At 44.2% G+C, this 144179-nt stretch overlaps 1 protein-coding gene across 1 annotated transcript; it reads right to left on the bottom strand.

The window, feature by feature from the left end:
- Nucleotides 1-82975: 82975 nt before the first annotated feature.
- On the bottom strand, nt 82976-137216 carry LOC141117454 (uncharacterized). Its single transcript, XM_073610325.1, has 5 exons — nt 137158-137216; nt 120787-121119; nt 92422-92730; nt 87733-87821; nt 82976-83832 (listed from the first exon to the last, which is right to left on the bottom strand). Exons 1-4 carry the CDS (start codon nt 137189-137191, stop codon nt 87733-87735), a joined length of 765 nt encoding a protein of 254 aa, XP_073466426.1. The 5' UTR covers nt 137192-137216; the 3' UTR covers nt 82976-83832.
- Between the last annotated feature and the right edge of the window lie 6963 nt (nt 137217-144179).

Raw genomic sequence — 144179 nt, 5'->3', positions numbered from 1 at the left:
ACCAGCGGAGGGTCTAACAATGGGTCCAAGAATTACTATTTAATATATTTGTATTGAAAAGAAAGTAATGGCCCGGAGCAGAAAGTGCAACTGGGGGGAGGGCCAGCATGACTGGGGTGGGCAGTGAGGCGGAGTAAGAGTTGGGGGTAGGGGGAAGTATCATGCACTTACCAGGATTGGTGGGTCCCGAGGTGGGAGGCGTTCTTAAGGAAGTAGAGGGGCGTTCCTCTGGTCAGTGGCCAGTCGGAGCTTGGTGGCCACAGAAGAAGCAGGGTTTTTTTTTTTCCTTTCCCGACATCTGAAAGACATTTGGGCTGAGTTTAACATGGGGGATCTTGAGGCATTGCTGTCCCAGCTCTGAGAGAAGGTGGTGGCCAGATGCGCTGGTTGGCTACAGGCCACAATTTCTGGTTTGAGCCAGGGGCCCAGCCAGGCCTCCTCCGTTGCACCTGCGGGCCCCCCTCCTCATGGTCGCCCACGTGCTAGGGGGTCCAGGCCTCCTGAGCGTTTCAGCCCGGAGGTGACAGATGGTGTCCGAGACCGTTTCGGGAGCCCTGCCCAGGACCCTTCAACGCCACTGGCCAAGCGGAAGCCTGCCCGCACTTCCACTGCTCAGGGCATAACTCAATAAATGCCTGACCAGGTCCCACCTGCTGGGGTTTCGGGGCCGTGGGTGGCCCGAGCACCAGTGGGTCAGGGGTGAGCCATTACCTTGTTCCACTTATGACAGCGGCAGTGGTGGCCAGCACAGCGGTGGCTGTATTGAATACCGCTGCGGCTGGAAAAAAGCACGGTTGGGACAGATAGGGTGCGTTTGGCGGATGACACAAAATACAAAGTCTATGTCTGTTTTGAGGGTCCTTTGGGCGCTCTTTTAAGTCGAAGTGAAGGAACACATCTGGAAGGGGGAATACGTTGAAATTTTCTCTTTGTTGCACTTGGAGAAGTTTAACTTGGACAAAGTTAAGCCAGACGAGAGCAAGAAAGAATTGGAAGAGAAGCGTCACTACCAGCTGATTCCCTGCACGTTTGCAAACTGGTTGCAGGCGTTTGCGATTTTGGTGAGCGTTACTGGGGAAAAGGCCCCAGAAAATTGCTCGCCTATGTACTGGGGGATTGCTTGGCTGCACTATGATGAGCAATTCCGCCAACTGAAGGCGGTCCGCCCTTCTTTGCGGTGGGACCATAAGGACATCAGCCTCTGGATGAAGCTGATGTCCTCCCCAAGAAGTACGTTGGCTCCCTTTCAGGGTGGGGCCGGGGGTGCAGCTTCCGCTGCGCAACCGGCCGGTAGTCGCATTGGTTTCTGCTGGCAATTTAATGCCAGTACTTGCAAATTCGGGGCCAAGTATCGTTTCCTGCTGTGGGGATCACTGTTTCACAAACAGTCTCTGTGTTTTAAACAGGGACGCAGAAAAGGGGGTGATTCTGGAAAAAGGGAAGACGCCAGTGAGGGTAAGAAGGATGGCTCCCTTTCTAAGGAAAAATTGTTTAAGGAAATTTCGTTGGGTCGCATAGCTGGCCCCTTTGAGTCGCCGCCGGTGCCCAATCTGGTTGTCTCCCTGTTAGGTGTTGTCCCCAAAAAATGAGTGAACAAGTTTTGGCTCATTCATCATTTATCCCATCCACGTGGGGGGTTCGTCAACGATTCCATTGACCCAGGCCTTTGTACGGTGTCATACAAATCGGCGGTGGCTTGGGTGCAGCGGTATGGTCGGGGAGCGCTGTTGGCTAAGACTGACATCGAGGCTGCCTTTTTGTCTTTTGCCGGTGCATCCAGGTTGCTGCCATCTGTTGGGCTGTCAATGGCGGGGTCAGTTTTTTGTTGAAAGATGTTTACCCATGGGGTGCGCTATTTCCTGTTCAAGCAGTTTAGTTCCTTTGTGGAATGGGTGGTGCGGGATGTGTCGAGCCTGTCCTCCGTCATTTATTACCTGGATGACTTCTTGTGTATAGGGCCGGCGGAGAGTCCGGTCTGTGCCTCCCCGTTGGCTACAGTTCAACAAGTTTTTGAATCCTTTGGGGTTCCTTTGGCCACCGACAAGACCGAGGGTCCGGCCACAGAATTACATTTTTTGGGTATCATCATAGATACCTTGGCTATGGAGTGCCGTTTATCTTTGGACAAACTTGAGAATCTGAAGAGGGAGGTTTCTGGGGCCTTGCAGGGCAAGAAAATTCAGCTTCGGGCTCTACAATCTCTTTTGGGCAAGTTGAATTTTGCCTGCTGCATTATGCCTATGGGGCGCGTCTTCTGCGGGCGACTGGGGCGGCCACGGTCGGCGCCAGGACACCATATCATTACATCAGATTGGTGCAGGATCATAGGGAGGATTTGAAGGTGTGGGATTCCTTTTTGGCTTCCTATAATGGCCGATCTCTTTGGTTGGGACAGGTGGTTTTGAATTGTGACATGGAACTTTTCACCGACGCGGCAGGTTCAGGTGGGTTTGGGGCTTTTTGCCAGGGTCGATGGAGTGCCATGGAGGGAGGTTGGTTTGGTACGCAACTTGGCAGCTTTGGAATTGTTTCCCATTGTGCTGGCTGTTGAGCTACAGTACCTGCCCGCGAGATTGTGTTTCCAGCGCGATCCCATTGCGCAGGTTTTTGGCAAAAGGGGACATCTTGTGCTGGCTGCAATAGGAAAAACACATTTTCCTATTGCAGCGAGCACGAGAAAGAATTCCCCTGCAGGGGCATACCAGGCCCTTAGGTCTGGTATGGATTTTAGGGGGAACCCCCTATGCCAAAAAAACGGCGTGGGGGTTCCCCCTAAAATCCATACCAGACCCTTATCCGAGCACGCAGCCCGGCCGGTCAGGAAAGGGGGTGGGGACGAGCGAGTCCCCCCCCCTCCTGAACCGTACCAGGCCGCATGCCCTTAACATGGGGGGGTGGGTGCTTTGGGGAAGGGGGGCGCCCTGCGGCCCCCCACCCCAAAGCACCTTGTCCCCATGTTGATGAGGACAAGGGCCTCTTCCCAACAACCCTGGCTGTTGGTTGTCGGGGTCTGCAGGCGGAGGGCTTATCGGAATCCGGGAGCCCCCTTTAATAAGCACATCGTACCCCTACCCATTCACCTGGGGAAAAAGTGTCAATAAATAAACACACTAGCCAGGTGTTTAAAGTAATTTATTATTCAGCTTCGGGAGTCTTCTTCCGACTTCGGGGGTCTCTTCCAACTTCCAACTGTCTAGTGTGTTTTTTTTATTGACACTTTTTTCCCCCAAGTGAATGGGTAGGGGTACGATATACCCCATACTCATTCACATAGGGTGGGGGGCCGGGATCTGGGGCCCCTCTTTCCCAAAGCACCTACCCCCCCATATTGAGGGCATGCGGCCTGGTAGGGTTCAGGAGGGGGGGCACTCGCTCGTCCCCACCCCCTTTCCTGACTGCCCGGGCTGTGTGCTCGGATAAGGGTCTGGTATGGATTTTGGGGGGCACCACACCGTTTTTTTTGGAGTAGGGGGTTCCCCTTACAATCCATACCAGACCTAAGGGCCTGGTATGCCCCTGGAGGGGAGCACATGCCGTTTTTTTATTTAAAATTTGGCGGGAGTTCCTTCTCATGATTCATACCAAACACCTGTCAGTATTGCTTGTCGCTCATCGGGAAAAGAAAAAACACATTTTTCCTTTCCCGATGCCCCTGGAGGGGAGCACATGCCGTTTTTTTATTTAAAATTTGGCGGGAGTTCCTTCTCATGATTCATACCAAACACCTGTCAGTATTGCTTGTCGCTCATCGGGAAAAGAAAAAACACATTTTTCCTTTCCCGATGAGTGAGCCAGCTCGGCACTGGCTCCCGCAATGGGGCTTGCAGGTGTCAAATCTCACTGATAACAGCAGCGAGATTGACACAATATTGCGGTCACCTACTGTATGGGGGGAGGATTTCAGTAATCGCCGTGTACGTTTTCACTGTGATAACATGAGGGTGGTGTAGACTATTAACAAGAACAGTTATCTTCTTACTGACAGGCAGGCTTGTCTTGTTACAGTATATACAGCTACCTGAAGAAAATTACTGGTGTTCTTTTGATCCTATTAGTACCACAGTCAGGCAGTTAGACTATTTACAGTTAGTGCAGTGCGTCCTGCTCACAGTGTTCTGCTAAACCTACAAGTTAGTGGGGTGCGTCCTGCTCACAGTGTTCAGCTAAACCTACAAGTTAGTGGGGTGCGTCCTGCTCACAGTGTTCAGCTAAACCTACAAGTTAGTGGGGTGCATCCTGCTCACAGTGTTCAGCTAAACCTACAAGTTAGTGGGGTGCGTCCACCTCACAGTGTTCAGCTAAACCTACAAGCTAGTGGGGTGCGTCCTGCTCACAGTGTTCAGCTAGATCCGTTCCTGTTATCTTCTTACTGACAGGCAGGCTTGTCTTGTTACAGTATATACAGCTACCTGAAGAAAATTACTGGTGTTCTTTTGATCCTATTAGTACCACAGTCAGGCAGCTAGACTATTTACAGTTAGTGCAGTGCGTCCTGCCCACAGTGTTCTGCTAAACCTACAAGTTAGTGGGGTGCATCCTGCTCACAGTGTTGAGCTAAAGCTACCTGTAGAAGGTTGGTGGTGTTCTCATACTACAGGCAGGTTTTGCTAGCTGCAGTATCAGTGCATATATATATATATATATATATATATATATATATCCCAGCTTAGTGCAGCTACAGGCCATTAGTATGTCTGGAAGGCCAAGAAGGAGAGGCAGACAGTCACAAGCCAATAAGAGAGGGCAAGCAGGCTCTGTGTCTAGTGCTGGTCGTGGAGACGGTGCATCCTCATCAGCACGTGGCCGTGGGACACACTTGGCCTTTTTTTCGGCAGCTGGCCGTGTTGAGCCGCAACATGCGGAAGACTTGATCGAGTGGATGACCAAGCTGTCCTCATCCTCCTCATCCTCTCTCACCCATGCCCAGGGTACTTTGTCTGGCAAAAGCAGCGGCCTCTTCCCTCGGCTCAATGTCATCAGTGACCCCTTCCCTAGCCCCACCAAGTCCTCCTCAGGATGCCCAGCGTTTGGAAGGCCCTGATGATGATACTGAGCTCAATGAAGGCAGTAACATGAGCACGGACAGAGGGGGTGCCCAAGAAGGACAGCAATCTGGCAGTCATGCTCCCCCTGCTGCAGCATACTGCCAGGTTTGCTCCAGTGATGAAGAGGGAGGGGATGATGAGGTCACTGACTCAACGTGGGTGCCTGATAGGAGAGAGGAGGAGGAGGAGGAGGAGGCGGCACATCACCAACGAGGCAGGATGCCCTCCAGGGGCCAGCCTAAGGGCAGCACATTGACTGCATCACACCCCAAAGCTCCACATGTGCAGGGCACTGCAGTCTCTGCACGTTATTCAAAAAGTTCTTTGGTGTGGGCCTTTTTTGAGACGAGTGCATCAGATCGCACCACTGCTATTTGCAACATATGTCTCAAGCGTATCTCGCGTGGCCAAAACATCTCCCGCTTGGGTACCACATGCTTGACCAGACATATGTTGACCTGCCATGCAGTTTGTTGGCAAGCGTATCTAAAAGACCCACACCAAAGAACAAAGAGGACCCCTCCTTGCTCCTCATCAGCTGAGATTTCCAACCCCACTAGACCTTCAGTCCTCTCTGAGACTTGCACTAAGAGGAATGAAGGTGTAGAATTAGGTGTGTCACAGCCAAGTACTTGTGGGCAATCTGCTTTGGTCCAGCAGGCATGGACAGGGACGTTACCTAAGTTTCACGGCACATTGGGTGACTCTGCCGGCAGCTGGGAAGGATGCAAGACAAGGTGCAGTAGTGTTGGAGGTTGTTCCGCCACCATGCCTCCAAAATGCTAATGATTGTGACACACCTCTCTCCTCCACCCCCTCCTCTTCTTCTTCCTCCATGGCCTCTTCCTGTGCTTTGTCCTCGGAACCAGCGGTGCTCCGTAGCCGTTCAAGAGGCTACGCAAGTACGCAGGCCAAAAGATGCCATGCGGTGCTTGAGCTGGTGTGCTTGGGGGATAGGAGCCACACTGGGGCAGAGGTTCTGTCAGCTCTGCAGGGGCAGGTTCAGAGGTGGTTGACGCCACGCCAACTTAAGGCAGGAATGGTGGTTTGCGACAATGGCACCGACCTCCTCTCTGCCCTCCGACAGGGACAAATGACCCATGTGCCCTGTTTGGCTCACGTCCTTAACTTGGTGGTGCAGCGGTTCTTGGGCAGGTACCCGGGCTTACAGGATGTCCTGAGGCAGGCCAGGAAAGTCTGTGTGCATTTCCGCTGGTCATATAATGCCAGTGCTCGGCTGACGGACCTCCAAAAGGAGTTTAACCTGCCCAAGAACCGCCTAATCTGTGTGCAGCGGCTGCACACGCAGCAGAGGGCCATCAATGAGTACCTGTACAACTATGGCACCAGGACAGGGTCAGGGGAGCTTGTTTTTTTTTCCCCACGCCAGTGGGCCATGATCAGGGATGCATGCACTGTCCTGTCACAATTTGAGGAGGCCATGAGGATGGTGAGCAGTGACAGTGCATGCATCAGTGACACTGTCCCCCTTGTCCACCTGTTGGAGCACACGCTGCGTGGAATAATGGACAGGGCACTTGAGGCAGAACAGAGGCAGGAAGAGGAGGACTTCCTTAGCTCTCAAGGCCCCCTTTATCCAGACAGTGTTCCTGCGTGCCTGCCGATCACACAGGAAGAGGACGAGGAGGAGGAGGAGGAGGGGGAAGATTGTGTCAGTATGGAGGTGGAGCCTGGCACTCAGCATCAGCAGCAGTCTTTAAGGGATCAGTCCCAAGAAACACATGGACTTGTACGTGGCTGGGAGGAGGTGGCTGCGGACCATGTCGTCCTTAGTGACCCAGAGGACTCCGGACCGAATGCCTCAGCAAACCTACGCTGCATGGCCTCCCTGATCCTGCAAAGCCTGCGTAAGGATCCTCGTATTTGTGATATCAAGGAGAAGGACCAATACTGGCTGGCAACTCTCCTTGATCCACGTTACAAGGGTAAGGTTGCGGACCTTATCTTGCCATCGCAGAGGGAGCAGAGGATGAAACATCTTCGGGAGGCCTTGCAGAAAGGTCTGTGCAACGCGTTCCCAGAGACTGGGAGGTTACAAACTCCTGTTTCTGGACAACGTGTTGCTGAGGCTTCGGTCAGTCAAAGATTTCTGCCCTGCGCCAAGTACCCATCCAAACGCAGCAGCCTTCTTAAGGCTAGTTGGCAAAGAATTAGATAAAATAAGAATCCACAACAAATTTCCTGAAAACCTCACTAAAAATGAGAAGGCAGCGCTCAAATCATTGTCAAAAAATGACAATATCACGATTAAAAATGCAGATAAGGGTGGGAACATTGTAGTATTTGACAATAAGGATTACATCAAGATGTGCAATAGAATACTGGACAACCGAGAGTGGTATCGTCCTATACCGGCGAGTCTGGTCAAAAAATATAACAAGGACTTCTACATACTGATAGATACGGCATACTCCAACTCTACTATCACCAAATCCCTATGGCAGTTTATCAGAAATGACTTCCCACGTACACCAGTATTCTATGCATTGCCCAAAGTCCATAAAGACATCAAAAATCCCCCCGGCAGACCGATCATCTCCGGTATAGGGGCTATCAGTGAAAATGCGAGCAGGCTGATAGATGAAGTACTCAAACCATTTGTTCATGCCCTCCCCTCTTTTGTAAAGGATACAGTACACTTTCTACAAATCATTGACCAGCAAAAAATCCCTGAACATGCCATGTTTGTCACAATTGACGTTGAATCCCTTTACAGCTCTATCCCCCATGAGAAGGGCGTAGCAGCCATAAAACACGTTTTACGCACAGCACAAGACCTGGACCCTACATATAGTGAATTCATTACTTCACTTTTGGAACATATTCTCAGCCATAATGTTTTCACCTTCAATGGCTCCCACTACCTCCAGGTGCAGGGGGTTGCGATGGGGACATGTTGTGCCCCATCGTATGCCAACCTGTACCTGGGGGAGTGGGAGGCCATGTTCCTAAGCGATGAGAGCTTGTCGATGTACACGGACCACATACTGTGTTGGTACCGGTACATCGACGACCTCTTCATCGTTTGGGACGGACCAATTGACCTCCTTAGGGAGTGTCTATTGAGGATGAACCGTAACGACTTCAACCTCAATTTTACCATGTCATTTGACAAACAATGCATCACGTTCCTTGATGTAGAGGTCTGCAGAGGTGAGGAAGGCAGTGTTACTAGCAAACTGTACAGGAAATCAACCGCAAGCAATGCCATATTGCATGCAAGCAGTTTCCACCCCAAACCCCTCCTTAATTCTATCCCATATAGCCAGTACTTGAGAGCAAAACGAAACTGCTCAGACAGTAACACCTTCAAATTAGAGGCGAATAAGCTACGTGATAGGCTATTACTAAGGGGGTACTCCCATGCATCTTTGAAACGCTCTTTTAAAAAAGCCCTCTTGCAGCCTAGAGAGGAATTGCTATACTCTCAAAAAACCAACAAATCTGACAAGAATGATATTGGTACTCTTAGAATCATTACCAGATTTAACAACCAACACAGACAGGTGAGGAACATTGTGACAAAGTATTGGCACATGTTACAATGCGATCCAACTCTAGGACCCTTGGTCCCACAGAGACCCCTCTTTACATTCAAAAGAACTACTTCCTTGGGAGATAAAATCACAGCTAGTGAATTTAAGGCAGGGAATAACAAGACACACTGCAAACACAAGGGGACATTCATGTGTGGCAAATGTAGATACTGTAAATATATGCTCACAACCAGAAACCCGACCCTTCCAAATGGACAGCTATTCCGCCCCAAACATTTTGCCAATTGCAGGACTTTTGGGGTGATCTACCTACTCCTTTGTGAATGTACTTGCTTCTATGTAGGAAAAACTAAGACTGAATTTTGGAAGAGGGCATACAGACATTTAGCAAGCATGGAAACTGGTGACCCGGACCTCCCATTGGGGAGACACACCTTAATAGTACATAATGGCATATGCCCAAAAATCAAATTTCTTATCTTGGATCGGGTACATCCAGAGTCAAGGGGAGGGGACTGGAACAAGACATTGCTGCAACTAGAGTCTCGGTGGATATATAACCTAAGAGCCACCGAACCCCCAGGCTTAAACGAAACCATTTGGTTTAAACCCTTCCTCGAAGGCTTTTCATCTGGTGGTAGAGAGCAATAGGGAGGACCACCCCATAGATAACTACATGCTTGGGGTGGCACTATGGACCAGTTAACTACTCTTACTCCATCTATTAGTACCACCAAACATAGGGGACCCTACTATTGGCCATATGGCCCCATATATGTTTGGTGTACCCCCCATATATCTGCTATCCACACCCACTAATAGGAAAGGAAAGACTCCATATCCAATATTCAATGCAGCAGCCGAGCCTGACCACTGCATACTGGGCCCCCCCCCCCTCCCCTTTGGCCCGCATAAAAGGGCAACCCTGATTATATTATGGGACATACAGTCCCTATACTATATATTATGCCACTCTAGGTCATGTATTGAAATGTTGCTTTCTATTCTGTATACTGTATGATACTTGAGGTTATTGATGTCTAAACGATATGCATATATATTTGATGTCACTTTATTTGTATAACATGCCCCCGAACTATACTCTCAATATCTGTATGTGATTATTGTTTTGTTATGTTTTCCTCCATCAGATTGCCCTCCTAACCTGTATTGCACTGTCCATCGGCCCTGTTTCCCTGCTATAGCAACAAGATTCGGTACTATATTCTCTATTTAGCTGCATATAACATATGCTTTTCTCTTATTGATCCTATACCACGATCTGTGATCCGCCCGGCACGAAAAGAGCCGCCTGAGCGAAATTTGGACTCATGGTGGCGCTGTGTGAGGTACAGAATTATCTGTCCTCCATCTTGCGACCCCAACGGACATGCGCAGTCCGCCGGGGAAGCTAGACGTGCCGGCGGGTGCAGTAGGCGTGGCCACGCCTCACGACGTATGCGTCCGCATGCGCTGTGGGTGCCTGGCGGCGCGCGCTCCACCCGGGGGGCCAGTCATAGTGGTTCCGCCCCTCCCTCACCATAATCAGCTGTTGTAGCTTTTCCATCAACAGCTGATAGGTGGGGAGGGCTTTATATATCCGGCTCTAGCCCACACCAGGCGTCATCTGCTGCTGACAGGACGCTTTCGGTGTGAGGTGCTGTAACACTTGGTTAGTAACCTACCACATATTTATTGACATGGATTTTTATGTTGGAACTATTGGCTGTAAATCCTGCTTGTTGTCCGTCATGCTTCACTTGCTTCATCCGCTATCTGCTATGTTCTGGGGTTTACCCTTTTCTCTTATAATACATCCAATGATCTAGTCTCTTTCATTGAAACTATTAGCCATTCATGCTACTTGGATGCCCTACATTTTTTCTTTTTTCTGTCTTTTTACTTACCATCCTTTTCTTTCTGTTTTTTTTTTTTTTTTTCCCCCCTTTCTTATTCCCCTTCTTTTTTCTTTCCCTTCCTCCCTTTCTATCTCCCCCCCTCCTCTTTCCCCCCCCCCTTTCCCCCCTTTCCCCCCCCCCTCATTTCTTCCCCCCCCCCCTCCCCCTCTCCCCTTCTCTTTTCTTTTCCCCCCCTGTTTTTCACAAATCAGGGCTCTAATTTACCTTTCATTTCCATGTTGACTTTCCAGCTACTTGGACCACACTTGATCCATACTCACCATCAGTTACTGTTCTTTATAATTTTAGGCGGACCAGGTAGGACACATTTTTTGGATTTTCCATGTATTACTTTGGCTATCCTTATGTACGCACATCCTTACATATATATATATATCTTCATGATTTACAGGATACACATTTGGCCCCAGTGTGATCTCAGATCTAAACTACCATACGCCCGTTAACAATGGGCCCTCCTTCCCATTGGAAGGAAGAATAAAACCATCTTACATATCCATACCTTCTTATCTCCACCTCGACAGTGGCTTTGTGAATACTGCTGTTATACTTTACTAAAGCTCCACACATTACGACCAGGGAACGCGTCCGATGGGCAGTACGTCAATACTTCTATGTTTCTTTTAAACTCGTCTTGGAATGCATAATCTATATCCATAGATACCAATGTAAGTGTAAACAGAAAAATGTATGTGTATATATACAGATTCATATAACTATAGATTTTGTCCTTATGATCTTTTCACTGTGCACTTACCATGTTTATGTTATACATACTATTTCCCATATAGAAAATTCTTGTTGCAAACCCTACAATCACCCCTGAAGAAGGAGGCATAAGTAACTCCGAAACGCGTCGGGTGCAAATGTATTGGTATCATTAATCTTTGTATTTATGGAACTGCATTCCTTGTTTTTAACTATGTGATTATGTGACTTACTTGATTATTTTTTGCAATTAATAAACTGTTACCTACTTTACATACCTTTCTAAATATTTTCTCAAATGTGCCTTTAAAGTCCGCTAGGGGAATTTCTCTTGCTTTAAATTCGAAATTTAGGATGTGGCACAACCAGTAGATAATTGATCGATCAAATTTCTTTGTCAGTCAAAGAAGGAGCGGTGGAGAAGGCGGCCGTCTGACCGATGCGTTCAGACAATTTTTTGGTCTGCAGCCCCAAGGTATGATCGGTTCCAGCAACCATTGCCAGCGTCTGTTTTACATGGTGCAGGAATACCTAGGGGCAAGATCAGATTTGGACACCTTTCCCACTGAAAATCCTCCGGGTTACTGGGTCTTGAGGATGGATCACTGGCCAGAGCTTGCACAGTATGCAATTGAGCTACTGGCCTGTCCTGCATCCAGCGTTCTTTCGGAACGCACATTCAGTGCTGCTGGAGGTGTGGTAACCGATCACAGGGTGCGTCTGTCCACCCACTCGGTCGATCGACTGACCTTCATAAAAATGAATCAGTCTTGGATCACCACCAGCTACCAAGCACCTGATGCTGATGTAACCGAATAATTTTTTTTGAAATCTCAGATCCCTTCAAAGACTGCCTATGCTGATGCTGAGTGACTATCCCTGAGTAATTATCCTCTTCCTCCTCAATGATCACGCTGATAGCTTGTAAGAACATATTTGGTTCTGGGCGCCACCACCAGTGCCTAAGGCACAATTTTTCAGCCCCTGTTTAACAGGGGCGTGTAATTACAATTTTTGATGCAATACTTTGCAGCAGGGCTCGTTCCTGCATTCCAACTAGAGTGTCTGTGAGGGGTTGCAGTGTTGTGGCACCAGCACCAGTGCCTAAGGCCCAATTTTTCTGCCCCTGTTTAACAGGGGCGTGTAATTACAATTTTTGATGCAATACTTTGCAGCAGGGCTCGTTCCTGCGTTCCAACTAGAGTGTCTGTAAGGGGTTGCAGTGTTGTGGCACCAGCACCAGTGCCTAAGGCCTAATTTTTCAGCTCCTGTTCAACAGGGGCATGTAATTACAAATCTTGATCTAATATTTCACAGCAGGGCCCATTTCTGCACCCACCAAGAGCGAGTGAGGACTTATAGGGCGTACACACGGTCAGACTTTGTTCGGACATTCCGACAACAAAATCCTAGGATTTTTTCCGACGGATGTTGGCTCAAACTTTTTTTGCCTACACACGGTCGCACAAAGTTGTCGGAATTTCCGATCGGCAACCACGCGGTCACGTACACCACGTACGACGAGACTAGAAAAGGCCGGTTCAGAACCAAGCGCGGCACCCTTTGGGCTCCTTTTGCTAATCTCGTGTTAGTAAAAGTTTGGTGAGAGACGATTTGCACTTTTTCAGACTCGTGGCTTTCAGATCGTTTTCTGCCGTTCAGTTTGTGCTTGTGGGTTTGTATCTGCTCTTCAGTGCGTGCAGCAAGTTCCGCGTGACTTTAGGTAGTCATTGTATTCTTGTTCGTTCATTACTGGTTTTCAGGTCGCTCTTCACAGGCCTTGCTGTTCTTCAGTGCGTTCTGTTACATTGTTCTGAGCAGCCGACCGTTTTCTAGCCATGTTTTGTATGCGTACTCCTCGGTAGAGTTCGTGCTGTGCGGGGGCTTGGTGTTGGGGTCCTGACCTTGACACAAGTCCAGTCCATGAACAGGGTGGGGAGGAGTTCATGGACCAAGAATTGGTTGCTTCAGCGTGACCAGTTCTCTCATATGCCTTTGCTCCATGAGATCCGTGAGAATAATCCTGATGATTTCAGGAACTTTCTCAGGATGATGGACCCCGTGTTTCGCTGACCCCCTATATTAGCAGGCAGGATACCTGCATGAGGCAAGCCATCACTCCGGAGCAGAGGCTCGTCGCTACCCTGCGGTATTTGGCCACAGGGAGAAGCCTGCAGGACCTCAAGTTCTCGACAGGTATCTCCCCCCAGGCTCTTCTTTGTGGACATTTACTGCTTGTGTTTGTTTGAGCTGACCCTGACAGAAATGTGTGGAGTCCAGAAAATGTCGTGATTGTGTAACCTTACAAAGCACTGTTGGCTGTTATTTACTAAATGCAAAGACACTTTTCACTACAAGTGCACTTGCAACTGCACTGAAACAGCACTTGTAGTGCAAAGTGGATTTGCCCTTAGGAAATTACCCCCATTTTCTCATAAAACAACAATTACATCACCCCAAAAGTGTTGTAGCGTTGAGACAATAATCCACACATTCTTGATGAACAATCGTTTTAATACCTGCACAATCACATGTGCATTTACCAAAGGTTTTTCTGACAAACCAACATGTTTGTTGTATAACAATTTTTGTGGTGTCATTATCCAAAATCAAAATGTGCATTTTATAGAAAACAGGCCTGTGTAAAACCAACAAGAAAGACACAAATCTTGATCTTACAAAGTTCACATTTGGTAGAACTGGAAGGCAATATCAGACATGAGTATTTAGGAACTGTGTTTGATATTGCGTTCAGATGGGGTGAAATCACCTCTGGAAAAGCCAATTTCGGAAGATGCACACAAATTTCACAATGTCAACATGTGCTAGCTGCCATCACGGGGGATCAAGGGATGTGTTTTGGGGGAGAAAGCCCTTCCTCACAGCTACTTTATTATTGAGGAAGGGGTTGCACCCCCAAAAACGCGTCCATTGATCTCCCGTGATGGCAGATAGCACATGTTGACACACTGTGTGCATCCTCCAAATTTGGCTTTGGGAAAAATCACAAAAACATTTCGCACATTGTAGCACACAAAAGAAGAAAGTGATTTGGAGGGGTTTTAAACTCGCCCCAAAACATCAATGATGTTTTTATATTTTGGAATAACATCATTGATGTTTTGCTTGATGATTTCCAATTGTAAATTACACCCCATGATCTCCCCGATCAGGATCTGGGCACTTTTGGATGTGAAAAGATCTGGATCCACAACCTCACGATCACCTAAAAAGAGAGGAAACCCAAAATAAATTAGGTTTCAAAAAAATGCCGCCATCCATCTCTTATCTGAGCCTGTGGTCGCAGACACTCACCTGTTGTGGTGACTAGTTCCACCACGTCTTCTTCCTCCTGCTCATCTTGTGTTGGGGGGATTTCCCCTTCTTCCAGAGGGGGGGGGGGGCTCTGGTCTCCTTGGATGAGGGTTGTCCTCCGAGTCTTTTCTCCCCTATGTAAAACAAAAATGGTATAATTAGCACACAGATATTTAATGTCAGAACTATAAAGATGAAACATTGCTTGGAAGTGGGGTACAATGATCTATTTTAGCAGAGTTCCAAGATGTAGCTTTTTTAGTGTCCTTTGTCAAGCTTCAATACTTTACCTGTTTAGTACAAGCTTCACAGATGTAGCTCCCCCCTATAGTATACACTGGAGCACCTGTGTGCCCCCCCCCAATAAAAATGGTGTTCTTTTGTCCCACACTAGTGCTCCAGTGTCCAGATGTGAAAACTGCTGCTGAGTGTCCTCTCCTTACACAGAATCTAGTTTGCATTTCATTCTAGTAACAAACCCATCTACACAACCCAATTCTTTGAAGCCAAGTATAGGGCGTCTAAATGGTGGCCAAATGCATATGGCCTAAACAATGGTATTTTATAGTCCGAATAAAAATGTGTGATCCGAACGAATAATGTGCCCATGAACATGAAAGTTGCCATTTTAAACTGTACAACAGTTCCTAAAAGAACATGGAGCAGCACGAATGTAATAAACACAAAAAGAATAGGAACACAGCACAAATACTTACTTTTTTGCAGCACTCTCCGGATCTTTCTGTACTGCTCGTGTTCTCGTAATTTCAGGTCCGACCACCGCTTCCTGAGCTGATCTTTCGATCGTCGTACCCCGAAATTCCGGTGCAGACTCCTGACCACTTTCGCCATGATCTTGACCTTTCGGACATTGGGATTGGGGTAAGGCCCATACTTTCCATCATAGTCGGCCTTCTTCAGGATGTCCACCATCTCCAACATCTCCCCAAAGGACATATTTGAGTCCTTTAATCTCCTTCTGGATCGGGACGTTTCAGGCTCCGGCCTTTCCTCCTCCTCCTCCTCCTCGTTGCTACAATTAGCACGATCCTGCTGTCTATCCGCCATGTGCTCTTCCCCCACTGCGCCGAACGAAAAGGGGCGGGGAATAGACTAGAAAGAACGTCAGGGGCGGGCGGAGTTATACGCATGCGCAGTGTGTATAAATCGTAACGCGCGCGTGTCTTACGTACGATCTGTGAGCGGAGGAAGGAGCATCGGAGACGCCGATCGTGCTAACGAAGGTAGGATCTAAACTTGGGCCTATACTGCTTCGAAATGGAAGCCTATATTGTAACAAGATTAGGGGAGTTTGGCCTGACATTAGGGTTTGTCTTGTGTTGTGTCTTGCAGAGAAAATGGATGGGTTCAATGACCACAATTTCCTGCCCCTGTTTATTGACAAATACAGGGAGCTGCCCTGTCTGTGGCAGGTCAGACACCCCCACTATAATCACAAACAGAAGAGGCAGGCAGCGCTGGAGAAACTGCTGGAGTTGGTGAAGCCGGTGGTCCCCACAGCAACCATCACCTATTTAAAAGCTAAAATTGGTGGCCCGAGGAGCACGTATCTTAGGGAGCGCAAGAAGGTCACAGATTCCCAGAGGTCCGGAGCTGCAGCAGATGACGTTTATGTCCCCAGGCTGTGGTACTACGAGAGACTGCGATTTCTGTCAGACCACACTGAAGTCAGGGAATCCCTCTCTACTCTTCCTTCCACGCTTCCTTCCATACCAGCTGAGGCTTCCGATGTCCAACCTGGGCCTTCCAGCCAGGAAGAAGTGGAGGAGCCCAGCTGGAGTCAGGTATAGCATTCTTCTACAGATTTCTGGGCAATAAATAAATTATGTTTACTAGATGTTATTATTGATCATTAATTGCTGAATAAAAAAAGTGTTTTACATATCAATAGACAGTAGTGGGCACCCAAAATTGGGACAAGAATGCAAAATGCTGAGCTCAGAAGGATAGTCTGTTATATTTGTTAACATTCAATTTGCAGCAGTCAGGAGGTGAAAATTGTGTGTGATTGATGTAAAAAATACTAAAACTATGTCCCTTTTTCATACACAGGAAGACCTCAGCCAGGAGGAGGCTGTGGAATGTGGCAGTCAGGAGGAGGCGGGGATTAGTGGCAGCCAGGAGGAGACGGGGCTAAGTGTCAGCCAAGAGAAGCCTGGGACAAGTCGCAGCCTGACTGAGTCTCAGGTTCCTCTCCCCCGCTGCCATACAAAAGGGCCAGGAAGGCCACTCCGAGTCCCGTGCAGGATTCAGCGTACAGGCTGATCCAGGAGGCTTCTGCGTCCCTCAGAGTCTTCCCCAGTCCTGCAGAGGCCTTTGCCTGCATGGCTGCCACAAAATTGCAGGGCATGCAGGAGGGCCAACGCAGGCTCTCTGAGGACCTGATTTATAAAGTCCTACGTAAGGGGGAGAGTGGGGAACTAACACCCAAGACGGATGTCATTGAGATGGACGATCCTCCTCCTCCTCCTCCTGCTGCCACAACTCCACCACCACAGCCAAAGCCTGTAAGGAAGCGTGGAAGGAAGACCAAAGAGTGATTGCCCTGGGTTCAGTCTGGTCTGACAGAAGATGCAGTCTCTCGTATGACCACAGCCTGGGGACATAGATGTCATCTGCTGCTTTCCGGATCTCTGGGACTTCTGGACCACACTGCACTCCCTTAGATATGGACTCCTCAGGCCACCAATTTTGCTTTTAAATAATTGATGTCTGCCCTGGGGGTCCAAGGCTTCGCCAATTTTTGCAGTTTCTCCAGCGTTGCCTCCCTCTTTGTTTTTTTATAGTTGTGACCCCTTTATAAAATTTTTTAGGTAAATTATACTCTCCTGTGTGTGTTTTCATCCAAAAAGGACAGTTTGTTGGTGAGTATTCAGGTACATTTCTAAAGTACAATGTGAAATTAACAAGGGACAACAACACCAAACAATCTCCTACAGATTAAATAGAACAACATATTAGTGGTGTTGTGGGAACTTGTCACCAAAAACACACAAACATTTTCGGGAGTACAAATCAAAATCACCAAAAAAAAAAAATATAAAAAAGAGAAACACAAAAAAAGATTCTACATTAAAGCCAAAAAAAAAAATAAAATATACAAAAATATGTTGTCAGATGTGAGAAAACAAAATATATTGAGGGAATCCCGATAAATAGTAACGAAATAAGTTTGTGAGAAGTCTGTGTGAATATGAGCAGCAAAACTACTTAATTCTTGTCACATTATAAAGAAGAAGAGAGTGCGCTGTATTAAACCATTTTTAACATTGCAGCGTGACGAAAGTGCTGTATCCATTGCGAACGCTAAGTTTACCAGAACGAGCTGTCCCGTATCGGAATTTCTTCTGAGCATGCGTGGCACTTTGTGCGTCGGAACAGGCCACACACGATCGGAATTGACGCGATCGGATTTTGTTGTCGGAAAATTTTATCTCCTGCTGTCCAACTTTGTGTGTCGGAAAATCCGATGGAAAATGTCCGATGGCGCCCACACACGGTCGGAATTTCCGACAACACGCTCCGATCGGACATTGTCCATCGGAAAATCCGACCGTGTGTACGGGGCATTACAGTGTTGTGGCACCAGCACCACCACCACCACCACCACCAAAGGCCCAATTTTTCTGCCTTTGTTCAACAGGGGCATGTAATTACAATTCTTGATCTAATATTTCACAGCAGGGCCCATTTCTGCACCCACCAAGAGCGAGTGAGGACTTACAGTGTTGTGGCACCAGCACCACCACCACCACCACCAAAGGCCCAGTTTTTCTGCCCCTGTTCAACAGGGGCATGTAATTACAATTCTTGATCTAATATTTCACAGCAGGGCCCTGTGAGGGCTTACAGTGTTGTGGCCACAACAACACCTAAGGCCCAAATTTCTGCTGAGTATATACGGCAGGCCCCTACTTTCAAACATCTAACTTACAAACGACTCCTACTTGCAAACGGAAGAAGACAACAGGAAGTGAGATGAAATCTACCCCTAGGAAGGGAAATTCTCTCCTGTAAGAGTTAATATGGGAAAAACATTTCTCCTTTCCATTGATGCTTTCCAATCCTTGTTCCACAAAAAAACCCAAATTTTCAAAAAACATTTGTCATTGGGACAAAAGTGAGGTGAAATCTTCTGAAGAGGAGGAAAGACAGCAAAACAAATGTCACAGGGGTGATAATCCTTCCCTATGTTTTCCAAAAAGCTTAAAAAAGATTTTTTGGCTGGAGCTAAACACGTTAAAAATGTACCCGTTCAAAATTACAAACAGATTCTACTTAACAACAAACCTACAGTCCCTGTCTTGTTTGCACCGCCTGTATACCGCTGTTCAGAGTATATAGGGCCTGGTGGCCCCACACCTTTCTTTATTTTAATTTGGGTGCGGGGTTCCCCTTAATATCCATACAAGACCCAAAGGGCCTGGTAATGGACTGGGGGGTACCCATACCGTTTGTCTCACTGATTTTCATCCATATTGCCAGTACCCGACATTGCATTAAACCCGCAAGCAGTTTTAAATGAGATTTTTTCCTTTAAAAATGACATTTGGTGCAGGGACTGTTCTAAACACGGGAGACACGCGCCACTTTACAGGTATACTATAGATACCCCCCAGGTACGATATTTAAAGGAATATTTCACTTTTTTTTTTACTTTAATCATCATTAAAACCACTGCTCCCGAAAAAACAGCCGTTTTTAAAAGTTTTTTTTGCATTGATACATGTCCCCTGGGGTAGGACCCAGGTCCCCAAACCCTTTTTAGGACAATACCATGCAAATTAGCCTTTAAAATGAGCACTTTTGATTTCGAACGTTTGAGTCCCATAGACGTCAATGGGGTTCTAACGTTCGTGCAAATTTTCGGTCCGTTCGCAGGTTCTGGTGCGAACCGAACCGGGGGGTGTTCTGCTCATCCCTACCGGGCAGGTTTAAACTGATTTGTATTTGGTTTAATGGTTATGTAAAAATGTATTATATGCATTAAGTTGTATATTTGTGAGTTTTTGTATTTTATTTTGTTGTAATAAAGAGGCTGCTATGGCCATTCGACTCCAAAAAGGAATGTGTCATCTGGTCAATCATTTGGTTAAGGAATATAGAGGGGTTGATAGCTTTGTAGGAAACGGTAGCCTCAGTAATCTGCACATCCCTTAGTCAAGTAATGGCCCGGAGCAGAAAGTGCAACTGGGGGAGGGCCAGCATGACTGGGGTGGGCAGTGAGGCGGGATAAGATTTGGGGGTATGGGGAAGTATCATGCACTTACCAGAATTGGTGGGTCCCGAGGTGGGGGGCGTTGTTAAGGAAGTAGAGGGACGTTCCTCTGGTCAGTGGTCAGTCGGAGCTTGGTGGCCACAGAAGAAGCAGGTTTTTCCCACCCACCCTCCCAATTTTTGGTTAATTTCGTTTGGGGGTCACCTTTGTACTTTCCTAGGTCCGCTTGATGAATGAGGGTTTACACCTGGTGGGGGCAGGAATTACGGGGGGGATAGATTTCCCTTGCTTACCGGAGTTAGAGATTTTTTTTTTTTTTTTTTGCTAGATAGTCGTAGCAGCGGGAGGTCTATGGGGTCTTTGAAGGTGGTGCTGAAAAAATAATGAAGGTTTAGGGGGGTTGGGCCCATCTGGAGGTATGGGTGTCCCTTCCCTTACTAACAATACAATGGTAACAATGGTGTGTAGTTGGTTGTATCTGGAAGGAATTAACTGGTTGTCCCTGAGCTTACATAATACATGTCGTGGGGCCTTTATGGTGTGTACCGAACTACTGATACAACTAATTGGTCGAAAAATAATTGCCCTTCAAAGACCTCTAGACCGGGCAGGTTTAAACTGATTTTTATTTGGTTTAATGGTTTTGTGAAAATGTATTACATGCATTATGTTGTATGTCTGTTATTTTTTGTATTTTATTTTGTTGTAATAAGGAGGCTGCTATGACCATTCGACTCCAAAAAGGAATGTGTTGTCTGGTCAATCATTTGGTTAAGGAATATAAAGGGGTTGATAGTTTTGTAGTAATCTGCACATCCCTTAATCATGGAATTGTACAACAACAATACAAAAGGAAAAAAAAAAAGGAAAGAAAAGAAAAGGGAATAATTATGCTTAATGACCATGGCCTAGGTATTCTTAAGTTAACCAGATTTTATATTTCCTATTCCCACTTGTATTTTCACAAAATAGAAAACTGAAAATTGCCTAAATATAACATGACGACATGTTCGCTATCAATGCCAATTTTTATATACATATATGCACACATAAAAAAAAAAAAAAGACATGAACAAACAACAACCCCAAACAAAAACAAACAACAACAACAACAAAAAAGGGGGAATAGAAAAAAAATTAATAAATATAGCATCGAACAGACAGGATCCCAACAGTTACAAAAAAGATAACATCTGAGGAGACTCCAGCAACTCCACCCATGGGGCCCAGACTTCCCAGAAGTTACATACCAACTCTTCCATCATTATATGGTTCATGCCTACTACCCGATCCCCTATTGTTGGTGTTATTTGGGATTTCCAATGTCTTGGAATTAAGGCTCTTCCTGCTATAAAAAAATCGAAATATTCCCTTTTTAATTGATTTAATTGACCCAGGAATTAAACAGAGAAACGCTACCTCAGGAGTCTCCTGCCAATTTTTACCAGTGACCACATGACTGAGTTTAAATATAGCCGACCAAAATGGTTTTATTTTCGAGCAAGACCACCATAGATTCATTTTATTCAGTAAGACTGGACAGCGATGCTATCTCGTCATAATCTTTGAGTTATGTTCCTGTGAATAAAATAACAAAGTTATTTTAAAGGTGAGGTAGAACACCTTGTCCCAATCTTCAAGGGATAGATTTTTACCTAATTCACTGCTCCCAGTCTCGGACATAGAAAGGGCGATCTGGAAATGCGTGCGATAATAGAATACCATACATTTTAGATAATGCATGAGGACATTTTGAGTCAGAAAGGCACATCTTCTCAAACTACAGATATTTAAACTATTCAACCCTTTATAGAAATGATGTAGCTGAAAGTATTGAAGCCATTCACCACCCTTTGGGCGAGAGTGGGAACTAAGCTCACCCATGGTTTTCAAGCCTCTATCCGTACATGAATGACAAATAGGCGAAAGATGTAGTGGTTGCCAGCAAAGAAAACTTTTTTCTGGCATTCCCGGTGGAAACCCTGGGTTACCCAATATTGGAGTCAATGGCTCTGGGCGTGAAGATACATTGTATGTTGTGATAAATTTGTCCTATATATATAATAGAGATTAAATCAAAGGCGTTACTTGTGTTGAATGTGGCCGATCAATAGGAAGAAGCCATGGGAGAGAAGTCAGTGGTATAGGCACTAAATCTGACTCAAGTGTAACCCACTGCTTGAGAGATCCATGGTAAAACCAATCTAGCACCCTACTAAGTAAAGCCGCCACATGGTGCAGGCCTGTGCCGCCAGCATCTCTTCTCACTAAGATTTCCTATCTGAGTCTAGTTACATAGTTACATAGTTACATAGTAGGTGAGGTTGAAAAAAGACACAAGTCCATCAAGTCCAACCTATGTGTGTGATTATGTGTCAGTATTACATTACATATCCCTGTATATTGCGGTCATTCAGGTGATTATCTAATAGTTTCTTGAAGCTATCAATGCTCCCCGCTGAGACCACCGCCTGTGGAAGGGAATTCCACATCCTTGCCGCTCTTACAGTAAAGAACCCTCTACGTAGTTTAAGGTTAAACCTCTTTTCTTCTAATTGTAATGAGTGGCCACGAGTCTTATTAAACTCTCTTCTGCGAAAAAGTTTTATCCCTATTGTGGGGTCACCAGTACAGTATTTGTAAATTGAAATCATATCCCCTCTCAAGCGTCTCTTCTCCAGAGAGAATAAGTTCAGTGCTCGCAACCTTTCCTCATAACTAAGATCCTCCAGACCCTTTATTAGCTTTGTTGCCCTTCTTTGTACTCGCTCCATTTCCAGTACGTCCCTCCTGAGGACTGGTGCCCAGAACTGGACAGCATACTCCAGGTGCGGGCGGACCAGAGTCTTGTAGAGCGGGAGAATTATCGTTTTATCTCTGCAGTTGATCCCCCTTTTAATGCATGCCAATATTCTGTTTGCTTTATTAGCAGCAGCTTGGCATTGCATGCCATTGCTGAGCCTATCATCCACTAGGACCCCCAGGTCCTTTTCCATCCTGGATTCCCCCAGAGGTTCTCCCCCCAGTGTATAGATTGCCTTCATATTTTTGCCACCCAAATGCATTATTTTACATTTTTCTACATTGAACCTCATTTGCCATGTAGTCGCCCACCCCATTAATTTGTTCAGGTCTTTTTGCAAGATTTCCACATCCTGCGGAGAAGTTATTGCCCTGCTTAGCTTAGTATCGTCTGCAAATACAGAGATTGAACTGTTTATCCCATCCTCCAGGTCGTTTATGAACAAATTAAATAGGATTGGTCCCAGCACAGAACCCTGGGGAACCCCACTACCCACCCCTGACCATTCTGAGTACTCCCCATTTATCACCACCCTCTGAACACGCCCTTGTAGCCAGTTTTCAATCCATGTACTCACCCTATGGTCCATGCCAACGCACCTTATTTTGTACAGTAAACGTTTATGGGGAACTGTGTCAAATGCTTTTGCAAAATCCAGATACACCACGTCTACGGGCCTTCCTTTATCTAGATGGCAACTCACCTCCTCATAGAAGGTTAATAGATTGGTTTGGCAAGAACGATTCTTCATGAATCCATGCTGATTACTGCTAATGATATCATTCTTATTACTAAAATCTTGTATATAGTCCCTTATCATCCCCTCCAAGAGTTTACATACTATTGATGTTAGGCTAACTGGTCTGTAATTCCCAGGGATGTTTTTTGGGCCCTTTTTAAATATTGGTGCTACATTGGCTTTTCTCCAATCAGCTGGTACCATTCCAGTCAATAGACTGTAAAAATTAGGAACAACGGTTTGGCAATCACCTGACTGAGTTCCCTAAGTACCCTCGGATGCAAGCCATCTGGTCCCGGTGATTTATTAATGTTAAGTTTCTCAAGTCTAATTTTAATTCCGTCCTCTGTTAACCATGTAGGTGCTTCCTGTGTTGTGTCAGAAGGATAAACACTGCAGTTTTGGTTACTGAAGACCCCCGATTCACTCGTGAAGACTGAGGAGAAGAATAAATTCAATACCTTTGCCATCTCCCCATCCTTTGTAACCAGATGTCCTTCCTCATTCTTTATGGGGCCAATATGGTCTGTCCTCCCTTTTTTACTGTTTACATACTTAAAGAATTTCTTGGGATTTTTTTTGCTCTCCTCCGCTATGTGTCTTTCATGTTCTATCTTAGCCATCCTAATTGCACCCTTACATTTCTTATTGCATTCTTTATAAATTCTGAATGCTGTGGATGATCCCTCAACCTTGTATTTTTTGAAGGCCTTCTCCTTTGCTTTTATATGCATTTTTACATTGGAGTTAAGCCATCCAGGATGTTTGTTCGCTCTTTTAAATTTATTACCCAATGGGATACATTGGCTAATGCCCTTATTTAATATGTTCTTAAAGCAAACCCATCTCTCCTCCGTATTCTTTGTTCCTAATATTTTATCCCAATTTATGCCTTTTAGCAAGGTTTGTAGTTTAGGGAAGTTGGCTCTTTTGAAATTCAGTGTCTTTGTGTTCCCTTCATGTCTCCTATTTGTGTGATTTATACTGAAACTAATTGACCTGTGATCGCTGTTACCTAAATTGCCCCTTATTTCCACCACAGTTGGGAATCTAGGCCAAATATAAGTGTCGCATTGGTGACCATTTCTTAAGTCGAAATTGCATAACGTTCACAAGTGGCAGGTAATTGTCAGACTTCCACTTACCAGACCGGTGAGTCCGCGTGGTCAGAGGGTGGTCTCCCTTACGTGTCCGACTCGCGACCCCTGATAGAATAGATAGGAGGCACAGGAGTACAGAATGGTATGAGAGCCTGGGGATGATGATCCAGGTGCTGGAAGGAAGATGATCTTCAAGCAGCAGGTAATTAGGCTGGAACACAGGCAAACAGATGCTGAGCAGGAGCAGAGCAGGTAGGTCAGGGTACAGGCAGTGTTCGGCAACAGGCGGGCAACAAAGGTACAACAGGAGCAGGCAGAAGCAGAGTCAAACAGGCCGAGGTCAGGTGCAGGCAGAAGTCAGGAATATCCGAGAGGCAAGCCGGGTTGTCAGGAGATCAGGAACACAGGAACACAGGTATAGGCAACAGGAACAAGGGCACAAGGAGCTGATGATCAGGCAGCACCGAGCAGAGTGCACAGCAGACCTAAATAGGCCGGTTGGCACCAAACGCCGTGCACGTGTGCACACCGACGCGCACTGGCGCGCACACAAGCGCACACGCGCCGAACGCCAGTGTGCACACCAGCGCCCACAGGATCATGTACACCAGTGCTCACAGGGGCACGCACAGCAGTGCGCACAGGAATGTGCGCGCCAACGCACACCAGCACACACCAGGGCGCACCAGAGCGGCCAGTACCACGACCAACAAGGTAACCTCTCTGACAGTAATTGAGCTCATACAATTTATAGAGTAGTCTAGGTATCTAAATCCCCAAATAATTGAATACTGGCCACATTGGAATGAAAAATTATCAGCAAGAGAAACTTGAATGTCCTCTGCAAGAGTAATATTTAGAAAATGTGATTTTTCTGCATTTATTTTAAAATTTCTTAGAGTGCCGAAAAGTTCCAATTTCTTTAAAAGCACTGGAAATGCAATTATTGGATAAGTTATGTGGAGCAAGAGATTGTCTGCAAACAAAGAATCTTGTATTGCTTACCAACAATTTCAACACTCTGTATTAAGTTGTAAGCATGCAAGGTCATCGCCAAATGCTCCATTGCTAGTATATACAGGAGTAGCGAGAGGGGGCACCCCTGGCGGGTTCCATTTGATAAATGAACCAGATCTGAAAGTACAAGGCCATGATTTTTTTAATTAAGCCTGAAGATAAAACTAGTTGTTCTAATGTTGCTTTCAAAAACTCCCAATCAAATGCCTTTTTTGCATCTAGCGAAAGAAGACACAATGGGACTTTTTGTAGCTGGCAGTGTGAGATAAAAGATAATATTTTAATAGTGTTATCCCTTGCTTCCCAAGTTAGGATAAAACCCACCTGATCTAAACCAATAAAAGAAGGAATAACTGCTTGTAAACGATCTGCTATTATTTTAGCATATATTTTAAGATCAACATTTATTAAAGACGATAACTTGAACATTCCGCAGAATCTTTCTGGTCTTTATGAATGAGAGTAATATGAGCTTCCTGCGCTTGATGAGAGAAAGTACATGAATCTGAAATTGAGTTGAATGTAGCATCCAAAATTGGTGATAAAACGTCCTGAAATTGTTTATAAAACACAGTTGATAAAACCTCAGGACCTGGACTCTTACCCTATGGAAGTGCCTTAATTTTTTGTTGAATTTCCAGTGTAGTGAAAGGCATATTCAATAATAATAGAAAAAGGAGGTTCTCCTAAGTGGATTTTCCCGGCACTTGCACATAAATTGAATATGTAGAAAAGTACAAACTAATATAAAGAATAAAAGAATATTTTTTATTTAATAAAGAATTGCTTTTTCTAAAAACATTGTGGATATCCAAAGTAGCAAAAACATATTACATGGTTGACATAGTTTACATCAAACAGTAGACAATGATATTGTGTACAGAGAAACTCTTTTCAAGCCCGACGCGTTTCGGGGTACTTAATATTTCAGTCCTTCTTCAGGGAATAATTGAAAAGAGGGATTCATCTGAAAATGTTTCATTGGTTACTCTGAGGAAAGCTTTAAAAACCACATGAAAAAGCAAGATGTGCTGGGAGGGGTGGTGAGCAGGTGTATTTTTGTGGGTACAGATGCTGTTCCTAGATGATTATAGTTTTAGATAGATATTGATAGACAACATGTCTCCACAAGGAGGTATGTAGTTTCACCTACCCCGCCCAACCCGGATGCGTACAGGCCAGAGTGATATACTGGGGCCGAGAGAGGCAACCCTTGATTTGTTTGTTTACAGATTTGACTGACCACGCATCCCAGCATCCGGCAGGTAGAGCACTCTACCTGCCGGATGCTGGGATGCGTGGTCAGCCGAATCTGTAAACAAACAAATCAAGGGTTGCCTCTCTCGGCCCCAGTATCTCGCTCTGGCCTGTACGCGTCCGGGTTGGGCGGGGTAGGTGAAACTATGTACCTCCTTGTGGAGACGTGTTGTCTATCAATATCTGGCTAAAACTATAATCATCTAAGAACAGCATCTGTACCCACAAAAATACACCTGCTCACCACCCCTCCCAGCACATCTTGCTTTTTCATGTGGTTTTTAAAGCTTTCCTCAGAGTAACCAATGAAACATTTTCAGATGAATCCCTCTTTTCAATTATGCCCCTGAAGAAGGACTGAAATATTAAGTACCCCGAAACGCGTTGGGCTTGAAAAGAGTTTCTCTGTACACAATATCATTGTCTACTGTTTGATGTAAACTATGTCAACCATGTAATATGTTTTTGCTACTTTGAATATCCACAATGTTTTTAGAAAATGCAATTCTTTATTAAATAAAAAATATTCTTTTATTCTTTATATTAGTTTGTACTTTTCTACATATTCAATTTATGTGCAAGTGCCGGGAAAATCCACTTAGGGGAACCTCCTTTTTCTATTATTGATGATTCATTGGATGTGGCATGGCTTTCCCCTCTTTCCTAGGAGAGTTGGTCGCTCTCCTGTTATGGCATATTCAATAAGTTAGCAGTATCCTACATCTAATCTTGGAAGGGCCGTATTCAAAATGTATTGGGCCATTATTTTGCGTCCCTTTGTGTTGGTAGGTACCGTGAGGGGATTAGTAGTAGTTGAAAGGTCAGAGCAATGTCTTCAGAAGTATGTACCAAGCCCTTTTTAGGGCTTCATCAAAGTTTGGGAATATAAGTACAATTTGGTTTAGTGTGAATTGACCTGGCCAGTGGTCTACCCGCCTTATTACCAAATTCATACATAGTTCTATGCATTCGGTCTTTATGTTTAAAATATGCCATGTCAAGTATATGTAAAAGATCTTTACATTTTTTTTCTAATAGCTGAAATACATGAGTCTCAAGTGAACGTTTATGGGCAAGCTCAAGCTTATGAATTTCCTATAGGAGCTGTATAATCTCTGCAGAATGTGCTTTTTTTAAAATATGCACCTTAAGAAATGAGGATCCCCTTATGATACACTTCAAAGCCTCCCATTTAGGTGGTTGCGCTGTCACTGGGTTGCGCTGGGTCCAAGGATTTCAGCCTCGATAACTAATGGTAGTCAGGGTGCCATTGTCTAGCCTATAGAGGTCTGTGCGTCCCTCCATGGATTTGCCTCCCCAGACCATCACTGACCCACCACCAAACTGGTCAAGCTGAATGATGTTACAGGCAGCACCATGGCTTCTCCAGACCCTTTTTACATATGTCATGTGCTCAGGGTGAACGTGCTCTCATCTGTGAAAAACACAGAGTGCCAGTGGCGGACCTGCCAATTCTGGTGTTCAATGGCAAATACCAATCAAGCTGCACGGTGCCGGACAGTAAGCATAGGGCCCGCTAGAGGACGTCTGGCCCTCAGGCCACCCTCATGAAATCTGTTTCTGATTGTTTGGTCAGAGACATTCACACCAGTGGCTTGCTGAAGGTCGTTTTGTAGGGCTATGGCAGTGCTCATCCTGTTTCTCCTTGCACTAAGGAGCAGATACCGGTCTTGCTGATGGGTTAAGGACCTTCTACTGCCCTGTCCAGCTCTCCTAGAGTAACTGCCTGTCTCCTGGAATATCCTCTATGCTCTCGAGAGACACAGCAAACCTTCTGGCAATGGCACAAATTGATGTGCCATCCTGGAGGAGTTGGACTACCTGTGCAACCTCTATAGGGTCCAGGTATCACCTCATGCTACCAGTAGTGACGCTGACCCTAGCCAAATGCAAAACTAGTGGAAAACAGTCAGAAAAGATGAGTAGGGAAAAAAAATGTCAGTGGCCTCCACCTGTAAGACCATTACTGTTTTGGAGGTTGTGTCATTGCTGCCCATCTAGTGCACCTCTTGTTAATTTCATTAACATCAAAGCAGCTGAAACTGAAAACAATCCCCTCTGCTACTTAACTACCAGCTCAATATCCCAGGAGTTTAATGGACTTGATGCTTTACTCTGATTAAAAAGTGTTCCTTTAATTTTTTATGCGCAGTATATACTTCCTATATATATATATATATATATATATATATATATATATATATTTTTTTTTTTTTTTTTTTTTTTTTTTGTGCCCTTTGTTAATTTCTATGATTACATCTCTTTCCGAAAATGCTAGCAATGTAGCTGGCCTTGGCTTGAATATTTCCTAAATTACTGACTTAAGTCTAGCATTAGGATTAAAACGTTATACTGAACTCCAAACTCTGATAATACATTTTCCAGGTCAATGACTCCATAATTGCTGAAGCCATTGGATCAGCTGGACTTTTTGAAAAAGGTCAGCTTACATTTATACTATAGGCATATTTTATCCTAATTGAAATTAAAAACAAATTAATCCAAGAAAAAAAGCTTTCATAACTGCAATTTACCTGTATATCAATTCGCACAATTTTATTTAAAATACAAAATAGATATATATATCTATACAGTATATATATCTATATATAGATATATATAGATATAGATCTCTCTCTCTCTCTCTCTCTATATATATATATATATATATATATATATATATATATATATATATATATATATATATACATCTATTTATATATATCTATATAGTTCCAAAGTAAAAATACAAATTATATGTAATCAGATTGCACATAATATTTAACTATGATTTGTAGTTTTAAATAATATTAGTACCATTTTTATTTTCTAGTACTCCTTAACTACATGTACAGTAGATGTCTTACAAAGCAATTGTTTATAAATCATCATCAATATCATCAATCATAATTATCAAAATCATCATCATCATTCATCAATATCATCATCATCATTCATCAATCATCATCATCATTCATCAATCATCATCATCAATATCATAATCTTTTAGGATGTTTTCTCCTGTGAGGGTTGTGGGGCTGGCTGTGATAATGCAGTGTCATGTTATGAATACATCAATAATTTCTGCTTCAAAATAATAATATAATATTTTTAATTAATTTTAAATACATTTTTAATTTAAAAAACTCCAGCTATAGTTTTGTTTTATTTATTACAGGTACTTATATAGGAATAAATAAATGATTTCATAAAAAACAAATGGTATTATTATTATTCAGTAAGTGTTACAAATAAGGAAACTTTGTTCCAAGTGTCACTTGCCTGTACAGGAGAAAATTCAGGAGAGGGAATAAGCTATAAACTTATTTGAGACAACCTATTTCTGAAGAATCCAAACAAAGACCAGTACAGTAGTACAGTGCATCTTTTTACTCTAAACATTTTAAAAAACATTTCAAAATCATCAGTTGTCTACTGCTACTTGGTACTAACCCCCAAATTTAAAAATAAAAAAAACATTTTCCTTAATGCTTTATCTACTCTGTACTGAGAGACACGTTGATCTTCATAATTGTTTCAGGTTGGAGGCTTGGAATATATTTGATAAGTATAATATGGAAAAAAAAGTGAATACTGGGCTTCAATCTGGTTGGTCAAATTCCTTAACACAAGTTACAATCTAATTGTACAATCTCCTTTGGATCTACAAACTTTGTATAACCTGCCTGACTAGATACACATTGTTTGGATAATTTAGGTAGGTCCTCAAATTGAAATGTTTTGGTAGATCTAAAACTGATTGTACAGAATTCCTAGGGTTGGATTGTGATATGAGTGGTAAGCCTTACACTTGTTAAGGATAGATAATAGATTTATATTCAAAGATGCTTTCTTTGATTATTCTAGTTATAGTCAATGCATTTAGGGATTTTTAACAAAAAATATATAACCTTGAAACTAATTATGTATTGGATACCAATGACTGTAAGGTGGATGGCATTGCCAGAAGCAGGAGTCAGCAATAGGAACCCAAATATTTCATTTATACTCATATATTGAGTTCATCTGCAAAATATATTTTAAAAATTTGTTTAGAGTGCTCAACTAAACCACGTGACCACAGAACATTGCTGGGTGTACATTAAAAGTTAGTATGTTTGACAGCCTTGTAGCTCTTACCTTCGATAACGAGGAACAAGTAAAAGAGATGCATGTCTCATCAGCAGGGAAGGTGTTATAAACATTCACAGTAAATTCTAATCACTACTTTTTCCACCCCGGAAATGTAACCTTCACTAGACATACTCTCTAGAAAAACTCCTCCTGTTTAAAAAAGAAAAGAAAAAGAGAAGCAGAACGCAAACTGGTTCATGCTACAGAAATTAAATGTATACATACATTTGTACTATTATAATATAACTATAATACGAAGTGATAATAAGGTGGACTTATACTATACTATACTTCTTCGCACATAATAGAGAATGGTGGGAAGGGGTATTAATGTACTGATAATCTTATGCAGATACAATAATATTCGTGCTCCCTCTATGAAAGAAAAAAAATGCCATTCATAAAAGAATGTAAAAACATATTGTACATACAGAAGGTAATGAAAAGGGCTCTCACTATAGGGGCCACAACCGAAAGCATTGACTGTAGAAAATATTATTTTTGAAAGGCAGGACTTTTTAGGCACCACAATAAACACATTATATTAAAAAAAAACAAGATACCTTTATTCATACAAAATTTTGAATATTTGGAAAAAAAGCCTCTAGAAAACAGGACAGATTTGTGCAATGAAGACCTCCAAAATTGCATACAGTATATTCAAATCACCAACTTAATTGAAGTACATTAAAACATCAGGGGACAAAGCCTCTTTACAACAAACTATTACACTCCCATGGTGGTTGTGATGGATGGAGATAACTCAAAGCGTTTCTTGAAACCACCAGTCTGCTTCATCATGAGCCAGGAAGTCAAAATATTGTACAGTAGCAAAAAAAAACATTAACACTAGAACACTAGGGATGGGCCAAACGACCACCTGTTTGTTTCGCACCAGAACTTTAGAACATTGCAAAAGTTCAAAACCAAATAATGAACCCCATTGAAGTCTGTGGGACCCGAACTGTAAAAATCAAAAGTGTCCATTTTGAAGGCTTATATGCAAGTAATTGGGTATACAATGTGTAGCGGGCACCTACTTTCATGTAGGTGACCTTTTTCTGTGTTTTAAATTACAAAGTACAGTTTCAGGTAAAATTTAGGGAAAGGCTTGTACGATTATGACAGGCCTGGTTGTTTATTTTGGGAACTGGGATTGTCAGTGTAGTGCAGGGTGTGGCCACCTGTGCTTGGACCCAGAGATGCCTCCTCTTGCTTTCAGTGACATGGTTCTGGAAGAGAGGTTGGACTTGGGATCTGAGTGACAGGCAGCTTGTGTGTGAATTCTGGCCAATCATTAAATTGTTTGGCAGGAGGCGGGACTCTCATAAAAGCTGGGGTCACATGGTCAGTCAGGAGTCGTTCGTGGTCCAGTCTGGTGCCCAGAGAGGGGAGAGGTTCCCCTGTGGGGAGCCAAATGGAGCCCCCCCCCATGGGGAGGGAGGGGGGCTGGGACCTGCAGAAAAGTTGGTGATACCGGGCAGCGTGTGGTCGCTGGTGTCGCTGGGCGCCCCTGTGGGGAGGTGAGCATGCCAGACCGGAGAGAAGCAATGGAGAAGCCATTTCGGAAGAAGTAGCAACTAGGCGGAAGATAACTGGGCGATCGATCGTTTATGAGTGGCACATGGACTGTTGATCAAGTGAGTGAAAGCCCAGGGGAAGGGTACTACCAGAGGCTGAGGGATGTTGGTACGCAAGTCAGTGAGACAGGTGGAGATGGCCTGTGACTTTGGGTTCAACAATACCCCGGGAAATCCAATCAGTCAGGCGAGAGGAATTATTCAGAGTAATCTCTTCCTTAGCTCAACTTGTAAGTACCATACAGATGGGAAGTAGTGGTAAAAGGCAGCAGTAAAGCTCCCAGCACAAGTAGAGATACAGACTGTTCTTAAAAAGTTCTGCAGGTGAAGAAGTTATTCAGAGTGACTCTTTACCATATATTCTCTAGTAAATCTACTTCCGTCTTTCCCACTGAAGAAATCATTCAAAGTGATTTCTTACGGTCCGCATTGTTCTAAGTCTTTGCATAAGAAGGCAAAGAAAAGATTATGAAGCAGCAAAAGAGCATCTCAGAAAACCCTTCTCCTATCCCAGTTATGTTACATTAATAAAGCAAGAGAAAAGTACAAAATGGACTGTTTCTATTTCTATGGGCTGTGATGGGCTAGGTGGAAAACGTGATTTACGGATATAATATCTAATCAGCAGCTCCTTCGAGGGTAAGTGCTTCAAATGGTTATGGGGTCTACGTACTCACCTGGGGGACATGTATCAAGGGGGAAAAAATTGTAAAAAAAAACGTAATTTTTTAAATCAGCAGTGATTTATTGATGTTTAAAGTGAAAGCAAAAAAATGAGAAATAACAATAAAAATAAAAAATATATTTCAACATAGTGCCCTTGGGGGTCCCTTAAGTCTACCTGTAAAGTGGCACATCTGTACTGTGTATAGAAGCTGCTGCAGCAATAATTGCATTTATAAAGCCAAAAAAATGATATTTTCCCTGCAAGATTTCTTTATTCTATAAACAATGGCTTAGGGAGCCAGTCTGGATGATGAGGCCACAATGTAATGCACTGGGAAGAAGATTACAGATTTTTTGGATACATTCTGGTGTCTCTTCCGCAGACTGGATAGAAGTAACAGGTGTGAAAAAAATTGGTCTTTGGGTGTTGGAGGTGCCTTCACACCGTAACCCTATAGAGGTACTCTTGACGAAAACAAGAATTGGCCTTGCTGTCAAAAATTGAAATGATATGCACCTGTCAAACAGGTGTGGAAAAATTGGTCTTTGGGTGTTGTGGTGCCTTTACAATGCAACCCTATAGAGGTTGTCAGGGCACCAAAGGCAGAAGAAGGGCACTAGGACCCAGCATCTCTACCAGCACTTTTTAGGACACCAACCGCAGGTGAAGGACTCTAGGACCCAGCATCTCTACCAGCACTCCACATGGGCCTTTATAAAGAAGCTTGTCAGTGGCTGCAGTTGCTGGTTGATCTTCAGCCCCTCCAGTGTTTTATCTCTGTGATATTCCTGTTCCTGTGACTCCTGTTACTGACCCGGCTTGTTCTTGACCTGTCTCCTGCTTGCTTCCTGTGTTCACCCGCAGCTAATCACCTGACCATGTCCACTATGATACCCACCTGGCTCCTGACCTAGTGAAGGTAAAGAGGCCAGTAGAAGGAGCTGTGAGCTCCGAGCGCATAGCCTTTCATTCCATAGAGACAGTCCTGACCCCTTCCTCACGCCTCTGCTGGTGACATCATTTCCTCTTCCAGTTGAAGCTGGACAGCATGGTGCTGACTACTTCCTGGTTTTCCTGAATGTACAGCTATTCAGCACAACATCACACCAGAATCTTTCCCAGCTACCCGGATCATGCGAGGAGCCTGTGGGACGCAGTAGAACTGCCAGGACTACATACTTATGACGAGCATGACTCCCACTTATATCTTGTAAGTGTTTTTAATCTTGTGCAATAAATTATACTGTTTCAAGACTACATTTAGAAAGGCCCCCCTTGTTTCTTTTATATGGCTCCTGACCTAGGCTTCCTTCTGACCACGCTCCAGTCTCAGAATTATCTGAGTCCTGCAACACCTCATGGGCACCACCTGTCTGCTGATTCTACGCTAGCACATCACCTGTACTCTGGAACCTCCTGCACACAGTCCAGCAAGCGACCCGTGCTACTTTGGGCCTGACCTCCCCTGTTTTCACCCTCAGGGGGTCTTAAACTTAGTCAGGGAAGCCCTCTCTCTCCATTTACCTCCAGCACCAGGTACGTGATAGAGGTATTCTTGATGAAAGCAAGATTTTGCCTTGCTGTCAAAAATTTAAACTTTATGCACCTGTCAAACAGGTGCGGAAAAATTGGTCTTTGGGTGTTAATTGTGTCCATGAAACCTACACCAAAAAAACTCTTCCAGATGAAATCAACACCCACAATGCTAGGCAGCCTAGAAGTCTTGCAGAGATTCCACATCCCAAAAACACTTAAAGCCAAAAGTGGACCTGCCGCTTATTTGTTTCCTCCCCCCTCGGGTGCCACAATTGGAACCAGAGGGGGGGGACAGGATACCTGTTTTTGACAGGTATCCTTTTGCCACTTCCAGGAGCCACAGCCACGGATATTGATGTCACAGCTCGGCTCCCTCCTCTTCCCCCTGTCGCTGGGCCAGTAGGAGAGAGGAGTGGAGCCTCGCGCAAGCACAGTAAGGTTCCCGGAGTGAAGCCGTAATGGCAGCAGCAGCACCCGACAGCTGATGGAAACATTAGCTGTGGTGCCGACATCGCTGGACTCTAGGACAGGTAAGTGTCTTATTATTAAGAGCCAGCAGCTGCAGTATGAGTAGCTGCTGGTTTTTAATTTTTGCAGTGGTGGGCAGACCTCCGCTTTAATCAGCGAAATCAACATCAGGGGCCTCATAGCTGCTGGTAATCCAAGACTGATTCATTTTGATAAATGTCAGATGGTCCACTTAGTCTGTGGACAGACACGCTCTATTATCAGTAACAAAACCTCCAGCAGCGCTGAATGCCCATTCAGAAATTACGCTGGATGCATGGCAGCCTAGCTGCTCAATTGCATACTGGGCAAGTTCTGACCAGTGGTCTATTGTCATGACCCAGTAACCCAGTGGATCGTCAACTGGAAAGCTCTCCATCTCTTTTTTTGCCCCTAGATAATCATCCACAATGTGATGGAAATGCTGAGATGGGATGTGGAAGCTGACAGCCCTGGGCACCGAGGACTAAAAAAATTGTAAAATGCATTACTTAGGCGGCGCCCTTCTCCACTGCTCCTCTCTTAACCAAAAGAAGCCTCAAAACTGTTTTCCATGACAGTCTAACCTACCAGAGTTGGGAAAAGCATTAGATAAACTCCTCTTTAAGGTGTCCTGAAGATATTTCATCTTCTGCACTCTGTGGGGACGGGATGAGTTCTGAAACTTTCCCCTTGTAATGTGGTCAAGGAGGGTTGCTGTGAGAGACTTAGCCAGGACAGGGGCTTTTGGAGGGGACTGAACGCAAGCCTCTTGCCCACCGACTATGGGCCCTGGCATTTGGGGGAATGGTGCTCTCTGTGAGCTGTATGCCTGGGGACCCTGGGGTTGGTGTTACTTTGGATTCAGGTCCATGTCCCCCCAAGACACACAAACTCTGGGAACCCTTTATATGCCATATTAGAATAGTGACTGATTCATACCGTTGGGACTCCTACTGTTAGATGCTAATGTCATCAATTCCAGCTACCTGTCTGTTGTCTGCTATAATGTGTTTATTGTAAATAAGTCTAGTGTGGCTCTAAGAGTCTTTTCACCCATTGCTGTTTGTGTTAATTAACTCTGTTACTGTGTGAAGCTCGGTGACCACAAGTCTGGCCAAAAGGTCATATCTCTTAGTCACCTAGGCTATATAAAGGATTAGATAATTAGCTCATGTTAATTAGGTTAGGTTTTAGTCATCCTGCTCAGGGCCGTCCTTAATTTTGATTGGGCCCATGGCAAACATTTTCTTGGGGCCCCCCCTCCATTCTGAGACATACAAAAAATAGCAGGTAGACTCAAAATCAGTTTACTGCAGCAGATCCCACAGCGATTGCAATTGTTTGCCAGCCTATCCTTACTGCTCACTGGCTGGTTTCTAGAGGTTATAACACATAATTTCTGCTTGCCTATTGGTTGCTAGAGGTTAATGTATATTATTAGCGCTCACTAATTGGTTGCTAGGGGTTACAGCACATCATTACCACTTACTGATTGGTTGCTAGAGATTAAAGCAGATCACTACTGTTCTCTGATTGGTTGCTAGAGGTTAATGCACATCATTACCTCTCATTGAGCAGTGGAGCAATCCAAAATAATTGAGCAAGTAAAGGGGCACATTAATACACATACTACAGAAGAGTGTCAGAGAGTGCAGACATACTACAGGAGAGGTTCAGAGACTGCGGACATACTGCAGGAGACAATCAGAGACTATAGACATACTGCAGGAGATTACCAGAGACTGAGGACATACTGCAGGAGACAATCAGAGACTGCAGACATACTGCAGAAGACAATCAGAGACTGCGGACATACTGCAGGAGACAATCAGAGACTGCGAACATACTGCAGGAGACAATCAGAGACTGTGGACATACTGCAGGAGACAATCAGAGACTGCGGACATACTGCAGGAGACAATCAGAGACTGTGGACATACTGCAGGAGACAATCAGAGACTGTGGACATACCGCAGGAGATTACCAGAGACTGCGGACATACTGCAGGAGATTACCAGAGACTGCGGACATACTGCAAGAGATAATCAGAGACTGCGGACATACTGCAGGAGACAATCAGAAACTGCGGACACACTGCATGAGACAATTAGAGGCTGCGGACATACTGCAGGAGATTACTAGAGACTATGGACATACTGCAGGAGACAATCAGAGACTGCGGACATACTGCAGGAGACAATCAGAGACTGCGGACATACTGCAGGAGACAATCAGAGACTGTGGACATACTGCAGGAGATTACCAGAGACTGCGGACATACTGCAGGAGACAATTAAAGACTACGGACATACTGCAGGAGACAATCAGAGGCTGTGGACATACTGCAGGAGACAATCAGAGACTGCGGACGTACTGCAGGAGATTACCAGAGACTGTGGACATACTGCAGGAGATTACAGAGCCTGCGGACATACTGCAGGAGATTACCAGAGACTGCAGACATACTGCAGGAGTCAATTAAAGACTACGGACATGCTGCTGGAGATTACCAGAGACTGCGGACATACTGCAGGAGACAATTAAAGACTGCGGACATACTGCAGGAAATTACTAGAGACTACGGACATACTGCAGGAGATTACCAGAGACTGCGGACATACTGCAGGAGACAATTAAAGACTACAGACATACTGCAGGAGATTACCAGAGACTGCGGACATACTGCAGGAGACAATCAGTGACAACGGACATACTGCAGGAGAAAATCAGAGACTTCGGACATACTGCAGGAGATTACTAGAGACTGCGGACATACTGCAGGAGACAATCAGAGACTGCGGACATACTGCAGGAGATTGCCAGAGACTGCGGACATATTGCAGGAGATTGCCAGAGACTGCGGACATACTGCAGGAGATTACCAGAGGCTGCGGACATACTGCAGGAGACAATCAGAGACTGCAGACATACTGCAGGAGATTACCAGAGACTGCGGACATACTGCAGGAGATTACCAGAGACTGCGGGCATACTGCAGGAGATTACTAGAGACTGCGGACATACTACAGGAGATTACCAGAGACTGCGGACATACTGCAGGAGATTACTAGAGACTGCGGACATATTGCAGGAGATTACCAGAGACTGCGGACATACTGCAGGAGACAATCAGAGACTGCGGACATACTTCAGGAGGCAATCAGAGAATGCGGACATACTGCAGGAAATTACTAGAGACTACGGACATACTGCAGGAGATTACCAGAGACTGCGGACATACTGCAGGAGATTACCGGAGACTGCGGGCATACTGCAGGAGATTACTAGAGACTGCGGACATACTACAGGAGATTACCAGAGACTGCGGACATACTACAGGAGATTACCAGAGACTGCGGACATACTGCAGGAGATTACTAGAGACTGCGGACATACTGCAGGAGATTACCAGAGACTGCGGACATACTGCAGGAGACAATCAGAGACTGCGGACATACTGCAGGAGATTACCAGAGACTGCGGACATACTGCAGGAGATTACCAGAGACTGCGGACATACTGCAGGAGATTACTAGAGACTGCGGACATACTACAGGAGACAATCAGAGACAGCGAACATACTGCAGGAGACAATCAGAGACTGCGGACATACTGCAGGAGAATACCAGAGACTGCGGACATTATACAGGAGATGGTCAGAGAACTTTCAGCAACGCACAGCTTTGCAGTTGAATAACACAGCTCAGAGTTTAAACAGGCATTTTATGAGCGTAAGGACATACCTGGCCATCCAAACTCACTACATACATTCAGAGGTCAGTGGGAGGGGCTTCCACTCTCTGCTCTTACTACAACAGCCGGGAGTTCCACTGATGCTTTGTTAGGGGCCGCGCTATACGTGAATTATACGGGAGGCTGTATTCCCGCGCTAGCCAGCTGAAAGGGGCGGGGCCGAAAGCTCCACTGACGCTCTGACCCCGCCCACGTGCACCCTGTGTACTCAGAATCGAACGTCTGTAGTGAGAGCCAGTGATCGGAGTGGGAGTGTCATTGGAGCTCCCGGCCCTGCCCCCGGACCTCTGTATTCACCAGCCAGTATAGAGGGGGCGGGGCCGGGAGCTCCACTGATGCTCCCACTCCAATCACTGGCTCTCACTACAGACGCTCCTTTGCGAGTATACAGGCTGCACGTGGGTGGGGTCAGAGCATCAGTGGAGCTCCCGGCCCCGCCCCCTCTCAGCTGGCTAGCGCGAAATACATCCTCCCGTGTCCTCTGTGCGCTCTGCAAAGCTGTCATCGGGGCCCCAATTCACGGATAGCGCGGGCCCCTCAACAAAGATTGGGCCCAGGGCAAGTGCCCCGTTTGCCCTGCGCTAAAGACGGCCCTGATCCTGCTGTATATATTTGTGTGAGATCTCAAATAAAAGATTATTCCTGATGTACTCCAAGACTGGTGTTGTCTAGTTCTTGGGGGTTCCTATAGCCAGATCCATTGGACTCGTGTTCCAGGACTTAGGAAGCGATATACTGACGGAAGCACTCAGGCGGAGTGTGGGACGTTTCGTCTCATTGGTGGCAAGCAGTGGAATGCTTCCTGCAGTCTGGGACATCCAAACGTCCACCTGGATCCAAGATCAGGATAGCAGACTTCGGTCACCCCAGCGGAGATATGGACCTGGCATCAGAGTTCCCGGGGTTGCTGCGGATTGTCCTTTCATCACACTCCAGGACTGTGTCTGAGGATGAATGCCTGGAGCTTAGGCAGCAAATTCGGGTGGAGCTCTGGACTGGAGCCCTCCAGCTCTCTGGTATAAAACAGGTGCTTTCCAACCCAAGAGAAACGGGCCAGTGATCAACGGGCATTGCGGATGACATTCCTGGGAGAGCGGCCCCAGGAACAATGGGTGACTGAGTTGGACAGGCTGGTCCAGCAGGAGATAGAGCTGGACAATCATTTTCGGGCTCCGCAATGGCACGCAAAGCATGTATATTTAGGGGAGACAATAGAATTCTCTCTGGAGGGATATGACTTTGGAGGCCCTGGATTGCTGTGGGAGAGCCTTACAGATCGTTTTGTGTTTGGCGATGAAGGGGAACCTACCCTTGAGGACCTGCGAGAATATAGAGAGGCTATGCTCGGTCTTGCAGGGGTCTCAGAGCTTAAACCTGATCTGGACCATTTGCTAAGGAAGGAACAGCATCTGGAAAGGGCATACAGGAAACTGCTAGAACACATTCAGCAGCATGTCAGAGAATCGGCAGTGGAAACTCCGGAGATTGCTGTCCCCAAACCTGAAGTGCTGACAACAGGGCAGAGCTCTGCTAACCTCTGCACAGCACCAATAGTGGCTTCGGCCTTCTTGAGAGAAAAGGTAGTCGGCCTTTCTTCCACAACACTGACAGGGACATGTGATTTTCTGCCAGCAGCATCTATGGAGTTACAACAAACTTCTTCAGCTGAAGATCTGGTAACTGAACAGAGGGTCCAAGACCTCTGTCCCACACTTTTTAGCAATTCCAGAGACTGGGGATTTAATAGACGTTTCTGTAGAGGAGGAATCACCTAGCAAACCCCCAGCAGAAGTGCTGACAACTGAACAGAGGGTCCAAGACCTCTGCCCCACACCAGCAGCAATTCTGGGGGACCAGGGTGAGGAGGTGGCAGTCTATTGCGAGCTGGAGATCAGGATCCAAGTAGGGAATGCAGTCCTCACCTCACAACTGCAGCTTGATCTGGTGTCGGTGGATGGGCCTGTGCTCTCCACTAACAGAAAACCAGCAGAAGTGCTGGCAAACGGGCATAGTGCTACCAACCTCTGCCCAGCACTGGCAACAACTGCAGAGTTCCAGGGAGCTGGGGCAGTCGGCCTCTCTCCCCAACAATTAGCTGGAGCAGATTATGTAGGGAAGCTCCTACGCCCAGCTGAACTGCTGGCAACGGAACAGAGAACTGCTGGCCCCTGCCCTCCACTAGGGATGAGCCGAACACCCCCCTGTTCGGTTTGCACCAGAACATGCGAACAGGCAAAAAATTTGTTCGAACAAGCGAACACCGTTAAAGTCTATGGGACACGAACATGAATAATCAAAAGTGCTAATTTTAAAGGCTTATATGCAAGTTATTCTCATAAAAAGTGTTTGGGGACCTGGGTCCTGCCCCAGGGGACATGGATCAATGCAAAAAAAAGTTTTAAAAATGTCAGTTTTTTCTGGAGCAGTGATTTTAACAATGTTTAAAGTGAAACAATAAAATTGTAATATTCCTTTAAATTTCGTACCAGGGGGGTGTCTATAGTATGCCTGTAAAGGGGCGCATTTTTCCCGTGTTTAGAACAGTCTGACAGCAAAATGACATTTCAAAGGAAAAAAAGTCATTTAAAACTACTCACGGCTATTAATGAATTGCCGGTCTGACAATTCACATAAAAGTTCATTGATAAAAACGGCATGGGAATTCCCCACAGGGGAACCCCCGAACCGAAATTAAAAAAAAAAATGACGTGGGGGGTCCCCCTAAATTCCTTACCCCTTCAGGTCTGGTATGGATATTAAGGGGAACCCCGGCCAAAATTTAAAAAAAAATGGCGTGGGGTCCCCAAAGCACCCTCCCAATGTTGAGGGCATGTGGCCTGGTACGGTTCAGGGGGGGGCGCTCTCTCGTCCCCCCCTCTTTTCCTGCGGCCTGCCAGGTTGCGTGCTCGGATAAGGGTCTGGTATGGATTTTTGGGGGAACCCATTCCATTTTATTTTTTAAATTTTGGCACGGGGTCTGTGTTAGTCTTCTGCCGAAAGGGGAGAAATGTGACAGACCTAGGCAGGACAGAGGCTTTTGGAGGGGACTGAACGCTTGCCCACCGATTATGGGCCCTGGCATTTGGGGGAATGGTGCTCTCTGTGAGCTGTATGCCTGGGGACCCTGGGGTTGGTGTTACTTTGGATTCAGGTCCATGTCCTCCCAAAACACACAGACTCTGGGAATCCTTTATATGCCATATTAGAATAGTGACTGATTCATACCGTTGGGACTCCTACTGTTAGATGCTAATGTCATCAATTCCAGCTACCTGTCTGTTGTCTGCTATAATGTGTTTATTGTAAATAAGTCTAGTGTAGCTCTAAGAGTCTTTTCACCCATTGCTGTTTGTGTTAATTAACTCTGTTACTGTGTGAAGCTCGGTGACCACAAGTCTGGCCAAAAGGTCATATCTCTTAGTCACCTAGGCTGTATAAAGGATTAGATAATTAGCTCATGTTAATTAGGTTAGGTTTTAGTCATCCTGCTGTATATATTTGTGTGAGATCTCAAATAAAAGATTATTCCTAATGTACTCCAAGACTGGTGTTGTCTAGTTCTTGGGGGTTCCTATAGCCAGATGCATTGGACTCGTGTTCCAGGACTTAGGAAGCGATATACTGACAGAAGCACTCAAGCGGAGTGTGGGACGTTCCGTGTCAGTTGCCAACCAATAGTGATCCTTTTCCTGGATGCCACGTATTCTTGGGTCCTTTCACACAGCTTTGAAGCATGAGGGAGCCCATTAACTTTCCCTGCCTAAAGGCGGACAGGAGGTTTGTGCCATTATCGCACACCACCATTCCTGGCTCCAGCTGGTGTGGTGTGAACCACCTCTGGGCCTGCCCTGGCAGATCTGCAAGAAGCTGTGCTCCGGTATGGTTCCTGTCCCCTAGACACACCAGCTGAAGCACTGCATGGCACTTTTAGCCTGACTCATTGTATAGCCCCTTGAACGTTTAAGGGGTACTTTTGGTTCATAGGACGATTCAGCAGAGGAGGGCATGGAGGAGGAGGAGAAGGGGTAGAGCTGACAAATCTCGCATTATCACCACTATCTGTATGGAGATGTGGTGGCACAACAAGCTGCAGCACTGAGCCCTGTCCTGCATCCTTCCAAGTTTCAAGCAGAGTTACCCAGTGTCCTGTGACTTAAATATCATGCCTAACCATGCTTGCTGGGCCACGTGTCAGCAGTAACTTGGACTTTGCCGCTGACTTCCTTGCCCAAAGATGCCACAACATTGCCTTCCACGTGATGGTACAGAGCTGGAATGACCTTATTTGAAAAGAAAAAGTGACTGGGAACCCGCCATTGTGGTAGAGTACACTCTGCAAATTCACAGAAGGGGTAGACTGAAAGTCAAAAGTTGTAAAGCCAGCAGCTTTGACAAGCTTGCATTTAGATGCTGGGTATGTGGGTGGCAGTGACTGTATTTTTTTTCCGCTGCAGCAGATGGGGCAGAAAAATTTGCCGGCTATAGTCTGCAGCTGGTGGTGTGCTACTGGCAGATGTGCTGCAAGGTCCTGGGACACCCTGCGCTATACCATCATCCCTGTCAGTGGAGGCTGCTGAGAGGTCATGAGGCATAGTGGGGTTAGAATGATCTGAGTAAGGAGGAGGAACAGAATTGAGTCTCTTTTGTGTGGTTTTCAGGTGCTCTTGCCAATGGGCTAAGTGGTGGGAGGTTAAATGCCTTGTCGAGCATGTGGTACCCAAATGGCTGGTGTGTTTGCCATGCTTGATGTGCTTGAGACAAAGTTTACAAATTGCAACAGTGTGATCAGCTGCACATGTTCTAAAAATGGCCCACTTCCCCAGCTGAGTTGTGGGAAGTGGGCCGGGAGATAACAGCTTCACAAGGTGATGGTATAGGGTGGCTGCTCTCTACTCTTCCATGATGCCTGCCTCATTAGTGTTGTGCCTTACCCTCACTGATGCTGGGGCTATGACAGGAATAGCTGTGGACAAGGAGGCAGGTTTAGCCACTCTGGCAGTGGCATTGGACTGCGCACTAGTCTCTGCTTGGGTGATGGAGGATGAGGAGGATAAGGATGGTTTAGTAAGCCAGTCCACCACCTCCTCTGCATGCTATGGCTGGATAGCATGGACAACACTAAACAAAGGAAATCATGCCCTGCCTGAGGACAGGACCACGTCCTCCTTTGCCTGTGGACACATATGCTGCTGGCCCCTAGAGTGCCATGGTAATGTCTGTCTCTCCTTGTTGGCCTCCCAGACATGATGGGGGTGGGGTGGTGCTTATCAACAAAATGTAATAAAGATGTGGAAATGTGCATGTGGTATTCACTATACCAACATACTCCACGGATACACTATAATATACTGCGTCAAACGTGCAGTAACAGAATGTTATGGAATTATTTTTGATTGGGACTCTAAAAACGGAAGTTAATACTGCAGCTGCGGGAACAGATTCACAGGACGCAATCACTGTGTGTAAAATGTCCGTTCAGAGCCAAAGTTTACTATTACATGTTATTTTATACATATTAAAAGAAAGGGGTGGTGTGAGATGTTATTAAAAACTAACAAATATAAATATATTATTAAAAGCTAACAAATGGAAATATATTAATAAAAGCTAGCGAATAGAACAATTGCAAAAGTAAAACCTTGAGAGGGGAGGGAGGAGTAGAGACAGAGAGAGCTTCTAGCAGAAGATGTGTCTGTGTGTTAGGTGAAGTTACAGAACACATTTCAACAGCATGAACAAAATGGAGTCTCTTGTGCTTAAATGAACAATACAGTGAAAGTCCATGTCATTTCCCTCTATTTGTTTATTTGACACCATTCTTCTCAGCGTTACATTCAGCCGATTGCTGGTAACTCCTGTTACATTGGCGCAGAGAGATGGCGTCTTGTTCAGCTCTCTCCTAGTTTTCTCACGATAATGGGTTCATCAGGGCTGGTGGACCATTTGTTGGTACAGTGGGTAGTCACACAGAGGAATAGCCTGATGAGGAAGTAAATAACAAATGTGAGAAATAGGAACATCACAATGTTGTTATGCCATATAAAAAGTCACCAAAACCTACTACTTTTTTAAGCTGAGCCATTTCCTCACTTAATAAACCTATATCAGTGGTACTAAGGTTAATAATCTCATCTACAATTCTAGTGTAATTATTTATTCTTTTCATTGCTTCGATTCCCCATCCTGTCCAGGAAGGAAACCATGACCATGTCATGTCACCTTCAGTGAACAGCTCTCTTTTAAACACTAAGGGGTATTCTGGACTTTGATCTGGTCGCACTGTATCTTTGCGAACAGCCAAAGCAGGTGCTAATTTCCCAATATAACATGTACCTGTAACATTCGTAATAAGGCAGGCGTAAGCTTTGTCTCCACATATATAATATAACCCTCTACGTATGGATGGTATACCTGCACCTAAAATACTGGAAGCAATAACATGGAATCTCAGGTAACCGATATTTTCACATATTGGGAACTGTGAGCAATTTGTACTATAAAGGGTTCTATTTAGTTCTGGATCTGGGATATAAAGATTTTGACCATAGTTTCCTCAATGAACTATAATTTTTGCTCCAGTGCAATCTGAATTGCCCAACAATGTATATTTAGTGTTAAACGGGCATGTAATGTTAAAACAAATCTGTGGAGTGTCTATCTGTTTTGAAACCATGTATGAGCCATTTATTCTGGTCCTGTTTAGACCAGTGAAGTTGAGAGGCATTGCTATCATGGGTATTGTTCTTGTTTGGGGATGTAAGTGAGAAGACACCCAGCAGTTACTAGCATTGTTATGGGTTGCATACAATTTTAACATTTGGATGAAAGGGTTATTTTTCCATGTCTCAGTTCTCACAAACAACAAAAAGAATAGAAACCATAATTTTTTTAAAGGATATTATCACTTCAGGATTTTCTTGCAGTGACTGGCGTGAATCCAGGTGGGCTTTCCTTTCAACTTGACAGCGGAGCCGACTGTCAAAAGCACCAAATGTGGTCCGTCAAATTTTGGTTCTAGCGGCTTTTTGATGTGTCGCTTGACCACCACCCAGTCACCTGGTTGGATTCTTTTTATACCTGAAACAGAATCTGGGTCAGTGATAGATTTATAAACACCTTCATGTATTTTATTCAATGTTCTTTGCAAAATCTGAACATATTCTACAAACTAGAATGAGAAGCCTGCAACAGTTGGGGAAAATATAGCCCTGTTTTGGGTGGCCCTCCAAAAAAAATCTCATAGGGCATAGTTGCCAACAGTCCCGATTTTCCCGGGGCAATCCCAATTTTGGCACCCTCGTCCCGATCGGAGGCCGTCCCGATTCGGGATTTTGCCTTTTTTGCCCAGGGAAATCGGGAATGTTTTCTTTTGCACTTTTAACTTCAACAAAATGGCCGCCGGTGCCGCCGCTAGATCGTTCCCCTTGTGTTCAGTGGAGAGAGGAAGGGGGCTCGATCTGTGCAGCCAATGAATCGGCTTCTCTCTTCGCAATACTGAAGCCGAGGTTGGCTGCACGGATCGGCCCCTCCCCTCTCCACTGAACACATGGTGCCGGCCGTTCCTGGAGTTCCTTCTGCACTTGTCCCTCTCTCTCAGTCTCTCAGTCACAGTCACAGTGTAAAGCCCAGGCAGCAAAACTGTAATGTACAGGAGGGGGGTTAACTATACACAGGAGGAGGGGGGTAAACTATATACAGGAGGGGGGGTTAACTATGTACAGGAGGAGGGGGTTAACTATATACAGGAGGAGGGGGGTTAACTATACAGGAGGAGGTGGGTTAACTATATACAGGAGGGGGGTTAACCATGTACAGGAGGAGGGGGTTAACTATATACAGGAAGAGGGGGTTAACTAAATACAGGAGGAGGGGGATTAACTATATACAGGAGGAGGGGGGTTAACTATATACAGGAGGGGGGTTAACTATGTACAGGAGGATGGGGGTTAATTATGTACAGGAGGGGGGTTTAACTATGTACAGGAGGAGGGGGGTTAACTATATACAGGAGGGGGGTTAACTATGTACAGGAGGAGGGGGTTAACTATATACAGGAGGGGGGTTAACTATGTACAGGAGGAGGGGGGTTAACTATATACAGGAGGAGGGGAGTTAACTATATACAGGAGGGGGGGTAACTATGTACAGGAGGAGGGGGATTAACTATATACAGGAGGGGGGGTTAACTATGTACAGGAGGAGGGGGGTTAACTATATACAGGAGGAGGGGGGCTAACTATATACAGGAGGGGGGTTAACTATATACAGGAAGGGGGTTAACTGTACAGGAGGAGGGGGGTAACTATATACAGGAGGGGAGTTAACTATGTACAGGAGGAGGGGGGTTAACTATATAAAGGAGGAGGGTGTTAACTATATACAGGAGGGGGGTTAACTATGTACAGGAGGAGGGGGTTAACTATATACAGGAGGGGGGGCTAACTATGTACAGGAGGGGTTAACTATGTACAGGGGGGGTTAAATATGTACAGGAGGGGGGGTTAACTATATACAGGAGGAGGAGGGTTAACTATATACAGGAGGAGGGGGGTTAACTATATACAGGAGGGGGGTTAACTATGTACAGGAGGGGGGTTAACTATGTACGGGGGGTTAACTATGTACAGGAGGGGGGTAACTATGCACAGGGGGCAGGAAACTATGTACAGGGGGGGATACTATGTACAGGGGGGTAACAATGCACGGGGGTTACTATGTACAGGGGGTAACTATGCACAGGGGGTAACTATGTACAGGGGGGTAACTAGGGGGAGAGGGGTAACTATGTACAGGGGAGGGGGTAACTATGTACAGGGGGTAACTATGGCTCTGCCTGGGACAGTTATGTAAGGACTGAGGCTGGGAACACTGATGTAAGAACTGACTCTCCTGGGGGCACCTGCTGCAAGGACGGACTCTGCTGGGGACACCTGATGCAAGGACGGACTCTGCTGGGGACACCTGATGTAAGGATGGACTCTGCTGGGGACACCTTATCCAAGGAGGGACTCTGCTGGGGACACCTGATGTAAGGACAGACTCTGCTGGGGGCACCTGATGCAAGGACGGACTCTGCTGGGAAACCTGATGCAAGGGCGGACTCTGCTGGGGGCACCTGATGTAAGGACAGACTGCTTGGGACACCTGATGTAAGGACAGACTCTGCTGGGGGCACCTGATGCAAGGACAGAATCTGCTGGGGACACCTGATGTAAGGACGGACTCTGCTGGGGGCACCTGGTGCAAGGACGGACTCTGCTGGGGACACCTGATGTAAGGACGGACTCTGCTGGGGGAGCCTGATGCAAGGACAGACTGTGCTGGGGACACCTGATGTAAGGACAGACTCTGCTGGGGGCACCTGATGCAAGGATGGACTCTGTTGCGGGGACCTATTGCAAGGACGGACTCTGCTGGTGGCACCTGATGCAAGGACAGACTCTGCTGGGGACACCCGATGTAAGGATGGACTCTGCTGGGGGCACCTAATGCAAGGACGGACTCTGTTGGTGGCACCTGATGCAAGGACGGACTCTGCTGGGGGCACCTGATGCAAGGACAGACTCTGTTGGGTGCACCTGATGCAAGGAAGGACTCTGCTGGGTGGGGGAACCTGATGCAAGGACAGACTCTGCTGGAGACACCTGATGCAAGGACGGACTCTGCTGGTGGCAGGCGACGTGGCAGGTGACGCGCTCAGGGCTCCCACTGATTTGGCATTATGGTGAGTTGAATGATTTCATTCTATATTACAATGTAATAATAGAAATAATGCACTTCAATCATCCTGACACCATAACAACCATGGTGCCGGGATGATTGAAGTGCTAACACCAGGTGTTTGGAGTATCTTTATCTGCTGATTGTTAAACTTTCTAGAATACACATATTTCTATTGTTGTGTAGGATCTGGGGCTGCTGTCCCGCCATCCCTCTCTCCCCCTTTCCCTCTCCATCCCTCATTCATCTCAGACTCTAACCACACCCCCTTTGAGCCACGCACATTTAAGCCATGCCCACTATTTCACGCAAACCACGCACATTTTTTGGCGTGGCACGCTCAGCATGCAGCATTTTCCTTTTATCCTATGCCACGCCCACAAACACATGCTCTTCCCCCTAATTATAATGCGATTCCGCCTACAGCCAAAAAAAGTGTTGGCAACTATGATAGGGGGACAACCCATGTGGTTGTTTAGGGGTATTTCATACAGAATATAGGGCTAATGGCAAAGCTTCCACCCATCCTTTTCCTGTACCTGCTTTAATTTTTGCACATCTGTTTTTCAAAATTCCATTAAGCCTCTCAACTTTACCACTACTTTGTGGATGATAAGGTGTATGGAAAGCTTGCTGTATGTGAAGGGCTTCCATTACCTCTTTCATTACTTCCCCAGTAAAATGGGTTCCTGTGTCACTCTCAATAGTTTCAGGAACTCCATATCTACAAACTATTGAATTCAAAATTTTCTTTGCTGTTGTTTTTGCATTTGCTTTAGCTACCGACTAGCACTCAGGCCAACATGAAAACATGTCAACACACTTGAGCGTACTCATAGGTGCCTATTCTGGACATCTGAATGTAGTCTATTTGAATTCTTTGGAAAGGGAAATCTGGCTTAGGAGAATGCTTTTGGGGAACATGGACAGGCCTCACTGCATTGTACAGAGCACAAGTGAGACATGAAGCACAAAACCTGGCTGCAAATGCACTAAATCCAGGTGCTATACAATAGCAGTCAGTAAGTGCCACCATCACGCCCTTAGCAAGATGACTGACGCCATGTGCCAGTTGTGCTAAAACTGGGTACAAACTTCTGGGTAGACACCACCTGTTGTCAGCGCTCCACAGGCCCTGATGATTTTGGATAGTATTACATTTGATCCACTTATCCTTCTCTTCATCAGGGGCCCGGTTCTGCAACTGAATTAAAGTTTCTATATCCCACTGCTCTTGATGAGGGAAATCTGTCCCCGCTACCTGGGCGACCCCGACAGTGGGTGTGACTCCAAATGCCATAAGGGCAGCATCCTTTGCGTTAAACTTGCAGTAACGCAATAAAATATACAACGTTAAAATTGCAGTAACACACAGAACTATACAGTGTTAAACTTGTAGTAAGCACAGAACTATATGGCGTTAAACTTGCAGTAACTCAATAAAATATACAGCGTTAAACTTGCAGTAACGCACAGAACTATACAGTGTTAAATTTCTAGTAAGGCACAGAACTATATGGCGTTAAACTTGCAGTAACGCACAGAACTATACAGCTTAAACTTGCAGTAACGCAATTAAATATATGGCATTAAACTTATAGTAATGCAATGAAATATACAGCGTTAAACTTGCAGTAATGCACAGAACTATATGGCGCTAAACTTGCAGTAACACAATGAAATATACAGCATTAAAATTGCAGTAATTCAATGAAATGTATGACATTAAATTTACAGTAACGCAATGAAATATAACAGAACTATATGGCGTTCAACTTGCAGTAATGCACAGAACTATATGGTGTTAAACTTGCAGTAACGCAATGAAATATACAGCGTTAAACTTGCAGTAACGCAATGAAATATACAGCGTTAAACTTGCAGTAACGCACAGAACTATATATCGTTAAACTTGCAGTAACGCAATGAAATATACGGTGTTAAACTTGCAGTAATACACAGAACTATACGGCGTTAAACGTGCAGTAATGCACAGAGCTATATGGCAGTAAATGGGCGGCACAGTGGTGTAGTGGGTAGCACTCTCACCTAGCAGTAAAAAGGGTCGCTGGTTCGAATCCCAACCATGACTCTACCTCCCTGGAGTTTGCATGTTCTCCCTGTGCCTGCGTGGGTTTCCTCTGGGTACTCTGGTTTTCTCTCACTCTCCAAAGACATGCTGGTAGGTTAATTGGCTTCTGTCCAGAAAATTGGCCCTAGTATATGAATGTGAGTTGGGGACCTTGGATTGTGGGCTCCTTGAGGGTAGGGACCGATGTGAGTGTGCGATGTATGTGTGGAGTGCTGTGTAAATTGATGGTGCTATATGGGTACCTTAAATAAAGGGTGGCTTTGGCCAATTATGGCTCAGGGGATTTAGTACACACCCCACACTAAATAAGGCTGCCTGCACGTTGGCCCTGTGTAGTGTGTTCCAGCGTTGAGAGAGAGACAGTGTAATTTGATTTAAGTTAGATAGAGTAGACAGGCGAGTCAGTTAGCTGCACCTACAGTGTATTGTGTATATATATATATATATATATATATATATATATATATATACACTGTATTCAGTTTAGCTAGATCAGTTCCTCTTATTCTCATCCTACTCACAGGCAGGCAGGTGTTTTTACAGTATTTACAGCTACCTGAAGAAAATTGCTGGTGTTCTTCTGATCCTATTAGTCCTATTAGCTACAGTATTTACAGTTAGTGTAGTGCGTCCTCTGCACAGTGTGCACCTAAAGCTACCTGAAGAAAATTGGTGGTGTTCTTCTGATCCTATTAGTACCGCAGGCAGCTGCAGTATTTACAAGTTAGTGTACTGCGTCCTCTGCACAGTGTGCACCTAAAGCTACCTGAAGAAAATTGGTAGTGTTCTTCTGATCCTATTAGTACCACAGGTAGCTGCAGTATTTACAAGTTACTGTACTGCGTCCTCTGCACAGTGTTCACCTAAAGCTACCTGAAGAAAATTGGTGGTGTTCTTCTGATCCTATTAGTACCGCAGGCAGCTGCAGTATTTACAAGTTACTGTACTGCGTACTCTGCACAGTGTGCACCTAAAGCTACCTGAAGAAAATTGGTAGTGTTTTTCTGATCCTATTAGTACCGCAGGCAGCTGCAGTATTTACAAGTTAGTGTAGTGCGTCCTCTGCACAGTGTGCACCTAAAGCTACCTGAAGAAAATTGGTGGTGTTCTTCTGATCCTATTAGTACCGCAGGCAGCTGCAGTATTTACAAGTTAGTGTACTGCGTCCTCTGCACAGTGTGCACCTAAAGCTACCTGAAGAAAATTGGTAGTGTTCTTCTGATCCTATTAGTACTGCAGGCAGCTGCAGTATTTAGAAGTTAATGTACTGCGTCCTCTGCACAGTGTGCTCCTAAAGCTACCTGAAGAAAATCGGTGGTGTTCTTCTGAACCTATTAGTACCGCAGGCAGCTGCAGTATTTACAAGTTAGTGTAGTGCGTCCTCTGCATAGTGTGCACCTAAAGCTACCTGAAGAAAATTGGTGGTGTTCTTCTGATCCTATTAATACCACAGGCAGGCAGCTACAGTATTTACCATTAGTGTACTGTGTCCTCTGCACAGTGTGCACCTAAAGCTACCTGAAGACAATTGGTGGTGTTCTTCTGATCCTATTTATACCACAGGCAGGCAGCTACAGTATTTACAGTTAGTGTATTGTGTCCTCTGCACAGTGTGCACCTAATGCTGAAGACAATTGCTGTTGTTCTGCTCCTATTAATACCACAGACAGGCAGTTACAGTATTTACAGTTAGTGTACTGTGTCCTCTGCACAGTGTGCACCTAAAGCTACCTGAAGACAATTGGTGGTGTTCTTCTGATCCTATTAATACCACAGGCAGGCAGCTACAGTATTTACAGTTAGTGTACTGTGTCCTCTGCACAGTGTGCACCTAAAGCTACCTGAAGACAATTGCTGTTGTTCTGCTCCTATTAATACCACAGACAGGCAGTTACAGTATTTACAGTTAGTGTACTGTGTCCTCTGCACAGTGTGCACCTAAAGCTACCTGAATAAAATCGGTGGTGTTCTTCTGATCCTATTAATACCACAGGCAGGCAGCTACAGTATTTACAGTTAGTGTACTGAGTGCTCTGCACAGTGTGCACCTAAAGCTACCTGAAGACAATTGCTGTTGTTCTGCTCCTATTGATACCACAGGCAGGCAGCTACAGTATATACAGTTATGCCCTGTACACACGGTCGGACTTTCCGACGGAATATGTGTGATCGGAGCTTGTTGTCGGAAATTCCGACCGTGTGTGGGCTCCATCGGACTTTTTCCATCGTAATTTCCGACACACAAAGTTTGAGAGCAAGCTATAAAATTTTCCGACAACAAAATCTGATCCTTTAAATTCTGATCGTGTGTAGACAAATCCGACAGACAAAGTGCCACGCATGCTCAGAATAAATTAAGAGATGAAAGCTATTGGCTTTTGCCCCGTTTATAGTCCTGACGTACGTGTTTTACGTCACCGCGTTCAGAACGATCAGATTTTCTGACAACTTTGTGCGACCGTGTGTATGCAAGACAAGTTTGAGCCAACATCTGTCGGAAAAAATCCATGGATTTTGTTGTCGGAAGGTCCGATCATTGTCCGACTGTGTGTACGGGGCATTAGTGTACTGTGTCCTCTGCACAGTGTGCACCTAAAGCTACCTGAAGAGAATTGCTGGTGTTCTCCTACTAATAATACTACAGGCAGGCAGTTGATTCTGCTAGCTGCAGTATCAGTATATATATATATACATCCCAGCTTTGTGCAGCTACATCTCACTGCAGGCCATTAGTATGTCTGGAAGGCCAACGAGGAGAGGCAGACAGTCAAAAGCCAATAAAAGAGGGCAAGCAAGCTTTGTGTCTAGAGGCAACAGTGTTGGTTGTGGAGACGGTGCATCCTCATCAGCACGTGGCTGTGGGACATGCTTGTCCTTTTTTTCAGCAGCTGGCCGTGTTGAGCTGCAACATGTGGAAGACTTGGTAGAGTGGATGACCAAGCCGTCCTCATCCTCCTCATCCTCTCTCACCCAGGCTCAGGGTACTTTGTCTGGCAAAGCAGCTGCCAACGCGGCCTCTTCCCTCGGCTCAATGGCATCAGTCACTCCTTCCCTAGCCCCACCATGTCCTCCTGAGGAGTCCCCCGAACTGATTGACCACAGTGTTGGGTACACGCTCCAGGAGGATGCACAGCGTTTTGAAGGCTCCGATGATGGTACTCAGCTAGAGGAAGGCAGTTACGTGAGCCCAGAGAGAGGGGGTGCCCAAGAAGGACAGCAATCTGGCAGTCATGTTCCCCCAGCTGCAGCATACTGCCAGGTTTGCTCCAGTGATGAGGAGGGAGGGGATGATGAGGTCACTGACTCAACGTGGGTGCCTGATAGGAGAGAGGAGGAGGAGGCACATCACCAATGAGGCAGGATGCCCTTCAGGGGCCAGCTTAAGGGCATCACACCGACTGCATCACACCGCAGAGCTCCACATGTGCAGGGCGCTGCTGTCTCTGCGCGTTATTCCAAAAGTTCTTTGGTGTGGGCCTTTTTTGAGACGAGTGCATCAGATCCCACCGCTGCTATTTGCATCATATGTCTCAAGTGTATCTCGCGTGGCCAAAACATCACCCGCCTGGGCACCACATGCTTGACCAGACATATGTTGACCTGCCATGCAGTTCGTTGGCAAGCATACCTAAAAGACCCACACCAAAGAACAAAGAGGACCTCTCCTTGCTCCTCATCAGCTGGGATCTCCAACCCCACTATACCTTCAGTCCTCTCTAAGACCTGCACTGAGAGGAATGAAGGTGTAGAATTAGGTGTGTCACAGCCAAGTACTTGTGGGCAATCTGCTATCGGTACACCGACGTCAGATTCTACTAGGCAAATTTCCCTGCCCCAGCTGCTGCACTGCCAAAAGAAGTTTGCTCCCAGCCATCCACATGCCCAGCAGTTGAATGCTAGCTTGGCTAAATTGCTAGCACTTCAACTGCTGCCTTTTCAGTTGGTAGACTCTGCCCCCTTCTGTGAGTTTGTGGAATGTGCAGTTCCTCGGTGGCAGGCTCCCAAATGCCACTTTTTCTCACGGAAGGCGATTCCGGCTCTCTACCGGCATGTGGAAGGCAATGTCTTGGCCTCGCTGGACAGGGCAGTCAGTGGTAAGGTGCATATTACTGCTGACTCATGGTCCAGCAGGCATGGACAGGGATGTTATCTATTTTTCACCATGCACTGGGTGACTCTTCTGGCAGCTGGGAAGGGTGCAGTAGTGTTGGAGGTTGTTCTGCCACCATGCCTCCAAAATTCTACTAGTGGTGATTCTGCCACACCTCTCTCCTCCACCCACTTCTCTTCTTCTTCCTCCATGGCCTCTTCCTGTGCTGATTTGTCTTCGGAACCAGCGGTGCTCCGTAGGCGTTCAAGGGGTTACACAAGCACGCAGGCAAAAAGATACCATGCGGTGCTTGAGCTGGTGTGCTTGGGGGACAGGAGCCACACTGGGGCACAGATTCTGTCAGCTCTGCAGGGGCAGGTTCAGAGGTGGTTGATGCCATGCCAGCTTAAGGCAGGTATGGTGGTTTGCGACAATGGCACCAACCTCCTCTCTGTCCGGGACAACAATCCATGTGCCCTGTTTGGCTCACGTCCTTAACTTGGTGGTGCAGCGGTTCTTGGGCAGGTACCCGGGCTTACAGGATGTCCTGAGGCAGGCCAGGAAAGTCTGTGTGCATTTCTGCAGGTCATATAATGCCAGTGCTCGGCTGGCTGACCTCCAAAAGGAATTTAACTTGCCCAAGAACCGCCTAATCTGTGACATGCCCACCAGGTGGAACTCAACGTTGGCCATGCTGCAGCGGTTGCACATGCAGCAGAGGGTCATCAATGAGTACCTATGCGACTATGGCACCAGGACAGGGTCAGGGGACCTTGTTTTTTTTCCCCACGCCAATGGGCTATGATCAGGGATGCATGCACTGTCCTGTCACCATTTGAGGAGGCCACGAGGATGGTGAGCAGTGACAGTGCATGCATCAGTGACACTGTACCTCTTGTCCACCTTTTGGAGCACACACTGCATGGAATAATGGACACGACACTTGAGGCAGAACAGAGGGAGGAAGAGGAGGACTTCCTTACCTCTCAAGGCCCCCTTTATCCAGACAGTGTTCCTGCATGCCCGCTGATCACACAGGAAAAGGAGGAGGAGGAGGAGGATTGTGTCAGCATGGAGGTGGAGCTTGGCACTCAGCATCAGCAGCAGTCTTCAAGGGATCATTTACAGTCCCGAGAAACCCATGGACTTGTACGTGGCTGGAAGGAGTTGGCTGCGGATCATGTCATCCTTAGTGACCCAGAGGACTCCGGACCGAATGCCTCAGCAAACCTTGGCTGCATGGCCTCCCTGATCCTGCAAAGCCTGCAGAAGGATCCTCGTATTCGTGGTATCAAGGAGAGGGATCAATACTGGCTGGCAACCCTCCTTGATCCACGTTACAAGGGTAAGGTTGCGGACCTTATCTTGCCATCGCAGAGGGAGCAGAGGATGAAACATCTTTGGAAGGCCTTGCAGAAAGGTCTGTGCAATGCGTTCCCAGAGACTGGGAGGTTACAAACTCCTGTTCCTGGATAACGTGTTGCTGAGGCTTCGATCAGTCAAAGAAGGAGCGGTGGGGAAGGTGGCCGTCTGACCAATGCATTCAGACAATTTTTTGGTCCGTAGCCCCAAGGTATGATCGGTTCAAGCAACCATCGCCAGCGTCTGTTTTACATGGTGCAGGAATACCTAGGGGCAAGATCTGACTTGGACACCTTTCCCAACGAAAATCCTCTGGGTTACTGGGACTTGAGGATGGATCACTGGTCAGAGCTTGCACAGTATGCAATTAAGCTACTGACCCGTCCTGCATCCAGCGTTCTTTCGGAATGCACATTCAGTGTTGCTGGAGGCTTTGTAAACGATCACAGGGTGCGTCTGTCCACTCGGTCGATCGACTGACCTTCAAAAAAATGAATCAGTCTTGGATCACCACCAGCTACCAGGCACCTGATGCTGATGTAACCGAATCATTTTTTTTGAAATATCAGATCCCTTCAAGACTATGCTGATGCTGAGTGACTATTCTGTTATGCTGAGTGATTATCCTCTTCCTCCTCAATGATCATGCTGATAGCTTGTAAGAAATTTTTTGGTTCTGGGCGCCGCCAACAAGGCCCTAAGGCCCAATTTTTCAGCCCCTGTTAAACAGGGGCGTGTAATTACAATTTTTGATGCAATACTTTGCAGCAGGGCTCGTTCCTGCGCTCCAACTAGAGTATCTGTGAGGGGTTGCAGTGTTGTGGCACCAGCACCAGTGCCCAAGGCCCAATTTTTCTGCCCCTGTTCAACAGGGAGATGTAATTACAATTCTTGATCTAATATTTCACAGCAGGGCCCATTCCTGCGCCCACCAAGAGTAACTGTGAGGGCTTACAGTGTTGTGGCAACACCACCACCCAAGGCCCAATTTTTCCGCCCCTGTTCAACAGGTGCATGTAATTACAATTCTTGATATAATATTTCACAGCAGGGCCCGTTCCAGCACCCACCGAGAAAACTGGGAGGACTTACAGTGTTGTGGCACCAGCACCACCACCAAAGGCCCAATTTTTCTGCCCCTGTTCAATAATGGCATGTAATTACAATTCTTAATATAATATTTCACAGCAGGGCCCGTTCCTGCACCCACCAAGAGAAACTGTGAGGGCTTACAGTGTTGTGGCAACACAAACACCTAAGGGCCTAATTTCTGCAGAGTATATAGGGCAGGCCCCTACTTTCAAACATCCAACTTACAAACGACTCCTACTTGCAAACGGAAGAAGACAACAGGAAGTGAGACGAAATCTACAACTAGGAAGGGAAATTCTCTCCTGTAAGAGTTAATATGGGGAAAATGTTTCTCCTCTCCACTGGTGCTTTTACACCAATCGTTGTTTCACTAAAAACCCCAAATTTTCAAAAAACATTTGTTATTGGGACAGAAAGTGAGGTGAAATCTTCTGAAGAGGTGCACAGACAGCAAAACAAATGTTACAGGGGTGATAACCCTTCCCTATGTTTTCAAAAAAGCTTAAAAATAGATTTTTTGGCTGGAGCTACACTTTAAAAATGTACCAGTTCAAAATTACAAACAGATTCTACTTAACAACAAACCTACAGTCCCTGTCTTGTTTGCACCGCCTGTATACTGCTGTTCAAAGTATATATGACTTTTATTCCTTTAAAAATGTCATTTTGTGCAGGGACTGTTCTAAGCAGGGGAAACATGCGCCACTTTACAGGCAGACTAAAGACATCCCCCGGGTACGATATTTATATTTCACTTTTTTTTTTCACTTTAAGCATCATTAAAGCACTGCTCCCGAAAAAACGGCCGTTTTAAAACTTTTTTTTGCATTGCTACATGTCCCCTGGGGCAGGACCCGGGTCCCCAAACCCTTTTTAGGACAATACCAGGCATATTAAAATTATTATTATTTATATATTATTTATATATTATTTAAAATTAGCACTTTTGATTTCGAACGTTCGAGTCACATAGACTTTAATGGGGTTCCAAAGTTTGCACAGATTTCGCAGGTTCTGGTGTGAATCGAACCGGGGGGTTGTTCAGCTCATCCCTATTCTACACTAACAATAGAATCAGGATAGCACACTAACTGTCTAATAGCACTGAACAGAGCCCTGTTCTATCTCTCTCCACGCCACTATCACACTACAAATGGCTGCTATGGAAAAAATACTTTTATATTGTGGGGTGGGACTAAGAGGAATGAGCCATGATTGGATACAGTCAATATGACAGCCTCCAATCGTGGCTCTGACAGTGCTCTGTACCCTGATTGGGCGAAGCTTTCATTGCTTCAGCCAATCAGGGCTTTCAATGTGCACTGTGTAGCCGCACAGTGCATTGTGGTCGAACTCATGCTCGAGCCGAACCGTTCGCCCATCCCTAGTCACTACACCCACACTGACTGAACTATCACTAGATTCACACTAAACTGATATTCTACACTGACAAAAGAATCAGAATAGCACACTATGGCACACTAACTCACTAATAGCACTGAACAGAGCCCTGTTCTATCTCTCTCCATGATATTACACTGCGCATGGCCGCTATTGAAAAAATACTTTTATAGTGTGAAGCAGGGCTAAGAGTAATGAGCCTCGATTGAATAGAGTCATCATTACTTTCCAAACTCTTGCTCAGGGCGATCCGTTGACCCACCCCTAATTAATACAAACCAAAACAAAAACATAGACATAATCATGAATAGAATATGGAGGAGTGAACAGTGGAAATGACAGCCCAGCCTGAAGCCTAAAGCCAGAGTGCAGCCGTGAAACCATGAGAATAACAGCACACCAGTGGTGGCCCATCCATAGGGACACATGTGCGGCGCCCCCCCCCCCCCCCACTCCAGGCAGTCACAAAAAAAAAATTTTAAACTGGCCTTTTAAAAAAAAAATACAAAAAAGTTCCTCAAGTGCACTGTGTTCAGAGGCCGGACACTATGGGAAGCACCACGTCTATCTAATCACTAGATTGTAGACACGGCGCTTCATTTGCAGGCTTTTGTCCCGCCTTGCGGCGCTTTCCAAAGCGCCGAGTAGCTTCCGCCCGGCGCTCGTAGTATCTATCACTACGGCCGGGCGGTTTGAGTGACATCTGAGTTTGATGTCACTTGCTGTTTTCTCACTCCCATTGCGTCCGAGAGAGAGAGAAAACCGGAAGTATGAGGAGTGGACTCCTCCATCGCCGCTGCCGTGCCAGTGGAAGGAGACACCAACACAGCAAGGTAAGTACCACCAGGGCCGCTGATAGGAAAGTACAAACTGACCCTATTGTACCAGGCCTGGCCACAAGGGGGCCGGCAGCATAACAGTTAATTTCTGCATATTAAAGAAAATAGGACTTTCTAAAATGTTCCCTTACTTTTACTTGCTTGGGGGTTTAACTACTTTTTCCTGGGCCCCATTATGTCAACAGAGGGGCCCAGGAGGCGAGTGCTTAAGGTACTTTTTCTTCATTTTCGGGGGTGCGTGTGTACACTGTAGTCCCGCACTGATTTGCTGCCATATAGTCCCGGCTGCTGCTGCCCTCTGCCTTGCCTGGTGGAGGGATACAATAATGCTCCGCTCAGCTCCCTCCTCCCATCCTCAGGTGTGAGGCGGCAAGTAGCTCAGCAGCTGACAGGGAGCAGCAGGAGGACAGCGTGTCCGCAATGGACACAGTGAGTGAAGAATAGAGGATAGAATCCTCACTGTGTATTATGATCATCAGCATGAAAATCACATAGGCAGCACAGTCAGCAGGTGCTCTGTCACAGTGTTACGTGGCTGCTGGGGGTGCTGACTTTGCTAAGCAATGGCTGTACTGAGTGTTACAGAATGTAACACAGTACAGCCATAACAAAGTCAGCACCCCTAGCAGCCATTTAACACTATGACAGAGCACCTGCTGACTGTGCTGCCTATGTGATTTTCATGATGATGATCATAATACACAGTGAAGCACTACTTTACACTTGCACCCCTTTAACCCCTTTCCCACCCAGTGATGTACTGGTATGTCGCTAGACTGGAAGGGTAATATCTAGGTCATCGCTGCAGCAATGATCATGATATTTTTTAGCCCCAGTGATTTTGCACAAAGTATAAGTAATCCTAGTGACAGGATTACTGGTAGAAGTCACTGGATTACTTTCATAGGTGGCATAAGGGGGTCCTTCCCCCCTCCTGCTACCACCTTTACCAAGCTCTCCCAGTCCCAAGCGATCGGGGAGCCCAGTAGGGTGTGACCAGCGGCATCCCAGAAAAAATCCCAGAACCACACAGAGGACCAAGTGAATGACCTGCAGAGAGCTGGGAGCAACGTAACAAAGGCTACCATCAGTAACACAATACGCCGTCAGGAACTCAGATCCTGCAGTGCCAGACGTACATGTCCAGGCCCATCTGAGGTTTGCTAGAGAGCATTTGGATGATCCAGAAGAGGATTGGGAGAATGTCATGTGGTCAGATGAAACCAAAGTAGAACTGTTTGGTAGAAACACAACTCGTCGTGTTTGGAGGAGAGAGAATGCTGAGTTGCAACCAAAGAACACCATACCTACTGTGAAGCATGGGGGTGGCAACATCATGCTTTGGGGCTGTTTCTCTGCAAAGGGAACAGGATGATGGATTCGTGTACATGAAAGAATGAATGGGGCCATGTATCGTGAGATTTTGAGTGCAAACCTCCTCTCATCAGCAAGGGCATTGAAGATGAAACGTGGCTGCGTCTTTCAGCATGACAATGATCCCAAACACACCGCCCGGGCAATGAAGGAGTGGCTTCGTAAGAAGCATTTCAAGGTCCTGGAGTGGCCTAGCCAGTCTCCAGATCTCAACCCCATAGAAAACCTTTGGAGGGAGTTGAAAGTCCGTGTTGCCCAGCGACAGCCCCAAAACATCACTGCTCTAAAGGAGATCTGCATGGAGGAATGGGCCAACATACCAGCAACAGTGTGTGACAAGGCAGAGAGGGTTCCACCGCTCAGGTAGGCTCAAATCAGTGGGAAGGAAAAACAAGCAACATCCTTCAAAGGGAGAGTCCCAGGTGCTGGTTGATGCGAGGTAAGGCAGAGAAGAACGGAGAGATCTGGAAGCCGCAGACCGGTCTGATGATAAGTGCCATTATTGATAAAAAAAGCTGGATCATGGAGGTAAACAAAACACTACAGCAGAAGTGTACAGGGATCAGCTGACACGTTTCGCACTCACAACGAGTGCTTACTCATAGCTGGCATACATGGGAATAAAGAACATATATAAAGCTTATATTGGGAGCCCATGTGATCACATAATTATCTGTGTAATCCATCACAGCTGGAAGCCGGTTATACAAGATCTCGGCACCTGCTGACAAACAAATGGACTTGATAATAGAGACACCCATGTTGATGATGTATAAGCAACAGCAAAGGAGAATTAGATGTTAAAGAGAGAGTCCACCCAAACCGCAAAAAAAAAAAAAATTCAAATTAAAAGCCAGCAGCTACAAATACTGCAGCTGTTGACTTTTAATAAATGGCCACTTACCTGTCCCAGGGTCCAGCGATGTTGGCAGGCGACGCAGAGAACCCGCTCGGTTCTCGGCAGCTGCCGCCGCCATCCTAGGTGAGGGAATCAGGAAGTGAAGCGTTGCGGCTTCACTTCCCGGTTCCCTACTGCGCATGCGCGAGTCGCGCTGCGCATCGTAAGTGGTCCCCGCTATCTCCTGGGAGCTGTGTGTTTCCCAGGAGACAGCGCGGAGGGACAGGAAGAGGCATAGACTCCCATGGGAGTCTATGCCGGAAGTGGGTGCAAATACCTGTCTTGGACAGGTATCTGCACCCCCCTGAAAGGTGCCAAATGTGACACCGGAGGGGGGGAGGGTTCCGAAGAGCGGAATAGATCTTGCAAATAAGTTTGTGTATCATAAAAAGGTTCATTATCTAAATAAACATAATCTAGAAAATGAAAATAAATATAGAATGTAAAATGGTGTGTGTATAATAAAAAAGATTTTATATTTTAAAAAAAGGGGGTGAAGTATGGGGCAATAGATCATTAAACTGTGCATAAATACCAATGTGTGACAATACAAATATCTATATGTATATATGATGGAATAACATATATTAAGATGTGACTGTGAATAAAAGAGTCACCAATCATAAAAAGAAAAAAATATATATAATGAAGATGATCAATTAAACAGACGGAACATAAATGATAAAAGTGCCATCATATGGGAATAAACATAAAGGAATGTGGAAAAATTTGTGGAGGTGATGTATAATAAAACACAACTGTGTTTGTAAAAAATATAAAGAAAGGATGAAGGTGACTGAGCTGTTATAGGGCGTACACACGGTCGGACTTTGTTTGGACATTCCGACAACAAAATCCTAGGATTTTTTCCGACGGATGTTGGCTCAAACTTTTTTTGTCTACAAACGGTCGCACAAAGTTGTCGGAATTTCCGATCGCCAACCACGCGGTCACGTACACCACGTACGACGAGACTAGAAAAGGCCGGTTCAGAACCAAGCGCGGCACCCTTTGGGCTCCTTTTGCTAATCTCGTGTTAATAAAAGTTTGGTGAGAGACGATTCGCGCTTTTTCAGACTCGTGGCTTTCAGATCGTTTTCTGACGTTCAGTTTGTGCTTGTGGGTTTGTATCTGCTCTTCAGTGCGTGCAGCAAGTTCCGCGTGACTTTATGTAGTCATTGTATTCTTGTTCGTTCGTTACTGTTTTTCAGGTCGCTCTTCACAGGCCTTGCTGTTCTTCAGTGCATTCTGTTACTTCGTTCTGAGCAGCCGACCGTTTTCTAGCCATGTTTCGTATGCGTACTCCTCGTAGAGTTCGTGCTGTGCGGGGGCTTGGTGTTGGGGTCCTGACCTTGACACAAGTCCAGTCCATGAACAGGGTGGGGAGGAGTTCATGGACCAAGAATTGGTTGCTTCAGCGTGACCAGTTCTCTCATATGCCTTTGCTCCGTGAGATCCGTGAGAATAATCCTGATGATTTCAGGAACTTTCTCAGGATGACGGACCCCGTGTTTCACCGTTTGTTGGCTTTGCTGACCCCCTATATCAGCAGGCAGGATACCTGCATGAGGCAAGCCATCACTCTGGAGCAGAGGTTGGTCGCTACCTTGCGGTATTTGGCCACAGGGAGAAGCCTGCAGGACTTGAAGTTCTCGACAGGCATCTCCCCCCAGGCTCTGGGGATCATTATCCCAGAGACCTGTTCTGCCATCATACAGGTCCTGCAGAAGGAGTATATGAAGGTAAGATTTTTATGCTTTAATATCACATTTTATTGTATTGAATGTTTGATAATATATTGTATTTCTTTCCTCATTCCCTAATTACCATGCTTGTAATATGCTGTGAATGTCCCCTTTGTCCTCATGCATGCTGGATTTTTATGTAATTATTATTTTAGGTCCTTCATACATATTTGCCCTTCACTAACCTCCCCAGCATGGTGTCTCCTGCCCTATATTCACCTCATGTAGTCACTTAACAATGTATTTTATCAGCTCCATAGTAGTGCTTTACCCCAAACACCCCCTAAAATGTTTGGAAATGTTATTTTAGCTTTAAATTCAGGCAGAGTGCCAGAGGCTTTTTTTTGTGGTGTCCCCAAATCATTTTTAGTAACCCTCCCTCCCCCAACTGATAAGTCAGCTGATCCCAATTCTTTATCCTCAATCATCTATCTGCTGACTTTGCCAAACCCATACACACTATACCCACCTCTTTACTGGTCAGATTTATGGATGAATTCCCCAAAGCATGTAGTGCAAGGGCCTGCCTGTATACTTTCCAATGGTACAGTTTAAAGTTTTTGTATCCTATTATTATCTTGACAGGTAATAGCAGAATGTCCAAATGTCCTCAAAGGTGTACAGTGTGTATTTATATCTTTGTATTCAGACACATCTTACCTGTCCAGTGGTCTGCCAATAGTGTAACTAAGGAGGGGCTGTTCCAAGAAATACCCATTATTTAGGCATTCATCTCTCAATGAAGTGAAGAGGGTTACCTGTCCAAGATTTCCACACACCCCCTATAATGTTAGAAATGGCCCATGAGAGGGGGGGAGGGGGAATATGATAGGTGTACCTTATTCTTTGGTGTAGTTAAATTCCCCTTAATAAATGCTATCTGGAGGTTGCCCCATAATATTTGTGTCTAATCTTCTTGCCATGTTTCAGAGTAAAAATAGTAATGTTTATTGTTTTTTCCTCAACAGTTTCCTTCCACGCCACAGGAATGGCAGACTGTGGCCTCCCACTTTGCCGAGCGGTGGGACTTTCCTAACTGCGGAGGGGCAATTGATGGGAAACACGTCCACATCGTCCCACCACCCAACTCGGGGTCGTACTATTATAATTACAAGGGGTTTAATAGTATAGTGATGTTGGCGGTGGTGTCGGCTAATTACGACTTCTTGTATGTGGACGTGGGGAAGAATGGCCGGATGTCCCATGGTGGAGTCATCGCCCAGACGGAGTTTTACAGGCGTCTCCAGAATGGCAGCTTGGACTTGCCAGCTCCAGAGGACAATGTGGAAGGACTCCCATTTGTGTTCGTTGCTGATGAAGCATTTGCGCTGGGGGACCACCTGATGCGGCCATTCCCAATGAGGACCCTCACCCCGGAACAGAGGTTTTTTAATTACCGGCTGGTCAGAGCCCGAAGAGTGGTGGAGAACACATTTGGAATCCTGGCCAGCCGGTTCCGCCTATTTCTGACACCTATCCATATGGCGGAGTATAAACTGAACCATATAATACTTGCGTGTTGTGTTCTCCATAACTTTTTAAGGAAACATTCGGCCAACTATGCTGGCTCAGTTGGGCCTGAGGCCGTAATCCTACATCAAACCACACTGACGGTGCTTGAAAGTGGCCATCCTGGCTTGCCCTCCCTGAGTGCCCGTGATGTCCGGTTACGCTACCAGGAGTTCTTTGCGGGTAGGGGGGCTATCAATATGCCAGCAAATCTGTGAAGCCTTTTTATAATAAAAAAAAAAAAAGAAATTCTTGGTGGACATTTACTGCTTGTGTTTGTTTTAGCTGACCCTGACAGAAATGTGTTGAGTCCAGAAAATGTCGTGATTGTGTAACCTTATTATACAAAGCACTCTTGGCTGTTATTTCCTAAATGCAAAAACACATTTCACTACAAGTGCACTTGCAACTGCACGGAACCTGCACTTGTAGTGCAAAGAGGATTTGCCCTTAGGAAATAACCCACATTTTCTCAGAAAACAACAATTACATCACCCCAAAAGTGTTGTATTGTAGTGTTGACACAATAATCCACACATTCTTGAGTAAGCAACTTTTTTATACCTGCACAATCACATGTGCATTTACCAAAGGTTTTTAAAACAAACCAACATGTTTGTTGTATAACAATTTTTGCAGTAGCATTATCAAAAATTGAAATGTCCATTTCAGATAGAACAGGCCTGGTTAAAACCAACAAGAAAGACAAAAAACTTGAACTTACAAAGTTCACATTAGGTAAAACCTGAAGGCTATATCAGACATCAGTATTTAGGAACTGGGTTTGATATAGCGTTCAGATGGGGGAAATCACCCCTGGAAAAGCCAAATTTGGAAGATGCACACTAATTTACGAATGTCAATATGTGCTATCTGCCATCAGGGGGGGATCAAGGGACGTGTTTTGGGGGAGCAAGCTCTTCCTCAACGCGACTTTATAATTGAGGAAGGGGTTGCACCCCCAAAACGCGTCCATTGATCTCCCGTGATGGCAGATAGCACATGTTGGCACACTGTGTGCATCCTCCAAATTTGGCTTTTCAAAACATTGCAAAAAAATTTAAAAGATTGGACCACGATCCAAAAAGTGATTTTGTGGGGTTTTAAATTCGCCCCAAAACATCAATGATGTTATTATTTTTTTTAATAACATCATTGATCATTGATTTTTTGCTGGATGTTTTGCAGTTCGGCATTACACCCCATGATCTCCCCGATCAGGATCTGGGCACTTTCTGATGTGAAACGTTGTCTATCCCTCAAATCACGATCACCTAAAAAGAGAGAAAGAAAAAAAAAACAGGTCTCAAAAATCTGCCACCATCCATCTCTTTTACCTGAGCCTGTGGTCGCAGACACTCACCTGTTGTGGTGCCAATCTCCACCACATCTGCTTCTTCCTCCTGCTCAGCTTGGGTTTGGGGTATTTCACCTTCTTCCAGAGGTGGGGGGTCTCTGGTCTCCTCGGATGAGGGGTATCCTCCGAGTCTTTTCTCCCCTATGTAAAACAAAAATGGTATAATTAGCACACAGATATTTGATGGCAGAACTAGAAATAGGAAACATTGCTTGGAAGTGGGGTACAATTGTCTATTTTAGCAGAGTTCCAAGCTGTATTTTTTTTATTGCCCTTTGTCAAGCTGCAATACTTTACCTGTTTAGTACAAGCTTCACAGATGGAGACCCCCCTATAGTATACACTGGAGCACCTGTGTGGCCCCCTAATAAAAATGGTGTTCTTGTGTCCCCCACTAGTGCTCCAGTGTCCAGATGTGAAAACAGCTGCTCAGTGTCCTCTCCTTACACACAATCTAGTTGGCATTTCATTCTAGTAACAAACCCATCTACACAAACAAATATTTGGCATCCAAGTAGGCCCAAAATGTGGGAAAATGCATATGGCCTAAACAATGGTGTTTTAGAGGCCGAAAGAAAAATGTTTGATACGAACGAATAATGGGCCCATGAACATTAAAGTTGCCCTTTTAAACGTTACAATTAATAAAAGCATATGTAGCAGCACGAACGCAATAAAGACAGAAAGAATAGGAACACAGCACAACTACTTACTTTTTTGCAGCACTCTCCGGATCTTTCGGTACTGCTCTGGCTCTCTTAACTTCAGGTCCGACCACCGCTTCCTGAGCTGATCTTTCGATCTTTGTACCCCGAAATTCCTGTGAAGGCTTATGATCACTTTCGCCATGATCTTGGCCTTTCTGATGTTGGGGTTGGGGTAAGGCCCATACTTCCCGTCATAGTCGGACTTCCTCATGATGTCGACCATCTCCAACATCTCCCCAAAGGACATATTTGTGGCCTTAAAACGTCTCCTTCTGGATCGGGACGTGTCCGGATACGGGCTTTCCTCCTCCTCCTCCTCGTTGCTATAATTAGCACACACCTGCTCTAACTCCGCCATCATGCTCTTCACCCACTGCGCCGAACGAAAAGGGAATAGACTAGAAAGAATGTCAGGGGCGGGCGGAGTTACACGCATGCGCAGTGTGTATAAAGCGTAACACGCGTGCGTATTACGTACGATCTGTGAGCGGAGGAAGGAGCATTGGACGCGCCGATCGTAAGAACGAAGGTAAGAGACAAACTTGTGCCTATACTGCTTCTACATTGAAGCCTATATTGTAACAAGATTAGGAGAGTTTTGTCTGACATTAGGCTTTGTCTTGTGTTGTGTCTTGCAATGAACATGGATATCTTAGTGAAAGACAATGACTTCATGTCAGTATTCATAGATATGTTAAGGGAGCTGCCCTGTCTGTGGGAGATTAAACACCCCCATTTCAAGAACCAAGCAAAGAGGAAGGCAGCACTGGTGCAATTGTGTGAAATTGTGAAGCAGGTGATCCCCACGGCAGACATCACCTATTTAAAGGTCTTCATTGGTGGCCTGAGGAGTACATATCTAAGGGAGCGCAAGAAAGTCCTGGATTCACAGAGATCCGGAGCAGCAGATGACATCTATGTCCCCAGGATGTTGTACTACGACAGGCTGCATTTTCTGGCAGGCCAGACTGAACCCAGGCCATCCCTCTCCAGGCTTCCTTCCACGCTTCCTTCCCCCCCGGCTGAGGCTTCTGACGCCCAACCTGGGCCTTCCAGGCCACATGTGGAGGAGCCCAGATTGAGCCAGGTATAGCATTCCTCTAAATATTTCTGCTTGTCCAATCAGTGATGTTAACTAGATGTTAGTTTGGAGTACTAATTTAGGATTGTGATTGATGAAGCAAAAACTAAAACCATGTCCCTTTTTCATACACAGGGAAGTCTCAGCCAGGAGGTGGCCGGGCCGAGCCGGCTGGCTGATCTGCAGGCCCCTCCACCCCCCCTGAAAAGAGAAAGTGGCAGTAGGAGGAGTGCCCTAGAGGAGGCTACCGGAGGACTCTTTTGGAGGGCTACAGAGGTCCTGGGAGCACGACAGACCATGGAGGAGGACATTGCTGCCGTCATTGCATATAAAATGCAAAGGATGGAGGAGGGCCAACAAATCTTGTGTGAGGCGCTCATATTGGAGGCTCTTAACAAAGGTATGAGGGGCCAAATGACAGCTCAGACACACCTTTGCGATGGTCCTCCTCCTCCTCCTGCAGGTCCTCCTCCTCCTCCTCCCTCTCCTCCAGGTCCCCCCAGTCCTCCTCCAGGTCCTACTCCTCCTCCTGCCACATCTCCAACTGCACAGCCACAGCCCGGAATGAAGCATGAAAGGAAGACCAGAAAGTGAGGACCCTGGATCCAGTCTGGTCGGCCCAAAAATGCAGCCTCTTGTGGTACCACAGCCTGGGGACACAGATGTCATCTGCTGCTATCCGGATCCCTGCGAATTCTGGACCAGACTGCCCTCCCTTACATATGGACTCCTCAGGCCACCAATTTTGATGTTGAAGAATTGATGTCTGCCGTGGGGGTCCCAGGCTTCGCTAATTTCTCCTGTTGATCCAGTGTTGCCTTCCTCTTTGTTTGGTTCTGAGCCCTTAATAAAGGATTTTTGTTTTGAATTATACTCTCCTATGTGTTTTACTTCAAAAAGGACAGTTTGTTTGTGAGGATTCAGGTACATTTCAAATATACAATGTGAAATGAACAAGGGACACCAACAACAAACAATCTCCTGGAGATTAAATAATAAAATATATCAATGGTGTTGGGGTAACTTGACACACAAAACACACACAAAAATATTCTGGAGTAAAAATAAAAATAACATTGAACAAAGATCAGCCTTGGAAAAAATCCAAACATTAAATAAAAAAAAGGCTTAAAATCCCCAAAAAAAAAAATAAAAAAAAAAACATTCTGTCAGATGTGACAACTAATAACAATATATTCAGGGAATCCCAATAAAAAAACCAAAATAAAACTTTGTGAGAAGTGTGTGTGAATATGAGCAGCAAAACTACTTAATTCTTGTCACATTATAAAGAAGAAGAGCGTGCGCTGTATTAAACCATTTTTAACATTGCAGTGTGACGAAAGTGCTGTATCCATTGCGAACGCTAAGTTTACCAGAAAGAGCTGTTCCGTCTTGGAATTTCTTCTGAGCATGCGTGGCACTTTGTGCGTCGGAACAGGCCACACACGGTCGGAATTGACGCGATCGGATTTTGTTGTTGGAAAATTTTATCTCCTGCTCTCCAACTTTGTGTGTCGGAAAATCCGATGGAAAATGTCCGATGGAGCCCACACATGGTCGGAATTTCCGACAACACGCTCCGATCGGACATTTTCCATCGGAAAATCCGACCGTGTGTACGGGGCATTAGAATGATGTTGTTAATCTGTATATTTAAAAGCTATAGTGCTTAAATGTGAGTCGGAGTCGGCTTGTGTGTGTGTTCTTATAGACAATTACAATGCAATACTAACCCTGGCTTTAAGATGTGAAGCACGATGTATGTGACAATATAATAACAACCAGGGTGAGTATAGAATGATTAATAAAAAGGTGAAAGAAAATAGAAATGAAATGGAAGCACTTCTAACAAAGAAAAAAGTAGCCACCAAAAACAAATACAGTGACCATGAGAACATGTGTTATAGTTGGTCTATTTGTGTAAAAACATATGCATATTACTGCACTGTCTATATAAAGCTACAAATTGAGTGTGAAGGGATGACATTGAATCGATCCACTTTTATGTGGGGCCTCTACCAAGTACACATTTGAATATCAGCAGGTGTCAATAAACCCCAATTAAAGGAAAGAAAAAACAGTTGCCATCTATTGTTGCCATTGAGCACAAAATATAGCAGACGTTAATTGCTGATAATGACATAAAAGTGAAATACAAGATACAGGGATGAAACAGCATTAGTAGACTGTCATGAACAAGCGCTTTAAACAAGATGTTAATCCGATCTGAAAAAGGAGAAATATAAACGTAAAAATAAGAATAAAAGTAAAAGGAATTCATTTATAATAATAATGACAAAAAATAAAATGAGAAATGAAAAGTGGATTTAAGACTATAATAAAAAAGTAAATAGAAATCACATACTGATGTGGTTGATTAATAATAACAGCATTAAAAATATGTTATGCACAAGAACTTAAGCTGCGCTTATCAGGACAGTAAATGCATTTGGGGCATCGGTAAATGTACTCAAGGAAAAGACATAACAGGACTGTTATGCTAAAACCTATTGGATAACATAATGATAATAATATGCTCGAAATGCCTGTCCTGACCTAAATGTTGTCATATGCAGGATCGTTAGATAAGATTGGGAGGTATCGAGTGACTATATTTCTTATTTTATTGAACTCTGCACTGAAAGGTGTTGAGAAGACCGAGATGTTTTTGAGGAAGGACCGTGATGATTGTTTGTCCTGTAAAAGTGACTGTCTGGAGACAGCACTGGCCTTAGTAAATGCTTTACTGACTTGGGTATCTCCATATCCTCGGTCTTTAAAATGCTGGGCCATGTTGTTCGCTTCCATTTGGAAGCTCTCAGATGTGCTGCATAGGCGTTTTAACCTTAAGAATTGGCCATAGGGTACACTTGGAATGGTGTGATTAGGGTGTGCAGAATCTGCTCTAAGAAGGGTGTTGCCCGCTGTGGGTTTTCTATGCAGGGTAGTATGAATAGAACTCCCTACTCCTGTAAGTTTGACGTCTAAAAATTCTATACTGCGTGATCGTAAGGTGCCCGTAAAGTTCAAATTGAGGTCGTTGTTGTTAAGATATGTGAGCCAAGTATCAAGGTCCGCGTTTTCATCTGATGTGATGAATAACAGGTCATCAATAAAGTGTCCAAACAGCAGGGGCTATCATGTCCAAAGATGCGGGACCCCTCCCACCAACCCATGAAGATGTTGGCAAGTGAGGGCGAAAATTTCGCCCCCATGGAGGCCCCGCATCTCTGGAGATATTAGCCCCCGTCAAACATGAAAAAATTGTGGGTAAGTAAGTACTCAAGGGCTTGCAAAATGAAATCCTGCATAATTAGTGAAAACTTCCCTGATTTCTTGAGAGCCCAGGCAACCGCCTTGAGACCCAAGTGGTGTGGGATACTAGAATATAAACTAGTGACATCACAACTGATCCACCTATAGTTATTCTTCCATTGAAAATCATGAAGTTTGTTAAGTAACTGTTTTGTGTCTCTCAAGTAACCAGGTAGGCTGGTTGCCAGAGGTTGTAATTGGGAGTCCACCCACTCACCCAAGCGTTCATTCAATGAACCTATGCTGGCAACTATAGGTCGGCCTGTAAGAGGGTGAAGTCCCTTATGAACCTTGGGCAAGTGGTGGAATATTGGCATGACAGGGTGTTCTGGGATAAAGAGATCCTTATCGTTATGAAAGAAGATACCCACTGATAATGCTCTATCAAGAAGAGCAGAAAGTTTATTTTTGAATGATGATGTAGGATTTGATGACAGTGGTTGATATGTATGTATATCAGATAGTTGACGTAATGCCTCCTGTTTGTAAGTCTCAATATCTAAAACAACCACAACACCGCCCTTGTCAGCATTCCTAATTACAATGTTAACATCTGATGTTAATGTGTGACAACCTTGTGAAGACTTACAGAAAACGTTTGACCTCTGTCTTTGCCAACAAAGGATGTATAACAAAGTATTGAGATGAACTTTTGATATTGACCAAATACTTATTTTCCACCATAATTTGCAAATAAATTCTTTCAAAAATCAGACAATGCGATTGTCTGGGTTTGTTTCCACATTTTGTCTCTCATAGTTGAGGTATACCTATGATGACAATTTCAGGCCTCTCTCATCTTTTTAAGTGGGAGAACTTGCACAATTGGTGGCTGACTAAATACTTTTCTGCCCCACTGCATATTACAATGTAATAATAGAACTAATGCGCTTCAATCATCCTGACACCATAACAATCATGGTGCCGGGATGATTGAATAGCTAACACCAGGTGTTTGGAGTATCTTTATCTGCTGATTGTTAACTTTTCTAGATTACACATATTTCTATTGTTGTGTAGGATCTGGGCCTGCTGTCCCTCCATTCCTCTCTCACTCTCCCTCCATCCCTCGTTCATCTCAGACGCTAACCACATCACCTTAGAGCCACGCCCACTATTTCGCTGAAACCATGACCATTTTCACAAAGTGGGAGGGGTCAAAAAGGAAGGGCGGGGTCTGGGAGAGGCCATCCTAAAACTTCACCAGCCACCACTGCAGCACACAATGAGCAACATGAAGCCAGGGCAGAAGAAGTCACCATGGAAAAGCGGAATGGTGAAAATGACAACATAGAGAAATAGGAAGAAGGAGCCACCCTGGAGGGGCATGGAGCTCTCAGGATAATGGCTCCATGCACCTCTAGGTGCAGGAGAGAAGAGGTGGAGGAGGTATCTGATCCTTGAAGGTAAAAAGTTGAAAGAACCCTTAAATAGTCCAAACAAGAAACCTAACATTCCCTTTTATCCTATTCCTGCAAGAGCTGTCATCAATCCTTTACAAGAAGCAAATTTAGACTTCTAGACATAAAGGAACCACACAACTGTCATTTGCACTGTATATACAAGATCTTTTCCCCCAAAAAACTTTTATATTGGGTGAGAGTCACTCCCTGGCTTTGTATATCACCAGTGGGGGATCTCCCTGAAATCATTCCTGGTGTTATTCCTGTCCACCTAGCAGACATTTATGGTCCTCACACTTTTCCTCTTGTGTTTTCCTAAAATAAATGAAAAATCAGGAAGAGTGGGGAACGCTTTTAATGGCCACAAAAGGTGTGCAGACCACCAAAGAAACAGAAAGACCTTGTCAGGTGGTTTAATTCATCGGTATCCACCCAAAACTGTAATAATGCTTTTGGGTGAAGTAAGCTTTACAGCTGCTTTTTCATGGCAGTTCTGTTTTTTTATTTACATTCTTTCTTCGAAATTTTGACTAAATTCTTTTTAGCATGTGATCTATTACAACCACAAAACCTCAAAGAATGGGCTTATAGCTAGCAGGATGTCAGATGTGTTTGTGGTCTATATTTAGATTTCATTTAGAATACACTGTCACCCTGGACTTTCAGAAGAGTGAAAAGAATGGCGTGAGGTAGCAATGTATCTTCACACCTAAACAGTTTTTCCATATAGCTTGATGAAACCACAAGAGATGTGTTTGATACTAAATAGTTATGTTGCATTGACAAGTTTAATAGCACCAGATCAGATTTAATTGCCAAAATTGGGTTAGATCTAGGACAGTGATGGCGAACCTATGGCATTCGTGCCACAGCTGGCACGCAGAGCCCTCTCTGTGAGCATGCAGAAGCTCCGGGCACACAAAGGCTCCTCGCACTTCTCTAGGAGGACAAAGCGCCCAGTGTCCTCGCATTGTCCCGGTACCGCCTACCTACTCCAGATTACACACAGCACTTTGACTCAGTAGACAACTCTTTGGAGAAAGAGCTGTGGGACTGACTCACAGACTGGCAGGAAGGGTGGCCAATCACCTCCCTTGGCCTGGGAATGGACAGCCAATTTATTGGCACGGGAGGAGAAGTGGGCATTTGTTTGCCTGGGGGTTGCCTGTGTGCAGCCCCTTCGGTCCATTGGTCAGAAAGCCCAGAGATGAGGCCAGAGCGGCCGGTGATGAGCCGCGCCACGTGACCATGTTCTGTGCTATGGTGATAGCAGGAGAGGTGTGTATGGGCAGAGGGAGCAAGACGAGCTACATGAGTGTCACTGCACCACTGCCGTACCACAGCAGAGGGGGTCAGGGGGTGGTGAGTTGCAGAGGGGGGACCAGATGTGTGATGGAGAGGAAAGTGTGCCATGAGCTGCATGGAGGGGTGTGATTCATTGTGAGGAGATGTGCTATGAGTTACATGGTGATGTATAATGTGCTGTAGCTCACTGATCCAGCTAGTAAGTCTGTGGTTGTTCAGAAGAACTGTGGATTGTGGTGGGCAATCTGACATTAACTGATGCTGGGGGGATTGATCAACTGCTACTGACATCACCAGTGACATTAATACAGTGATCAGTGATAACACTATACACTGCCACTGTACAAATTACACTGGCTGGGAAGGGGTTAACATTTGGGGCATTCAAGGGGGTAACTATGTGCTTAACAATGTTTACTGTATGCTGTTTTTACTAACCAACGTGCTGGTTTTTACTAGACAAAAAAATGGCACATCGCTGCTGTCTGTAGAGAGCCCTGTGTCTTTTACCAACACAGGGCTTTCTTCTGCCATTAGCGGGTCCCGGTCATAAATTATTGGCTGGGACCTGCTGATCGGCTTGTGCTGCAGCGAATGACAGCTCGGGTATGAAGGTGCGCATGAGCGAGCGGACCCTGAAGAAACGGGTACATTACTGTGCTGGTACGAGCCGCCCCACCATAGTATATGTACTGCGGCAGGTCTGCAAGTGGTTAAAACAGCTTTTACATACAGGTAAACCTTATCATTCCATAGCTCCAAACTGTCCCCTGGATTGTCCTCTGTCCCTCTTAAATTCAAATATAAATCACCTAGTGCAAAAACTACAGTTTATATAGAGTTAAAAACAAAAAAATTTTAAAAGTGTAGCGCTATAAGCTCAGTAAATATATATAGTGAATAAATATGTCAAAACCATATAAGGAATTAATAGCCTTATGTAGGTAATCAAAGAAACTACTCTGTGGAACTTGAAGGCTGATACACAGACCAGATGTGGAAGCCGTGCTGATATTCCTTCCTACCGTGTGGTGATGACATCTGACCAGACATACTATCCAGACCTGTTGGTCATCAAGCTTTTTTGACCTGTTTGGCGTATGCCATTTCAGGCCATTAAACTCTGGTAAGCCTCCACAATTTCTGGTGATGGTCCCGGCACTGATTTCAATCTTCTGTGCACCTTTGGTCTCTCCACGGTCCACTTACCTGCCAGATTGGGTTTAACAATCCCCCTGTGCGTTTGGGAGGCATTCGTCCATCATTGCCTATGCACTACTACCATAGACTTTTGGCTTTTTTTCACAAATATTTCACATATTTGATATGGACTATTATATATATTTTTTGGTGATATTCACTTATTGTTTGAGGTATTGAATGCATATAAGTGTTATTGCTTCTTTCATATCAGTCACTGTCACATTTGCTTATTTGGTGCACTACGGTTCCACCGAGTAGTTTCTTTGATTACCTACATAAGGCTATTAATTCCTTATATGGTTTTGACATATTTATTCACTATATATATTTACTGAGCTTACAGCGCTACACTTTTAAAATGTTTTTGTTTATATCATTACCCTGAGTCTATGGGTGTGTTGGCTGCTGCTCTAGTGCTCTCCCTGCTTTCAGCGCAGCGCTGTACTTACCCCCTTTCAACAGCTTTTTAATACTATATAGAGTTAAAAGAAGTTGTACTCACTTTTGTTGCCAGCGGTTTAGATATTAATGGCTGTGTGTTGAGTGTTGAGTTATTTTGAGGGGACAGCAAATTTACACTGTTATACAAGCTGTACACTCACTACTTTACATTGTAGCAAAGTGTCATTTCTTCAGTGTTGTCACATGAAAAGATATCATAAAATATTTACGAAAATGTGAGGGATGTACTCACTTATGTGAGATACTGTACGTACAGGATCCTCTGTGGTGCAGTACAGCCGTCCTCCTATTTGAATCTCTGCTGGTTATCTTCTCAGGCTCCACATTGCCCATGAAAATAAAGCCAAGGAATCCACATAGCGTAAAACCGTATATACAGATTTTTATTAAAATAGTAAAAGGTACTCACAAGTATAAAAGAATCAGTGCCAATAACAATGAAAACGCCATTCCCAGAATTATGACGGGCCACTCCCAGACTCCAGAGTGCAATGATGACGTCACGAATGTCGGCTCCACCCTATGCATTTTGTCACATATGACATCTTCTGGGGCATTAATCAATTGTATATTCAGATGCATGCATATCTAGATATCATTTTGCATCATTTTGACTATGTTTTATGTTTGTTTTTGCCCTGATAAAGAGGGAGCTTTGTCGCCCTCAAAATGTGTTGGACAATTTTATATGACTAATTTACCAACAATTTAAATTCTCTTTGATTCTTTCATCCGTTTGGTGTTTGGAACTCCTTTCTGTATTTCTTTGTTTTTTTTTTTTTTGTTTGTTTTTTTAACAATCAAAGGTGCTTTATTGTTGTTAAAACGGGCAAGACAAAGCATACAGATTGACTTAGAACAAAACAATACAAAATGCTTGGATTTCATACAGGAAGCAGGAAAAGAACACAACCGTAGTTTGTCAGTGCAGTTCATTACATACTAGTCAGTAATCGCAAACAGCAGCAGGTTTAATAGGAGACAGAAGACTCATAGATAGTACATAACCCCCCTCCCTCCAAAAGCTTCTACGTATTGGTCCATGGGGCCCACACTTTGTCATATTTCCATTGACAACCCCTGTTTATATAAGTTAATCTGTACATGGACAGGGCAGTGTCTATCAAGGCTTTCCAGGAGGAAAGAGAAGGGGGGGGAGGGAGATCCATTTCAGGAGATTCCCCTTTTTAGCATAAAACAGGAGACAGGATAATAACAGTTTTTTTAAATTATGGAAATGCTGCACATCATCATGAACCCCCAATAGCGCCAATTCAAGTGTTACCCGGGAGGGACAACTGCAGCCGAAGATTTATTTCGCTGAAGACCTCTGACCAACACAATGTTATAATCGGGAATTCCCAGAACATATGGAAGAACGTCCCCACTTGTGTCCTGCACTTGGGGCATAAGGGATCCAGGTCTGGGAAAATACGATACAGTTTCTGGGGAGTGTAGTGGATTCTGTGCAGGAATTTTACCTGAATAAGCTTATCCCTAGAGGAGATGACCAACCTGGGATCCTGTTCTAGACAGTCATCCCAGTCCTCTCTGTCCAGTGATGGTATGTCACTCTGCCACACCCTCCACAGTCCGTCCATCTTAGGGGAGTCAGTGGCCAGAAGTGCAGCATATAAGGTTGATAAGGGCTTGTCTAAGTCTCCGGGGGATACAAGTTCCTCAATAGGGTCAGCCTGAAGGAGTGGCAGTTGGGAAAACTGTGCTCTAGCGGCATGTCACAGCTGTAGGTATTGAAACCGCATCCATTGGGGTAACTGAAATTTGTGAAGTAGGTCATTCATCGGAAGTAAGACACCGTGAGGCATAACATCTCCCAGGGTGAGTTCACCATGTTTGGCCCAGACCTGGGGATCCGGCAGGGTGCGGAACTGTGGTAGACTGGGATTACCCTAGAGTGAGTGGGCCAGAGACCACTGGTTGGGACGCACAAACCTCCATCTAGCAGCCACCCACACCCTCCAAGTAGCCCTCATTGGGCCAGGGACCTTCGTGTATGCCTTCGGGCCCCTATAGACAAAATTCTGTAAATCATCCAGGGAGCCCAAGCTAACTGCCTCCAAACAGGTGGCCGCATTTGACTTTGAGCCCATGAACCACCACTGGACTGTCACCAACATTGCAGCCCAGTAGTAGACCCTGAAATTTGGCAGAGCCAATCCTCCCAGGTGAACCGGAAGCCACGGGGTAGATTGTGCCAGTCGCGGGACGCCGCCTGGCCAGAGAAAGGACCCCACACATTGTTCGATCTCTCTAAACAATGAGACCGGGACCCATATCGGACAGTTTCGGAAGAAGTATTTCTTTGGTTTAAGCTAACATTATTATAGCTGATTTTGTTTTGTTTTTTTAAGCCCCTCATAACATATTTTTATTACCCGTTGATTTTGCCAGTCTATCTGTTAATTTTCTCTTTTCAATGAAATTACATAGCAGCATTGTTGGTATGAGGGCAAGGTAGTCATAGAGGGACATGTCGTTTTAAATGGACTTTAAAAAAAAAGACAAAACCTAACCCCTGCAACTGACACTTTTTCCAGACGACTTGGCCTGATACATAAAGTGAAAAATAAATAACAGATCTCCTGAGAAGATAATTGGGTAATATACCGGTAATTATGTGACAGCTGTATTAATGCTAAAACAGACTATACCAAAACATTTATTTTATTTTGCCCGTAGTTACACTTTAACCTGAGCCAACTTCTACTTCTAATCTTGCAACTGTAATTTACACTAATATTATATTATCTAAATAATTATTGTACTAACTTGCCAATACCGGTGTTGGTGTCATGTCCTTTTTTGGCACATGGAAGTGCACCACAACCTCTGCATGTACAGTAAATTTCCTGCAATATAATACAAAAACTTAGTTTGAGCCGATGTTTGCAGTAAAAAATGGCAAGCGCACCACTTCTGGACGCAATGGCATCCCTGGCTGACACATCCGGACTGCACAACAAGCATCTAACTCCACCTATCTTATGATTTTATTTCAAGCCTTTATGCTTTCCTGAAGTGTCACAAATAGCTTGCAGTGTAGCTATCTGGTTATCATCTTACTGTTGTGGTTGTCACCATATTCATTCCTGTTTTTTAGTTTGTTTTGGCACTAGAGTACCCTATAACAACCATTATCATTAGTCCTACACTAATGGAATTTATGAACTGAGTGCAATTAGCTTCAATTACCTTTTTTTTTAGTTTTAGTTTCCTTTTCATCTTTCACTTCTTGGTGTCTTGTAATGTACTTGCAGTAATGCATACTATCTAATTCAGTGTAATCTGTTCCAGCACCCTTTTCCCTTTTGTTCTTGTATATGACTCAGTGTGTGTATTTCATTGTACTTTTCACTTATAAAATCAATAAAATTATTGATTAAAAAAAAAAAAAAACCTGCACTAAATTGATTGCACTGATAATGACCGATCCATACATTTTATTTACCTAGGGTTAGCAGCAAGTGTCTTAAAAAAAAAAAAAAAAAAAGAAAAAGAAAATCCCTAACGTTGGTTCTGCCCTAAACACACTTGACTGGTGAATCCCTTTTGTACAAACTGCTTAAATCAACTGAAATGTACTTTTCAATCTTCATGATTCATGCCTTTATATCTACTTTTAATGCACATGCACGCAAAATACCTGAAAATCCTGCCAGTCTCCCAGGTCTCTGGCAACTTCCTGTTCTTTTCTGCCAATGTAATGGGTTTAGACCAGTGGTAGCATTGACAGACATGCCCACTTCAACTTTGCAGGAGCACGGTGAGTTTGCAGTCCCATAGTCAGCCAGTCACATCATTGGCTGGCATGTCCAAACTCCAGTCCCCCCTGTACTAGTTGACACCATCTCCCATATAGAGACTTGTTCTGATAAACTCAAAAGAAGGGACTGTTCCCATCCACCACAGGCTGCAGATACAGCAGTAAATAGAGATCATCTGACCACTTTATGAAGCTTTGAAAAAGTTTCAAACACCTTTATGTATAGGATAGGATGCTGGTTAAGGATTAACATACACTTTAATGCTGGGATTGGATTAAGCATGAGGTCTGCTTTATATACAGGGCTATTTTTAGCGGTTTTCTGGGGACAGTCGCCAGTTCTAGGAGGCAGTCCCTGGATGAAAAATGTGTCCCCCAGTTGTGCCTCCATTTTTAGAAATGAATCTCCGGCTGGGCTGACACATATCTAACCTTGGCAATCACAACTAGATCCACCATAGCCGCCACACTACATACTCTGCATGTTCTTCCTCTTGATACACATTTAAGGAATCCCTCTTTGTGGGTGTAGTTACCATTGGTGGTGGGATTTCATGGTTGTGGCTATAAGTGGGCATGGTCAATAGGATGTTCCTGGATTTTATTTTAAATATCTTGTCATATTAAGAGTTATCTGACTGCATTAACCCTATATCTTTAGGCAATGGCCCATGAGTGCCTTATAGTAGCCCTGACTGGAGGCTGATATCAGTATATGGACACAGCATTTGTAGGCAGGGCTATCCACATGGGGGCACAAAGTTCCATTCACGGGCACTGCTAACAGGCCCCATTTCTCTTCTCTCATGTTAGTGTGTGTCCCCACTCCCGAAGGGTGCCACTCCGTGTACCTTTACCAGCACATATACAGTCCCATGCCCACTTACCTCCCGGTTGAACCAATTAACCATGCCCCAGATAGGCCACAAGTAATAATGGAGGCAAGTCCAATGCATTTTGCAAAGCTTTATTTTCCAACTTCAGGGTGGACAATGATACCAGATGTACAACTTTAGTGCATCCAATTCCAGCAGATATACAACTTCAGAGCACAGTATGTTCCATACTTAGCTTCCCATCTGGCATTTGACTGCTTTCTGCACTTTTCCCAGTCTGGCATGCTGCTAGTCCTGTCCCCAATTTCAGTCCCATTCATGTTGTCAGGACTTTACCAGGTATTCCCCAGTAGGGGAACACCAGAAACCCAACGCTTTACATATTGGCAAGAAGGGCCCCACTAAAGCCCATGAGGGGCCAACTACAGAGCTGAGCTCCTAACTTTGTGCTCTCTCCACTAAATCTCCTTGCACCCTGTAACTCACTCACTATATATGGTATCTCACAAAAGTAAGTACACCCCTCATATTTTTGTAAATATTTTATTATATCTTTTCATGTGATAACACTGAAGAAATGACACTTTGCTACAATGTAAAGTAGAGAGTGTATAGCTTGTATAACAGTGTAAATTTGCTGTCCCCTCAAAATAACTCAACACACAGCCGTTAATGTCGAAACCACTGGCAACAAAAGTGAGTACACCCCTAAGTGAAAATATCCAAATTGGGCCAAATTAGCCTTTTTCCCTCCCCAGTGTTATGTGACTTATGCCCTGTACACGCGGTCGGATTTTCCGACGGAAAATGTGTGATAGGACCTTGTTGTCGGAAATTCCGACCGTGTGTAGGCTCCATCACACATTTTCCATCGGATTTTCCGACACACAAAGTTTGAGAGCAGGATATAAAATTTTCCGACAATAAAATCTGTTGTCGGAAATTCCGATCGTGTGTACACAAATCTGACGGACAAAGTGCCACGCATGCTCAGAATAAATAAAGAGATGAAAGCTATTGGCCACTGCCCTGTTTATAGTCCCGACGTACGTGTTTTACGTCACCGCGCTTAGAACGATCGGATTTTCCGACAACTTTGTGTGACCGTGTGTATGGAAGACAAGTTTGAGCCAACATCCGTCGGAAAAAATCCTAGGATTTTGTTGTCGGAATGTCCGAACAAAGTCCGACCGTGTGTACGGGGCATTAGTGTTACAAGGTCTCAGGTATGAATGGGGAGCAGGTGTGTTAAATTTGGTGTTATCGCTCTCACTCTCTTATACTGATCACTGGAAGTTCAACATGGCACCTCATGGCAAAGAACTCTCTGAGGATCTGAAAAAAAGAATTGTTGCTCTACATAAAGATGGCCCAGAAGATTTCCAAGACCCTGAAACTGAGCTGCAGCACAGTGGCAAAGACCATACAGGACAGGTTCCACTCAGAACAGGCCTCGTCATGGTCGACCAAAGAAGTTGAGTGCATGTGCTCACCGTTATGTCCAGAAGTTGTCTTTGGGAAATAGACATATGAGTGCTGCCAGCATTGCTGCAGAGGTTGAAGGGGCGGGGGGTCAGCCTGTCAGTGCTCAGACCATACGCCACACACTGCATCCTATTGGTCTGCATTGCTGTCGTCCCAGAAGGAAGCCTCTTCTAAAGACGATGCACAAGAAAGCCCGCAAACAGTTTGCTGAAGACAAGCAGACTAAGGACATGGATTACTGGAACCATGTCCTGTGGTCTGATGAGACCAAAATAAACTTATTTGGTTCAGATGGTGTCAAGCGTGTGTGGTGGCAACCAGGTGAGCAGTACAATGACAAGTGTGTCTTGCCTACAGTCAAGCATGGTGGTGGGAGTGTCATGGCCTGGGGCTGCATGAGTGCTGCCAGCACTGGGGAGCTACAGTTTATTGAGGGAACTATGAATGCCAACATGTACTGTGACATACTGAAACAGAGCATGACCCCCTCAATTCGGAGACTGGGCCGCAGGGCAGTATTCCAACATGATAACGACCCTAAACGCACCTCCAAGGACCACTGCCTTGCTAAAGAAGCTAATGATAAAGGTGATGGACTGACCAAGCATGTCTCCAGACCTAAACCCTATTGAGCATCTGTGGGGCATCCTCATATGGAAGGTGGAGGAGCGCAAGGTCTCTAACATCCACCAGCTCCGTGTTGTCCTCATGGAGGAGTGGAAGAGGACTCCAGTGGCAATCTGTGAAGCTCTGGTGAAATCCATACTGAAGAGGGTTAAGGCAGTGCTGAAAAATAATGGTGGGCACACAAAATATTTTATAATACACTTTGGGCCCAATTTGGACATTTTCACTTACAAACCACAGTTTATATAGAGTTAAAAGAAGTTGTACTCACTTTTGTTGCTAGCGGTTTAGACATTAATGGCTGTGTGTTGAGTTTTTTTGAGGGGACAGCAAATTTACACTCTTATACAAGCTGTACACCCACTACTTTACATTGTAGCAAAGTGTAATTTCTACAGTGTTGTCACATGAAAAGATATAATAAAATATTTACAAAAATGTGAGGGGTGTACTCACTTTTGTGAGATACTGTATATTCTAACGGAGGGCGCTACCTAGTGGGAATTATGCTGTCCAATATGCAAATGACTACAATTATGTAAAAAAAAATTCTATGGCAATGGCACACTTGAACAGTTACGTTACAAACATTACCAAAATAGATTGCAAGAATGCACAAAAGCAATACAATCAGCAGCATTATAGAAATCAGTCAATATGCGAAACAGTGAGACAATTAAATGTAAAACCGTGGATCCACCATGTGGACCCACTTCCCGGACTTAGGATGTCAGTGAACTGAAAGTACTACGTCCTCAGCTGCAGAACGCAGCACCTTGTCCTTATAAATGTGCCAACCATAATTATAGTCTTGTGGCAATTTTTAAACTCACGGGTGGTGACATAGTTACTATCGTCCCCAGGTGATCCCACACCGCACCCGAATACAATCTCTGGTGTTCATCCTCAGTTAGGTCGAAGACTTCCTCAGGACTGTGTTTGTAAATTATAATGGTCTAGCTATGGGCATACCACATCCCAACTGTAAAAGATTCTATACACAGTGCTAGTTGCAAATTGACTTTTAGGTGCCCATGGACTACACATAAAAAATACACATTCATAGACAACATTTCATTAAAAACACTGTGTTTAACAAACTTTAAAAATAAAATAAAAAAACAACTTAAGCTATAAAGCTCCCTTCTCTTTATGGATACCTGCAAATGTCATATATCAAATACTTGAAACCACTTTGAGCAGCTTGGTCAATATATCAATGTTCAAAGGGATCCTGTGTGCCTCAACGTGTTTCGCAGGACCTGACCCGCTTCCTCAGGAGGGAGGGGAAGAGCAAATCATCTGTAATCATGTAAAAAATTGTGAGAGATAATGCAAAACTGTTCACACACATCATGATTTACTTAATGAGTATCAGTACTTACAGTTCTTTTACATAAAATCCCATATGTATTTGCAGCACACTGCTGTGCAATGCATTCCTAAAAAAAGAAAACACCCTCAGTGTGCCTTTACTGTGCAAACTGTAGAAGGTATTAGCATACCAATGACTTCTTCACCCTTACATTATTTGTGCTATAGATGAACATAGGTTATCAGGTCCTGCGTACTTCAAGTTTCCTGGTCAATGTGGCACTAGGTGACAGGTGGGAAGTTTATTAGAGACTGTGCCCCTCTCTACATCTGAAGCACACAGTGAAGACATCAGGGGTCTGAGGTTCCTAATAACTGCACAAAGTGGGTATATTTCCACCAGCAAATACTGTCATACAGGAGATACGTTGTCATGTACCTAGTCGGACTCTGAAGTGTGAGGTCAGCCTCCCTTGTATCTCCAGCCCAGGCCCCACTAAGAGTAAGACAGAGGGTGCCAAGGGACAGGAGGAACACGAGTGCCTGTAGGTGTAAGTTGTAGCGCTTGTGGCAGAGGTTGTAGCCTCGGAGATTCAGGCAGAACATCAAGTCCGGAACTGTGATGATGCTGGGTAGATCAACTGAGATTAAAGGGGAACTCCACCAGGCTTGCAGTTTCAGGAAATGCGGCTTGTCAGAGTTTCCAGCAGACAGAAGCCAGGAGTGCACTGTATTCAATGGAGCTTGGAAGAGAGGAAGCCAGCTCGGGTGCTTAGAGGAGACGTGGAGCCAGACAGGAAACAGGAGCGAAGTCAAAGGATCAGCCAGAGTCAGCAGCGAGCGGGCAAGCGAAGTACCAGGGCATCAGACAGAAGCAACGTCAGGAATAAGCTAGAGTCAGGAACCAGTAATCAGCAGTATAATCAGAATCCAAGGGTATGTCAGTGGTAAGCCATGTCAGCAACGGATGATTTAAACAGGATACAGGCAGATCACAGGGAAAAAGCTGAAGACCAAAGGTTGAGCAAGGGTCAGAGCGTCCTTTAAATAGGCCGTCTGGCACTAAAGAGAGCTGTGGATGCGCTCCTGCGAGTGCGCACATTCCTTTGCAAATGTGCATTGGCACACCTGCGATCAGCCAAGTTCCGTATGCGCGCATGCTTGCGCCCGATGCGCTACAACAGTTCTCTTACACAAGTCAACATTCTTATGAAAGGAATACATTTAAATTTAGGTATAACTAAAAGCCTAAACTTGTTTTTGAATAGCGTGGAGAGGAACAAGAACACCTGTTGAGCTTTCTGAAATTATAAAGAGGGTCACCTTTTGGCACACAGTATGTAAAATAACAAGCTCAGTAATATAGAGGTAATAGAGAGGTTGGATAAAAAGTTTAGTGCAGCAGAATACTTTTGGTAGTAAAACAGTACATTTTGTATAGAGATGTACACCTCAGGCCAAAAAGAGGGACAAGTGAGGCGGGGCAAGTGAGGCTGCACAAGGGACAGAAGGATTTGGTTTTAAAAGAGAGAAAGTCCCTTCATATGAGGAACAGCTGGGAGCTTTGGTTAAATTAATGAAAATCACAAATTTTGATTAGTCATAGAATAGTAATAGAGGGGATATCTTCCACTGGAGACACTAGTTCTGGTGACAACCAGGGATTCCCTAATGTTGTAGGGTGTTCCTTTCACTTTCTGTTTTGGTTACCGTACTGGAAAGGAAGGGAAATCTCCCCAGTGGGAGTTCAGGGCAGCATGACTCATACAGACAGCTCTCTGGCGTCTCCCCCTCCCCTGAATCTGGATAGTTGGAGAACATTCTGGAAGCTGGAGGGTGGAGGATAGGAGAGCTGTTCTGCATATTTAGGGGTGCTTAGCCAATCCCTAGGAGATGGGACTGGCAAGTTAATCCTTAAATAGGAATGAGTTATGCTGGGTAGGGGGAGTCAGGTGGAAGATGGAGATGCAGTGCTGAGGGGACTGTCGGTGGCCCTCGAGGGACCCCTGCCGGGGAGGGGCTCTACCTTTGGCCCGGGCTCAGGTGTTGGCCTGAGAGGATCCTGACAACAGAAGAAGTTTGGAAGGAGTCTTCCCTGAGAGGCAGCAGGAGCAAGGAGGATAGTGCGAGTACTACAGCACAGTGCAGGGACTTACAAGGGAAGAGACTGCCACTTGTAGCAGGTCTCTCTAGAAGATCAGGTAGACTGGGGAAGAGAGTAAGTCAGGTAGACTGGCGAAGAAGCAGCCAGGTGAGTTGTTGGAAAAGCAGCCAGGTGGGCTAGCATGTCCTGTGGTGGTAGAGCTGGGATAAGTGTCTACAAAGGAGTTGGAGGTACTTCAGCATGCAGTTCACAACACTTTGTGCTATTCTCTAAGGGACTTAAGCTGGATACACACTATACAATGTTCTTTAGATTTTTTCCTTTAGATTTACCAAAACCCTATAATATGAGGTCAAACCTAAACACTTTAAAATTTGTATGCAGTCGGCAGGCCCTTGCACTACATAGTTGAAGGTAAATCTAAAGGAAATCGGACAACAAAAGTTGCATATTATGCATCCAGCTTAAGAGTGCCTAGCTTGTAAAGGGCTGTTGCTGATCTAACAGAGACTGTTAGCTGCCAAAGAGGGATCAATCAGAGCTGTACGGACCAAGGAGGAGGAATCAATTGGAGCTGTACAAGATAAAGGAGAAGAATCAATCGGAGCTGTAAACATGGAGGACGTTGTCCCTGGCTTTGTTACTATCAAGTTGGGTATCCCATAATTCCTATCCCCATCCAAGTTATTACCCCCTAATAAAAACACAAAAGAAAGCTCAAGGTCTGTTCCCTGTGTTCAGATGAAAGCTGAAGTTGTTGTGTGCCTGGCTGTGCAGCAGTGGGGAACCCAGTCACCTGTAACCCCTGTGGGGGTAGTGCTACAAATACAATATGTAGAAAAAGGTGTATATACAATGCTTGCACATACATCCACTGACTCACCAAAAAATTTCCCGGTCGACAGTTGGTTAATAAACAAAGGGGTGGGAACAGTACCTGATTAACCACTATGGTCATTGTCTAAATATGGGCATGGCACCCCACCCATTTGTTTACATTCAGCTGACCGCCGGATATTTCCGGTGGACAGCTGAACGTCTGACCAGTAATGTGTCAGTGGCTGCTAGGAAACTCTTTGGTTGTTGTCTTCCTAACAACCAATATAAAAATGTGCAGCGCTGTAAATAATAAAGTGAAAAGTGCAAATCAACTAATGACAAAAAATTCATCCAAAATGTAGCATAAACATCATTAATTCCAGTGAAGTGCAAAAAATGTGTACACAATCACATTAAAAAAAAAATGTATAAAGAATTCATAAATATTCCACATATAACGTGTGTAACAAAACTCCCAAGAGAAACTTGAAAGAGATTAAGCCCAGAAGTAGCCCTTCAGAGCCAATAGAAAGCGGTATTTCTAACCAACCAATGTACAGCAGTCCATGTATAAGTGAAACATATCACCAGAGAGAAAGATGTGAGGATACTCTGGAAAGCCCTCTAGAAAAAAATCACTCCACCTTGTGTTAGAAAGGGGGGGCTTACCAGATAGGTTTGACCCCCGGTTAGGGTGGTCAAAATAAGCTACAGTGAACAAGATGGGACATCAATAGGGTGTAATAACCAACATCTTAAAAACCAGCCTGAGCGAGAAGCTCCCCTGCGTCTGAGGTTCCGCTTGGCGGACTGGAAAACAAACCATTTAGTTTGCCCGTTTGTCGAACAGGCAAAGTTCAAACCAAATTCTACTTCAGTCTGAATCTCATCTTTAGCACTAAACATTTTTGAGTTTATCCAACGTTATACAACAATGAGATATTCATGATGGAACGTTAATTTACCTATTTACACCTGTGGGACAGACATATACAGCAGATGCTTAATACCATAAAGGTTGCTGTTAGGGAAAATCTCAAACAGATTCCATATCCTAAAAAAAAAAAAATTAATTAAATTCAGCCAGTGAAAAGCAAAATCTAGTGTAACTAATGGGGGTTTCCCAAAACTAATATTGACTTTTTTTGCAGATGTTGACAACTGAGTCGCTTTTTGGCACTCCTAGGCTCTCCAGATATTAGATCTCCCCATGGTTAATCCCATCTCCTTCCACCTTTTACACAGAACAAGGGAATGGGGCAGACTCTCCCTGGAGTCTCTATCCATGTCTAAAACTGTTCCTAAACCCATATTTCCATGTAAAATTAGCAAATGCCTACAATGTGTTTTATTTTTTCAAATTCTATACTATAGAGAAGGGGATCTCAATTAGCATGTTTTGTCTTGTCTTTCTTTATTCCTATGTAAAAGGGCATTTAATGGAGTACTCTTGGTTATAAGATATGCATCCCTGTCGCTATCAATCAAGGGAGGAGGGGGAAGTGATGTCATGCCATATAGTAAGACTGCGTCTCATTACTATAGAAACACTGATGCTGGGCGGCAAATGTCACTTCCTGCAATTATGTGAATGCCCACCTAAATGCTTGCCCACCCGCAGGTCCTTTGGAATAAACAGTGATCACGTGACCTGCATTTGCAAGATGAAAAACAACGTATTGGCAAATTTTATAAAAAAATCTAAAGATGAATTGACGAAACGTATACTGTATATTTATGTATTTAAGTACGTGTATGTGTTTTCTGAGCTTTACAACCACTTTGAGGTATCAGCAACTACCAGTGATGGGGGAGTGGAAGAGTGTTTTAAAATGCCACTGACCACCCATGATTGCTTAATTGTTTTGAGAGGCTTTAAAAAACCACTGACCAACAATGTTATAGGATTGTTTATGATATAGGGGTTTAAAGAGGAAGTAAACCCTGATGGGTTTTACTTCCTCTGTCGTTCCCTGCAAAGTAAAAGCATAATGAACTAGTATGCATCCCATACTAGCCCATTATGTGGCACTTACCTGCAATCGAAGGCCGCTGGCAGGGAACCAACAGCAGGAGAAGGGCTCTAGGACCCAGCATCTCTACCAGCACTTATGGCAGGAGAAGGGCTTTAGGACCCAGTATCTCTACCAGCAGGTCACATGGGCCTATATAAGGAAGTCTGCTAGTGTCTGTAATTGCTGGTTTGTCTTCAGCTCCCCCTGTGTTCCTGTGCCCTGTATTATCTGCTGATCTGATCTCCTGTGTACAGGCCCAGCTTGTTTTGATCTGCTCTTCCTGATCCTCTTGCTTGACCCTTTGGCTTGCACCTGACTTCATCCTGCCTGCTCCCAGCATCTGACCCCGGCCTGGCTATTGGACTCTGCTTATCCTGCTCCCTGTATTAAGACGCAGCTGACCTTAGGTCATTCTGATCCTGGACTGTCTCTCTGTGAATTACCCCTGGCCTGGCTCCCGGCTCCGCTATTCATTACCCCACTGGTCTCTGTGTCCAGGACCTTCCAAGCACGCCTGTCTCCAGCAACCCGGCACCCGTGCTTCTGTGAGCACCACACCTGCTGTTCCACCCTCAGTGGTGTTCTGCGCTCGGCCGCAAAGGGAGCCCTCCCAGCATCTTGGCCTCCTACCAAGTTACTTGATACCCGCATTTTCCCCGCTGGTGGAAGCATCCATCTTCTGCCCTCTTCCTTCTGTGGGGCACGGACTCCAGCTCTATAACTGGCCGGAGCCGTGTGATGCCACTCCCGCGCCTGCGTGCGAAAGCCGTCAGTCACAGCACATACGAGTCAAGAAACGGCACAGAGGTCCGTTTTTTTACAGCGCATGCGCCGATGACATCACCGGCTCACTGCAAGGTAAATATCTCCTAAATGGCGCACATTTAGGAGATATTTCCACTACCTATAGCTAAGCCTTATTTAGGCTTACCTATAGGTAAAAGTGAATGGAGGGGGTTTACAATCACTTTAAAGTGCTGCTGACCATAAATGATAGCACTGGGGAGGGTTTAAAATGACCCCTGACCAGCAGTGTTTGTGGGATTGTCTTAAAGCGGAGTTCCACCCACTTTTGAGAGGTGGTCTTAAATGAAAGACCACTTCTCCACCCCTCATTTTTGGATTTAAAAAAAAAAAATGTTTCCTTTAGTACCTTTTTTGGAAGTACAAGTGTACTTCCCATTCAGCCGGGCCGCGGCCCAGGACATCATATCCTCTTCTTTGGCGAGCACCCTCGTTGTCTTCTGGGACCTGTGTGTGTCCCAGAAGACAAGCTGGCCATTCACAAAGCGCCGCTGGACTCCCGCATGCGCAGTCGGAAAATGGCAGTGAAGCCGCAAGGCTCCACTGCCGATTTCCCTTAGTTGAAATGGCGGTGCCTGCACGGGATCTGATAGACGGATCGGCCTTGGGGGGTTGTTTTTTTTTGTTTGGGGGGGTTAAGTGTTTTGGGTTTATTCATTCATACATTGCAATTTCAACTTCTTCAGCTTTTATTTCACTACTAACAGAAGACTTGCATGAGGCTTCAGTAGGCAACTTTTAAAGGCTAAGCCCACCTTAATTGATATTTTAACCACCTCAATGTATGTATGTTTTTTCCTTTCCATAAAAGTGTGGCAAAAAATTAGACCTTGGGGTTGGGGGTTTTATTATTGTCCTGTGTTTTTTTATGTGTTTCACTATAAAGTAACCGTTTTTTTTTACGAAAGTTTGTCCTTTTTTGCATTTACACAGTAAAAAAAAAACAATGGTTATTAAATACCCCCAAAAGAAAGTTCTATCTGTATCAAAAATAATTAAAAAAATCAGTTGGGTACAATGTTGATAGACCAAGTAATTATCACAACACTGAAAACGGAAAGGTGGTCTGGACAGGAAAGGTTGAAATGCAACATGCTGACCTGAAGTGGTTTAAGAAAAAAGTCCTAATTTTTAGGAATACAAGAAAAATAAAAATAAAAAAAGGGTGTATAACCAAAATTTAGCAATCAAAGCTCCTAATAAAGAGTTTTTGGTTAAGTAAAGAACACAAATACATTGTGCAGAGCTATAGAGTTTAACCACTTAAGGACCAGCCTCGTTTTGGATTTTAGATGTTTTAAACAGGTTTGTTTGCTAGAAAATTACTTAGAACCCCCAAACATTATATATTGTTTTTTTTCTAACACCCTAGAGAATAAAATGGCAGTCAAGGCAATACTTTTTTTTGCACCGTATTTGCGCAGCGGTTTTATAAGCACACTTTTTTTGGAAAAAATTCACTTTTTTGAATAAAAAAATAAGACAACAGTAAAGCTAGCGCAATTTTTTTTATATTGTGAAATATAATGTTATGCCAAGTAAATTGATACCCAACATGTCATGCTTCAAAATTGCGCCCGCTCGTGGAATGGCATCAAACTTTTACCCTCAAAAATCTCCATAGGCGACGTTTAAAAAATTCTACAGATTGCATGTTTTGCGTTACAGAGAAGGTCTAGGGCTAGAATTATTGCTGTCGCTCTACCGGTTGCGGCGATACCTCACATGTGTGGTTTGACCACCATTTTCATATGCGGGCGCTACTCACATATGCGTTCGCTTCTGCGCGTGAGCTTGTTGGGACTGGGGGTTTAAAAAAAAAAAAAAATTATTATTTATTTTACATGATTTTATTTATTTTTACACAGTTTAAAAAAATTTGTGTCACTTTTATTCCTATTACAAGATATGTAAACATCCCTTCTCTTAAATATGAGATCTGGGGTCAAAAAGACCTCAGATCTCATATTTACACTAAAATGCAATAAAAAAAAATTAAAAAAAAAGTCATTTAAAAAAATGACATTGAATAAAATGTACCTTTAAGACTTATGGGCAGAAGTGACGTTTTGATGTCGCTTCCGCCCAGCAGTGTGATGGAGACGAGTGGGTGCCATCTTAGCCTCACTCGTCTCCAGGCACAGCTGGAGAAGGACGCGATCGCCTCCGCCGCTACCGACGGATCCGGTAAGCAGCGGAGGGCACCATATCGCGGCCACCGATAAAAGTGATCTCGTGACGAATCTGCCGCAGAGACCACTTTTATCTCAAAGCCGACCGCCGCACGAAAACGGGGTTACTGGGGTTATGGCAGCTAGCTGCTGCCATAACAACGATATCCGCCACCAAAATTTGGACGTACATCGGCGTGCAGCGGTCGGCAAGTGGTTAAAAATGAGATGGAGGAAACAAACTTTTAGTTTTCTCCAAAGCTTAATAAGATTTGCACTAGGTCCTGGTGCCCAGGGGGTTTGTAGGGCTTTGGGTGGGATGAGGCCTCTATTCCTAGGTCCACATCCTATCTGGTAGCCAGACCTCATTATTAGTCTCTGCTGTTGGAGACTGCTGCTGCGTAAAAAAGCTGAGTGCTGACAGAACACTAAAAAAAAGGTATATGTGCTGCTTAATTGTTTTGGGGGCACCTTGGTAGTTAGGAACTTACCAAAGTTTAGTACGTAGCTCAGACGGGCAGTTGTTTTGTTTGTTTTATGCTACAGAATTGGTCTAAAAAATCCTCCTGCACTGAAACGGTATTAGTTTGCCATTGCGTTAATCTGGGCCCTATAGCTCTTTAGTATTTAGGTTCTTTACTTTTTTTTTTTAACAAAGGCTTACCTCTTGTACCTATTTCTGGAATCCTCCATTGGACCTTGATAGGAGAAGAATTGCACCAAACTTCACAGATCACATTATCTCTGTAGCTCCATGAGTGACTTGATAGTGAGATCAGGTTTACACAAGTCCAATTCCCATCATGGTCTTCCATACAGATGATTTTACCTTTGTGACATACTCCGGAGACATTCCAGGTCCATTGAGTGATGTTACAACTCACATTTACTGCACATGCCAGCTGCATGATGTTGGAAGGAGGAAGCAGTAAAGGAGCCAGTAGCACAACGGGGCTGTTGGATCTGGGATTATCTAAAGGCATGTATGGGAGAAGGGTTAACAAAGTCAGTTATTCCAGTCAAATCTTGTACACCTATTACAATGGGTATTTCTACGACAAATGGAAAACTATTTGTTTAAGAAACCCTCTCTATTTTAGTGTAGGTTGATATTCATCCCCCACAATCACTCTATAAAAAAGAACAGGCCAATTTCCCTCTGTTGCCAGTAAATCCTGGCAGATTAAAGCCTGATCATAAAAAATACAATCATTTCATATTCACACTTAAAAACAAAATTTCACCTGTATGAGAATGATGTATATATATAGTTCTTTTACCCTCTAATAAAATGTTATTCTGTTCTTATACCCCTGCCAGACATCAATGCCAGGTCCCAACCATTTACTTGTCTCTAATGCAATAAAAGCAAATAAAAAATAGTTAAAACTGTGATTGGATTGTGAAGGAGTCTCAGCTTGTAAAGATGTATTCTCTATGTTCTCTTCTCTAATTAACATTCTCTATTTCTGAGATTCTGCTTTACAGGGCATCAAAGGAAGCTAGTATAACAATAGATTTTGATATTTCTGTAATGTAAGGTGCAATTCCACCTTACAAAAAATTTAAAGATGAATTTCCAGCATGCTATTTTAGTATATGTTGTGTGGCCCTTAGACCTCAGCAGTCTGTTGTGAGAACATTTATTAGGGTAATTGTACTGATATTTACTAGCCTCATGCATACCTTCCAACTTTTTGAGATGTTAACGAGAAACACCTATTAGCAAAAATATGTAGGCATAGGACACCCCCTGTCACGCCCCAATAAAGGAGAATTAAATAAAAAAAAATGATTAGTTAAACCCACAAATGCTTTTTTTTACCACTACTATTCCTTTATACTGGCTTATGGAATTTACAAATGCAGCAATTTAGAAATTGGATAAAAGGTTTAGCACTGGGAAACACTTTTTGAAAGATAAATAGTGCATTTTTTATAGTATTACATAGATCAGACAAAAATGAGGGACAAATAAGGAGTAAAGAGGGACAGAGGGACTTTGTTCCAAATCAGGGACAGTTGAGAGCTATGCTCATGTAACATGTTCCCAGTTTCATATTGTCTTCTGCAGCATATCCCCAGCCCAAAATGTATCCTGTCCACACTCTCTGACCCTCCTTTCCTCTATTAGCATAGTTTCCAACTGTCCCCGATTTTAAGGGACTGTCCTTGATTTGGAACAATGTCCCTCTGGCCCTCATTCCTCCTCATTTGTCCCTCATTTTGGTCTAATCTATATAGTTGTATATAAAATACACTATTTATCTTTCAAAAAGTGTTTCACTATGCTAAACCTTTCACCTAATTTCACAATTGCTGCATTTATAAATTTCAGAAGCCAATATAAAAGAATAATAGTGGTAAAAACAAAGCAAAAACAAAAACAAAAAAACACTTGTGGGTTTAACTAATCTTTTTTTTGTATAATTCTCCTTCCTTCCTTCCTTTCCTCCTTCTTTCCTTTCCCTCCCTTCCCCTCCACCCCTCTCCTTGTTTTTGCCCCCTTTTTCCCCCTCCTCCCTTCCCCCTCCCATTTGTTCCACCCTCTTTTCTCCCCCCTTTCTTCCTCTCCCCCTTTCCTACTTTTCCTTCCTTTTTTTCCTCTTTAACTCCCCCCCCTTTCCTACCCCTTTATTCATCTGTGCTGCCTTTTCCTCCCTTTTTCATCCCCCCCCCTTCTCTCCTCTTTCCCCTCTTCCCTAATCCTCCCCTCCCCCCTTCCCCCTCACTTGTTGCCCTGCTTCCATCCATTTCCTTTTTTACCTTTCCTCTTCCGCTGCCCTCCCCTTCCTTCCCTTTTTCCTTTCCTCCCCTATAATATTCCCTCCCCCCCTTGCCTCCCTTCCTCTCCCATCCCCCCTCTTTTTCCCTCCCTCCTCTCCTTCCCCTTTCTTTCTCATCCCTACTGACTCTGGAGAGACTATGTATGATATGCCCTTCTGTTATCATTATTCCCTCTTATTTAGAACTATTTCCGCATAATCCCCCTTGTCTGCCGTGGGGGGAACCTATTTCGAGCCGCATTGTTCCACACTTGGACATTGACCTGTTGGGTGAGAAACTCATTTCCTATATTCTTTTGCTGAACCATAATTGTATAGGTTTCTCAAGTGTAACTTTCTTGATCTGTGCTTTATTCAATTATTTGTCTTATAGATTATTCCTCCTGAGGAAGCGATGTATGTACAGCGAAACTAGTACAGGGAAGGTCAATCTTTGAGACACACCTCATCAACAGATATCTCTTGGGGGGACCCTGAGTATTTGTTTATTGATTATTTCAAGCTTGCTTTTAAAATGAATTTTGTATGTAATTTTTTATGTAATAATTATTTTTTTTATATATCAACTACATTTGTGTTTATCAGTATCGAGATAGTCCACCATAACCATTTGGGTGGAAACAATTTGTATGGTCACCTTCAGCAATTGCCCTACTTCCCCACGCTCCCCTGTTTCTCTATATTAATTTGGATGATGGTACTTTGTTATGTCTACTTAAACCTTATTATGTGAGGCTATACTCAAAATTAAACCATGTACAGTATATTGCCAGGTAGTGCCATGTGGCTGTTCCCGTCCAGGGAATAGTTTTATTCCGCTTGCTCTGGATTAAGCCCGAAATGGAAAGGGCAAGCATACTCAGCACTCTTGATGAGTGCCTCTCACAGGTCCCTCTAGTACCCCCACAGTACTGGAAGACTACCACTGTCGGGGTGGGGGATCAGAGGAAAATAAACAGCAGCCAGTAGTCCTAGGTACACTTCACATTAATACTAAGTACTGTCCCTTGTGCGGATTTAAAAAAAATATATACACAATGGGAGTTATTTACGAAAGGCAAATCCACTTTGCACTACAAGTGCACTTGGAGGTGGTCGCTGTAGATCTGAGGGGAAAATCTGAAATGAGGGGAAGCTCTGCTGATTTTATTATTCAATTATGTGCAAGCTAAAATGCTGTTTTTTTATTTTCCTTGCATGTCCCCCTCAGCTCTACAGCGACTGCACTTGAAAGTGCACTTGTAGTGCAAAGTGGATTTGCCTTTCGTAAATAACCCCCTATATTACCAAAAGTATTGGGACGCCTGCCTTTACATGCACATGAACTTTAATGGCATTCCAGTCTTAGTCCGTAGGGTTCATTATTGTGTTGGCCCACTCTTTGTAGCTATAACAGCTTCAACTCTTCTAGGAAGGCTGTCCACAAGGTTTAGGAGTGTGTCTATGGGAATGTTTGACCATTCTTCCAGAAGCACATTTGTGAGGTCAGGCACTGATGTGGACGAGAAGTCCTGGCTCACAGTCTCCGCTCTAATTCATCCCAAAAGGTGTTCTATCGGATTGAGGTCAGGCCAGTCAAGTTCCTCCACCCCAAACTCGATCATCCATGTCATTATGGACCTTGCTTTGTGCACTGGTCCAAATTATTTGGTGGAGGGGGGATTATAGTGTGGGGTTGTTTTACAGGGATTGGACTTGGCCCCTTAGTTCCAGTGAAGGGAACTTTTAAGGCGCCTGAACTCGCAAATACGCTTCTGGAAGAATGGTTAAACATTCCCATAGACACACTCCTAAACCTTGTGGACAGCCTTCCCAGAAGAGTTGAAGCTATTATAGCTGCAAAGGGTGGGCCATATTAATATTGAACCCTACAGACTAAGACTGGGATGCCATTAAAGTTCATATGTGTGCAAAGGCAGGCATCCCAATACTTTTGATAAAGTGTATATTTGACTTAACCTTCTTGTCTTCGTACAATGGAAGAAAGCAAGTGTTAGCCTTTTTTCCCCCTACGGGATATCTAAAATTATTTTTAATGGCTTTTCACTGACATCCCACTTATTGCCAAAACCTTTATCAATATGTAGAGCTATCCCTGTAGGAGCCGTTTGGTAATTTGGGTTCTTTTTTCTGCACCTCGATTCCAAGAACAACCTCAAGCCCCTCTGACACACCTGGTTGAATTAAAATCACTGCAAGCACAAAAAAAAAAAAATGAGCATAGATAACTTTATCTTGGTTGTGAGCCGATACTAGGAATAAGACCCAAGACTGTTTAGTGGTAAAGCCACTCAATATATTGGTACAGTTTAGGATAAATGATGGTATAAGCATAAACAAGCACACAAAGGATGGATTCTGATAGTCTGATAAACATTGTGATCTCTAGGCCAAAATTACTTAGATTAGAGTTCTGTACCACTAGAGTGGAATCAACTCATAAATCAACAACCTCAGCAATAAACAGTGCATATAAGTTTTAACTGCAAAGTGAATAATAATAACAGGGCTCAAAATTTAAAGTCCTGAGCTACTAGCCAGGCCTTAAAAGTTACTTGACACCAGTTGCCCTGCCCAACCCCTACCCTGCTTCGCCCCTAATTCTGCCCCTAAACAGAGCCCTAAACACGCTCTTGTAAATTATCTCATGAAATGACACTGTTAAATGTTTTATGCAGAATGAAGTTACAAAAATGAATATTTACAACAACAATGTTAACATAAAGCATCAGACTTCAAAGTTCCCTTTAGATCACAGTCCACAAAGTTGTCCCTTTCATCAGAGTCTGTAGCATTCCCCCAAACATTATGGTCTGCAGCGTATCCCTTTACATCAGAGTCTGCTCTCTGCAGTATTGCCCTTTGCATCAATGTTCCCTTTTGTATCAGGGTCTGTAGAGTTCCCTTTATGCCTGAATCCTTTTCAGTCCTTGTGTGTGGATTGTGCCAACTGGCTCTACAACGGGCACATCTACCTGGCACCAGAGGGGCAGGAGACTGTCCAGAGCAGGACCGAAGATCCACTTTAAAGGAGATTGTACAGTGTATGGCCATCTTACAAGAGATTGTACAATCTGATTGGACAGCATACGGCCATCTGCAATCAGATTGGACAGTGTTTGGCCTGTCAGCATGCAGCCTGGTATTGGTCTGCAGATGTGGAATTACAAGTCCCAGCACTCTACAGGCAGGTAGGGGGTAGAAGCACAGCTCCTGCAGACACTCTGATTGAACATTACTGGTGAACTACAATTCCCAGCATGCCTTGGCACTGCTCCACACGCAGGGCCCTCTGGGACTTATAGTCCTCCCTCTCCCCGGCCGGTCATACAACTCTGGTAGTGAGGACAGCTGTACAACCTTCGCCCGGTCTCCACTCCCTGAATCCCCTGTACTCGCCCTCCTCCGGGCGCACACCATACAGGGCTCTGAGGCGGCAGCTGGCGCTTATGTGATACCTCCACACTCGGGCCGCTGAGTTCTCATGTTCCGGTGTTCCTGGGCCAGCCCGGCTGCCCCTGCTGTAGCCCATAGTTCATAAAAGGCGCTGCAGCAGTAACATCACCAACCATACGCCCGACTACTTGCCCCCTGTCTGAGCCCGGGCTGGCCTCGGAACTGTGCCCGCGCAGTTCCAAAGCCTGCTCGCGGCCATATTTTTTACAGGCAGCAGCCATCCGTAACGGACCATTGGCAGCCTTGCTCCACGCTCACCCTCAACTTATTTCCACTCGCCAAATGTGAGCAGGCAAATGGAAATTTTGAGTGCTGATAATACTATAACTAGTTTAGAGTGTACTCTAGAGGTGGATATACTATAGCCCAGGTCTACTGCAGAGCTACTCCTACAGGCAATACCAGGAGTCCTTGTAGGGTGGCTTATCTGAATAGACAGTCCTACATCCTACTCTTCAGCCGGCTAACGTTGAGGCTCATATTGATATTAGTGCACATATGCGTAGTCCCCATGGGAATCTCCATGCAGTATTATAAGCTGTTGGGTGATTGTCTAATCTTCTTCAGCTTAGTTTCTGATAGAAGCAGCAGGTTGTGACCACACAAACCTCTTACCAATTCAGCTATACAGCTACAAAAAAACAACCGTTTGGGTGTCCTCTCTTTTGACTCATGAACTCCTCAGTTCACCCGACTGTATTGCTCTAGGTTCAGTACAGTGCAAAACTTCCTCCAGTAGCATCTCAGTCCCAGTCTCAGCGCTCCCCAATCCTCACTCCTTCTCTTGTCTCCCAGCTGTGTGAGATCATCTCCTTTGATCCAACTACCAGCAAGTCCAGATGGCAATGTTCTCACTCCGAACTCCCACAGCAAAAAGACTGCGCTGTTCAAACTGCGCCCTGGGAAGCAACCACTCCTTTCTCATCTCCTGGGAACTGCAGTCCATTGGTTAATAGAGGTCCACTCCCTTCCTGGACTTCAACTCCCACATTCCATTGTGGCCAACCTCAAAGTTTATGGGGTGTCCTTAAACTCGCCTGCTCCCCTTGCTGATGGGGGGGGGGGGGGGGGTGGAAGTGTACTAAAATTCAGCTTGTCTGTTTAGTTACAAGTGTAGCTGCAGACAGTGTTATGACTTGCTCACTGCAGTCAAATACCTGGTGTGGCAGAGCAAGGCTCTGTCCCTATGAAATTGGAGGTAAAAGTTACATAGTTAGTCAGGTTGAAAAAAGACACAAGTCCATCCAGTTCAACCCCCCAAAAAAAAAAAAAAATCGTACAATCCAATATACCCAATACCACACCCACAGTTGATCCAGAGGAAGGCAAAAAACCCCAGCAGAGCACACTCCAATTTGCTACAGCAGGGGAAAAAATTCCTTCCTGATCCCCCGAGAGGCAATCGGATGTTTCCTGGATCAACTTTACCTATAGATGTTAGTACCCAGTTATATTATGTACATTTAGGAAAGTATCCAGGCCTTTCTTAAAGCAATCGGCTGAGCTGGCCAGGACCACCTCTGGAGGGAGTCTATTCCACATTTTCACAGCTCTTACTGTGAAGAAACCTTTCCGTATTTGGAGATGAAATCTCTTTTCCTCCAGTCATAAAGAGTGCCCCCTTGTCCTCTGTGTTGACCGTAAAGTGAATAACTCAACACCAAGTTCACTATGTGGACCCCTTATATATTTGAACATGTTGATCATATCCCCCCTTATTCTCCTCTTCTCAAGAGTGAATAAATTCAGTTCCTCTAATCTTTCCTCATAGCTGAGCTCCCCCATGCCTCTTATCAGTTTGGTTGCCCTTCTCTGCACTTTCTCCAGTTCCCCGATATCCTTTTTGAGAACTGGTGCCCAAAACTGAACTGCATATTCCAGATGAGATCTTACTAATGATTTGAACAGGGGCAAAATGATATCTCTCTCTCTGGAGTCCATACCTCTCTTAATACAAGAAAGGACTTTGCTTGCTTTAGAAACCGCAGCTTGGCATTGCATGCTATTATTGAGCTTATGATCTACCAAAACCCCCAGATCCTTCTCCACTACGGATTCCCCCACTTGTACTCCCCCTAGCATGTATGATGCATGCATGTTCTTAGCCCCCAAGTGCATAACTTTACATTTCTCAACATTAAACCTCATCTGCCACATAGACGCCCAATTAGACAGAGCATTGAGGTCGGCTTGTAAATTGGAGACATCCTGTAAGGAGGTTATTCCACTGCATAGCTTGGTGTCATCTGCAAAGACAGAAATGTTACTTTTGATCCCAGACCCAATATCATTTATAAAGATATTAAAGAGTAAGGGTCCCAGCACTGAACCTTGGGGTACACCACTGATAACCTTAGACCATTCAGAGTAAGAATCATTAACCACTACTCTCTGAATTCTGTCTTTTAGCCAGTTTTCTATCCATTTACAAACTGATATTTCCAAGCCTGTAGACTTTAACTTACACATGAGCCGTGTGTGCAGAACTGTATCGAACGCTTTTGCAAAATCCAAGTATACCACGTCCACAGCCATCCCTCTGTCCAAGGTTTTACTTACCTCTTCATAAAAAGAAATCAGGTTTGTCTGACAACTTCTGTCTTTCATGAACCCATGCTGTCTGTTGCTTAAAATGTTTTTTTCCAGCAAGAACTCGTCTATTTGGTCTTTTATTAAACGCTCCAGTATCTTCCCGACTATAGAAGTTAAACTAACAGGTCTATAGTTACTTGGTAAAGACTTTGATCCCTTTTTAAATATAGGTACCACGTTCGCCCTGCGCCAATCCAGTGGTACTATTCCCGTCATTAATGAGTCCCTAAAAATTAGATACAATGGCTTTGAAATTACAGAGCTCAATTCTTTTAGGATCCGTGGGTGGATGCCATCAGGTCCAGGTGCTTTATCCACCTTTATTCTGTCTAAATATTTCTGGACCATATCCCTTTTGAGCCATTGTGGATCATTGGGGGCTGTGTCAATACCACCCCCATTATGGACATGAGCTCCCCCATGCTCTTTTGTATACACAGAGCTGAAGAAAGTATTTAATAAATTAGCCTTCTCCTTGTCCCCAGTCACCCACTCTAGATTATTTTGTAAAGGGCCTACATGCTCAGACCTGACCTTTTTACTATTAATATATTTGAAGAATTTTTTGGGGTTTGTCCTACTATTTTTTGCGATCTGTCGTTCATTTTGCATTTTTGCACCCTTGATTTCCTTTTTACATATTCTGTTAAATTCTTTGTAGCATTTAAACGACACTGGTGTTCCTTCATTTTTATATTTTGTAAAAGCTCTTTTCTTATTGTTTATAGCTTTTCTAACTTTGACCGTGAGCCACATAGGTTTTATTTTTAGCCTTTTAAACTTATTGCCTATGGGAATATACTTAGCAGTGAGGTCCCAAACAGTCTTTTTGAAGAATTCCCATTTCTGTTCTGTGTTTATCACTGCCAGTATTCCCTCCCAGTCTAAGTCCTCGAGAGCAGCCCTCATCCTTGGAAAATTTGCTCTCTTGAAGTTAAGTGTTTTTATCTTTCCCTTATGTATTTCTTGTTTACAGCTAACAACAAATGAAATCATGTTATGATCACTGCTACCCAGGTGCTCCTTTATCTGAACATTAGTAGTAAGCTCTGCATGGTTTGAGATTACCAGGTCCAACAGAGCTTCATTCCTAGTTGGGGCCTCAATAAACTGGACCATAAAATTGTCCTGTAATAGGTTTATAAATTTTTGCCCTTTAACTGTCCCAGCAGTGCCATTACTCCAGTCAATTTCTGGGTAGTTAAAATCCCCCATTATTATCACCGTCCCAGCCCTTGCAGCCCTTTCCATCTGTGCAAGGAGCTGAGTCTCCACCTCCTCGTTAACATTGGGTGGTCTATAACAAACTCCAATGATTAACTTTGAACTACTCACATCTATATGCAGTTCCACCCATAATGCTTCAGACTCATCACACTCTCCATCAATCAGGTCCTCTTTCACACTTGCTTTGAGATCACTTCTCACATAGAGACAGACCCCGCCACCTTTCCTTTTTACCCTGTCTCTCCGAAAGAGTGCATAGCCAGGAATATTAATAGCCCAGTCATGTGAGGATTGAAGCCAAGTTTCAGCAATACCGATTACATCATAGTTCACCTCATGCACCAGAGCTTCCAACTCACCTATTTTACTTTGCAGACTTCTGGCATTGGTGAACAAACACTTTAATGCATTATTACATTTTGGTCTGGTGTTTTTCATATAATTTTTAGTAGTACAAATGGCACTACAGTTTCCAATGGCTGTTTGCAACATGGGAAATTTCTTGACACCTGCCATAACCCTCCCCCCATCTGTCCCCATTCCACCCTCCATTAATGTCTGACCCCTAACTGACCTGTCTTCGTGATGTAATTCTATTTCACCCTCCCCCCTCAATCCTAGTTTAAATACTCCTCCAGCCTTCCTATAAACCTCTCCCCCAGCACAGCAGACCCCCTTCCATTCAAGTGCAAACCGTCTTTAGCATATAGGTTCCACCCCAATGAAAAGTCAGCCCAGTGCTCTAGAAACCCAAATCCCTCCTCCCTACACCAGGTCTTGAGCCATGCATTCAGCTCTCTAATCACCCCCTGCCTTTCCTGTGTTGCGCATGGCACAGGCAATATTTCAGAGAATATCACCTTGGAGGTCCTTCCCTTCAACTTGCAGCCTAGTTCTTTAAATTGATTTTTAAGGAGCCTCCACCTTCCGTGTATTCTGTCATTGGTTCCAACGTGGACCAAAACAGCTGGGTCATGCCCAGCCCCTCCCAGTAATTTATCCACCCGGTCTACCACATGCCGAACCCTAGCACCAGGGAGACAGCAAACCATTCGGTTGAGGCGATCCTGGTGACAAATTATTCTATCAGTCCTTCTGATTATAGAATCCCCTATAACCACCAACTGTCTAGGCCTATCTGCACTCCCCTCACCACCTCTACTAGATGGGCTGCTCTCCCGGCTGTTAGGGGTAGCAGTGACATCTAGGGCTGCCACCTCTGTGTTTGCCACCACCACATCTTCACCCAACTTTACAAATTTGTTTTGATGCACAAACACAGGACTCGCCTTCCTATTCTGCGAGCCCCTTCCACTCCCTCTAACTACATTAACCCATCTTCCTATCTGATAATCCTGACTTGCCCCTCCACCCTCCACATCAACCCTACTGACCACCTGCTCAGCGAGCAGAGGACCCCCTTCAAGGTTGTCCTTTCTGCCCAGTGTTGCAACTTGCTCCTCCAGATCTCTAATGCGAGCTTCCAGAAGGGCAACCTGCTCACATCTGTCACAGCGGTATCCATCCTGGAGCTGTTGCACCAATTTTGCATACATGTGGTACACTGTGCACTGAGCAAAACCTTCAACCCTGCTAGCACTCATTTCCCAGTTACAATACAATTACTTAAGGGAAGTTTAAGATGTTACTTACTGATTAGAAGACTTCTGTTTCAACTCCTGGTTTTTAACTCTCCACTTAAGTTCAAAATTCCACTTGTGTTCACAAAATCCACATGCAAGCCACCATCAGCTGGGAGCAAAAGAGACACAGAGTTTGCATATCTGCGGACTGCAAGACTACAGAGTGTAGAGTTTAAATGGAGAAAACTGCTTTGTCAGTTTTGTCCAGGTTTTGCTAGTTCCGGATGGGATTCTGTAGTTTGGAGATCCCTGAGAGTCATGGGTGGGATGGGATCTCCAACCCTGTGTCCAGGTCTTGAGGATAGCAAGCAGGTTGTGTGCCCAGCTGCACACAGCCCATATAACGAGGGGCTGGTGTGAGCAGAAGGTGGAAGGAAGGTGGAGTTGGAGCAGTGGCTCCTAGTGAGTGTCTCTGTGTGAAGACAGAAGCTGTGTGCATTGAGGGGTTTGAAGCCTGTGTGTGTTTAACCACTTCAGCCCCGGACCATTTGGCTGGCCAAAGACCAGAGGACTTTTTACAATTTGGCACTGCGCTGCTTTAACTGGTAATTGCGCAGGCATGCAATGTTGTACCCAAACAAAATTTGCGTCCTTTTTTTCCCACAAATAGAGCTTTCTTTTGATGGTATTTGATTGCCTCTGCGATTTTTATTTTTTGCGATATAAACGGAAAAAGACCGAAAATTTTGAAAAAAAATTATATTTTCTACTTTTTGTTATAAGAAAAATCCAATAAATTCAATTTTAGTCATACATTTCGGCCAAAATGTATTCAGCCACATGTCTTTGGTAAAAAAAATGTCAATAAGCGTATATTTATTGGTTTGCGCAAAAGTTATAGCGTCTACAAACTAGGGTACATTTTCTGGAATTTACGCAGCTTTTAGTTTATGACTGCCTATCTCATTTCTTGAGGTGCTAAAATGTCAGGGCAGTACAAAACCCCCCAAATGACCCCATTTTGGAAAGTAGACACCCTAAAGAAATTGCTAAGGGGCATAATGAGCCCATTGAATATTTTATTTTTTTGTCCCAAGTGATTGAATAATGACAAGAAAATTTTTTTTTTTTTTTTACAAAAAGTTGTCACTAAATGATATATTGCTCACACATGCCATGGTTATATGTGGAATTACACCCCAAAATACATTTTGCTGCTTCTCCTGAGTATGGGGATACCACATGTGTGGGACTTTTTGGGAGCCTTGCCGTGTACGGGGCCCCCGAAAACCAAGCACAGCCTTCAAGATTTCTAAGGGCGTAAATTTTTGATTTCACTCCTCACTACCTATCTCAGTTTTGAAGGCCATAAAATGCCAAGATAGCACAAACCCCCCCCCCCCCCAAATGACCCCATTTTGGAAAGTAGATACCCCAAGCTATTTGCTGAAAGGCATGGTGAGTATTTTGCAGCTCTCATTTGTTTTTGAAAATGAAGCAAGAAAATAAAAATGTATTTTTATTTTCTTTTTTAAATTTTCAAAACTTTGTGACAAAAAGTGAGATCTGCAAAATACTCACCATACCTCTCAGTAAATAGCTTGGGGTGTCTACTTTCCAAAATGGGGTCATGGGGGGGGTTGTGCCATCTGGGCTTTCCATGGCCTCCGAAACTGTGATAGTTAGTGAGGAGCGAAACCAAAAATTTACACCCTTAGAAAGCCTGAAGGCGGTGCTTGCTTTTCGGGGTCCCGTACGCGGCTAGGCTCCCAAAAAGTCTTACACATGTGGTATCCCCGTACTCAGGAGAAGCAACAGAATGTATTTTGGGGTGTAATTTCACATATGCCCATGGCATGTTTGAGCAATATATCATTTAGTGACAACTTTGTGCAAAAAAAAAAAAAAAAAATGTCTTTTTCTCGCAACTTGTGTCAAAATATAAAATATTCCATGTACTCGACATGCCTCTCATCATAAAGCTTGGGGTGTCTACTTTCCAAAATGGGGTCATTTGGGGGGTTTTGAACTGTTCTGGCATTTTATGCACAACATTTAGAAGCAATAACCACTTGAAGACAAAGCCCCTTTTGTTACATAAAAAAATAATTTTTTTGCAAGAAAATTACTTTGAACCCCCAAACATTATATATTTTTTTAAACAAAGGCCCTACAGATTAAAATGGTGGGTGTTTCATTTTTTTTTCACACAGTATTTGCGCAGCAATTTTTCAAACACATTTTTTTTGGAAAAAACACATTTTTTAAATTTTTTTTTTCTTTCAATAGATTTTTATTAGTAATAACAAAAATTTTACAGAACCTCTGAAGAAGGCATTACAAAGTAGTAAGATATGAAGAAACATAAGGAGCAAATGATTTCGAGGTAAGACCTCTCAAAGCAGAATGTAAAAGGGCAAGACCAAATAGGCAAAATTCTGTTTTACAGTTGAAAGTATATCAAAATTATAAACTAAAATAGACATGTCTCAGAAGCTAGGATAATAAATGATGTGTATTCTGCCGGATCAAAAACCCTAGAGGTGGCAGATATAACACTTTTACCGGGATAAGGGTGGAGTGGATGTAAAGAACAAGGAAGACTTAACTCATTTGTTAGCAAGGGCTCAGGGAGCAGGAGAGACGCCCTCCACCCGCCCCATATGGGAACACACTGCGGGCTTGAGGCCACTCCCCCCTCCCGGATCCCCAACCTCGGTCGAGTCTTTCCCAGACAGGATAGCCCAAAATCATTATCCCAATTTAGCAGTGCGAAAGGTCCTACCCCTCTAATGACTATAATCAAGTGGTCAAACCAACATAGGTATATAGTTTCTAGCCTAAGGGGAGGTATTTAATCAGAGAAGCCCTAGGACCAGGGCGCCAGGGGTTGTTAAGGTAATACCGTGTCCCTCCAAAGAAAAGCAAAAGAAAAATACACAAGTAATTAAATAAATATCAGGGTTGAACAGTATACAGAAAAAACAATCAGAGAGTCTGAAGTAATAAAAGGAAAGGGGAGGAAGGAAGACTGGTGGGAGGGGAAGAAGGAGGGGAAAAAAGACAATCGCACTTGATGAGGATTATCAGCGGAGTCACTCAGTGAGCCTGTTGCCCTGGTGGGTTAATGCCAGGGCATAAGGAAATATGACAAAAATTGGCCCAAGGTTCCCATGTTAACTCAAACTTACTGACTTTGTCTTGTATAATGCTAACTATCTTTTCTTGGGCCATAATCCAGGAAATTTTATGCTTTACCGCTGTGAATGGGACTCTGTTTTTTCCAACAAGAGGCTATTGTTATTTTGGTGCCCAGTAAGATGAAAAAGATCAGTTGTTGGGTATATTTATCCACCTTATCTACTTTCAGATTCAATAGGGCTGTCTCTGGATTTTGAGAAATCTGAGCGGAGGATACTTTGCGGATCACTGAGAATACTTTGTTCCATAAGCTCCTTATTCGTGGGCAGGTCCACCATACGTGGAACAGAGTCCCTATGTGGTTGCAACCACGGAAGCACAGCGGGGAAGCATCAGGATATATCCGAGCCAGAAGAGAGGGTACCCTGTACCATCTCATGAGCACCTTAATGCTGCCCTCCATGAGGGAAACATTAAGGATTCCCTTAAACGAGCGATGAAAGCAGGAGAACCATTGATCACTATCCCAGGAGATATCAAGGTCTTTTTCCCAGGATAAGGCGTATGGAGGCTTGGACACCGCTGAGGCAAGCGAAGCATATATGATGGAGATCCCCCCTCTCTGATCCATTGCACCCGCACACCATGATTCATAGTTAGTTACTGAAGGGGGCTCTGGTTTATTTGGCCAAATAGAATGAAGGAAATGTTGGATCTGCATAAAGCGAAAACGTTCAGCAGGAGGCATTTCAAGCTTACTTGTACAGAATGCCAAAGAGAGCGGGCCTGTGGAGGAGAATAAGTTCCCTATTCTGAGTAATCTTTATTTAACCACCAACTAAACGCTAAAATGTTCATTCCAGGCGGAAAGTCGGGATTATGAAAAATATGTGTCAGGGGTTTAAGGGGGGAAATCAGGGAGGGATTTTTATAGAGTCGGTCACATAATGCCAGTGAGTGTGATAACGTGGGGGCTAGAATGGGAGGTCTCAATTTAGAGGGAGACCAAAGCAAAAAATCAATTGTGTGGCAAGGGACTGCATGACGTTCCATTGATACCCAATCAGGTTTCTGACCCTTTGAATATACAATGGAGATCTGGGCCAACTGGGCTGCCTGATAATACCACCAAATGTTGGGTAGAGCTAGACCACCTTGTGATTTAGGCCTGTATAAGATGTGTTGTGCACAACGACGTCCCCTCGAGCCCCAAATGAATTTTATGATTTTGGATTGGAGTAGGTGAACTTGCGATTTATGTATAGGGATGGGCAGGGATCTGAATAAATAAAGTATACGGGGTAGGAGGGTCATTTTGACTGCGTTAATATGACCTAGCCAAGATAAGTTATGATTATCCCACAGGGATAGGTCCAGAATCAATTTACGAAAGGTGGCCGGGTAATTGGATGAGTAAAGTGAGGCTATATTTGCTGTGAGATTGACCCCTAGGTATGGAAGTGAGACCTCGTTCCAGGAAAACGGGAAGTGGTTTTGTAGGCTACATAGAACAGTAGGTGGGACCGAGATGTTCAGGGCAGAAGATTTGGCTACGTTGACTCGCAGACCCAATATCTCCCCAAACTTATCAAGCAAGGCGAATATATTAGGAGTAGAAACTAGAGGGGAAGTCACGAAGAGCAACAAGTCATCGGCAAAAAGGGCGCATTTGTGCTCGCATTTACCACACAACACCCCTTTGATGTCAGGATGAGTTCTAACTGCAATAGCCAAGGATTCCATGGCTATGGCAAACAGAAGGGGGGAGAGAGGGCATCCCTGTCTAGTTCCCCTTTCTATAGTAAAAGGCTCGGAATAGTAGCCCTGCAGTCTGACCTGTGCACTGGGGTCGGAGTATAGGGCTCTAAGGATGTTCATGAAATGTTGACCAAAACCCCAGCGTTCTAGTATATGGAATAGGTAGGGCCAGGCGACTGTGTCAAAAGCTTTTTGCAAGTCGATGGATAACAAATAGCTGTGTTGTGGGGAGCCTCCATCCCATTGAGATTTGAGAAGAGAAATAATGTTAATTGCTCTCCTGATCTGGTCAGGTCCTTGTCTCCCCGGGATAAAGCCCACCTGGTCCTTGTTGATATAAACGGCTATGCAGGATGCTAACCGGTTGGAAAGAACTTTAGTTAATATTTTTAGATCATTGTTAATTAAGGAGATAGGACGATAATTGGAGACCATAGTCGTGTCTTTGCCAGGTTTTGGTATGACCGATATGAAGGCAAGATTGAGGGCTTTATCCAGGGGAGCGCCAGACCTGAGAGAGTTAAAGAATTTGACTAAATACGGTGTTAAGATAGGTCCGAATTTTTTGTAATAACCAACGGAAAAGCCGTTGGGGCCCGGGGCCGAGTTTTGTTTCAGGTGTTTAATCACCCTGAGTACTTCTGCTTCTGATATAGGATCATCTAGTAGGTCTGAATGTTCAGACGATAATTTGGGGAGGGATAAGTTATTTAGGAAATCCGATGTAGAATGCTCAGGTGTTGTTTGTTCCTTTTTATATAATGAAGTATAAAAATCGTGGAATGTTTCCATTATGCTTTTTGGGTTTTGAGAAAGTGCGCCCGAAAGAGTGCGAATTTTGGGGAAGGCAGCTGATCGAGGTCTCAGAGACAATTTGGCAGCTAATTTAGTTCCTATTTTGTCAGTCTGGTGGTAAAAGCGAGCGCCTGACCACCGGAGCTGTTTCTCAGCTTCGGAGGTGAGGGCCAGGTTTAAAGAAGTCCGCACCTTTTCCAGCGCCTCTAGAGAATCCTTGGTGGGTTTCCTTTTATGGGCTCTAGACAGGGATTGAAATCTTAACCGAAGATTATTAGTTTCAGCCGCGCGTTCTTTTTTAAGGTTGGTGGAGATTTGAATAATCTTCCCTCTGAGTACTGCCTTATGGGCTGCCCACAGCGTTTCCGGAGAAACTTCTTCCGTGTCATTTAAACGAAAATATTCCTGAATTTCTTTTGCTAGAATTGAGCATTGTATTGGGTCACTAAGGAGTCCTTCATTAAGGCGCCATATGAATTTGTTACCCGGGTTAGGAGATTGTTGCAAATATAAGAGAACCAAGGAGTGGTCTGAAATGGAGGAGTCTCTAATAACTGCTTTGATAGCCCTGGGGATGTTATGTGATTGGATAAAAATGTGGTCTATTCTGGTGTAGAGGTGGTGTGGGGCGGAGTAATGGGTAAAGTCTTTGGACCTAGGATTCATTTCTCTCCATATGTCCACCAGGCCTAGAGAATACAGAGTGGAAGCTATTTTAGTACTTTGTTTTGGAGGTTTTCTGGAGCGAGGAGGTCCAGCCCCCAATTTGTCTAGGGAAGTATCGAAAGGGAGATTTGTGTCTCCTCCCATTATTATTTTCCCCTCAAGTTTTGGGCCTAGTGTGGACAACATTATGGAGAAAAAGAAAGCCTGACCTTTGTTTGGGGCGTAATAAGAAATAAAGGAGTACAATGAACCCTCAATCGTCCCTTTTACCAGTAGAAACCTGCCCGCTTGGTCTTTAATAACTTCAGAGGGGGAAAATTTAAGGTGTTTTGCAAAACAGATGGCTACCCCTTTAGACTTGTTTTCAGCATTAGAAAGAAAAAACTGAGTGTAGTGACCGTGTAAGAAGGAGGGGTTGTACGAGGATGGGAAGTGAGTTTCTTGCAATAGGAGAACTGCGATTTTTTGTGACTTGTAATGATTAAATAATTTAGGTCTTTTGACAGGAGAGTTCATACCTTGTACATTATGCGTGGCTATACAGAGTTGGGAAGGTGGATGCATGGATCAGAGGGGGGGATGTGCGCATCACACAATAAGTGCCTACCTGAGACGTCAAGATTTGTGCTCGTATCCAAGCCTCCGCTGCCTGAAGGTTTTGGATTCCGGGATGTAATTGCATAGTTGGGCTTCTGAGTGACTCTGGGAATAGGAGAGAGGAGAAGGAGAGAAAATGGGGGAGGATCGACCCTGAGAAAGAGGAACAGAAACAGGACATGTCAAAAGCAATGTAAAACAAATAGCATAAGCGATCAAACATACTTAGTGTAGCTAGATAACAATCTAAGAACCCTCACAGGAGGGAGGGCAGTTAGCCGCCCCCTGAAAGGTTTTCCCAAAAACGGGAACCCCGAAAAAAGGGTTATGAAGGTGTTTCTGAGTGGGGGAAAATACCACTCAGAAACTCGTGGAGGCGAAGTGCAGCCACTCCGGCCAAACCGCCATAGAGAAAAACAAAAAATAGAACCATAAAAGCAATCTTGTGGGAGTCCTGAGAGAAATGGAGCAACAGGTAACAAAAAGAAAACGTCTCAGCATCCAAAAAAAGCCTGGCTAAAATCCAGCCAGAGGAAAACGGGGGGGCTTGGGAAGTCCGCGTCCCATTGCCGGAAGGTTGCCTCAGGAAATCCTGGGGAGGAGAAGGCACTGTTGATAGCAGACTTTCCGTTAAGGAGGGCGTCCATCTTTGGATCTCTTGGCTTGTTGTTTATGCCATAAGGGTTGGATGGGGCTCGAGGGTGGTGGTCTCTTCGCGGACTGAGGTGTTCTGGAATCCATGGCAGCAGATGATGTTGGCGAGTGAGATATAAGGCCCAATTGTAGCAGCAACCGTTCCCCCTCTCCAAAATTTGTGCAGCTGTAGGACTTGTTTAAGTAGGCAAAGTTGAGGCGAAAGGGGAACGACCATCTGTAGGCGATCGATTTTTGCGAAAGGATGATCAAAAGAGGCTTTAATGATCTCCGTCTCTGAATCGTGAAGGGGAAAAGGTCCTCAAAAATTTGAATCGAGTGTCCTTGGAAGGAGAGATTTTCTGATTCTCTAGCTCTGTGCATGACTTCTTCTTTAACTCTGAAGAAGTGGGGTTTAACCACAATATCTCTGGGAAGGCCGTCCTGGCGTGGAGGTTGCAAGGCCCTATGTGCCCGGTCTAATTCCAGCCTGTAGTCTGGTATATCCGGAATTAAATGTTTGATGAAAGAGCGAACGATTTTATCTGTGTCCTTAAACGATTCTGGAAGGCCTCTCAACCTAAAATTATATCTGCGAGACCTGTTCTCGAGGTCATCGAGTTTTGAGTATGCCATATCCAGTTGGTCATGTAATTCTTGGATCCTGTCAGTGTTCTGGTTGGCAACTGCAGCAATTTGATCAGTCTTTGATTCGATTGCTTCAATTCGTGCACCCAGCTGCTGCAGGTCAGCCTGTATAGTTGTGGTGATTTGTGAGGCATTGTGTGCTAACCCTCTTGTAAGCATATTAGAGAAAGTGTTCATTAGGGCAGCAAAGTCAGCGGGGATGGGAGCAGAGGGATCATTCTGAGGGGTGGATGTAGGGCAGCTCTCCTCCATCTGGGATAGAGGGGGTACTTCCATGGGGCTACAGCCTAAGGAGTTTGTGGGGGATCCTGGTAATAACCCATCCTGGGAATTACTCACAGTTAGCGGATTCATCCTGTCATTGTGAGAGGGCAGAGGTGGAAAATCTTCCAAGGATGCTCCGGATTCCCTGAGGAGTCTCGTGTGGCGCCGGCCGCCGCCATTTTCGTGGAGGCCGCGCTCCGCGGGCCGGAGTAGAGAAATCGGGATAGATCCCGTCTGGCTGAGCCCCCGTTCTTGCGAGGGGGTCCCTCAGGACTCCTGAAGGTGAGGAGAGGGTCCGATGGTCCGGTTCCGCCGCTATTTGTGGCTGTGGCGGTGATTGTAGGCCGGAGTGGAGCGGAGCTCTCAGAACGAGCGACCGTTCATGGGGCTGCCGCGCATGCGCCTCCTATTTTTTTTAATTTTAATGCACTAAAGCACACTATATTGCCCAAATGTTTGATGAAATAAAAAAGATGATCTTAGGCTGAGTACATGGATACCAAACAAGACATGCTTTAAAATTGCGCACAAACGTGCAGTGGCGACAAACTACATACGTTTTTAAAAGCCTTTAAACGCCTTTACAGGTTACCACTTTAGATTTATGGAGGAGGTCTACTGCTAAAATTACTGCACTCGATCTGACCTTCACGGTGATAACTCCCATGCATTGTGCAATTGCTGTTTACATTTGATGCCAGACCGACGCTTGCGTTCGCCTTTGCGCGATAGCGGGGGGAGACAGGGGTGCTTTTTTTTGTTTTAATAAATTTTTTTGCTTTTTTTTATTTTTAAACTGTTCCTTTTTTCATTTATATATTTTTTTATCATTTTTATTGTTATCTCAGGGAATGTAAATATCCCCTATGATAGCAATAGGTAGTGACAGGTACTCTTTTTTGAAAAAATTGGGGTCTATTAGACCCTAGATCTATCCTCTGTCCTCAAAGCATCTGACCACACCAAGATCGGTGTGATAAAATGCTTTCCCAATTTCCCAATGGCGCTGTTTATATCCGGCGAAATCTAAGTCATGAAATGCTCATAGCTTCCGGTTTCTTAGGCCATAGAAATGATTGGAGCCATTCTGGTCTCTGATCAGCTCTATGGTCTGCTGGCGGAACCACCAGTTGCATTCTCGGGTTCCCTGTTGGGACAGGAGAGCCAGAGAAAACCATGGAAGACGGTGGGAGGGGGGGGACATTACATACTTGAAAAGCAAACATGATAAAAACATAATAACAATAAAACATTGCAGAATAGAATACAGTAAAAAAGAGCAGAACAATAGAGAAAGAATATAGAGAGAGAGAACAATAAAACGACAACTATTTTTGTTTTTTTTATTTTAAATTTTGTTTTGTGTATTTTATTTTTACTTTTTTTTTTTTTTTTTTTACACTTTTATTTGTAACTGTTACTGTAACAGTTCGGTTCCAGGTTTGGGTCTCTCAAAATGTGATGGCTTCTTGGGAGACCCTGTGAAAGTGTGCCTAGTCTGTGCAGTGCTGTACCCTACGCTAATACTCAACTAGTGTATGGTAGCGCTCAAAACATTCACCAATGCAAAGGCCAGGATTGTCAGGACAGGAGGGACAATAATAGCGGGTGTCACGCCTATATCCGCGCTTTCTACAGACACAACATTTTTTTTGGGGAGGCTCGTTGGGTAGGGGTACTCGAGAGGACATAAAGAAAATGCCTCTCATGCAGCCAGCCTACTGCATTTGGTTGGGGAAGGTGAGGTGGAGCACCGTCTGGAAACAGAAGGGCTCTGACGATCTCTTCCTGGAATTTAAGGATGGATCCAGTCCGTCCTGAAGCTCTGTATATCACATGAGCGTTCAGCAAAGCCAATTGAAATAAGTATACAGACACTTTTTTATACCAGCGTCTGGCCTTACGGGCAACTAGGTACGGCGCCATCAACTGGTCATTGAGGTCCACCGCTCCCATATTTTGGTTATATTCGTGGATACAGAGGGGTTTCTCCACAACACCAGTCGCCGTAGTAATTTGGGCTGTTGTGTCAGCATGAAGGGAGGTAAGAACTAAAGCATTCTTAATATCCCTCCACTTCATAGCGAGCAAGTTATTACATTTCTAGCAAGCTCTCTCCCCCAGCCAAAGTTGGGAATCTACAAGCCGCTGGGGAAAGCCCCGGCAATTAGATTGCACGGTGCCACATGCTCCAATCTGATGATCAAACAAGTGACTAAAAAGTGGCACACTTGTGTAATAATTGTCCACGTACAAGTAGTACCCCTTTCCGAATAAGGGTAACACCAAGTCCCACACAATCTTGCCAGCGCTTTGTATGTAGTCAGGGCAGTTTGTCGGCTCTACGTGACTATCTCTTCCCTCTTAAACCATAAAACTACATGTATAGCCTGTGGCCCTGACACAGAGCTTACACATCCTGACCCCGTATCTGGCACGCTTGCTGGGAAGATACTGTTTGAATGACAAGCGGCCAGAAAACTTAATCAGGGACTCATCAAAGCAGACAACTTGATGGGGGGTAAACAAGTCTGCAAAACATTGGTTGAAGTGGTTTATGAGGGGACGAATTTTGTAGAGTCGACCGTATCCAGGGTCACCATGAGGACAACAGAGTTCATCTTTGTTGAAGTGCATGAACCGCAAGATCTGCTCGTATCATGCCCTGGCCATGGAAGCAGAGAACACGGGCATATGGTGAATTGGGCCAGTGGACCAATATGACCACAACTCACTCTTTTTGGTTATGCCCATGAGGAGGGATAGGCCCAGAAAGATCTTAAATTCGGAAACCGTAATTGGTTTCTAATCTCTGGCAAGGGAGGACTGGGGATTAGTGGCGATGTATTGACCAGCATACAAATTGCTTTGATCCACAATAGATCTATAGAGATCTTCAGTTAAAAACAGAGAATAAAAATCAAGTGATGTAAAATCAACTGTTTCCACCTGAATGCCGGGTTGGCCAGTGAATGGGGGAAGTACGGGTGCTGCAGAAGTGGTGGGTTCCCTATTAGAATTGGCAAATGCAGCAGGAAGGGCACTATGGGCTCGACGTGCCTGTCTTTGTCTTCTTGGTGGCAGCGGGACACTACTTGTGCTTGCCAGCTCGCCAGCTTCAACAGCACTTATGGGACTCGCCACGTCACCAAGTGTTACTGCAGTGCTGGATGTACGACCAGGGTGTACTAGGCCACTGGTGCTTGCCAGTTCACCAGAAGGAATAGCGGCGCTAGTACTTCTCTGCTCCATACAAGAGCCCTGTGGTTCTTGCACCTCAACAGCAGAAGAAGATTGGGGTCTGGTACGCCTGACCTTGACAGGGACCACAACTCCGTCGTCAGAGCTATCTGTCATGGAGCCGCTACTGTCTACAGTTCGTATTCTGAGCCTGAATCTGACAGATGAGTGACTTCCTCTTCACTATCTGTCATGCTCAGAAACGTGTAGGCCTCTTCACTAGTGTACCTTCGATTTGCCATTTTAGGCTCTAAATTAAGTGGTACACTAGTGAGACTCACAGGTAAAAAAGCTCCTGACTGTCAGCGACTGTATCAAAACGCTACCAAAAAAACTGTTAGCGATCGCAGGGATCAGGCCTGACTCTGTGAACGGTGCAGTTATGTGTTTAGTGTTTTGTTAGTGACAGTGATCGATCGATACTGCACTTGGATGGGCTGGGCTGGGCGGAGGGGCAAAAAAAGGTGCTAGCAGGTATCTGGGCTGATCCCGCTAACACTGCATTTTTGGGAATCCTAAACTGCTGGGGACGCTATTTTAGATCTGATCAGATCAGATATCGATCCGTTCAGATTCTATGCCACTAAGGGAGGTGTATGCTGCGTGCGTGGGTGTTAGCGCTACTGGCACTAACCTGACACTGCCTGGGGCAACGCAGACCCTATCTGACCCTAAAACCTAACTTATATCACCCGCTGGGCGATCAGGGGCTTAAGCCTTTATTAGGTAATGAACGGCGGGTGCCCTGTCACCAGTGACACTAATACGGCGATCAGAAAAAAGATCGCTTAGTGACACTGTCGACAGGGGTTAACTGGGGGGGTGATCAAGGGGTTAAACCTTCACTGTGACAGGGGGTGCAGGGGGGTGATCGGGGGCTGATTGGGGGGTGAAAAGTGTGCCTGCTAGGGTGACCACATTTCCAAACTGACATTCAGGGACACCCCCCCCCCCCCAAAAAAAAAAAGATTTCTGACAAATTTTTTTGCCGATTTTTGGGGCAGGGGCGTACAAAATCAGCGGGCCCGTGTGCAAGATCAAAAGTGGGCCCTAGGCATCAAGAATAACAACAATATGGTGCGCAAAGCATGTCGTAATGAACTGTGGACATGTCTTAAATTGCACTAAATATTGGCTTAAAGGGGGTGTTCTTAAAGAGAGTCTGAGATGACTTGTATAGTGCAGAATGTGGTAATGTTAAATAGGGAATGCAGAGTGTATGGCGGGGGGTAATATGTACAGGAGAGGAGTGCGGAATGTATAATGGTGGGTAATATGTACAGGTGAGGAGTGTGGAGTGTATGGCGGGGGGTAGTTAGTGGAGAGAGGAGGAAGAGGAGTGCAATATCACCTCCTGATAGTCTGTCAGCCACTGCTATACCACTTTGGTGGTGGGGCACTCCGAAGGATGTAAGGGGGCACTCTGGAGGTTGTAAGGGAGGATGTAATGGGGCACTCTGGCAGTACTAACTTAGTCAGAGCCCCCTTACGTCCTCCGGGGTGCCCCCTTAGTGCCTCCGTACATCCTCCTTAAGAATTGCCCTGAATCTCTAGCAAAGTTCCCAGGATTCCAGACAGTACAATTGTCCCCTCAACAGCAGCCAGTTTGTCTTTGAAGATGGGGAAGGGGGCAAGTTGTCAAAAAAGAATACTTGCAGTGATTTTGGGGGATAAGAGCATGCTGTATGTGCTAGGGGGCACACTTTGGGAGGGGAGAGAAATTGTTCCGGGAGGGGGGTTTAAATAACAAATCTGACCCCCCCAGCACAATATATCTCCCCTCCTAAAGTGCCCCCTAGCACATGCAGCATGCTCTTATCCCCCAAAATCACTGCAAGTATTCTTTTTTGACAACTTGCCCCCTGTCTCTGTGTCTCCTTCTCCTGCAAGTGCCAAGCATTAATATTCTGTACAAACCTCAGATCAGCATGTCCCGTTCTGTTGAGTCCTGTGTCCATTCTCCTCCCCCTCCTTCTCCTGTCTGTGACATCCGAGCCGAGGAAAAGGGGGAGGGGACTTCAGTCCGTGTGTTAGTGTGAGGTGGGCAGGAGGGGGGAGGAAGGGAGAGATGCCGTACACACTGTAATCGCAGGCAGCGTGTGGGAACAGAAACACCCCACACAAGCTGCAGGCCAGTCACTGGAGCCAAGTGCAGAGGGGAAAGAACCAGCAGTGACTCCCAGCAGCACTAGCGCGGAGGAGGAAGTGAAATCCTCCTCTGCTTTCAACGCTGGGCAGTGACGTCACTGGTTGCCTGATGCCAGGCGGCTATAGCAACCAGTGATCAGGAGTAGGTGGAGGAGGTGGAAGCGGAGCCAGAGCCAGCACTATGGCGGCTCGGTCCGCCCCTGTTCCCAGATTGTCAGTTTCATTCCGGGACACTGTATTGTCCCAGAATGAAGGTGCTCGGGACCAGGGACAAAGATGTAAATTACGGGATAATCCCGGGCAATCCGGGACACGTGGGCACCCTAGTGTTCTACCGTAAGTGTAGTGTTGGTGCACTTACTTGGATGTCTTCTCTCCTCGGAAGCCAGAACGAGAAGGCTTCATGAGGAGCGATGACATCACTTCCTCTGCTTCTGTTTACATTACAGAAGCAGAGGAAGCATTCCATTCACCAGGAGTGATCGTGAGGGGGTGGCCATGAATCAGTGGCCTCCCCCTTAGCACGGATCGCTCCTGAAGCGATGCCGACCGCCGCAGGCACGGGGGGCCCCATCGGGCCCCCCGCCCACTGGGAGGCAGGGAAGTACAGGTAAGCCCTTATGCCTGCCCGTGCCATTCTGCTGACGTACATCGGCGTGCGGCGGTCGGCAACTGGTTAAGAAGCCCGAAGCTGTGTGCATCCAAGACAGTGGGCCTGGAAGAGCTGGTGGTTTAAGGGACCAGTACCTGTAGCAGAAGTGCTGTTGAAGAGTAGCCAGGTGGGCTTGTATTTTCAGTTGTGTCTGAATGAAGTTTAAACCCCTGCGTGGGATTCCTGAGTGGACTTTTGTTTTGTTTTGATCATTTAATAAATGTGGGCTACCAGGCCCTTAACTATAAATGCCTGTCTGATGTGGACTCACTACATGAAAACGCATCTACCACTGAGCTGAACAGTCCCCCATGCCACACTGGCTACAAATACCTGCAACTCCACCATGTCCTTTGGAGCGCAGTTCTATGTTAGCCTATGTGGCCATGCAAATCATGCGTTTAGATCAGTATTTAAAGTATTTAGGGGCATATAAAAAACTGCATTCAGAAAGGAGCTTATGAGCGTAATTTACGCGTATATGTCTGTAAACAGATGTAAATGTGTATAAACACGTGCATATGAGTGTAAATGTAGTCCAGTGGCCAGAAAAAATAATAATATTCCGGCCTATGAAATGCATTACACATAAATGCTCATAAATGTGCAATATTAAAGGTATTTTTCATGTCAAGTTCTGGCAGAAAAAAAAATCCAGCAGTTTTAGAGCATAAATGTATATGCCTGTGTGTATGAGGCCTAATATGGAGTTGCCCAAGTCTTGTGACATACCTCAACAAGGTGATAGGATATGTGAATATGTTTTTCAATGCAAACGTACCCAATGACTCACTTAAATTTATTTTAAGATACCTCAAACTTTCTTGTTCTGTTCTAATAGCAGTATCCTAGGCCTTTTTACTGCATGAAATTTATTAGCATTGATATGTATCTTACACCTGTCAACCACCGTGGAAGAGGGGCAGATAGAGAGGTCAACTGTGCTATTATTTGCGAAATTAAAGGGATATTAACCCTTTCATGACTCAGCCTATTTCTGACATTTGGTGTTTACAAGTTCAAATCCCTATTTTTTGCTAGAAAATTATTTACAGCCCCCAAACATTATATATATATATTTTTTAGCAGAGAATCTAGAGAATAAAATGGCGATTGTTGCAATATTTTATGTCACACGGTATTTGTGCAGCGGTGTTTTAAACGCGACTTTTTGGGAAAAGGGACACTTTCATGAATTAAAAAAAAACAAAACAGTACAGTTATCCCAATTTTTTTGTATAATGTGAAAGATGATGTTACGCCAAGTAAATACATACCAAACATGTCACGCTTTATAATTGCGCGCACTCGTGGAATGGCGACAAACTATGGTACCTAAAAATCTCCATAGGCGACACTTAAATATTTTTCTTACGGTTACCAGGTTACAGTTACAGAGGAGGTCTAATGCTAGAATTATTTCTCTTGCTCTGACGATCGCGGCAATACCTCACATGTGTGATTTGAACACCATTTACATATGCGGGCGCGACTTCCATATGCTTTTTTTTTGCTGCGCAAGCTTGCGGGGATGGGGGCGCTTTACATTTTTTTTCTTATTTATTTTATTTATTTTTATATTATTAAATTGTGTTAAAAAAAAAAAAAATCACTTTTATTGCTGTCACAAGGAATGTAAACATCCCTTGTGACCTCCAATCCCTCCTTTGCACTTCAAAGTATTCAGATCGCCGAAAACGGAGATTCTGAATACTGTATATCTTTTAAAAATCTGGCGCCATTGGCAGCCGAGTAAACAGGAAGTGACGTTTTGACGTCGCTTCCATGTTTACATTCAGGAGACTGGAACAAAGCCGTTTCCAGCTTCGTGCCAGTCTGTCTCTAGCCGCCGGAAGATTGCGGATTGAGAATCAGGTCTCCCGGTGGGACGGGAGGCCCGGTCAGAGCAGTGGGAGGCAGCGGGAGGGGGGATGTCCCCTCCCGCTCCTCTGGGATACAATCAAGCAGCTTTTAGCCGCATCAGTTGTTATCCCTGGAAAGCCGATCGTCCGCTCTAAAAAACGGTACCGGGATGATGCCTGCAGCTGCGGGTATCATCCCAGTATAACCCCCGAAAGCCGAGGCCGCATATCTGCGTACGCTCGGCGGGAGGGGGTTAAAGGCTTTTTTTTTTTTTTTTTTTAGAAGGAATAACAAACATGTTATACTTACCTGCTCTGTACAAGAGTTTTGCACAGCGCAGCCTCAATCCTCCACTTCTCGGGTCCCCCGCCGGCACTTTGGGCTCCTCCCCCTTGCTAAGTGCCCATATAGCAAGCCACTTGTTATGAGGGAAATCACGCATGCTCCCTCCCAAGCCTCGCTCTCTGTGTCGAAAAGACACACAGAATGGTGATTGGCCTCACCCCTGCTCCCACCTCACTGGCTGTGATTGACAGCCAATGGCTCCTGCTGCTGTGTCTCAGCCATTTGCGGTTTGCGGTTCCACAATTGTGTATCCTACTTCTCTAACACAGGTTTTACCTTTAATGGGAAAGGGAAAAGTACTGGAAGTCACACATCTCTACAAAACCTTGCAAGAAGGTGTATGACAGCCTCAGCCCAGGCTCCAACAAGACCACACTCCCAACGCATTTCAACCTGTCCGCTGAGCTTAGTCATGGGGATTAACCTTACCCGTTCTCTGCAACTCCCCCTGTATGTGTGTTTATTCAAATTATTATTGCAAAATACCAAATTATAAAATCTGATTTAAAAAATTTGCAATCTGCTCAGATGCTTATTACAGCCAAAAACCAATAGATATGTTCAGCTGTATGTATACTTTTTACAAGGTAGAGAGTTGCAAACTGAGTGACCCAGAGAATATGAAAATATCTTACCTCCAGTAATTAGAGCTGTTGCATTGCCAAACATAACATCATTTTTCTGAAAGAAGGCACAGTAATATACTCCAGAGTCCTGTATGCTTATATTGTGTATTTCTAGAACAGGGCCGGTGTCCTCCTGCTTACAATTGTACTTCTCAGAAAAATCGCCTTGTCTACAGATTGTAACATGTTTCAGCTTTTCAGGGTCCCTCCAAGTTCTCCGAAACCAGTAGAACATTCTAGTTCCATTCAGTGAGTCACTACTGATCAAACAAGAAATATTCAACAAGCCTCCAGAAGGAGCATAAGTCAATTTGTGAGGCTGACATAGTTTGACAGCTATTCCTGCAAAAAAAAAAAAAAAAAAATGAATGAACAGCGTATCAGTCATTATTGCTTTATCTTTAGTTAAAGATAAAAGGTTTGTATATATACTCTATATGAAGGTCCATGACAAAAAAAGGAATAAACCTTTAGAAAATATTTTTGTTTGGATTCAGGTTAATATGAAATATTACATAAAAACATTTTGTATCCTTATTTTCAGCCAGCAGGTAGTTACAAAAGCCTATTTTCATGTTGCCTTCATTTCCTATCTACTTGCTGTAAAAAAAAAAGTCTGTTCTTTACAGAGCTCAATAATTCATGCTGAAATTTATACACACTAGTAAATGAGTCAGAGCAGAGACCCATCCTTTATTGGGCAGCTCTTTCAGAGATTTCAGGCACATTAAAAAGAACTCAAGACAGGGAGATTCTATTGTACTTTTCTTTAGTTATAGTGCTCTGGCAATCCTTTGTGATATAGTAAAGCCCTATTTTAGCATAACTACATGGGATGGATACTCCTAGTCACTGCAGGACATATTGGTGACTTAGAGGTTAGTGGTAGGAACCACAGAGGCCAGTAGGGGACACCTTCTTCTGAACACCTGGAAGTGTGGAGTAGGATAGGATTGGTCCCAGGCCCCAGGAAGACGTCATGTATGACAAAACATGTCGGGCGGAGCTACGCTCTGCTGTCATCACGCCCCACATGACCTCAGAAGTGAGTTGGCAAACGTTCTATTTTTACTTGGATTCACTTGGACTTTATGGTGTATGGCTTTAGCAGTAAAGAATTCTTCTTTTTTAACGATAACACACTATTGGAGCCTCATGTGTTTTTTAAAAAACAATCCGTGACATCCAGGTAGCTGGGATTCCCAGACGAGGATCTGACACAAGCTGGATATCGTGGAGGACTGTCCTTGATTGCCAGGGAACTCCTGGGACGGGGCAAACCATCTGACCCTGCAGAGGTCTATATCTGCAAGCTCCTTTGACCTCACTAATCAAGGAGATCCACAGCTTCTGGTAAGCGTTCCCATTTATAGAGTGATATTACAAATGAATTCCTATCCCTTTGGTGGTGGTAGAAAAAATCTGGAACATCTTATCCTGCTGGAACCCCATTCCACATTTTTGAGAATTTATATGTGGATTTAGGACTGTCACTGTCACTTTCACTTTAAAAGGGAATTACAGTTCTGTGAAAAATATCTGCCCCTTCCTGATTTTTTATTAATTTTTTAATTCGGATCATCAAACTAATTTTAATATTACACAAAGATAACCCGAGGAAATACAAAATGCAGTTTTTAAATGAGGATTTCATTTATTATTGGCAAAAAGCTGTCCAAACCTGCCTGTCCCTGTGTGAAAAAGTAAAAACTACATTTTTTTGGAAAGCAGAGTAAGATTTCACTTGCCACACCCAGGCCTGATTACTGCCAGACCTGTTGAATCAAGAAATCACTTACATAGAAGCTGTTTGACAAAGTGAATCACGCTAAAAGATCTCAAAAAACAACAAATCATGCTGCCATCTAGAAAAATGTAAGAACAGATGAGAAACAAAGTAACTGACGTATCAGTCTGGAAAGGGGGACAAAGCCATTTCTAAGGATTTGGGACTCCAGTGAACCATGGTGAGAGCAGTTATCCACAAATGGAAAAAACTTGGAGCAGTGAGCCTTCCCAGGAGTGGCTGGCCTACCAAATTCAATCCAAGGGCACAACGACGACTCATCCAGGAGGTCATAAAAGAACACAGAACAACATCTAAAGAACTGCAGGCCTCTCTTGCCTCAGGTAAGATCAGTGTTCATGATTCAACAATAAGAAAGAGACTGGGCAAAAATGGCCTCAATGGGAGAGTTCCAAGGCCAAAGCCACTGCTGACCAAAAAGAACACAAAGGCTCATCTCACATTTACCAAAAAACATCATGATTATCCCCAAGGCTTTTAGGCAAATATTTTGTGGACTGATGAGACAAAGAATTAACTTTTTGGAAGGTGTGCGTCCCGTTACATCTGGCATAAAACGAATACAGCATTTCATAACAAGAACATCACACCAACAGTCAGACATGGTGGTGGTAGCGTGATGGTCTGGGGCTTCTTTGCAGCTTCAAGACCTGGACGACTTACCATAATTGATGGAACCATGAATTCTGAGCTCTACCAGAAAATCCTAAAGGAGAATTTCCGGCTATCAGTTTGTGAACTCAAGCTCAAGTGCACTTGGGTTATGCAGCAGGACAATGATCCGAAACACAACAGCAAGCCAGGAACTCTGCTACATAGTGACGCTTCTGCAAACAGATGCCACACAGGTAATTTTAATGCTGCTTTCCTCCTAGGCTAGTGCTTTTAGCATATTTAAACCCCCAGGCAGGGTCACTTTGGGAGATTCTGAATTAGTGCATCAAATGCTAAAGAATAAGTGAGATACTGAAGCTCTTTGTGTCATGTATAGTGATCAGAATGAGAGGATTTGGAATACAATGAAAAATATGCAAGGACTTTCTCTGAGCTTTGCCCTAAGCACTCTAAAATCACAGAAGAATTTTATGGTGATAGTAAACCCTTTACCCTCTCTATGTCCTGGTCACTAGAACAGAAAATAAGAGAAATCCATCATTTTACAGTTATCAATAGGGCAAAAGGTGAGGGGAAATCACCCAATGGGATCAGAAGTTATTGTGACAACTATCATGGAAATTTGCCCTCGCTTTGAGAGAATTCCTTTTGATAAATATACGATAAAGTACATTTCCATCAAAGGAGCTGATCCGTGATGAAGGTATAGTGTATGTGGACCTTGTTCTGGTCCTAGGATTCTACCTCTCTGAGTGCAACACAAGGAGCATTCAACATATATGTATGTATTGAGGAGTGCCTATTACACAAGCCCATATCACTTTGTGGACAACCCAACATTTCATATTCCTGATATGCCAACCTGCTGAAGCACAATTTACTGACATGACCCAAAACATTTACTGAAATGCATATAAAAAAGTACAGGGCTGACTGGGGGTAGTTCCTTCAAAGGTCACTAGTTTTCAGCACAATACAGAATAACCGTGTCTAAGAGAACAGAGCATGAAAATAAATAATTAGTAATAAGCAGCATAGTACTGTTCAGTCTAGTGCAAAAAGTTATTTGTGGTCCCCTTTCTCACAAGGATGCTAGGTGTAGCTGATAGTCCAGATGGTTGACCACAGGGATTTCCAGACTGGCTCCACAGAGGGAAGGTGGAGGGGATTTCTGGTCTGGATATCCAGATAGCTGCAGAAATCCTAGGAATGGGAGGTAGCTGAAGATACTTGACCTCTGCACTGGAAAGACAGTATTCCAGAGCCAGCTACCTGTGTCTGAGGCTTAGGATGAAGCTGCATGCTCCTGTGTTCTCCTCCAGCAGCCAGCACTCCGGGAACAATTAAAGAGAACTCCCCCAATTGGTGACAGCTAACTTCCCCATTAACTGTTCTCTCATCAGATATGGTCTCTCTGAGTACCTAAGTGAGAAACAGTGGAATTTATATCCCCTGTGTGTGTCCAGGAGTCCTGGAATTGTGGGAGCCAACTGGATTGTAGGAATAGGAATTAATGGGACCTGAACCCAATGCTCCACAGGGTGGGTAAAAGACTCCACGGCAGGCCTAAGGGTAACAATGTTTGCCTATCTAGGCTAATTACAATTATTAAATGAAGCATATAGCTCTGAAATTAATATAAGCTTTTTAATAAAATTAGAATCCAGAAAACTTTTTCTAGACTTTATTTCATATGTTTTTCAAATAAGTAGTTTAAAAACATTTGGGCTAAAATGTTGCCCTTTATAATAATAAGGCACAATATCAACCATTTACTTTACAGTTGTTTTTTTGTGTCATTTGTCACAATGCTGTTATATTTTTTGTGCTTGGACAGTTGTGTCTTTTATAAAAGCTGCCTTTTAAAAAGTAAGCCTATGAAATTGTTCCCTGAGGTCCATGTTTGTCTGAAAAACTTGACCACAGTACCAAATAAAGGGTTCACAGCAACAAATGTTTGGCTTTATATCCTATCATGCTCAGAAATATACACTCTTTTAATTAGTGTAGAAAGGAGGCATAGTTAGTCCCCTTGTTCCTAAACAAATGGGGCTGCCTCTCCAGAACCTTGAACGGAAGAACAAGACAACTCCAAAATGAAAAAACTCACCCTGCTTTATAGAAAAGATTTTTTGTATGCTAGCATTGTGGACATATGTTTTAATATGTGTACAACAAGTGGGTTAAATGCTTCTAACTCTGTCTCTCACATATTGCCCCCCCATTATGCTTCCTCGAAGCCTTAATACTTTCCACATCTTTTCTTCTCCAAGTTTGACACTCACAATGTAACTGTCGGCCCTTCCAGCCTACTTCTTTTTGGGGCACCCACTGTCCCCCTTTTTTCCGCCTCACTTGCATACTTCGGTATGTCCTCATGTTCAATATTTACACTTCTGTTATGACAAGGCATTATGTTAACTTTATGTTCTGGACTCTAAGTGTCTACTGTTCTCTAATAATATAACTTTTGTTGGACCCATCTCAATATGATATACTGAGATTTTATCCCTAAATGATTGACTATACCTTTCACAATATGTTACGTTGTCTTCCAGCAACATGTTTTACTGTACCTTATCTTTTTCTCGAAATAAATTGTTTAAACAAGAAAACAATTCAAACTAATATGAAGAAAAATAAATAAACATCTTTTCTTTATTTGCAGCGAAAAGTTAGTAAAACTGGGGCTGCCTCCTTAATATTGGGAATATCAAGTAGAGATCTTAACAAAAGCGGATCGGATGAAAAATGGATTTTAACTGACAAATGGTCAGTTTTTCATCTGTTTTTGCATTGATAGTGGATGTAAAAAAAAACTGATGAAAAACGGATGAACTAAACTGATGAAATGTACAGTCCATATGTGTGACAGGACCCTTAGGAATAAAAGGATGCCACATCGTTTTATGGAAATGAAAATTATCAGCCTACAGAGGGCTGAATTCCAAGACCCCCCAAAAATCAAAGTAAAAAAATGATGCAGCAGGCTAGTCCATTTTACTGAAATTTCATTTCAGCAACTCAAAATGATACTCAGTATTTTGTATGGCCCCCACGTGCATGTATGCATGCCTGACAACATCGGGGCATGCTCGTAATGAGACAGCGGTATCCTGGGGTATTTCCTCCCAGAACTGGACCAGGGCATCACTGAGCTTCTGAACAGACTCAGGTGCAACCTGGTGGCATCAGATGGACCGAAACATAATGTCCCAGAGGTGTTCTATTGGATTTAGGTCAAGCGAGCGTGAGAGCCATTCAATGGTATCAATTCCTTCATCCTCCAGGAACTGGCTGCATACTCTCGCCATATGAGGCCGGCCATTGTCGTGCACCAGAAGGAACACAGGGCCCACTGCACCAGCGGAGGGTCTGCCAATGGGTCCAAGAATTTCTGTTTAATATATTTTTATTGAAAAGAATGGCATTGTACAACAACAATACAAAGGGGGGAAAAAGTAAAGAAATGGGAATAATTATGCTTAATGACCATGGCCTAAGTATCCTTAAGTTAACCAGATTTTATATTTCCCATTCCTACTTGTATTTTCACAAAATAGAAAACTGCCTGAAAATTGCATAAATATAATGTGCCGACATATTCGCTATAAATGCCAAATAAACAAATAACAACCCCAAACAAAAACAAACAACAACAACAAACAACCCACAAAAAAAAGGGGGGGGAGAGAAAATAAATAATAAAATATAGCATCGAACAGACAGGATCCCAACAGTTACAAAAAAGATAACATCTGAGGATGCCCAGATGGGGCCCAGACTTCCCAGAAAAATTCACCGTTATTTGCTCTTCCATCCACATTATATCGTTCATCCCAACTACCCGATCCTCTATTGTTGCTGTTATTTGGGATTTCCAATGTCTTGGAATTAAGGCTCTTCCTGCCATCAAAAAAAATCAAAATATTCCCTTTTTAATTGATTTAATTGACCCAGGAATTAAACAGAGAAGCACTACCGCAGGAGTCTCCTGCCAATTTTTACCAGTGACCACATGACTGAGTTTAAATATAGCTGACTAAAATGGTTTTATTTTCGAACAAGACCACCATAGATGTAATAATGTGCCTCTCGATTTACCGCATCTCCAGCATAGGTCAGATAGCTGGATTCATTTTATTTAGTAACACTGGACAGCAATACTATTTCATCATAATCTTTGAGTTACCGTATATACTCGAGTATAAGTCGATCCGCAACGTTCACAAGTAGCAGGTAATTGAGCTCATACAATTTATAGAGTTGTCTAGGTATCTAAATCCCCAAATGATTGAATACTGGGCCCATTGGAACGAAAAATTATCAGCAGGTTCCAATTCCTTTAACCACTTCAGCCCCGGAAGGATTTACCCCCTTCCTGACCAGAGCACTTTTTACAATTTGGCACTGCGACGCTTTAACTGCTAATTGCGCGGTCATGCAATGCTGTAACCAAACGAAATTTGCGTCCTTTTCTTCCCACAAATAGAGCTTTCTTTTGATGGTATTTGATCACCTCTGCCGTTTTTATTTTTTGCGCTATACACGGAAAAAGACCGAAAATTTTGAAAAAAAATGATATTTTCTACTTTTTGTTCTAAAAAAAATCCAATAAACTCAATTTTAGTCATACATTTAGGCCAAAATGTATTTGGCCACATGTCTTTGGTAAAAAAAATGTCAATAAGTGTATATTTATTGGTTTGCGCAAAAGTTATAGCGCCTACAAACTAGGGTACATTTTCTGGAATTTACACAGCCTTTAATTTATGACTGCCTATGTCGTTTCTTGAGGTGCTAAAATGGCAGGGCAGTACAAAACCCCCACAAATGACCCCATTTTGGAAAGTAGACACCCAAGGAAATTGCTGAGAGGCATTTTGAGCCCATTGAATATTCATTTTTTTTGTCCCAAGTGATTGAATAATGACAAAAAAAAAAAAAAAAATTACAAAAAGTTGTCACTAAATGATATATTGCTCACACAGGCCATGGGCATATGTGGAATTGCACCCCAAAATACATTTAGCTGCTTCTCCTGAGTATGGGGATACCACATGTGTGGGACTTTTTGGGAGCCTAGCCGCATACGGGGCCCCGAAAACCAATCACTGCCTTCAGGATTTCTAAGGGCGTACATTTTTGATTTTACTCCTCACTACCTATCACAGTTTTGAAGGCCATAAAATGCCCAGATGGCACAAACCCCCCCCAAATGACCCCATTTTGGAAAGTAGACACCCCAAGCTATTTGCTGAGAGGCATGTTGAGTCCATGGAATATTTTATATTTTGACACAAGTTGCGGGAAAGTGACAATTTATTTTTTTTTTTTTTTTTTTTTTTGCACAAAGTTGTCACTAAATGATATATTGCTCACACAGGTCATGGGCATATGTGGAATTGCACCCCAAAATACATTCTGCTGCTTCTCTTGAGTACGGGGATACCACATGTGTGGGACTTTTTAGGAGCCTAGCCACGTACGGGACCCCGAAAACCAATCACCGCCTTCAGGATTTCTAAGGGTGTACATTTTTGATTTCACTCTTCACTGCCTATCACAGTTTCGGAGGTCATGGAATGCCCAGGTGGCACAAACCCCCCCCAAATGACCCCATTTTGGAAAGTAGACACCCCAAGCTATTTGCTGAGAGGCATGGTGAGTATTTTGCAGCTCTCATTTGTTTTTGAAAATGAAGAAAGACAAAAAAAAAATTTTTTTTTTCTTTTTTTAATTTTCAAAACTTTGTGACAAAAAGTGAGGTCTGCAAAATACTCACTATACCGCTCAGCAAATAGCTTTGGGTGTCTACTTTCCAAAATGGGGTCATTTGGGGGGGTTTTGTGCCACCTGGGCATTCCATGGCCTCCGAGACTGTGATAGGCAGTGAAGAGTGAAATCAAAAATTTACGCCCTTAGAAAGCCTGAAGGCGGTGCTTGGTTTTCGGGGTCCCATACGCGGCTAGGCTCCCAAAAAGTCTCACACATGTGGTATCCCCGTACTCAGGAGAAGCAACAGAATGTATTTTGGGGTGTAATTTCACATATTCCCATGGCATGTTTGAGCAATATATCATTTAGTGACAACTTTGTGCAAAAAAAAAAAAAAAAAAAAAAAATTTGTCTCTTTCCCGCAACTTGTGTCACAATATAAAATATTCCATGGACTCGACATGCCTCTCAGCAAATAGCTTGGGGTGTCTACTTTCCAAAATGAGGTCATTTGGGGGGGGTTTGAACTGTCCTGGCATTTTATGCACAACATTTAGAAGCTTATGTCACACATCACCCACTCTTCTAACCACTTGAAGACAAAGCCCTTTCTGACACTTTTTGATTACATGAAAAAATTATTTTTTTTTGCAAGAAAATTACTTTGAACCCCCACACGTTATATATATTTTTAAAGCAAATGCCCTACAGATTAAAATGGTGGGTGTTTAATTTTTTTTTTTCACACAGTATTTGCGCAGAGATTTTTCAAACGCATTTTTTGGGGAAAAAACACACTTTTTTACATTTTAATGCACTAAAACACACTATATTGCCCAAATGTTTGATGAAATAAAAAAGATGATCTTAGGCCGAGTACATGGATACCAAACATGACATGCTTTACAATTGTGCACAAACGTGCAGTGGCACCAAAATAAATACATTTTTAAAAGCCTTTAAAAGCCTTTACAGGTTACCACTTTAGATTTACAGAGGAGGTCTACTGCTAAAATTACTGCCCTCGATCTGACCGTCGCGGTGATACCTCACATGCATGGTGCAATTGCTGTTTACATTTGACGCCAGACCGACGCTTGCGTTCGCCTTAGCGCGAGAGCAGGGGGGACAGGGGTGCTTTTTTTTTTTTTTTTTTTCTTTATTATTTTTTTGCTTTTTTATCTTATTTTAAAACTGTTCCTTTCATTTTTTTTTTTTTAATCATTTTTATTGTTATCTCAGGGAATGTAAATATCCCCTATGATAGCAATAGGTAGTGACAGGTACTCTTTTTTGAAAAAATTGGGGTCTATTAGACCCTAGATTTCTCCTCTGCCCTCAAAGCATCTGACCACACCAAGATCGGTGTGATAAAATGCTTCCCCAATTTCCCAATGGCGCTGTTTACATCCGGCGAAATCTAAGTCATAAAATGCTCGTAGCTTCCGGTTTCTTAGGCCATAGAGATGTTTGGAGCCACTCTGGTCTCTGACCAGCTCTATGGTCAGCTGGCTGAATCACCGGCTGCATTCTCAGGTTCCCTGTTGAGACAGGAGAGCCAGAGAAAAACACGGAAGACGGTGGGGGGGGGGCATTCTCTCCCACTGCTTGTAAAAGCAGTCTAGAGGCTAATTAGCCGCTAGGATTGCTTTTACATGAAAGCCGACCGCTGGCTGAAAAGAATGATACCAAGATGATACCTAAACCTGCAAGCATCATTCTGGTATAACCACTCAAAGTCGTGAATGCTGTACCTGAAGACAAAAAAATGGTTAACAATAAAGCACAGTAAACGGTAAAGTATAAAAAATTGCATACCTGAAAAGCAAACATGATAAAACATAATAACAATAAAACATTGCAGAATAGAATACAGTAAAAAAGAGCAGAAGAATAGAGAGAGAGAGAGAATAGAGAGAGAACAATAAAACGACAACTATTATTTTTTATTTTATATTTTTGTTTGTGTTTTTTTTTTTTTTACACTTTTTTTGTAACTGTAACTTTTATAACTGTAACCGGTTCCAGGTTCGGGTCTCTCAAAATGCGATGGCATCTTGGGAGACCCTGTGAAAGTGTGCCTAGTCTGTGCAATGCTGTACCCTACGCTAATACTCAACTAGTGAATGGTAGCGTTCAAAACATTCACCAATGCAAAGACCAGGATTGTCAGGACAGGGGGGACAATAATAGCGGGTGTCACGCCTATATCCGCGTTTGCTGCAGACACAACATCTTTTTTGGGGGGGTTCGTTGGGTAGGGGTACTCGGGAGGACATAAAAATGCCTCTCGTGCAGCCGACTGCATTTGGTTGGGGATGTGAATGGGGGAAGTACGGGCGCTGCAGAAGTGGTGGGTTCCCAATTAGGATTGGCGAATGCAGCAGGAAGGGCATTATGGGCACGACGGGCCTGTGTTTGTCTTCTTGGTGGCAGCGGGACACTATTTGTGCTTGCCACCTCACCAGCTTGAACTGCACTTATGGGACTCGCCACGTCACCAAGTGTTACTGCAGTGCTGGTTTGACTACGACCGGGGTGTACTAGGCCGCTGGCGCTTGCCAGTTCACCAAAACGCTACCAAAAAAACTGTTAGCGATCGCAGGGATCAGGCCTGACTCTGCGAACGCTGCAGTTATGCGTTTAGTGTTTTGTAAGTGACAGTGATCGATCGATACTGCACTTGGGTGGGCTGGGCTGGGCCGGGCGGAGGGGCAAAACGCAGGTGCTAGCAGGTATCTGGGCTGATCCCACTAACACTGCGTTTTTGGGAACCCTAAACTGCTGGGGACGCCAGTATAGATCTGATCGGATCAGATCAGATATTGATCAGTTCAGATAGTATACCACTAAGGGAGGTGTACGGTGCGTGCGTGGGTGTTAGCGCTACTGGCACTAACCTGACGCTGCCTGGGGCTGGTGCTTGCCAGTTCACCAAAACGCTACCAAAAAAACTGTTAGCGATTGCAGGGATCAGGCCTGACTCTGCGAACGCTGCAGTTATGCGTTTAGTGTTTTGTAAGTGACAGTGATCGATCGATACTGCACTTGGGTGGGCTGGGCTGGGCCGGGCGGAGGGGCAAAACGCAGGTGCTAGCAGGTATCTGGGCTGATCCCGCTAACACTGCGTTTTTGGGAATCCTAAACTGCTGGGGACGCTATTATAGATCTGATCGGATCAGATATTGATGCGTTCAGATACTATACCACTAAGGGAGGTGTACGGTGCGTGGGTGTTAGCACTACTGGCACTAACCTGACGCTGCCTGGGGCTGGTGCTTGCCATTTCACCAAAACGCTACCAAAAAAACTGTTAGCGATCGCAGGGATCAGGCCTGACTCTGCGAACGCTGCAGTTATGCGTTTAGTGTTTTGTAAGTGACAGTGATCGATCGATACTGCACTTGGGTGGGCTGGGCCGAGCCGGGCGGAGGGGCAAAATGCAGGTGCTAGCAGGTATCTGGGCTGATCCCGCTAACACTGCGTTTTTGGGAACCCTAAACTGCTGGGGACGCTAGTATAGACCTGATCGGATCAGATATTGATCTGTACAGATACTATACCACTAAGGGAGGCGTATGCTGCGTGCGTGGGTGTTAGCGGTACTGGCGCTAATCTGACGCTGCCTGGGGCGACGCATATCACCGCCGGGCGATCAGGGGGCTAAATCTTTATTCGGTAATAAACGGCGGGTGCCCTGACACTATAAAAAATTAACAAACTAACCAGCGTCACCCGTAACGGTTATACAGTGATCAGTGGTGAAAGGGTTAACTAGGGGGCAATCAAGGGGTTAAAACATTTATTCGGTAGTATATGGGGGTCCCTGCCGCTATAAAACGCTGACGGCGAACCTAAATATTTACCTCACTAACTAGCGTCACCAGCGACACTAATACAGCGATCAGAAAAATGATCGCTTAGCGACACTGGTGACAGGGGGTGATCAAGGGGTTAAAACTTTATTAGGGGGGGTTAGGGGGGTATCCTAGACCTAAAGGGGGCCTAACACTCACTGCCCTAACACTGTAACTGTCACAAACTGACACCAATACAGTAATCAGAAAAAAAAAAAAAAAAAAAAAAAAAACAGCTTGGTGTCAGTTTGTGACGGGGGGGGGGTGATTGGGGGGGGATCGGGGGGCGATCGGGGGGGGATCGGGGTGTTTTGTGTGCCTGGCATGTTCTACTGTGTGTGTGTGTGTGTTTGTTGGTGCACTCACATTGCAGTCTTCTCTCCTCGGCCCGGAACGGAAAATGCCGAGCCGAGGAGAGATGACATCATTTCCTCTGCCTCTGTGTACAATACAGAGGCAGGGAAATGATCCCATTGGCTGGGAGCAATCGCGAGGGGGGGGCCACGAATGGATGGCCTCCCCCTCACCACCGATCGCCGTGGGAGATTTGCCGACCGCCGCAGGCACCGGGGGGGGTCCGATCGGACCCCCCACCCGCGGGCAGGCAAGGACGTACCTGTACGTCCTTTTGCCTGCCCGTGCCATTCTGCCGACGTATATAGTCGTGCGGCGGTCGGCAAGTGGTTAAAAGCGCTAGAAATGCAATTATTGGATTAGTTATGTGGAGCAAGAGATTGTCTGCAAACAAACAAAGCTTGTATTGCTTACCAACAATTTCAACACCCTGTATTGAGTTGTTAGCATGTAAGGCCATCGCCAAATGCTCCATTGCTAGTATATACAGAGGTGGCGAGAGGGGACACCCCTGGCGGGTTCCACTCGATAAATGAATCGGATCTGAAAAAAGGCCATTCACTTTAATACGAGCTGATGGAGCAGAATACAAAGCCATGATTTTTTTAATTAAGCCTGAAGATAAACCTAGTTATTCTAATGTTGCTTTCAAAAACTCCCAATCAAATGCCTTTTTCGCATCTAGCGAAAGAAGACACAACGGGACTTCTTGTAGCTGGCAGTGTGAGATAAGAGATAATATTTTAATAGTGTTATCCCTTGCTTCTTGAGTTTGGACAAAGCCCACCTGATCTAAACCAATAATAGAAGGAATAACTGCTTGTAAATGATCTGCTATTATTTTAGCATATATTTGAAGGTCAACATTTATTAAAGTCAATAACTTAAACATTCGGCAGGATCTTTCTGGTCTTTATGAATGAGAGTAGTATGAGCTTCCTGTGCTTGATGAGAGAAAGTACATGAATCTGAAATTGAGTTGAATGTAGCGTCCAAAATTGGTGATAAAACGTCCTGAATTTTTTTTTTTAAAACACAGTTGAAAAACCCTCAGGACCTTAACTGTTTGTTGAATTTCCAGTGCAGCTAAAGGCATATTCAATAAGTTAGCAGTATCCTAAATCTAATCTTGGAAGGGCCATATTCAAAATGTATTGGGCCATTATTTTGCGCCCCTTTGTGTTGGTAGGTACCGTGAGGGGATTAGTAATATTATAAAGTGTCCTATAATATTCTTGAAAGGTCTAAGCAATGTCTTCAGAAGTATGTACCAATTCCTTTTTAGGGCATCAAAGTTTGGGAATATAAGTACAATTTGGTTTAGTGCGAATTGACCTGGCCAGTGGTCTACCCGCCTTATTACCAAATTCATACATAGTTCTATGCATTCGGTCTTTATGTTTAAAATATGCCATGTCAAGTATATGTAAAAGATCTTTACGTTTCTTTTCTAATAGCTGAAATACATGAGCCTCAAGTGAACATTTATGGGCAAGCTTAAGCTTATGAATTTCCTGTAGGAGCTGTGTAATCTCTGCAGAATGTGTTTTTTTTAAATATGCACCTTCAGAAATGAGGACCCCCTTAAGACACACTTCAAAGCCTCCCATTTAAGTGGTTGCGTTGTCGCTGGGTTGCACTGGGTCCAAGGATTTCAGCCTGCTTACTAATGGTAGTCAGGGTGCCATTGTCTAGCCTATAAAGGTCTGTCATGTGCTCAGGGTGAATGTGCTCTCATCTGTGAAAAGCACAGGGTGCCAGTGGCACACCTGCCAATTCTGGTGTTCAATGGCAAATGCCAATCGAGCTCCACGATGCTGGACAGTAAGCACAGGGCCCACCAGAGGACGTCTGGCCCTCAGGCCACCCTCATGAAGTCTGTTTCTGATTGTTTGGTCAGACACATTCACACCAGTGGCTTGCTGAAGGTCACTTTGTAGGGCTCTGGCAGTGCTCATCCTGTTTCTCCTTGCACTAAGGAGCAGATACCGGTCCTGCTGATGGGTTAAGGACCTTCCACTGCCCTGTCCAGCTCTCCTAGAGTAACTGCCTGTCTCCTGGAATCTCGTCCATGCTCTTGGGAGACACAGCAAACCTTCTGGCAATGGCACAAATTGATGTGCCATCCTGGAGGAGTTGGACTGCCTGTGCAACCTCTATAGGGTCCAGGTATCACCTCATGCTACCAGTAGTGACGCTGACCCTAACCAAATGCAAAACTAGTGAAAAACAGTCAGAAAAGATGAGTAGGGAAAAAAATCTCAGTAGCCTCCACCTGTAAAACCATTCCTGTTTTGGAGGTTATGTCATTGCTGTCCATCTAGTGCACCTCTTGTTAATTTCATTAACACCAAAGCAGCTAAAACTGATAAACAACCCCCCTACTTAACTACCAGCTCAAGCTTTACTCTGATTAAAAAGTGTTCCTTTAATTTTTTTTGAGCAGTATATATTTCCAATATATATATATATATATATATATATATATATATATATATATATATATATATATATTTTTTTTTTTTTTTTTGTGTGCCTATATATATATATATATATATATAGATCTATATAAATATATATATATATTTATATATATATATTTATATAGATCTATATATATATAGATCTATTATAGATCTATTTATATATATCTATATAGTTCCAAGGTAAAAATACAAATTATATGTAATCAGATTACACATAGTATTTAACATTTAATATTAGTACCATTTTTATTTTCTAGTACCCCTTAACTTTATGTATAGTAGATGTCTTACAAGCAATTGTTTATAAATCATCATCAATATCATCAATCATAATCATCAAAATCATCATCATCATTCATCAATATCATCATCATCATTCATCAATCATCATCATCAATATCATCATCTTTTAGGATGTTTTCTCCTGTGAGCGTTGTGGGGTTGGCTGTGACAATACAGTGTCATGTTATGAATACATAAATAATTTCTGCTTCAAAATAATAATACTGTATAATATTTTTAATTAATTTTAAATACATTTTTAATTAAAAAAAAAACTCCAGCTATAGTTTTGTAATATTTATTTACAGGTACTTATATAGGAATAAATAAATTATTTAATAAAAAACAAATGGTATTATTATTATTCAGTAAGTGTTAAAAATAAGGAAACTTTGTTCCAAGTGTCATTGCCTGTACAGGAGAAAATTCAGGAGAGGGAATAAGCTATAAAATTATTTGAGACAACCTATTTCTGAAGAATCCAAAGACCAGTACACTAGTACAGCGCATCTTTTTACTCTAAACATTTTCAAAAACATTTCAAAATCATCAGTTGTCTACTGCTAACCCGCAAATTTAAAAATAAAAAAAACATTTTCCTTAATGCTTAATCTATTCTGTACTGAGAGACACGTTGATCTTCATAATTGTTTCAGGTTGGTGGCTTGGAATATATTAGAGTTGTTTGATAAGTATAACATGGAAAAAAAAAAGTGAATACTGTGCTTCAATCTGGTTGGTCAAATTCCTTAACACAAGTTACAATCTAATTGTACAATCTCCTTTGGATCTACCAACTTTGTATAACCTGCCTGACTAGATACATATTGATTGGATAATTTAGGTAGTTCCTCAAATTGAAACATTTTGGTAGATCTAAAACTGATTGTACAGAATTCATAGGGTTGGATTGTGACGTGAGTGGTAAGCCTTACACCTGTTAAGGATAGATAATAGGTTTATATTCAAAGATGCTTTATTTGATTATTCTAGTTATAATGAACGCATTTAGTGATCTTTTACAATATATAACCTTGAAACTAATTATATATTGGATACCAATGACTGTGGGGTGGATGGCATTGCCAGAAGCAGAGTCATCAATAGGAACCCAAATATTTCATTTATACTGATATATTGAGTTCATCTACAAAATATATTTTAAAAATTTGTTTAGAGTGCTCAACTAAACCACGTGACCACAGAACATTGCTGGGTGTACATTAAAAGTAAGTATGTTTGACAGCCTTGTAGCTCTTACCTTCGATAATGAGGAACAAGTAAAAGAGATGCATGTCTCATCAGCAGGGAAGGTGTTATAAACATTTACAGTAAATTCTAATCACTACTTTTTCCACCCCGGAAATGTTACCTTCACTAGACATACTCTCTAGAAAAACTCCTCCTGTTTAAAAAAGAAAAGAAAAAGAGAAGCAGAACGCAAACTGGTTCATGCTACAGAAATTAAATGTATACATACATTTGTACTATTATAATATAACTATAATACAAAGTGATAATAAGGTGGACTTATACTATACTATGCTTCTTCACACATAATAGAGAATGGTGGGAAGGGGTATTAATGTACTGATAATCTTATGCAGATACAATAATATTCATGCTCCCTCTATTAAAGAAAAAAAATGCCATTCATAAAAGAATGTAAAAACATATTGTACATACAGAAGGTAATGAAAAGGGCTCTCACTACAGGGGCCACAACCTAAAGCATTGACTGTAGAAAAAAATATTTTTGAAAGGCAGGACTTTTGAGGCACCACAATAAACACATTATATTTACAAAAAAACAAGATATCTTTATTCATACAAAATTTAAAATATTTGTATAAAATGCCTCTAGAAAACAGGACAGATTTGTGCAATGAAGACCTCCAAAATTGCATACAGTATATCCAAATCACCCACTTAATTGGAGTACATTAACCACTTCAGCCCCGGAAGGATTTACCCCCTTCCTGACCAGAGCACTTTTTACAATTTGGCACTGCGTCACTTTAACTGCTAATTGCGCGGTCATGCAATGCTGTACCCAAACGAAATTTGCGTCCTTTTCATCCCAGAAATAGAGCTTTCTTTTTATGGTATTTGATCACCTCTGCCGTTTTTATTTTTTGCGCTATACACGGAAAAAAACCGAAAATTTTGAAAAAAATTGATATTTTCTACTTTTTGTTCTAAAAAAATCCAATAAACTCAATTTTAGTCATACATTTAGGCCAAAATGTATTCGGCCACATGTCTTTGGTAAAAAAAATGTCAATAAGTGTATATTTATTGGTTTGCGCAAAAGTTATAGCGCCTACAAACTAGGGTACATTTTCTGGAATTTACACAGCCTTTAATTTATGACTGCCTATGTCGTTTCTTGAGGTGCTAAAATGGCAGGGCAGTACAAAACCCCCACAAATGACCCCATTTTGAAAAGTAGACACCCCAAGGAAATTGCTGAGAGGCATGTCGAGCCCATTGAATATTAATTTTTTTTGTCCCAAGTGATTGAATAATGACAAAAAAAAAAATTACAAAAAGTTGTCACTAAATGATATATTGCTCACACAAGCCATGGGCATATGTGGAATTGCACCCCAAAATACATTTAGCTGCTTCTCCTGAGTATGGGGATACCACATGTGTGGGACTTTTTGGGAGCCTAGCCGCGTATGGGGCCCCAAAAACCAATCACTGCCTTCAGGATTTCTAAGGGCGTACATTTTTGATTTTACTCCTCACTACCTATCACAGTTTTGAATGCCATAAAATGCCCAGATGGCATAAACCCCCCCCCAAATGACCCCATTTTGGAAAGTAGACACCCCAAGCTATTTGCTTTGAGGCATGTTGAGTCCATGGAATGTTTTATATTTTGACACAAGTTGCGGGAAACTGACAAATTTTTTTTTTGCACAAAGTTGTCACTTAATGATATATTGCTCAGACAGGCCATGGGCATATGTAGAATTGCACCCCAAAATACATTTAGCTGCTTCTCCTAAGTATGGGGATACCACATGTGTGGGACTTTTTAGGAGCCTAGCCGTGTACGGGGCCCCCGAAAACCAATCACCGCCTTCAGGATTTCTAAGGGCGTGAATTTTTGATTTCACTCTTCACTGCCTATCACAGTTTCGGAGGCCATGGAATGCCCAGGTGGCACAAACCCCCCCCAAATGACCCCATTTTGGAAAGTAGACACCCCAAGCTATTTGCTGAGAGGCATGGTGAGTATTTTGCAGCTCTCATTTGTTTTTGAAAATAAAGAAAGACTTTTTTTTTTTTTCTTTTTTCAATTTTCAAAACTTTGTGACAAAATGTGAGGTTTGCAAAATACTCACTATACCGCTCAGCAAATAGCTTGGGATGTCTACTTTCCAAAATAGGGTCATTTGGGGGTTTTTTTTGCCACCTGGGCATTCCATGGCCTCCGAAACTGTGATAGGCAGTGAAGAGTGAAATCAAAAATTTACGCCCTTAGAAAGCCTGAAGGTGGTGCTTGGTTTTCGGGGTCCCGTGCGCGGCTAGGCTCCCAAAAAGTCCCACACATGTGGTATCCCCGTACTCAGGAGAAGCAACAGAATGTATTTTGGGGTGTAATTTTACATATTCCCATGGCATGTTTGAGCAATATATCATTTAGTGACAACTTTGTGCAAAAAAAAAAAAAAAATTGTCTCTTTCCCGCAACTTGTGTCACAATATAAAATATTCCATGGACTCGACATGCCTCTCAGCAAATAGCTTAGGGTGTCTACTTTCCAAAATGGGGTCATTTGGGGGGGTTTTGAACTGTCCTGGCATTTTATGCACAACATTTAGAAGCTTATGTCACACATCACCCACTCTTCTAACCACTTGAAGACAAAGCCCTTTCTGACACTTTTTGATTACATTAAAAAATTATTTTTTTTTGCAAGAAAATTACTTTGAACCCCCACACATTATATATTTTTTTAAAGCAAATGCCCTACAGATTAAAATGGTGGGTGTTTCATTTTTTTTTTCACACAGTATTTGCGCAGCGATTTTTCAAACGCATTTTTTGGGGAAAAAACACACTTTTTAAAATTTTAATGCACTAAAACACACTATATTGCCCAAATGTTTGATGAAATAAAAAAGATGATCTTAGGCCGAGTACATGGATACCAAACATGACATGCTTTAAAATTGCGCACAAAGGTGCAGTGGCGACAAACTAAATACATTTTTAAAAGCCTTTAAAAGCCTTTACAGGTTACCACTTTAGATTTACAGAGGAGGTCTACTGCTAAAATTATTGCCCTCGATCTGACCTTCGTGGTGATACCTCACATGCATGGTGCAATTGCTGTTTACATTTGACGCCAGACCGACGCTTGCGTTCGCCTTAGCGCGAGAGCAGGGGGGACAGGGGTGCTTTTTTTTTTTTTTTTTTTTTTTTTTCTTTATTTTTTTTTGCTTTTTTATCTTATATTTAAACTGTTCCTTTCATATTTTTTTTTAAAAATCATTTTTATTGTTATCTCAGGGAATGTAAATATCCCCTATCATAGCAATAGGTAGTGACAGGTACTCTTTTTTGAAAAAATTGGGGTCTATTAGACCCTAGATTTCTCCTCTGCCCTCAAAGCATCTGACCACACCAAGATCGGTTTGATAAAATGCTTTCCCAATTTCCCAATGGCGCTGTTTACATCCGGCAAAATCTAAGTCATAAAATGCTCGTAGCTTCCGGTTTCTTAGGCCATAGAGATGTTTGGAGCCACTCTGGTCTCTGATCAGCTCTATGGTCAGCTGGCTGAATCACCGGCTGCATTCTCAGGTTCCCTGTTGAGACAGGAGAGCCAGAGAAAAACACGGAAGACGGTGGGGGGGGGGGCATTCCCTCCCACTGCTTGTAAAAGCAGTCTAGAGGCTAATTAGCCGCTAGGATTGCTTTTACATGAAAGCCAACCTCTGGCTGAAAAGAATGATACCAAGATGATACCTAAACCTGCAGGCATCATTCTGGTATAACAACTCAAAGTCGTGAATGGCGTACCTGAAGACAAAAAAATGGTTAACAATAAAGCACAGTAAACGGTAAAGTATAAAAAATTGCAGACCTGAAAAACAAACATGATAAAACATAATAACAATAAAACATTGCAGAATAGAATACAGTAAAAAAGAGCAGAACAATAGAGAGAGAATAGAGAGAGAGAGAACAATAAAACGACAACTTTTTTTTTTATTTTATATTTTTGTATGTTTTTTTTTTTGTTTTTTTTTTTTACACTTTTTTTTGTAACTAACTTTTATAACTGTAACCGGTTCCAGGTTCGGGTCTCTCAAAATGTGATGGCATCTTGGGAGACCCTGTGAAAGTGTGCCTAGCCTGTGCAATGCTGTACCCTATGCTAATACTCAACTAGTGTATGGTAGCGTTCAAAACATTCACCAATGCAAAGACCAGGATTGTCAGGACAGGAGGGACAATAATAGCGGGTGTCACGCCTATATCCTCGCTTGCTGCAGACACAACATCTTTTTTGGGGGGGTTCGTTGGGTAGGGGTACTCGGGAGGACATAAAGAAAATGCCTCTCATGCAGCCGACTGCATTTGGTTGGGGATGTGAATGGGGGAAGTACGGGCGCTGCAGAAGTGGTGGGTTCCCAATTAGGATTGGCGAATGCAGCAGGAAGGGCATTATGGGCACGACGGGCCTGTGTTTGTCTTTTTGGTGGCAGCGGGACACTACTTGTGCTTGCCACCTCACCAGCTTGAACTGCATTTATGGGACTCGCCACGTCACCAAGTGTTACTGCAGTGCTGGTTTGACTACGACCGGGGTGTACTAGGCCGCTGGTGCTTGCCAGTTCACCAAAACGCTACCAAAAAAACTGTTAGCGATCGCAGGGATCAGGCCTGACTCTGCGAACGCTGCAGTTATGCGTTTAGTGTTTTGTAAGTGACAGTGATCGATCGATACTGCACTTGGGTGGGCTGGGCCGGGCTGGGCGGAGGGGCAAAACGCAGGTGCTAGCAGGTATCTGGGCTGATCCCACTAACACTGCGTTTTTGGGAACCCTAAACTGCTGGGGATGCTAGTATAGATCTGATCGGATCAGGTATTGATCTGATCAGATACTATACCACTAAGGGAGGTGTACGGTGCGTGCGTGGGTGTTAGCGCGACTGGCGCTAACCTGACGCTGCCTGGGGCTGGTGCTTGCCAGTTCACCAAAACGCTACCAAAAAAACTGTTAGCGATCGCAGGGATCAGGCCTGACTCTACGAACGCTGCAGTTATGTGTTTAGTGTTTTGTAAGTGACAGTGATCGATCGATACTGCACTTGGGTGGGCTGGGCTGGGCGGAGGGGCAAAACGCAGGTGCTAGCAGGTATCTGGGCTGATCCCGCTAACACTGCGTTTTTGGGAACCCTAAACTGCTGGGGACGCTAGTATAGATCTGATCGGATCAGATATTGATGCGTTCAGATACTATACCACTAAGGAAGGTGTACGGTGCGTGTGTGGGTGTTAGCGCGACTGGCGCTAACCTGACGCTGCCTGGGGCTGGTGCTTGCCAGTTCACCAAAACGCTACCAAAAAAACTGTTAGCGATCGCAGGGATCAGGCCTGACTCTGCGAACGCTGCAGTTATGCGTTTAGTGTTTTGTAAGTGACAGTGATCGATCGATACTGCACTTGGGTGGGCTGGGCTGGGCCGGACGGAGGGGCAAAACGCAGGTGCTAGCGGGTATCTGGGCTGATCCCGCTAACACTGCGTTTTTGGGAACCCTAAACTGCTGGGGACGCTAGTATAGATCTGATCGGATCAGATATTGATCCATTCAGATACTATACCAGTAAGGGAGGCGTATGCTGCGTGCGTGGGTGTTAGCAGTACTGGCGCTAATCTGACGCTGCCTGGGGCGACGCATATCACCGCCGGGCGATCAGGGGGCTAAACCTTTATTCGGTAAAAAACGGCGGGTGCCCTGACACTATGAAAAATAAACCAACTAACCAGCGCCACCCGTAACGGTTATACGGTGATCAGTGGTGAAAGGGTTAACTAGGGGGCAATCAAGGGGTTAAAACATTTATTAGATAGTATATGGGGGTCCCTGTCGCTATAAAATGCTGACGGCGAACCTAAATATTTACGTTCCTAACTAGCGTCACCAGCGACACTCAGAAAAATGATCGCTTAGCGACACTGGTGACAGGGGGTGGTCAAGGGGTTAAAACTTTATTAGGGGGGGTTAGGGGGGTACCCTAGACCTAAAGGGGGGGTAAAACTCACTGTCCTACCACACTAACTGTCACTAACTGACACCCTGCAGTAATCAGAAAAAAAAAAAAAAATACTGCTTGGTGTCAGTGTTACAGAGAGGGGGGAGGGGTGATTGGGGGGGGGTCGGGGGGCGATCAGGGGTGTTTTGTGTGCCTGGCATGTTCTACTGTGTGTGTGTGTGTGTGTTGGTGCACTTACATGTCTTCTCTCCTCGGCGCTAGAACGGAAACTGCCGAGCCGAGGAGAGATGACATCACATCCTCTGCCTGTGTGTACTATACACAGGCAGGGGATGTTCCTCATTGGCTGGGAGCGATCGCGAAGGGGGGGCCACGATCAGATGGTCTCCCCCTCGTCTCTCATCGCTCCTAGCCAAATGCCGACCGCCGCTGGCACCGGGGGGGGGGGTCCGATCGGACCCCCCGCCCGCGGGAAGGCAATCACTTATGGGTACGTGATTTTGCCTGCCCGTGCCATTCTGCTCACGTATATATGCGTGAGGCGGTCGGCAAGTGGTTAAAACATCAGGGGACAAAGCCTCTTTACAACAAACTATTACACTCCCATGGTGGTTGTAATGGATGGAGATAACTCGACGCGCTTCCTGGACCCACCAGTCTGCTTCATCATGAGCCAGGAGGTCAAAATGTTGTACAGTAGCAAAAAAACCAAAACATTAATACTAGGGATGGGCTGAACGACCCCCTGTTAATTTTGCACCAGAACTTTAGAACATCGCAAAAGTTCAGAACCGAATAATGAACCCCATTGAAGTCTGTGGGACCTGAACTGTAAAAATCAAAAGTGCCAATTTTGAAGGCTTATATGCACTAATTGGGTATACAATGGTTATGGGGTCCGGGTACTGGCTCGGGAGACATGTATCAAGGGAAAAAAAATTGTAAAAAAATTAATTTTTTAAATGAGAAGTGATTTATTGATGTTTAAAGTGAAAGCAAAAAAAATGAGACATAACAAGAAAAATAAAAAATATATTTT

The sequence above is a fragment of the Aquarana catesbeiana genome, linkage group LG13 (genome assembly GCF_042186555.1).
Source record: "Aquarana catesbeiana isolate 2022-GZ linkage group LG13, ASM4218655v1, whole genome shotgun sequence".
Lineage (NCBI taxonomy): Eukaryota > Metazoa > Chordata > Amphibia > Anura > Ranidae > Aquarana > Aquarana catesbeiana.
Note: the sequence above shows the minus strand (reverse complement) of the source record. Positions and strands in the feature narration are given on the sequence as shown.

What these genes read in the sequence shown, in the direction of transcription:
- LOC141117454 (XM_073610325.1), bottom strand. Translation starts at nt 137,191, where the DNA reads ATGCATCTCTTTTACTTGTTCCTCATTATCGAAG. An exon ending in AACAGCTCTAATTACTGGAG is followed by an intron (nt 92,731 to 120,786) that starts GTAAGATATTTT and finishes ACATGCCTTTAG; the next exon opens with ATAATCCCAGATCCAACAGC. An exon ending in TCCAGAAATAGGTACAAGAG is followed by an intron (nt 87,822 to 92,421) that starts GTAAGCCTTTGT and finishes TTTTTTTTTTAG; the next exon opens with GATATGGAATCTGTTTGAGA.